At 41.2% G+C, this 114,085-nt stretch overlaps 1 long non-coding RNA gene across 1 annotated transcript; it reads right to left on the reverse strand.

Moving 5' to 3' along the window:
* Positions 1 to 39,106: 39,106 nt before the first annotated feature.
* On the reverse strand, positions 39,107 to 101,996 carry LOC132816063 (uncharacterized). The gene is made up of 4 exons (XR_009644743.1): positions 101,781 to 101,996; positions 44,203 to 44,305; positions 43,568 to 43,663; positions 39,107 to 39,293 (listed from the first exon to the last, which is right to left on the reverse strand). It is a non-coding gene; the product is annotated as an uncharacterized LOC132816063 (long non-coding RNA).
* Between the last annotated feature and the right edge of the window lie 12,089 nt (positions 101,997 to 114,085).

Consider the following 114,085-nt stretch of genomic DNA (forward strand, 5'->3'; position numbering starts at 1 on the left):
CACATGTTACTAATGACCATGCAAACATAGAAATTACTCAAGGGGGTAAGCCAGCCTGCACTGTCGTTCAGTAAGGCAATGGTTGATCTAACTACTCCAATCTCCGGCCTATCCCTGATAACCTTTCACCCTGCTGCTGATCAGGAAGTTATCTACCTCTGCCGTGAAATGAGTCAAAAACTTTGCTTCCAACACCTTTTGAGGAGAGTTTCAAAGATTGATGACCCTCTTCAGTTTGTCTCAGTCTTATATGGTCAGCTCCTTGTTTTGAAACAGTGATCCCTGATTCTAGATTCTAGTTGAAATATCCTTTCCATATCCACCTCGTCAAGGCACCTCTGGAACTAATATGTTTAAATCAATTAATTACTTGCTTTTATAAACTTCAATAAATGCAAGCCCAGTATGTTGAACCTCTTCTCATAAGACAACCCATCCATTCCAGAATTGGTGTGATAAACTGGCTCTGAGTCATTTGAATGCACATACATCCTTCCTTAAAGAGACCAATACTGTACACAGTCCTTCAGTTGTGATCTCACCAGTGCCTTAACACTGATGCATATTCCCCACTTTTGTCTTTCATTTCCCCCAGGATAAACAAGAACATTCTATGTACTGAAAGAACATTGCTTATTTTCTGCACCTGATTCACCCAGATCCAATTGTATCTCCGAGCTCTGCAATGTCTTACCATCTAAATAAAATGTTTCTTTTTCATTTTTCCTGCAAATAAACCATCAACTTCAGGGGATTACGAGACATGCTTCCAGGTGTAGATCTAACGAAATTGCTTGTCAATCTTCACTGCTTCCCCATTACTTCTCTCAAATGGCTCTTTGTCTGTAGCCTCGCAGGGTTTCAGAAGTTGCAGGGTTTTCACATAACTTCTGTTAAATTACCACATAAAATTAAATCTCATTATTGAACCAATCTACATTTGTAATATGCCTAGAAACCTTGCACAGATTTAACGATTCAGACTGTGGAGCGTCAATTCTTCAATTTACAGTGTTTCCTTAGAGATTTGAAAATGTTATTTAAAAGTTTATTTCTTATGCTCTCAATGCACTGTATCATAAAGATATCATTCGTAGAATGTAAACTTAGCTTGGGGGAGGTTGTGGAGAAGTCAGTTGAACATCTCTGCATGTACAGTTTTCAGATAGGCTAGAGAAAAGTATTTTAAAAAGGAGGTATAGCATTATTGAATCAATCACCCCAGTCAAAAGGCATAATGTACTAAACAAAACATCAAATAATACCTTATGGGTTGAACTCTCAGACACACTCGAGGTATGTACTACCCTCCCTCCACGTCTGCTCCCCCCAGATAGAGGCTGAGAACAAATATGTTGGTACATTTCTGACTGCAAAGACAATAGAGCAACAATTGATGGAAAACTTTAGTACTCCAAATATCAACTGAGATATAAACTGAGTAAAAGGATCAGAGGGCACAAAATTTTTGAACTGCATTCAAAAGAACAATCCTGAACACAAAGTTCAGGATTCTACCATAGTCATAGAGTTGTACAGCACAGAAATAGACCCTTTGGTCCAACCAGTCCATGCCAACCATAATCCCAAACTAAACTAGTCCCATTTGCCTGCGCTTGATCCATATCCCTCCAAACCTTTCTTATTCATGTACCTATTCAAATGTCTTTTAAATAGTGTAACAAACCTAATGTCAGATGGAGCAATTCAAGATTTATTCTGAGGAAATGAAGTTAAGTAGGTGACCATTTTGCAGGTAGTGGTCATTATAAGAGTCAGATTTATCATCATTATAGAAAGAGATAGTACAGTTCTAATTGGAGGAAGGCAAATTTTCCAAAGCTGAAAGACGATCTGGCAAAATTGGAGTAGTTATAGTGACCTGATGGAAAGTTAGTCGAATCAGTGAGAGACGTTCAAAAGCAAGAAGAGCAAATTACAGCTGGAATCTGTATTGAAAACAAAAAATGCTGGAAATCACAGTCGTTATAGATTTTTAAAAAAACTGCAGATGCTGGAATCCAAAATAGACAGCCAGGAGGCAGGAAGAACACAGCAAGCCAAGCAGCGTCAGGAGATGGAAAAGATGACACTTAGGGTGTAACCCTTCTTCAGGCCTGAAGAAAGGAAATCACAGTGTGTCAGGCAGCATGGAGAGAGAGCAAGCAAACATTTCAAGTTGGAATGACTCTTCAAGTTAACTCTGATGAAGTGTCATCTGGACTGGAAACATTAGCTTGCTTTCTCTCCATGGATGATTCGTGATCTGCTGTGATTTCCAGCATTTTCTGTTTTCAATTCAAAAGCAAGGGTCTATGGAAACAGTGTCGATATATTCTATAAAGCTAAAAGGTCGTATTGCCAAATGCTTACGCAGAAGATCAAGCAGACAAATAAAATGTATGCCAATCCCAATGAAAGGCTTTACTTTGGGACCTTGGAAGAGTAAAGAAAGTACAGGGGTGAATTGAAGGAGGAAAGTAATAAAGCAGGGAGGTTATGAAAAAGTACTGGTTGGTGAACTGACAGAAAATCCCAAAGATATTTCATCAATACATTAAGAGCAGGAGGCTGTGCCATTCAGTGATGTACATGATAATTTGTGTATAGATGCAGAAGATGTGAGAAGGGTTCAAAATGACAACTTTGTCTCCACAAAGGATAGCGATGTTGCAAGTTAAGAGTCTAGTTAAAGAAGGAGGAATGTGAAATATTAGGTGTACTAAAATAATAAGAAAGGAGGCATTGGGGGAATTGAATTTGAAGCTCGCTAATCACCAGGTCTGGATGAATTGTATCTTAGACTGTTAATGGAAGTCAGGGAGGAAATAAAGGATCCTCTAAGCATCATTTCCCAATCTTCACAATGTATAGGTGGAAGACAGAGGATTAGGGATGTTCAAATATTACTAAGAAAATGTGCAAGCAATTGGGGATTAATGCTGAGCCAATACGTAAGCATTTCAGTGGTAGTAACCATTGTTCAGTAAACTTCAAGATAGTGATGGAAAAGGACAATGTTGGATTAGAAATAAAGATTCAGAATTGGAGGAGGGCCAAATTGACAACCTGCTTGTGGACCTTGAAGAGCTAGGTGAGGTTTTAAATGATTTATGTGAATCTGTATTCAATATCAAGAAGAACAGTGTCGAGGAATCAGGAAGAGCAATTATGATAAACATAAATAAATTAGCATTGAGAGGGAGGAGGTATTATTATTAGTTGGAGTTTTAGCAGGCTTAAAATTGGATAAGTCCCCAGGCCCAGAAAAAAATGTATATTCCCAATTCCTTCGTCTCCGCCGCATCTGCTCCCAGGAGGACCAATTCCAACACCGCACAACCCAGATGGCCTCCTTCTTCAAGGACCGCAGATTCCCCCCAGACGTGATCGACGATGCCCTCCACCGCATCTCCTCCACTTCCCGCTCCTCCGCCCTTGAGCCCCGCTCCTCCAACCGCCACCAAGACAGAACCCCACTGGTTCTCACCTACCACCCCACCAACCTGCGCATACAACGTATTATCCGCCGCCATTTCCGCCACCTCCAAACGGACCCCACCACCAAGGATATATTTCCCTCCCCTCCCCTATCAGCGTTCCGCAAGGACCACTCCCTTCGTGACTCCCTTGTCAGATCCACACCCCCCACCAACCCAACCTCCACCCCCGGCACCTTCCCCTGCAACCGCAGGAAATGTAAAACTTGCGCCCACACCTCCACACTCACTTCCCTCCAAGGCCCCAAGGGATCCTTCCATATCCGCCACAAGTTCACCTGTACCTCCACACACATCATCTATTGCATCCGCTGCACCCGATGTGGCCTCCTCTATATTGGTGAGACAGGCCGCTTACTTGCGGAACGCTTCAGAGAACACCTCTGGGCCGCCCGAACCAACCAACCCAATCACCCCGTGGCTCAACACTTTAACTCCCCCTCCCACTCCACCGAGGACATGCAGGTCCTTGGACTCCTCCACCGGCAGAACACAACTACACGACGGCTGGAGGAGGAGCGCCTCATCTTCCGCCTGGGAACCCTCCAACCACAAGGTATGAATTCAGATTTCTCCAGCTTCCTCATTTCCCCTCCCCCCACCTTGTCTCAGTCGGTTCCCTCAACTCAGCACCGCCCTCCTAACCTGCAATCCTCTTCCTGACCTCTCCGCCCCCACCCCACTCCGGCCTATCACCCTCACCTTGACCTCCTTCCACCTATCCCACCTCCATCGCCCCTCCCCCTAGTCCCTCCTCCCTACCTTTTATCTCAGCCGGCTTGGCTCTCTCTCTCTTATTCCTGATGAAGGGCTTATGCTCGAAACGTCGAATTCTCTATTCCTGAGATGCTGCCTAACCTGCTGTGCTTTGACCAGCAACACATTTGCAGTTGTAAGAGGCAAGGAAAATTGCAGAGCCCTGACATTAATTTTCAAATCCTCTTTGGCCACAAGAGATGTGCCAGAGGATTTGAGGATTGTTAATATGGTATCATTATTTAAGAAGAGTGCTAGCATTAAACCAGGGTAAGTTAAGCTGTGAGCCTAACATCAGTGGTAGAGAAACATTTGTAAAACATTCTGAGGGATAGAATTAATCTCCACTTGGAGAGACAAGGATTAATCCAAATTGCCAGCATGGTTTTGTCAGAAGGTGATCATGTCTCACAAATTTGTTTGAGTTTTTGTAATTATGATTATATTTTTATGAACCCTGGAGGCTTATGAGAATGGGACAATCCTGATAAAAGCAAAATACTGCAGATACTGGAAATCTGAAAGAGAAACAGAAAGTGCTGGACAAGCTCAACAAGTCTGGCTGCATCTGTGAAGAGAGAAACAGAGTTAATGCTTTGAGCCTGGTATAACATCTTCAGAACTGAAAATGACTGGAAAATGGTGACTTTATGCAATTGACAGAGGGGGAAGAGGAATGAGTGGAACAACATGCGAGTGTGCCCAGAGAAAAAGACTAAAGGTGTGTTATTGGTTGTAAAGGCATGGTAGAGATAGGAGTGCAAAGGAGAAAATAGGTCCACTCTGCTGAGAGCCAAGTCAGCAAGATACTAATGAGACATTGTCAGGGAGGGTAGGGGTGTAAGAAAATTGGAGGACTGTGTTCATGCTCTGAAGTTATGAAAATCAATATTAGTTCCTAAAGGCTGTGAAGTATTGAAGTGAAATATGACGTTTTGTTTGATCAGCTTGGGCTGAACCTCATTAGAACACTGTAGAAGGCCCAAGATAGTAATGTTAACATGGGAGCCAGGTGGTTTATTGAATCCTGATGTTTGTGAAATATTTTATCTCCCATTACATTCCCTGATGCAGTGTCTTGAAGAGCATCAGGTCTGAGCAGCCAGTGCTGGCTGTTGCACTTGTTTGTGTATTGGGTATGGAGGAGAACATCGCTGTATGTTCAAACTCATCTGCTGCTATGTTGGCTGCAATTTCTTGCCCTTTTGTTGTGGTATGCATTGATGGTACCCATTGTTTGATAGCAGTCTTGGCAAATGATTGTTGCCATGACTGATAAATGTGAACAAAGTGAATAGGTGTTCCACATTGTTTACCAGTAAAATGACTATAGTTGAAGCATAGTCGGGACACAGCGGACTCTGTTTATGTGGCAGTTGTTGCTTTGCTTTCCTGTATGTGAGCTATGAACAATATTAACAATATGAACTTGGAGATTTTGGGACGCTTAAATGGCTCGGGGATTTTCGATCTTCCTGTAGTGCTTCCTGCCATAGTTCATTGGAGAGGTGTCCTTAATGATCTGTGTATTTAGTTCCCTTTCTACATATTAAACTTCACCAAAGTTACATATACCTGCCAGTAGCCTCAGACATGTTTAATCATGTCATTGCCTTTTTTCCTCATGTCAAAAAATAATTGCTATATTTTCCTTCGATTTTAAATACAATGTCAAATCCTTTATAGCCGATTGCTTCACTTTACTCCGGAATAAGCTTTTCAAAAAAGTCTTCTTATTCTTTTACCAGCATGGTGCAAAAATAATACCTTTTTCCATTTGTCGTCTATAGTGACAAAGCACTCCATCACTTCCTCAAACTGCCTCAGCCATTTTCTTCCGTTGTGCGAAACATGGATGGTTTAGCTGTGAGTCAGAAGGGGCTAAGTTAGGAACAGATCGTGCCGTTGCCATCGGGAATTGTGATGACACCGCTCTCTAAAACTTTCAAGTATTAAATCTGAACAATTGATGTGCCTTTCGACACAAGCTCATTTATTCTATGTGCAGCTTGAAATACTGCCAGCATCTTAAAATGGTTTCTCCTCTGCAAAAAAAAACAGACACAACCTTAAAATACTGTGAAACTGACTGAAAACTCTACCCTAATATATTTGAGCAGATATCGTCAAACATTGAGCCATTATCTGATCTAAATTTGAAGCACATAATTAAAACTAATGCTGAATATTTTCTTCATTTCCCCCAACTGTGCATTTCTCATCTTTTAATAATAACTACATTATCTTAATTTTTTTTATTATGCTGTTTTGAGCAGTTTCTTAATTAACCTCAAATAACCTTCCATCCTAAAGCTATAATGGCTCTTGAAGTGAATAACAGGCACTTAATCTTTCAAAATGTCAAAAGGTCAGTTCCTGTTGAGATACTATAACTATCTGAGATTCTCCTTTCTTTGTGGTATGAAAGGATTTTTTAAAAAGTGTACTTCTCTAATATTGCATTTCTTGTGCTTGTTCAAGACACCAGAGAAGCTGGAAAAAAAGTCTGAAGAAATCAGGAACAAAAATGTACTTGGGAAGATTATAGTCAAATTGTACAGGATCATTTGCCAAAAACGCTGGCCTTGAATTTCCTTGGTGCATCTGGGATGGGGGGCATGGGGGCGAGAGTAGTGGGGGTGGAATCATTGTAGAAATTAGGGTGTGATCCTTTTACATGAGGTCTCCTAACTTTAAGGTTTCTGGTTAATTCTGGAAGGCACGTGGATATTTCTTACATCCACTTCTTTCGCTGTTTATGCAAAAATATCTCTGAATAGCAGGACAATACCAATTGCTATTAACTTAGTTACTAAAGCCTCAGCAACCTGTATGTTTACACAAAATAGACATATAGTAGCTGCCGTACAGTGGAAGTAGGACTCAGCACATATGGGAAATCTATAAGGCATTCTGACGCAATAGATTAGATTACTTTCAGTGTGGGAACAGGCCCTTCGGCTCAACAAGTCCACACTGACCCTCCGAAGAGCAACCCACCCAGACCCATTCCCCTACATTTACCTCTTCACCTAACACTACGGGCAATTTAGCATGGCCAAATCACCTAACCTGCACATTTTTGGACTGTGGGAGGAACCCGGAGCACCTGGAGGAAACCCATGCAGACACGGGGAGAATGTGCAAACTCCACACAAACAGTTGCCTGAGGCAGGAATTAAACCCCGGTCTCTGGCGCTGTGAGACAGCAGTGTTAACCACTGTGCCACCATGCCGCAGAATGCAGTTGTCTGCTGTAAGGAAATCCCTCTCGGAGTGGAAAAGGTCTTTCCTCTGCTACATTTCTTCATTCACGTCATCCAGCTGACATATTATTTTCTGCACAGAAAGCATTCTAGGATGCACTGTTACACCCACTTAATGCAAATATCCTAACATCCAAAGTTTCAGCATGGTCAGTGACACGTGGCTAGAGGGTAGTCATCTTTTCCTGTGGACTTTCAGTAGTTCTGCAGACTGAGAGGAATTGTATTATCGTATACCACCTTAAAATAAGCTGTCTGGTCCACTGGTAGAACATCAATTGCTGGTAACATCTAAACGGAATTGATGAAATTGCACAAGCTAATATAAAAGTTAGATTTTACCTGAATATAATTTTCAGGCTATTCTCTCGTCAAGTTCAGATGAAATCACTGATTACACGGGTGGGGGGTGTCCTATGCTTTGATAGCTTGAATAACCTTGCATAAAGTCATGGAGTCATTGAGATGTACAGCACAGAAACAATAATTGTTTCCATTTTTTCATTGTCTACTAATCATCCCAAGATAACCACCAATTTTTAGGTGATCTCAGGGTGTTTCCCTTTCCTGCAAATCTAATCACCCTTAATTTATTCACTGAGCCAAATTTAATCCAGTTCATGTCGGAGGAAACAGGGAACATGATTCAGTTGCATTGGAAACTGCACATCAGTCCACAGGTAGTGGAGTAACCCCTGCGATTATGTTGAAGGCAGGAAGGGGTTTCTACACAGCATGGATATTTCAGGCAGGATGTCATTCATTTGGCGTTAGTGAGCCCATGGAATGATATAGTAATTAGGTGGGAGTCACTCAGCATGGAATCTTCCACTCAAGCAGAGGTTAGTTTGAAAACAGCACTCAGAGCAACTGGCAAAGTGTGTGAATCTCACGCCTGGCATGTTCCCACCTGTAGGTGATCTTGCCAAGCACAAAGCTAAAGCAGCAAATAGACAATTATGCCAATGGAAGGATCAATTGAAGGCATGTTGCAGATGCTGTCAGGACCTTCCAAACGTCAGTCAGGGCCCCTCAATGAACATAGAACCAGCCAGCTTTATTGAGGTAGAGTTCTCAAAGTAGGAGATGTACAACTGCATTCAATCCCCTTTCCCCTCACCTTCTGGTCACAAAAGGTGCAGAATCTCTCCAGCAATGGCAAGGTAGGTTTGAAGCCAGATCCACTTTTGTGAAAGGTACAATTCCAACCACAAATAATCCTCTGCAGGATGACCCCTCCACACTGATGCCCTGAGAGCTGTTGCCACTTTGTTACCACCAGATCCCAGGCATTGTTCCCCAACTTATTAATGCTGCAGACTGGATACCCCAAGCTGTTAAGCTTCTGGGTGAAGAAGGATGAACTGGCTCCCTTTCTTTATTTACTTACGCTCTCTGATCTTTTCCCGTGTGGACATTTTTCTCCCAGAACAAAATGAACTTATGATTTAAGAAGGAGTTACTTTAAGCTGGCTTTCTTAAATTAACTAAAACAATGAGTTCATTAGTTACTAAATGTGAGAAGATATACTAACATGATGCATGAACCCACAGACCAGAAATAAGAGATGAATCCCAGAAGATAACTTTTTTTTTACAGAAGTTAAATTTATCAATCTCTGAATTGTTCACAAAAGGCAGATAATAAAATGTTGTCACCCATATCAGGTTGCACTGATAGTGGTAATGTCAGCTGTTGAACAGTTGATTTTCAAAGTTCTTGGTTTTGTAGCTTGATTGAAATTCCTTTGTCCAGATTGCTTTTTTAACCGGTTTGCAACACTCTGAGAGATCATTGTTCTTTACTTGCAGTGCAGGTCTGTTTTCTTGCTGTTCTCAAGCTCTGATTTCTACAGCACAGTAGATGCATTCTAGTCCATAGCACAAACTAGTTTTGAATTTCTTTGAATCCATTTTCTTGTATATTCATGGTACAGAAAAATACAAAACTGTCTGAAGGAGGTGGTTCTCTGCTGAGAGTGGGTGTAATGTCATCCCCTTCATTTAACAACAACTACAAATGAAAAGCTGTCACAATTGTTTTTAAAACAAATGGTAAGTAAAGAAACAATATTCCATCATTGTTTTTATTACTATTGTTCTAATCAGCTGTTTAAATGCAATGTTTATTTGAGATATTTTGACATGATTTGTTTTGAATGGCAAACTTATTCAAATATACTTCAGAATGCATATATGACTTCTTTCAGACCATTTTAATTACATACATGAGCCCAGAACTTGTTGAAAAGTCTGTGCACAATTGTGCAATTGCATAAATCTCAGAAAATTATGATATGAGTGACTAATGCCTTTACATTGTATAACTCTTTGGATTTTTTCACCAGTCCTTTAACTTGTTGAAATAGTCAGAAGGTAATTATCAGAGCTCGCCCCCAGCAAAATCAATAGCATTCACAAACTTGCTGCACTATAAGCCAATCTTTATTCTGCTGCCGCTTAGACAAAACTTAACATTGCTGGAGACCTTATAATTCTGTGATTATTTGTGGACTTATATTTGAGAAAGAATATTTAAGGAAGGTGCTGGTGTTTATTGCAGACTTTGGAAGTCTTTGCAGAGCTCAGTACATACCACACCTCAACTCTTTCTTATTGACTCAAAACAGTATAGAATGAACATTGTTGGACACAGGTATAAGCAGCCCAGATTCACTCTTCCTCAATCAGTCTAAAGCTATTGATTTTGGAAATGGCTCAATCCTTGTGAGATATGTTCACATCTCCCAACTCCATGAAAAATCCTGATCAAAGATGGTAACTTTTATACTGTTGGACACAAAAATCCTCTTTGAAAGACACCATATATATTTGTTACATGATGTAATGTACAAATGAAAACAGTTGCACATAACATTCCTTACATTGTTTTCTTTATATTTTATAAAATCTGTTCAGGTGATCTGAAGTCTATTCAATTTTTTAAAAAAATCAACATATATAATATCTAAGGGATAAGGATGCAAGCCACCTTAACAACAAAAATAATTCTTTGTCTCCTTTGAAATAATGCAACTAAATGTAGGCAGTGCATATCCAATGACAACAGCTAACACAATAATACTGGAATAAAAGTAGGTGGAATAATTAGTCTTTGTTTTTCCTGACTGAATGTCACTTTTCTATCTAATTAAGATTGTATTGTAAGAAACAACAAATAAGACAGTTCAGCCTTAATGCTTTTCTTATTGCCACTGCTGCTGCAGTGGAACTGGGAGACTTCAGCTGCTTTCAACAGCCTAGTGAACCACCAACGGAAAATTATGGACCACAAACCACTTGCCTTTAACTCCTTTATTCTATTAATGCAATATGCCTATACATTTTAAAACTAGTGCATCAAATAACCTGATGTTTGTACACTAGGCTTATTTTGACTTGGCATTTTTTAAACTCATGTTTAATAATATTACTGTTTGAGTTGAAAGGTAACTTGCAGTTTTCAAGCAGGATGAATGCATTGACCAATGCCTGTTTCTAATTCTCCACTCATGCACTACATCATAATCAGATCACCTTACCAAGAAGTCACGAGTTTAGATAGAACTCTGTTATTAATGTTGAAAACATAGGCATATTATATGGCCTGTATTTTCCAATCGGGTTGGAGTTTCCATTTATGACCCGGGTCAGACAGAGGATTGCCACTTCTCCAGGATTTTGGAGCCAGATTTCTGATGCAGGATCCATCAGACTGTAAACCGTTTGGATAGAAATGTTTGCTCTAATTGTTCGCTTTAATTCCTGGCTAACTATAAAATTGTGCATCGCTGACTGCCCATTGTCCTACTCCGCCAGTCTGTCATACTGCCCACACCAAACAAGACCCCTGCAAGGAGTGTCTTATTCCCGCTGGGACTGGACAACATATGATCATCTGGTCAACCACCAGTCCTAGGGTAGTATATCTTCCTTCCTAGAAACGCAAAATATAATCCCAGGCTGTCAACTGCCTGACGCTATAAAATGCTGTGTTCTTCCAGCCTCCTGCTTGTCTACCTTGGAGTCCAGCATTTGCAGTTTTTTGTCTCTATCCCAGTTGAGGCTGGCTCACCCCTGACCTTCCAATAGGCAGGCCCACCGTCTCTGTGCAAAATCCAGCCTTGCACATTAAAACAGTCTCTCTTGAATTGATTCTGCCAACAAGAAAATTTTAAGAAAATTATCACATCAATTATCCCTGTGGGTAGTATTGCAATAGTCTTTCAATGTCAGGAGACCTGTCACATGTTGCATTAGTTCCATAACTCAGAACTGTATTAGGTCTATATGTTAACCAATGAAGCTCAGAATGCAAATGCAATACAAAGAGACTTGGAAAGTATTTAAACTTTATCGCACCTAAACAGTGTAAAAATGAATAGAAAGATTGTAAACATCTGGTTCGCTGAAAGAAGCTCAAACTATAATGATCTTGTAACATTAGTCAGTACTTTTTCCCTAAAATTGAAATAAAACTTGAACATTGTGTAAGTTTGTCTCACTCTGCTGACACACAGTTTTGAATTGGTCAAAGGTCATCTGAACAGAATCCTAATAGTGAGAGTCTGACAACCCATTCCTCCTGTAATCTGAGTGTATATTGTATCTAGTCAAACATTTACTGAATTGTGACAACACTCCCATTCTCTGCATTTTCTGCAATTAGGATTTTAAAAACCTCTTGTCCCCAGTACACAATAATCCAATAAGTTCCAAACGTGACCAAATATAGGCCAACATTTTCACTCAGTACCAGTACCTTTTTTAAATTTCAAAAATATACTTTATTCATAAAAGATATATATATAATATACATGTCACAAAAGAAGTTTGGTTCTGTACAGTAAATAAACAAAACATCAGACTTCAACACTATCCGAAAAAAAAGACCTCTCTTACACCTACGATACTAATATTTACTTATATTTGAGGCACTAGAAGGGCTCAATAACTGAATGGACCCAAATTTAACTTCATAAGGAAGACCTACTCCTCAGATGCTGCCTGAGCTGCTATGCTTTTCCAGCACCACTCATCCAGAATCTGGTTTCCAGCATCTGCAGTCATTGTTTTTACCTAGACCTTAGACAGTGGTCTTTCCCCAGTGCACCTTGGCAGCAGCTGCCCCAAATCTTAACATATCCCTCAGCACGTAGTCCTGGACCTTGGAATGTGCCAGTCTGCATCACTCGGTCAGGGTCAATGCTTTGTTCTGGAAGACCAACAGGTTTTGGGCAGACGAAACAGCATCTTTCACCAAGTTGATGGTCATTCACCTCCATCACACCGAAACCCCTCCTGCCTCAGTAACCCTCCTTCCCTGTCTTGTAAAGAACATTGTCACCCTGGTGATATAAAGTTCTGCCACACCTCCGTTGAAATGAATTTCAGATCCAAAATGGGAAAATATGCTGTGCATATTTGGAGTTTTTCCAATCTGAACTAGCAGTAGAGGACTGCCTCTGAAATTCTCCTCTCTCCTGCACTTTTTTTTTCAATATTTAAATCAATAGCTGTCTTTCAGTGTAGACCCATCTATAAAAGTGAAACCAGCAAGGCCATTGTGACATACCAGATTTTAAACCCCAAAGTTGCCTCGACTATTAGAAAACCAAATGAGTCCTCTGCCAATTTGTATCCCAAACGTTTGTGACTATGGGCTATGAAAAAAGCTTGGATATCAGATCACACAAACCATCTACATTTGAATTGTGCACCCCTCCTTAAAACCAAAGTATCACTCTTTTCCCTCCATGTTTCTATCACCACATGTTGAACTCCAGACTTTGATCCATATCATGGCAAATTTTATTTTACTATTAAATACAAGATATATTAAAAATGCCTAACAGAATGACAGTTACACAAAATATCAAAATGCTGAACACTGATGAGTGCTGCAGCCCACTCCTTCCCCATTAGGGGAGACAATGGCCTAGTGGTATTATTGTTGCATTGTTAATCCACAGACCCAGATAATGTTCTGAGGATGTGGGTTCAAATCCTGCCACAGCAAATGATTGAGTTCATATTCCACAAATATCTGGAATTAAGATTTTAATGATGACTATGAATCCATCGTTAATTGTTGGAAAAACTCATCTGATTCACTAATATTCTTTAGGAAAGGAACCTATCCTTCTTACCCGGTGTGGCTTACATGTGACTCCATACAGCTATGTGGTTAACTCTCAACTGCCTCCTGGGCAATAAATGCTGGCCCAGCCAATAAAGCCATCATCCTGTGAATGAATAATAAACAAAAAAACACCTAAACATTTCAGGAAATGGAACTGTCATGTTCCCCCACCGATGGTTTGCTCCAGGAAACCTCCATTGGTTGTAGGACTCTCATTGTAGGTGGGCTGTCCTCATGTGGTCAGGACATAAAGGGGCACCATCAGCTGGATATTCCTCGATATAATGGACTTTTCTTCTCTGCTAGTATCAACCTCTGGTTATTTGGAGTGGATCAAAGAAGGGGATGTCTGACTGACTGGCACAGATAGATGCATTGTTGCTAAAATGGCATATGTGCACTGAGAGTAATTTCTGGACATGATCACACACCAACTGGATGTTGAAGGATTGGCACCACTTGTCTTTGACATGGGACCACCAACATTGGAAATCTCCCCCGTTGGGAAATACACAATTCTCTGTTTCCCTTACGTTTTTCTGAAAAGCAAGAAGTCAATGATCACCTCTCAGAAGAGGGTTTCTCAGGTCAAACTGTGAGACGGTGCTAAACTCACCAGCTTCCACCTACAACAAAATTTAAGGTCACCATGATCTTAGTAGTTACTGATACCATCTTCATTTTATTAAGATGGTGCAGGTTGAGTTTTCACAGGAACTGCAACAATGTCCCCCTTTACTGTGACAACCGTTGACAGCTTTCCAATTCCTCTAAACCTACTTGATAAGACCCAGCAACACTCCATTGAGAGAAAGGTATGTATGCCTTTAGTCCATTTCCCCTAACATCTTTGTTTAACAAAACGTTATGACTCTCAGATTTCACATAACTGATTCATTTCTGGAAGAAAGTTTCAAATGTCTACCACCCTTTGTTTCCTAACATCCTTCCTGATCAGTCTGGCCTGAATTTTCTGACTAGTTATACAATCCCCAAATAGTGGAAATAGTTTATCTTAATCCACTCTGTCTTTTATCTTGAAGACTTTCATCAGTTAACCTTCTAATTTCTAGAGAAAACCGCTCTTATATCTCCACATGATGTAACTCCTAAAGTCCAGGTACCATTCTTGTAAACCCAGTTAGTACACCCTCCAAGGCAAATATAGCCTTCCTAACGTGCTCAGATCTGCTCACATGTGGGGTCTAACTAGGGTTTTCTATAACTGCAGCATAACTTCTACGTTCGTATACTTCAGTCCTCTAGATATACTCCAGCAGTCCATTAGCTTTCAAGATTATTTTCTGCACCTGTTTGACATTTTAAAGATCTATGAGCCTGAACTCACATGTCTTTTTAGATATGAATTGTATTTAACTCTATACTATCGAGAAAGTACGCTGATCTACACTTTGTCGGTCCAAATTGAATAACCTCATGTTAGCTTACATTGAATTCCATCTGCCATAGTGTTGTCCATTCACTCAGTCTATCAATATTCCTATGTAATTTTACACCATTATCTACAATATCTGTAAGGCTGCCTAATTTTGTGTTATCAACAAATTTGGATATATGGCTATTATCCAAGTTGTTAATATATGATGTGAATAATTGAGGTCCAACACAGATCCTATTGGGACACCACTGGTCACATCCTGCCAATTTGAATATCCACTCATTATTCCTACTTTCTGTCACCTGCCACTCAACCAATTTCCCAGCCGTGTCAGTAATTTGCCCTCAGTTCCATTGGCTTCTCTGTTAGTTAACAGCCTCTTCTGTGGCACTTTCAAATGCATTCTGCATTTCCATATAAACAACATACATAGATGGATTAAAGTGCATCTATTTTAATGCAAGAGGGCTGACAGGTAAAGCCAATGAACTCAGGGCATGGATAGGTACGTGGGACTGGAATAGCCAATACAGAAACATGGCTGAGGGAGGACAGGACCGGCAGCTTAATGTGCCAGGGTACAGGACAGGGATGGTGGAAAGAGGAGAGGGGGAGTTACATTTTTGATTAAGACAAGTATCACAGTAGTAATCAGAGATTAAATAACTAAGCGATCATCCAATGAGGCTTTGAGGGTGGAGCTAAGAAATAATAAAGGGATGTTGATGTTATTGAAGTTGTACTGTCAGCCCCCAAATAGTCAATGGGAATTGGAGGAACAAGTATGCAGAAAGACTGGGGAGACTTTCAGGAGCGATAGGGTTATCATATTGGGGGATTTTAATTTTCCTCTCATAGACTGGCACCGTCATAGCATTAAGGGTTTAGATGGTGTGGAATTTAAGTGCATTCAGGAAAGTTTCCTCAAGCTGGATATAGAGGGGCCTACTTGGGAAGAGGTATAGCTCAACCTATTCTTGGGAAATAGGGCAAGACAGATGACTGAGGTGACAGTGGGGAGTACTTTGGAACCAGTGATCATAGTTCCATTAATTTTAAGATAGTTATGGAGAGGGTCAAAACTGGTGTACAGGTTCAAGTTCTAAATTGGGGTAAGACAAATTTTGATGGAATTAGACAGGAGCTGGCAGGGGTTGATTGCAGGCAAAGGGACCTCCAGCTAGTGGGAGGCCTTTAAAATGAGATCGCTAGAGTTCAAGGTCTATGTGTTCCTGTGAAGGTAAAAGGCAGTTGGCAGGAATAGGAAAGCCTGGATGACAAGAAATATTGAGGCTTTGACCAGAAAAAAAGGAGGCATGGCTCAGGCACAGGCAGCTTGGATCAAGGGAATCCCTGGAGGTATACAGGGAATACAGGAGTTTACTGAATAAGGAAATCAGGAGGGTGAAAAAGGGGCATGAGATAGCTTTGGCTAAGAAGATTATGGTGATTCCAAAGAGGTTTTTTAAGTTTTTTTAAAGTAAAATGAATAACTAGAGAGAGACAGGTCCCCTCAAGGACCAAAGCAGATATGTATGTGTAAAACCGCGAGATCCCCAATGAATATTTCTCCTCTGTGCTTACCGTGGAGGAAGACATGAAGACTTGGGAACTTGGGGAAGTTAGTGGTGATATCTTGAAACGGTCCATATCACAGTAGTGGAGGTGTTTAATGTATTATAAAGTATGAAGGTGGATAAATCTCCTGGTCCTGACCACATATATTCAAGAGCACTGCTAGAGGCTAGAGAAGAAATTGCGGGGGGTACTGGCTGATATTTTCCCATTATCGCTAGCCATAGGTGAGGCCCCAGAAGACTGGAGGGTAACGAATGTTGTGCCCTTATTCAGGAAGGACTACAAAGAAAAACCTGGAAACTATAGACCAGTGAGCCTAACACCTGTGGTGTGTAAGTTACTTGAGAAGATTCTGAGAGATAAGATATACATGCATTTGGAAAGATAGGGCTGGATTAGGAGCAGTCAGCATGGCTTTGTGCTTGGGAGATCCTGCCTCACAGATTTGTTAGAGTTCTTTAATGAAGTGACCAGGAAGGTTGATGAAGGCAATGAAGTAGATGTAGTCCATATGGATTTCAGTAAGGCCTTTAATAAGGTTCCACAAGACTGTTTTGAAAGATCAGATTGCATGGAATCCAGGGGGAGCTGGCAAATTGGATAGATAATTGGCTTGATCGTAGGAAGCAGAGGGTAATAGTGGTAGGACTGGAGGCCTGTGACAAGTGGAGTGCCTCAGGGATCATTGCTGAGCCCAATGATGTTTGTTGTCTAAATCAATGATTTGGATGAGAAAGTACAAGACATGATTAGTAGGTTTACAGATGACACTAAAATAGGTATTTGGACAGTGAGGAAGGTTATCAGTAATTGCAGCAAGACTTTGATCAGCTGGGAAAATAGGCCAGGAAATGACAAGTAGAGTTTAATATAGACGTGACTGAGGTCTTGCATTTTGAAAAGTTAAATCTAGGTAGGCGTTTCATGGTGAATGGTAGGGCCTTGAGTAGTGTAATGGACTAGAGGGATCTTGAATTTCAGGTACTTGGTTCTCTGAAAGTGGAGTCACAGGTAGACAGGGCAGTGAAGAAGGCTTTTGGCACACTGGCCTTCATCAGTCAGGGGATTGAGTATCAAAGTTGGGAAGTTAAGTAGCAGTTGTACATGATGGTGCTGAGGTCACATTTGGAGCATTGTTTTCAGTTTTAGTCACCTTGCTATTGGACGGATGTTATTAAACTGGAAAGAATGCACAAGAAACTGAATTATCGGGTGAGGTTGGACAAGCTAGGACTTTTTTATTTAGAGTGTGGAGACTGAGGGGGGATCTTACAGAAGTGTATAAGATCATGAGAGACATGGATAGGGTGAAGGTGCTCAGTCTTATTCCCAAGGTTGGGGAATCGTTGACTAGAGAGCACCAGTTTAAGGTGAGAGGGAAAGAATAAAAGGGAACCTGTGGGTCAACATTTTTACACGGAGGGTGGTACACATATGGAATGAGTTGCTGGTGGAAGTTGTTGAGGCAGGTACATTAACAACATTTAAAAGGCATTTGGACAAATACATGGATAGGAAAGGTTAGGAAAGATATGAGCCAAGTGCAGGGAAATGGTGTTCGTGTTGGTGAACATTTTGGTCAGCATGGACCAGTTTGGGCCAAAGGGCCTGTCTCTGTGATGTAGGACTCCATGTCATTCCCCTGAACACTACCATAGTTATCTCTTAAAAAAAATACATTGAGATTTGTGATGTATGGTCTATCTGTCACGAATCTATGTTGAGGGTTTGGTTAAGAAAAAGAAGGAAGCATATGTCAGGTAGAGACAAGATAGATCGATTGAATTCTTAGAAGAGTATAAAGAAAGTAGGAGTATACTTAAGAGGGAAATCAGGAGGGCAAAAACGGGGACATGAGATAGCTTTGGCAAGTAGAATTAAGGAGAATCCAAAGGATTTTTACAAATATATTAAGGACAAAAGGATAACTAGGGAGAGAATAGGGCCCCTCAAAGATCAGCAAAGCGGCCTTTCTGTGGAGCCACAGAAAATGGGGGAGATACTAAATGAATATTTTGCATCAGTATTTACTGTGGAAAGGATATGGAAGATATAGACTGTAGGGAAATAGATGGTGACATCTTGTAACAGAGGAGGAAGTGCTGGATGTCTTGAAACAGTTAAAGGTGAATAAATCCCCAGGACCTGATCAGGTGTACCCAAGAACTCCGTGGAAAGCTAGGGAAGTGATTGCTGGGCCTCTTGCTGAGATACTTGTATCATCGATAGTCACACGTGAGGTGCCGGAAGATCACTGTTTAAGAAGGGCGGTAACGATAAGCCAGAGAACTATGCACCAGTGAGCCTGACCTCAGTGGTGGGCAAGCTGTTGGAGGGAATCCTGAGAGACAGGATGTACATGTATTTGGAAAGGCAAGGACTGATTTGGGATAGTCAGCATGGCTTTCTGCATGGGAAATGATGTCTCACAAATTTGATTGAGTTTTTTGAAGAAGTAACAAAGAAGATTGATGAGGGCAGTGCAGTAGGTGTGATATATATGGACTTCAGTAAGGTGTTCGACAAGGTTCCCCATGGGAGACTGATTAGCAAGGCTAGATCTCATGGAATACAGGGAGAACTAGCCATTTGGATACAGAACTGGCTCAAAGGTAGAAGACAGAGGGTGGTAGTAGAGGGTTGTTTTTCAGACTGGAGGCCTGTGACCAGTGGAGCGCCACAAGGATCAGTGTTGGGCCCTCTACTTTTTGTCATTTACATAAATTATTTGGATGCGAGCATAAGAGGTACCGTTAGTAATTTTGCAGATGACACCAAAATTGGAGGTGTAGTGGACAGATTACAACAGGATCTTGACCAGATGGGCCAATGGGCTGAGAAGTGGCAGATAGAGTTTAATTTAGATAAATGCGAGGTGCTGCATTTTGGGAAAGCAAATCTTAGCAGGACTTATACACTTAATGGTAAGGTACTAGGGAGTGTTGCTGAACAAAGAGACCTTTGAGTGCAGGTTCATAGCTCCTTGAAAGTGGAGTCGCAGGTAGATAGGATAGTGAAGAAGGCGTTTGGTATGCTTTCCTTTATTGGTCAGAGTATTGAGTATAGGAGTTGGGAGGTCATGATGTGGCTGTACAGGACATTGGTTAGGCCACTGTTGGAATGTTGCATGCAATTCTGGTCTCCTTCCTACCGGAGAGATGTTGTGAAACTTGAAAGGGTTCAGAAAAGATTTACAAGGATGTTGCCAAGGTTGGAGGATCTGAGCTACAGGGAGAGGCTGAATGGGCTAGGGCTGCTTTCCCTGGAGCATCGGAGGCTGAGGGGTGATCTTATAAAGGTAAACAAAATTATGAGGGGCATGGATAGGATAAATAGACAAAGTCTTTCCCCTGGGGCCGGGGAGTCCAGAACTAGAGGGCATATGTTTAGGGTGAGAGGGGAAAGATATAAAAGAGACCTAAGGGGCAATTTTTTCATACAGAGGGTGGTACATGTATGGAATGAGCTGTCAGAGGATGTGGTGGAGGCTGGTACAATTGCAACATTTAAGAGGCATTTGGATGGGTATATGAATAGGAAGGGTTTGGAGGGATATGGGCCGGGTGCTGGCAGGTGGGACTAGATTGGGTTGGGATATCTGGTTGGCATGGACAGATTGGACCGAAGGGTCTGTTTCCATGCTGTACATCTCTATGACTCTATGACCCTCTGATTCTCTAAATATTTTCAAAGGTTTCCATTACCCTATCAGTTATGATAGACGCCAACAATTTTCCCACCCCAAATGCTAGGCCAACGGGCCTAGGGTTCCCTAGTTTTCTTCTTTTGCCTTTCTTAAAAGGCAGAGCGACATGTGCTCAGAGGAATGACTCCTGTACCTAGGGAACTCTGAAAGATTATGGGCTATTTCAAGGCACAACAACGACTCTCTGCAACCTCCCTACTATGCATGGTACATCCATGCTTGTGCCCCTTCAGTCAGGGTTTACCAATCTCTGGGCAGACAGAAGGAGGTGGAAGCCGGTTGGCCAATATGTTTGAGTTCAGAGTTACTGTAACATGGCATCAATGAGGATCTGAAACTTAATTTTGTGGTCTTGATCTCTCACTTCGTACTTTGAAGGAAATAGCTGTCAGAGGACAACTGTGAAAACAGTTTTTTTTTGGTACTGAATTAAATTTTAAAAAGCAGGTCAATCTACAATATATAGTAATTACTTAGAGTGAACGCAGTTATTTCTTTTTGATTGCTTCTCAGCAGAGCATGATGCCCTTCTGTTTAGGTGAAGTAGCAATCAGCAGCTAACGACTGAATTGAGCTTCCCTGCATTCAGCTGATTGTGAGTGTTTCTGGTAAGAAAATACGGCATTGATCATTGTAGAAATATACACCCCATTATTTGAAATACCAATAAAGGAGCAAAATTAAACTCCGTTCAGGCTGTCAGATTAAATGTGGAAGGAGGGAATGGGAAATTGCTGAATGCCCACATATTTCTTAGCAGGGACGAGACCTATTCAAAGTTGATATTGTGTTTTAAGTATGCTTATTCACAGATGTATAAAGCTGGAAATTACTCTGTGTGTTGCATTTAATGTACATATGTTGTTAATGTACTCCTCCAAGCCACACACTATCCTGGTTTGGAGATATAATATATTACATTACTCGGTATAGGCTTGCAACCTCCATTTGGGAATGGGAGTGGATGGATTTTGTTGCAGTAGACTGAACATAGCAGCCGGTGGAAGAGAAGCAGCAACGAAGGTGAGAAGCCACTTGAGATGCACATGTTGCTGGGTAAGTCCATCAGAGATTTGAGTTGGAATTATCTTTTTGAGACTAAGAATGGAGGTGGGCCTAAAAATTTGAAGACTTTCTGCAGGCTTTTCTTGTGTGATTATACCCTTCTTGGATTCTTACTCAAGTATGCATGAGTAAAATGTCACCTTTTTGGTGCAGGAAGAACTTATAAAAATTGCCAGGTCCTTCAGGGTCCCAACATCAGGGCACCATATTGAATAGGTGCTCAATTATCGTTTCATTCTCTGCTACCCAGGAGCACCATTTTAGCCTCTGCTCATGATCAACAACCAACCCCCACACCACCCCCACCCACAAAGGGACAGCATGATGGCTCAGTAGCTAGCACTACTGCCTTACAGCACCAGGGATCCAAGTTCAATTCCATCCTTAAGTGACTGTACGCGTGGAATTTGCACTGCGGGGGTTTTCTCCCACAATCCAAAGATGTGCAGGTTAAGTGGATTGACCATGCTAATTGTCCATAATGACCAGGGAATGTGGAGGCTAGGGAAATGTTGGGTTATAGGGATAAGGGTGGGTCTGATGATCTTCAGAGGGTCAGTATGGACTCGATGGGCCAAATGGCCTGTTTCCATACTGTAGGGATTCTATGATTCTATTCTCTGATTCAAAAAATGCAGCACCCCACTTCAGTGATGTCTCCCCAGATAGTTCCCTGAAAGCTGTTCAGGACAGAAGGGTAGGTCTTTTTCCTTAGGAATGGCAACCTTTTTTATTTTTAAAAAATATACTTTATACATATCTGTTGTATATATACATTGTCACAAATGCGGTTCAGTTCTGTACAGTAGCATATTTGACTCTATCCCAACAAACCAAAGGCATCTCTTACACCTATGAGATTAATTTACTTTCATTGAGGCACGTGGAGGGCTCAATAACTGAATTAACTTCAGCAGAAAGACCTTAGATAGCGGTCTTACCCCACTGTGCCTTGCAGTAGCTTCCCCAAGCTTTAGTGCATCCCTCAGCACACAGTGCTGGACCTTGGGATGTGCCAGTCTGCAACACTCCGTTGAGGTCAATTTTTTGTTCTGGAAAACCAAGAAGTTTCAGGCAGACCAAAGAGTGTCTTTCACCAAATTAATGGTCCTCCAGGCGCAGTCAATGTTTGTCTCTGTTTGCGTCCTGGGAAACGGACCAAAGAGCACAGACTCCTGAATCATAGAGCTGTTCGGGACAAACCTGGACAAAAACTACTGCATCTTTCTCCAGACTTCCTTTGCAATGGTATTTTCCAATAGGAGATGTGTGACCGGGTCAACTCCCACCCACCCCCCAACCTCAGCCACTTCCAGGATAGCATGCAGTGACACAAGGATGGCAACTAAAGGCCATCCCAACCGACATAAAGATAGCTGAGACAGATACGATTGACAGATCATGTGGTCAGGCCACATTTGGAGAACTTGGGCCCCATATCTCTGGAGCATGTTCAGAGGAGGTTCATGAAAATGGTTCCAGTAATGAAAAGCTTAACATATGGCTTTGAGGACTATGGGTTTATACTGATAGAGCTTAGAAGGATGAGGGAGGATCTAATTGGAACACACAGAATACTGAATGGCCTGGACAGAGTGGATGTTGGGAAGATGTTTCCATTCATAGGAGAGACTGGGACCCAAGTACATAGCCTTAGAGTAAAGGGAAGACCTTTTAGAATGGAGATAAGGAGAAACTTCGTTCAGCCAGAGAGTGGTGAATCTGTGGAATTCGTTGCCAAAGAAGGCTATGGAGGCTAAGTCATTGAGCACGTTTAAGACTGAGATAGATAGGTTCTTGAGTAACACCTTCCACTCCGACCTCAAATTCACCTGGACCGTCTCAGACTCCTCCCTCCCTTTCTTAGACCTTTCCATTTCTATCTCGGGAGACCGAATCAACACAGACATCTACTATAAACCGACTGACTCCTACAGCTACCTAGACTACACATCCACCCACCCTTCCCCCTGTAAAAACGCCATCCCATATTCCCAATTCCTTTGTCTCCACTGCATCTGCTCCCAGCAGGACGAGTTCCAATACCATACAGTCCAGATGGCCTCCTTCTTCAAGGACCGCAGATTCCCTCCAGACATGATCGACGATGCCCTCCACTTCCCGCTCCTCCGCCCTTGAGCCCCGCCCCTCCAACCGCCACCAGGACAGAACCCCACTGGTTCTCACCTACCACCTCACCAACCTCCGTATACAGTGTATCATCCGCCGTCATTTCCGCCACCTCCAAACGCACCCCACCACCAGGGATATATTTCCCTCCCCTCCCCTATCAGTGTTCCGAAAAGACCACTCCTTCCGTGACTCCCTCGTCAGGTCTACACCCCCCACCAACCCAACCTCCACTCCCAGCACCTTCCCTTGCAACCGCAAGAAATGCAAAACTTGTGCCCACACCTCCTCCCTTACTTCTCTCCAAGGCCCCAAGGGATCCTTCCATATCCGCCACAAATTCACCTGCACCTCCACACACATCATCTATTGTATCTGCTGCATCCGGTGTGGCCTCCTCTATATTGGGGAGACGGGCCGCCTTCTTGCGGAACACTTCAGGGAACACCTCTGGGACGCCCGGACCAACCAACCCAATCACCCCGTGGCTCAAAACTTTAACTCCCCCTCCCACTCCACCAAGGACATGCAGGTCCTTGGAGTCCTCCACCGGCAGAACATAACAACACGACGGCTGGAGGAGGAGCGCCTCATCTTCTGCCTGGGAACCCTCCAACCACAAGGAATGAACTCAGATTTCTCCAGTTTCCTCATTTCCCCTCCCCCCACCTTGTCTCAGTCGATTCCCTCGAACTCAGCACCACCCTCCTAACCTGCAATCTTCTTCCTGACCTCTCCGCCCCCACCCCACTCCGGCCTATCACCCTCACCTTGACCTCCTTCCACCTATCACATCTCCATTGCCCCTCCCCCAAGTCCCTCCTCCCTACCTTTTATCTTAGCCTGCTGGACACACTTTCCTCATTCCTGATGAAGGGCTTATGCCCGAAACGTCGAATTTCCTGTTCCTTGGATGTTGCCTGACCTGCTGCGCTTTTCCAGCAACACATTTTCAGCCCAGGTTCTTGAGTATCAAGGGTTGTGGGGAGAAAGTGGGAGAATGGGCTTGAGAAACTTCTAAGCCATGATTGAATGGCAGAGCATACTCAATGGGCTAAATTTATGCTCCTATGTCTTATGGTCTTATAGTCTTGTGGTCTTATGGACAAGGCCAGAAACTATCCATATTGCCCTAGCTATGGTCTCACTAATGCTTAGTAACATGATGGTAAAATCTCATTGCTTTTAGTTTCCATCCCCTTGCAATAAAAACCCATGTTCTATCATGCTGCAAGGTTATGCCCATATTATAAATAATCATAAATGATTATATTACATTAAATTCATTAAAAAAAACAGTAATTTCTTAAAATGAGATGGAGATTAAAGAGATGCCCTATTGATTCAAGTCCTATTGTGAGTCAGTGCTAATGCTACCAGAGATCATCTGTGTAGACAATGAAACATCAGTTCTATGGTCAGCCGACAGGATAAGTTTATGATAAGAAATACTTTGTTAACACACACCTTGAAGGTACCCAGAAGTCAGTTGGTCTGAGAGTAAAACAGATCACTAAGGGAAAAGGTTGCACCCTGCAAAGACCCATGCCCAGAATCCCACCAACAAGCAGAGAAGTAAGACTGTCCTTTTCCCTCATGAGTTACAGGAACATATCAGACTGAACTTCATCTCAAATACAACAAAGCCTGAAATCAGTTGGCAAGGAATAAGCCACTATTAATTAATTGTCAAAAACCTCCAACATTCATCTTCTTCCGTGATCAAGAAGAAATCATCAAGCCTGAATTATTTGTATCTTCTATCTCCAGAAAAACAAAACTGTCTTGTGTCTTTATTTGACAGTCACAACACGCAAGAGGTTAAAACAATTCTGTCAAATGCATTTTGTTGCGGTTAAATAAGAGGTGAAAAAATGAGGGATTGTGCTGCCATCTCTCTCTCGTGTCCATAACATTTCCTAATTAATAGAAGGTCCTGTCTAACAGGACTGTCTTTAGCCATTTGATAATGTGGAACTTGGATTTTACTGAAAAGAAGATACATTTTGTCAAAGTTTTCAATTTGCATTCCTCAGGACAATATGCAAATGTGAGGCTGTAGGTCAAACAGCATAAAGAGTATGAAAGTTTACTGGAGGGGATGTTAGTAGTAGCAGTCAAAAAAGTCCACAGGCAGAGCATAAAGGAGCAGGATGTAATATCAGGGCTCATGGGCAGGAAGGGTGGTTGTAGGTGAAGTTTCATATCTGCATGGGAGGGGAAATATGTGGAAATGGGCTGTCAGAATAGTAAAGATAAGATAGGCTACTTTGTAAAATTGGGCAGGAGTAACTGGTTACCAGGTAGAGCCCAGTGCTGTTGGTGTCTACCATAAGCTGCATTCTCTGCCATACCTTTTTGTTCTCTATCAGCAAAGTACCACTAGAAAATGACTGGGGCACTGCCTGGGAGCATAGAGTCAATGGTTAATGGGTAAAAGCACAGGATCCATATTTGTTGGATGATCGGACATTACAGCAACAAGTCCATGAAGCAGCCATTTGCAAAGACCAGCCACAGTTAACTTGCAATTATTTCATCACTCAGTTGCTATGCATGCAGAATGAAATGGTTTGGGGTCAGATACTGGTCAAAAACAATTTGCAATATGCCGTTGGTATAATGTTAAAGTTAGCAGCAATTAAGTTACAAAAGGTCATTGCTGGCTGAAGAGGAACCATTTATGTGTCCAACTTCCAAGGTTCCTATGTGAGCCACATACTGTCACTTCGGCACCTGTCATAAGAACATAAGAATGAAGAGATGGAGTAGGCAATCCAGCCCGAGACTGTTTCGCCATATGATATGATCATGGCGGATTTCATTACCGCCTCAACTCCACCTTTCTGTCAACTCTCCTTAACCCTTCAGCCCATTACTAATTAAAAATCTGTCTATCTCCACCTTAGACAGTCAACCTGTGCCTTTGGATGACCATCTGACATCATTACCATTACACCACCATCTACTCCTCATATCAGTGTAATGATGGTCCACACTGAATGTAGTGAGAAGTTGAGCATTTGATGTGGGTCTGATGATGTTGGAGCACTTGCAGATCCCTTCACCAATTTACTGCACTTACTGCAGCTGAATGTGGTGATGGATGATGGAGACATGTCTGTCATTATCCAGGTTAAGTATGGGGGAGTGTGCTCAGTCCTCATCTACAGGGTACACCACTGATGGCTGTTCAGCGATCTCAGAAACTTGCTCATTCCTTCTGTTTCCATGTTAAATCATTTCACCTGCAGAACTTATGAACAGGAAGGTGTTCCAGGCAATTAAAGCTCAACTCATCTGTGACCACAATTATAATTTCCTGGAGGTCAGTACCCTCTACACAGACAGTTGCCATGAGTCTACATCCTTGAAAAACTACAGGAATCTTGTGCTTTTGAAGGTCCAGATGCCAGAAAAGGCAGGTTACTGGGGGAAAAGACCTACCCACTGTGACCATGGCTGGTGACACCTTTGTGCAATTGGCTGATTAATGTGGAGCACAGGTTTAATGTCACTTGTGCTTTGACCAGGAGCCATGTTGGAGCAGACAATGGGGCTGCTTAACATGTGATTCCACTGCTTGGACGGTCAAGGGGAGAGCGTTGTCTGGGATAGTCTGGACAGGGCGTACTGCATCAACCTGCCTTGCTGTGCTTTGTACAATTGGTACAGACAGTGAGGCAATGTGATAAGAAATCTAGGTGGGAGGAGAACAAGGATATTGTACAGCAGGAAGCTGTCCTAGTCCATGTCAGACTTTAAAACCCAGACAGGACCTCAATGACACCCGTTTTCAACAGATGAGAGTTTGGGTGCAGTAGACCATCATGATCATGAAGCCAAAATCTAGTTTGCATTGTTGGGGTAAATCTCAGGCTCTGTTCTTTATTTTTCACTTTTGCTCTTCATAGACAATAAAACAAAAGAGTAGAAATCAGCTATTCTGCCCATCAAGTTTGTTCTACCAATCAAAGAAATCGTGACTGATATGATAATCTTCAACTCTACTCTCCTGTCTTTTCCTCATAATAAAAAGAAACTTATGTTTTTGCAGATTGTGGTGTTCCCCTATTGTGCAATGACAAGCTGCAGGTCTACAGTAAGCTTGAACTTATGACAACAAACTTTCAAAGTTGGTGAGCCGACTGTGGCTGACAAAATAAGTTAATGATTTATTAGATTAAAGGAGGAAGTTTTTAAAGTTACCATAAAAGTAGTCAGGCTGAAGACTAGGAGCATTGTAGAATTGCTCAAAGAAGGACCAAGGGATATACCCTCCTGTTGATAAGTTCTGCAGGCAGAATGATTTAACATGGGAGCAGAAGGAATGAACAAGATTCTGAGATCTATGAACAGCAATCCATGGTGTACCCTGTAAATAAGGACTGAGCATACTCTTCCAGACAGTGAGACATACTGAACCTGGATAATGACAACACTGACATAGAGAGGGATTTCAAATGTGATGTAGCTATGGAGAGGTTAGGTGTGTGGAGTGCTGGTTCCCAACCAACATACCTTTGAGTTTGTGGAGCAGGTTGTCCCACAAGGAGTACAGGATTTAATTTCTTTCCTTTTCTGCTGCAACTCTGCTTCCATATTAACGTGATGTGACTCAACGTGTAATGTGGCTTGATTGACATAGCATTTATCTAGTTCTTCTGTGTTGTTAATAAGTCAAGATCTCACTGCAGTACAGGAATGCAGTAACAACAACTGCACTGCACACTAGGATTTCTGTTAGCTTGTCTTTGTGGTCAATCACTCACTGCTGAACTTTGTAGATGACTGCACTGATGCAGCTGCTTCAGTGCTGGAGATCTTCATCAACGATGGCCTTTATAGAGAGCTGCCTGACAAGGTGGAGTTGGAAAACCTGACGGATTGGGTGTAGATTGATTTATGAATTTTGATTTGGCAACATTCAGGGTCAAATTGAGATGCTTGTATGAAGAATTGAAGGGATCAAGAAAGACTTGCAAACTTGATGCAGAGTATACAATGACCCTACAGCCATCTGAATACTACTGATATCTATGATGGTCAGTTTAGTTTTGGCATCAAGGTGACTGGAATGAAATAATATTCCATCGAGACATTATTTAATGATGACACCAGAGGGCAGTTAATCTTTGTTGAGATGAATAGCAAGTGTCTGACAGATTATAAATGTTGCAGGAGCATTCAGACAGCCTTGCCTGGTTTAGATTTCTGTTTCAGATCATCCACTCAAGCAAGTTGCAGTTAAACTGTTGTAAGGCGATTACAGGATTGTGATGAAGTTTGCAGGATATTTGACTCTTTGGAGCACAGTCCATGTAGCCTCATGAATTACTGAGTCAAATCCTTTGAACAAGTCAATGAATATAATGAAGATTTCCTGTTGTTGCTTTTGGTAATTTTCCTGGATTAGTCTAGCAACAAGGAACATGTTGAAGATTTTTCTGGAAGGACGAAGGCAACAGTTAGCTGCTTTGATCCTTATGGTTATGATTGACATTTCAGATAGCACTGTGGAGTGTAGATGATTTTATTTGAAGGAAGGATTTAAAAGACATGAGTGTCAACATACAAAATTCTTAATGGGCTGAAGCTCTCAACAATAAATGGTACCAATTTGTTCCAGGTACTTTTTCTTCAAGCTATTAAATTGATAGCATATACCAAACATAGAAATTACATTCTTCTGATCCTCCCAAATCACAAAGATTTAATTGTATGGTTAGCAATGTAATTATCCAGTGAAATTTCATCAAATTACTATGACAAAATATAAAAATCCATTTATCAACTTCTTAATATCTAAATTACAACTTTGCAAATATACTAAGAGCGAATACATTAATTTAAATGGAGCATCTTTTAATCACTTTAAATTATTTATTTCTATATTATATAAGGTGAAGTATATTTTTATTCTAAGTATCTGCAGGTAGCAGATAGCCACCCTTCTGATTTTTCTCCAAAATATTATTGTACTAGTGTAAGATTTTGTGAGTGAACATCATTAGGCTTTATTGAACATAGCAATCCCTGGGTTGTAAACAGATTTTGTTCTGGAGTCCATTCTTAGGTTCATTTGAATGACAATTGAAACATAATGCATGACAATATAAAAGAACTGCCTATAAGTATGAGAAATGTTCACATGATACATCTTTAAGATTACACCCAATATGAGATCACATTCATAAGTACGAGTATTTGTTAGACATTTGTAAACTGAGGACGCCCTGTATACATAGGATGATAAGACCTGGAGCCTTGCAAACCCAAATCCACTTCCAAGTGATGTATCATCACTTCACACAGCTCCCATTACACATGACCAATAGCTAAACTGAAGTGAAGGATAATTCCCTTTCCTTTACTTCTGCCTCCTCTCTGAAAGTTCTTTTTACCATCATATAACACTTTTAATCTACTCCCTGCCCTGTCCACTTATACAGATCTCGTGTGCTTGAGGAACTAATCTTCAACAGTATTTTCAGTTGAATTAAGAGGTGTGTATGGTGTTTATGCTGTCTTTGGTGCAATGGAATGACCACTACTAACAATGTGTGTTCTTTTCAGTGTGACCCACATGTTGATTACCAAAGAGGATTCCAGAACTCAAATGATTACTTGGAAAGGAAAACAAGGCAGTGATAGTCTCACTGTCCTTTATATCTACTTTGTTCTCTGAGCTAGGGATGAATGTAATCGACAAGATGAAAAAAAAGACATTCTGAGCATTATGTTGGAGGTGAGGAAGTGAAGACATCTCTTCTATTTCTAGGAATTTCTCTTTCTGTAGATATTGGTATCACTCCAATTCTTGTTGTGATGTAAGGCTGCTAGGGTACTGGTAAGGACATTTCAGGAACTCCATGAGAAAATAAGTCCATATCATTATGGATAACATAATAAATTTCAAAGCATGATCAGTTGAAAACATTTGTGTGGCACTGTGATTTGCATAGCTACTTGAAAGGACAATTTACTTCTAGAGCCAATTTCCATTATTAAGAAAGGGCTTAAGATCCTTATTTTCTTTCTCTCTTTGAGAAAATAGAACATTGCTCACTAACTGTAGCAGAGAGTTTATTTCAGCTCGGTGTTTATTGTAATTTTGGAGTTCTGGATGTTTCTGGAAATAAGAAGCTGTTTTCTCCATCAAAGTAACTCTATTATGTCACTTGGGTGAGAGGTTTTCCAAGAGCAAGAGTTTTGTACACCTTCTGTCGGCTTCTCTTGTTCAGCCTGCAAGGTTTGATCATGTTGTTTGACTGCTACGAGCTGGACTTTTAGTTCAATAGGTTTACTCACATAATTAGATTGTGCCAAATCTTGTTGGGTTCTGAGTTGTTCAAGTTCATTCCCATGTTTAACTTTAAACTTTGCAAAGACATTCTGTATGAGTGTGATAATCTTGTCTTGTAGTCTTTGAGATCAATGTCGAATGCTTCCAATGTGTGCTGATTCTGTCATAGACTCCGGCTGCCATGTGTGCAAATGAACAATACCAGTATGCAGAATGTTAGCACAAGATCATTGCTTATTACCTACTTAAAGTCGCTTTACTTCCTCTTAGTGCGACTTTGCAGTGGATTGGAGGCTTTTCTTCTGAATGTGATAAGCTCACATTGATATTCTTTGTGCATGATCTCAAAGATTTGTGTCCTAAATTGATTTCTGGAAGTGGGACATCATTTACAGTGTCTGAAGTTTCAATGGTCCTGAATTCATTTTGAAGCTTTGAGACCCCTTCTTTGTATGATTCAAGATCAATTTCTAATTCCATAATTCTTGATATTCTCAGATTTTACAGCCATTTTACTGGTTGTAAAAATTTTTTGAATCCCAAGATAATTTTCCTGTTTCCCAGCAGAGGTCTGGGATTTTTATTCAGGAAGGAACATCTTCACCTGCAGGCTACACAGTTGCTGCATTTCCTGGACAGATTCCTTGTAATAAGTAGACAACTTTACTTCCTTATTATCTCATGAATCTAGAAGTACAGGAACATCTGAAGTGTCAGTTTCAAGTAAATGAATGAGCCGTGAGCTGGTTTCCGTCTCTGGGACTATATTCTGAAAGAAAAACAACTGTCTGGAATGCCATATGGTAGATGGCCAGCATTTAATTTTGGGATTCCTTCACCCATCTTTGTGATTTTCTACTTCAAGAGAAGTGAAGGGTCTGCCCCATCCTCTTGCAATAATTTGTTAGATGAAGTATCTTCAATGTTTGCTGACCAAAGGATGTCTAAAGCTATACAGGATCTCCGCTTAATAAAGAATCATAATGGCTAGCAATTATGCAACTTCTTTTGCCATGGTAACAAAGTGTAGCACATAGCTCTTTCTCTGATTCTAGTACTTCCATAGCCCCCACACAAAAAAAAATGCATTTACGGTGGAATCCAGTTTAAAACTCGTTTCCCTGCTTTAATCTGTGCACTCTAAAATTTGTCTTGCTGGTTTGTATCATCAAGGAGGTTGAATTCTAGCTATGCCTCTGACATATTCCCCCAGGAATATTCATTCTCCCCTTCTCCTTATCATGCCGCTAGGGGTCTCGCTGACTGTAGTGGACTGTGTTTAATTTTCCATGCTGCCTCTGCTATTTCTCTTTGCACTCCCTAAAATAACTGGCCAGGTGGGCTTCATATTCTTGGGAGCTCTTTCAGAGTCATAAAGATCTATAGCACAGAAAAAAGCCCTTCAGTCCATTGAGTCTGTGCTGGTCAAAACAATTACCCAACTGTTCTAATCCCCTTTTCCTTTGTGGCTTGCGCAGCAACATGCTCCTTTGCACCAGCAGAGGTAAGTACAAGGTAGGAGTTCATTCAATCCTACACCTTAGCTCAACCTAGTTTCCTCTCCCTTTCTTGGTTATCGAGCCTTGGGGCTAGTCTACCTCTTTTGCTCTTTAGCACTGGTTTTTAACCAGAAAGGGAAAGTAAGTATTAGTTAGCACTGTTATTTGGGACTTTCTAATGGCCATCCATAATAATTACTCACATAAATACAGAATTGCTCTAGAAACTCATCAGAACTGACAGCATCCATGGAAAGGAAGAGAGTTAACATTTTGAGTCCAGTGACCCTTTTAAGCAATTTCTGTTATTGTTGCAGATTTTCGCAGTTCTTTGTTTAATCCTATTATTCACGCAATCTTTAAAACTTATTGCATGAACAGTTGTATTTTTATCAGCACATTGTTTATGCTTTTTCATAGCTCAGACTTCATTTTGAAACTCCTGCTTGACGCTGTGCTGCACCTTATCTTAATAATATTTTCAGTAAACTATCTATTTATTGACCATCTATTAGAAAACAATATAAGTCAGCCTTGAATAATTTCAAGGACCCAGGCTTCATGGTTTTCTTGGAGAGAGAATTCCACAGATTAACAACCCTTTGAGAGAAAAGAAACTCCTCATTTCCATCTTGAATGGGGGAATCTCTTATTTTGAAACTGTGTCAGCGAGATCTGGTCTCCCCAGCAGAGAATCATCGGACCAGTACCCACCCTATCAAGTCGCCTTAGGATGTTTTGCCTTCCAATAAGGTCATCTCTCATTCTTGTAGAATGAAACTTGGGGTTGTATTGAGATGAGTGTGTGGCCAATATTGGCCACAATTCATACCAATGATTCAGAACAGGGAGGAAAAACATGGAATTTTGAAATTTGCAGATAGCAAGTATTTGGTGGAGAATAATTAATACTGAAGAAGGTTACAACAATGAACAAGGATATTTTTATAATCTTGCAGAATTAGCCCTTAAATTCTAAATAGCCAAGCAAAGGTAAGAAAGAGCAGCTCTTTTATAAGAGAGAGACACAACTGATGGTGATTTAACCTGATGGTCACCATGCTTCAGATGAAGGGAGAGACAGAGAAAGAAAGTCCACCATGGTAACCTGAGCTGGTGTGGGAACTGAACCCATACAGTTGGCATTACTCTGCAAACCAGCTGTCCAGGCAACTGACCCCCAGGGAGATAAAAATGAGATATTAAATCACAAATTAGTTTGTAAATAGTAATCTCAGTGGTGTGGAAAAATAAAGGGGAACTGGAAGTACAAATACACATGTTAATGAGACCTTAAAAGAAACCAACTAATCACTCAGTTTATTTCTAGAATGATAGAATTGAAAAGTAGTGAGATTAAACAAAATTTGTATACTGCCTTAGTTAAAGCACTTGGAATACTAGTACAGTTTCAATCTACAATATAAAGGATATACCTATCAAGGTACCCAACCACCCTGGACTTTCTCCAACCATCTCGCAATTTTGCCTTTAATCATAAATTCCAAACCTTCCAGGATATGCTTTATCACCGATATTTTGGTGTTTCAGCAATTTCTTTTATTGTGTATACATCAGGCTCAAGGCCTCCACTCACTATTATCATTAAGGTATCTGGGGTGTTGGAATACATAACAACTTCATAGACTATGTGAAAAACTGGAAGATATTGAACTGTTTGGGTACTTCCTGGATTGACATGGAATTTTACTTTGTTGTTACTTGAAAATTAGATCAACAGCTATTTACACAAAGTCAAATGACTTTGGCGATAAAGTCAAATCTTTTTGGGTGGTAAGAAATTGAACTTCTGGCCCATAATTGCAAGAAAACCTTGCTTTGGAAAAGTTTTTGGAGGGTTCTATGCTAATGGTTGCTTTCAGGACTTTGGGCAGAACCTTAAAAGGTCCTGAACAATGTAGGCTGTGCTGAGAAATCTGGGAGAATCACGTGGCTTTTCTCAATGCCAATGTCAATGTCTCAACTAGCTGCATTTTCCAATTAAGTTCCGGACGCGGAGATGAGATTCTCACTAGGCAGCAGCGAAAATCCTATTAATGGGATTATTGCTTGTTATCGGTCTGCTAATTAACTGCATATCTTATGTCATTAATATACAACTCTTTATCCTATCATTCACCATGAAGAAAATAGATGCCAAGAATTCTTGACATGGAAGTCCAAGTGGGGACTTGGCAACTTCTGCTCACTGCTAGTTCCTCCAGAGTAGCATCTTGGGGACACTGCAACAACATCTGAGCAAGGGCACTAGGGCACGAGTTGCATTCACCCCATCCCTACCCATCTTTAGATACTGATCTGAAAATGTGTTGCTGGAAAAGCGCAGCAGGTCAGGCAGCATCCAAGGAACAGGATCCTTTTAGATACTGATGTCTGATATCCTCTTAGGACCAGGCAGAAGTGAGGACTGCAGATGCTGGCGATTAAAGGTGAGAGTGTGGTGCTGGATAATAGTAGCATCCAAGGAGCAGAAAAAAATCCTGATGAAGGGCTTTTGCCCAAAACGTCAACTTTTCTGCTCCTCTGATGCTGCCTGCCCTGCTGTGTTTTATCAGCACCACACTCTCGATTCTCTCAGGACTGTTTGATACCTTCAGCTCTTTAAAGTTACGCTTTTGAATGCACAGCACAACCCACCTTGAGTTTACCTGAATGCTGACAGTCTCTGTGCCTTGCCTTGTCTTGCCCCCAGACCCACAGCCAGAGCTGCCAGGGTCACAGTACTTCTGACTTGCCAGTTGTGAGGAAGAACAAACAGGGGATCATCAATTTAAAACATGTCTCTAAGAAATCAAAAAGGGGAATTAAAAATAAACTTCCTTATGAGTTATCAGCAAGAAGGTACCACTTGCTAGCACAGGGATGGTTGCTTCGAATACTCTAAATGCATTCCACAGGAAATTATCTAATCATCTGAGGAGGAAGGCTGAAGAGTTATGCTGATAGTGTTCAATAATACAATTTGGAAAGAAGCTTGAGTGTAGAGTAAACACTGGAATGAACTGGTTGGGCTGAATGGCTTGTTACCATACTGTATAATCTATTTGATTTTATATAATGTCTCTCACAGGTAAAGCCTGAAAGTTATCCTTACCACTTCTTAATCTTTCTCGTACAGTACAGCAATATTATTTACAACCTATATCTGACTTGTCACAGAGTGGCGTTTCTTTATTTTAGTTGTGCATTGTTCTCTTCCATCTAAACATTAACATGTAGATTTCCGAAATGCTTGTTAAAAAGCTCTTTACTAGAAAGGGCAGTTAACATAAAAAGGACACTTGTGACCTGTTCCAAGGAAATATTCAAGTTAATAAATTCGCTACATTAGATACCAGTATGTTTTCAAAGTTATCGCTCCAGCAATCCTTGTAAATCAAAGCTCAAGATAAATTTACAATTGTGTCCTCCACCCCACCACCTCCTTACCTCCCCCTACACACAGACAGTATGAACTACTCTAGCTGGATTATAGAAAGATGTCCATCCTCGTGGCCTTTATGGATTGTTCACAATCTGCACTGCTCTTTAACTCGAATCCATTGCACTAACTCTCACGTTATAACTCACAGTTGCTAAAACTAGTCTTTATCATACTATTATCCTGCTTTTCATTTTAGATGGGTCACATCTACAACTTGACAGTAGTAAATAAATGAAAACCCCATATTATAAACATTTCTACATTTATGTTCCGGATAGCCTTACTGCCTGTGAGAGTCTAGCCTTACTGCCTGTGAGAGTCTAGCCTTACTGCCTGTGAGAGTCTGGCCTCACTTTTGTCTGATTGACTCGCCGTTGCACTTTTGTACACTGACAAGTTAAAACCACTTCCCTGACAGTCACTGCTGTTGCGGTTTTATACAGGTTTGTGTAATTCTCCTGGCTGAAAATGAACATCAGAAGTTCCTGTCAGAGAGAGAAAAAAAAACTGCAGATCACAATCATTTCAGGGAAATAAGCATGATAAAAACATGAAGACCTAAGTGGCCCTGTGAATTTTTAATCTTACTCATAATATTCCAAAAATTGTTCATGTGGAGCACGTCTGGAAATGAAGACTGTCTCAGTCAAGTGGAATAAAAGTGAGGCCTGAGTGATTCTTTCCTTTTTGACAGAAGCCAGCCTGCTTCCTTGTAAGTTTGGCAGGAAACTTGCACATTTTAGCAAACAATGAATGATTAAAGCAAGATAATTTCACACACACACATAAAAACTGCTTCATTGTATAAATTTACAGCACAAACTAATCAAAAATATTATTTGTTTCAGTTTCCAAGCATTTTATTCTTTCCATTGAGTCAGCTACATCACTGTTTAAAAATAGCTGACTATCAGATTTCAAAATCTAGTGCTGTTTTGCAGATTTCACAACATCTTGTTCAATTCACCTGGTCTGAAATCAATTATTAGTTGAATGGCTGAACACTAATTCTGTTGATTTATTTATACACAGGATGCATTTGCTATGTTCGTTCATTTTTGGGATGGGAAAATTGTTTGCAGTTTTGTGGTTAATTCCTTCCGTGCTACCACCACAAGCTAAAGTGGAATGTACTTTAAGATTATGTTTGAACACCATACACAGTGTGTGCATTTCTCCAGCTGTTTGTGCACGTGCTTACCTGCAATTTTCCATAAATAAAACCTGTTCAATAATTCAGCAACTCTATTGAAGAACTATTGTTTTAAAATTCCCATTTCTATTCTGATTTGCCCACAGGAGCTTTCAATATGTTTTCTCCAAAATGGCTGAATTTGTGTCAAAAGGGTTCCTGTTAAACTTTGCAAGTGTCAGTTTCCATACAATTGGCTGTTTTCCATATAAAGCAGTTATGTTTCAACTAATAATCGTTTTTGAAACTATTTTCAATATTTACATTAAATTACTTTTTGTCCATTTCTCATGAAAATTTCTCTTCAAATCCAGTGAGCATTATTTATATAGACAGCCCAGAAGACTAACAAGAAATTAGGAAAAGTTTGGTTAATTTATCTTTATTTCAAGGAGAATGGAGGATAAAATTAAGGAAGTTTTGCTTCAAATATACAGCGTTCCAGGACACCTTCACAGGCATTCCTCAGGCCCACCCATCTTTAACAGCTTCATCAATGAACTTTTCTCCTCCAGAAGGTCAGAAATGAGAATGTTGAATGCACAATGTTCAATATTTGTGACTCATAAGATGTGATGCAATACATGTTCAAATGCAGCTAGATCACGGCAACATCCAGGTTCGAGCTGATAGGTGTCAAGTAACATTTATGCCAGACAAATGCCAACAATAAACATGTCCAAAAATAGATCATCTAAACATCATCTCTTAGCATTCAATGGCATTGCTATCCTTGTATCTCCCACTATCAGCATCCAGGGATTACCATTGCCCAGATATTGAACTGGACAAGCCATGTTAATACTGCAGCTAGAAGCACAGGCCAATAACTAAGAATCCTGCAGTGAGGAACTCATCTTCTGCCTCCCTATTTAACATTGACAAAGCATTTGTCAGGATTATAATGGAAATCTCCACACTTCCCTGGATGAATTCACCTCCAAAAACACACAAGAAACTTGATACTCTTCAGGACAAAGCAATCCGCTTAATTGGCACTGTTTCCACCAATCTATTACTTTGAGCCTGCTTTGCCATTCATTATGATCATGGCTGATCATCCAACTCAATAGCCTAATCCTGCTTTCTCTCCATAACCTTTGATCTCATTCACCCCAAGTACTATATCTAGCCAGCTGTTGAATACTACAAGTCCTTATAAATATCATCCAGAAATTTTACCCATCTACTACTTTTGTCACTCTTGGAAACATTCAATCAAATTTGGCAGATATGACTGACTTGTTACAAATCCACAGTGGTTTTTCTGATCAGTTGCAAATTTTCATGGTGTTCAGCCACCCTGGGCTGGTTAAGCTGCAAACGGATTGCGAACACTCCTGAGAAAACAATTTTCTTCTGCCTTGCTGAACTTAACACATAAAGAGGTCGCCTGAAGATGGAGTAAGACAACCTCTGGGTATTGGGGTCACCATTATTTGCTGTATTTTGACGCACGAGTAGGAATTTTAACAAGTTTTAATAAAATAAACTTCTTCGAGAGTTCATGACTCTGGCTTCCAAGGTAAGTTAACTGTTACATTGGCGAACACTAAATCCTGAAACACATTAAAGGATATTTTCCCATTGTAGAAAGTGCTTGAGTGCACTTAAAGATCTGGATAAATGTATTGGTACATTCACTTTGTGATGTTTGGAATTGACATTTAAACATACAGATTGCTTTGACTATGAAACAAAAACATTTTTGAAAAAAAAATTCTGAATGCCTGTTCCCCTCCAATTATTGACAGAAAATATCATTTTTGCATACAGAGGACACTTGTTCTTTTAATTTTAGGTTCTTCCAGGTGGATTGATAACTGTGGTTATAATGAATGTTTGGCTGAGTTCCAAAAGCTCATGGAGTACTCATTATTCTGCTTTAAGCCTTACATATATGCAGAGATGAAACAATCCAGATTATGTGTGTCATGTAGCATTATTCAACATTCCAAAATATTCTGAATCAATGCAACCTTTGAGTGGTTTCAAATTATATGTTTATACAATTTGATGGTCACTTACAGCATTAACATTCTTTTCAAAGCAGGTTTTTACACTGCGTCAATGACAAACCATTAAATGAGTTTTATCACAATGTCACTTGTCTTTTTTACAACTGAATTTAAAATAATTCTCATTGCCATTGCATGGCTCCAGAGGATCATACATATTAGATACTGTTTATGTAGATATGCAGGTGGCATGTGGGAGACGGGAAGAATCTGGAGGCCTGGGTGGCGAAAGGTGAGTGAGAGGCTGAAGTTTTCAAGACTTACATATTGTTCCTGACCACATTCCTTTTCCTAATATTAAAATAAGAATAAACATTGATTAGGATATTCCTTACACGTTTCTTTTCTTATTCAGCTTTTGTTGCTTTTACAATCTGTTATCTTTTGCTATTTTTTTGTATGTTTCTGATTTAGAATCATGGAATTCTGGCTCTCTGCACAAGAAGTTCTGTTGATCCCTCTCCTGCTTCCTCTCCCCATTCCCCTACATTTTCTTTTGCTCCTCAAGTGATCCAATTACCTTTTAAAAGCCACAATTGAATCTGCCAATTACATGGAATGGAAGAACACATACCTGATTCCAAGCACTTGCTGCAGAAAAATGTTTTCTTCATGTTATTGTTAGTCCTTTTACCATTTACCTTTTGCCAGTGACATTTGGTTCTTGACACTTCCAGTAGGGCGACATGGTGGCTCAGTGGTTAGCACAGCTGCCTCACAGAACCAGGGACCTGGATTGAATTCCAGGCTTGGGTGAGTGTCTGTGTGGAGTTTGCACATTCTCCCCACGTCTATAGGGTTTCCTTTGGGTGGTCTGGTTTCCTGCCACTGTCCAAAAATGTGCAGATCAGATGAATTAGCCTGATTTTCTAAATCACCCTTAGTGTTAGGTACATTAGTCAAGGGTAAATATAGGTTAGGGGAATGGATCTAGGTGGGTTACTCTCTGCGGGCAGGTGTGGACTTGTTGGGCCAAATGACCTGTTTCCACACTGTAGGGATTCTAATCAATGGGAAGATTTTCCCTCTATTTACTCTGTCTGGAGTCTGCTCTAAATCTATGCCCTTTATCATAGTGATATGGTCACACTATCCTTAGTCTGAAGGTAGAACTTCAATTCCACAAGGACTGTCCAGTAGTCATTCCTACCAATATTGTCACAGATAGAAGCCCCTGGATTGGAAAGAATGTGGTCTTGTTGGTTTTCCCACATGCTGTTCTCTCACCACTTGTCACAGACCAAGTCAGACAGGTACAGTCTTCAGTACTTGGCTAGCTCAGTCAGTGGTGGTGCTATCAAACCACTCTTGGTGCTAATCATTAATGACCCCTTCCACTACCCTATTCAAAGTATTATCTTTGTTGCCACCTCCCTCAGTTTTTCTTCCAAGTGACTTTCAATTGAGAAGAATCCCAATTTATCACCTAAAGGATGACCATGTGTGGTAATCAGCTGGAGATTTCTTTGTCATTTTTTGCCCTAATGTAATGAGACCTCATGGAATTGGAGGTCAATGTTGAGAACTTCCAGGACCACTGTATGCTCCTGTGTCACCACCCCTCATAGCTCCATCAATGAGACAGGGCATAACCAGATTTGAAGGTAGAGGAGGCCTAGGACAATTTCTCGGAAATTGACTGTATGGAATAAAAGGATGCTGCCATGATAATGTCTAACAGTATTTAGAAGAGTCAATGAGACAGAGTTCCTAGTTTTGGCACAAATCCCCTGATGTTAGTGAGCAGGACTTTGCAGGATTGACAGCGCTGTGTGCCTTTGTTGTGTTTAGTGTCTGGGTTAATACTGGCAGTGCAAGTTTAAATGTGAATGATTTGTGATGTGCTTGGCATATTGGAAATGAGGGTACTGGAGAAGGTTATTCTAGGTTGACAACTGACAATCATTGTCTCCAGAAGTCAAGATTATTTCCTTTCAAAGATTTAGGGCACACATAATCACTTACACATTTTGAGTCATGAATCTTCTTTGTAAACCATGCATTTGCATAAAGGTTTTTATGCAACGGTTGCATTCCATTTGCATGCTTTTAGAATAATGTCTTCCTGTCAATGTAGAACATGGAATTATACACCAATACATTAATGGCTAAATGCATACAATCATTTATGCTGTGTATTCTAGCAAAGTTATAATTACAAAGAAAAATTGCAACTGAGAAAATGCTAAGTCTATGCAGCTACTTTCTGGTTGAAATAAGCCTTTTCTCCTTAGTTTGTGTGATGGTTCGGAGCAAATAGATTAATAGCACAAATGACTCACAAAGATGGCTTAAAGCCCCCTGTGGTATTGAAGTTAAATCCTGTGGTGATGTTTGTTATGACTGATAATTTGTGACTATATGACATTGTGACTAGATGCTGGATGGTGAATGCAATTCTTGTCCTAGCAAAGGACAAATGTCAATAACATAATATCTGTTGTGCCTGAGATACTGACTTTCAGCAGAGAATTCATTCATCTGCACTGTACTGCCATCCCTATGCCTGGGGTTGTAAAACTTTCGATTTGCTTCTAAAAGTGCAAGATGTTAATGTTCACTGCAATCAGATGGTAAACTTAATGAACAGACGAATTTAACTCCTTAATTAACAAACAGCATTTGATTGGTTAGAAATACATAGCTGATTTTGAAGCTGATCTTCCCCAGTGCAGTCTGTGATAATGAGCATTGGGTAATTATGAATTTTGTGGTTGAAATTCAGATCCATAGTGCAGCTGGAGAGGGAAATATAGAAGCTGAACATTCTCCTAGTGGGCTGTGCTGCCCCTTACAGCTGTTTCAGTTCATAGTACCCCCTGTTGAGAACATCACACAAGTATCCCTTGTTCCCACCAAACCTGTCTGGTCTGGTGTTTCCATTACATTGTTCAGGTGTATCAATATGGCACTTAACTTTCAAATTTGTATTGTGCAGGTCCCATGTATGCATTTACTTGCCATTCATTCAAATTCACGCATTCATTGAAGGAGGGTACAGCACTAATGTTGCTGAAAAGATCAGGCACCCAACTTACAAAATAGGTCATTGAGTACAACGTCTGATTGTGCAAAGTGTATTAATGTACTCTGCAGTGATTTTGGATGTGACTCTGTGATTCCCTGAATTTGGCAGGGAGTGTGACTCCATCCTCAGAGGGAGAGCAAACATCACCACAGTGTTTGCAGTAGGCATTTGGGGACTGGGGCTGAGGTGAGCTGGGATAGGGGGACGAGTGATGGAGTAGTCCAAGTGACTCTGAGTCTGCAACATGACAGGGAGATGGAGCTGAGGCTATACAGAGCTGAAATTGTGTATCATGGCTTCTGTCAAATTGGAGTCAGCATTCTGTGCACTTCTTGACACTGACTGGATGGACTAATGCAACCGGCATTTGGGTGGACAGTGTCATCAGCATTTCTCCGTGTACTGTCTTACAAAAGGTACAAATCTGAGGTCTTTGTAACCAAACTGATTCACAACATTGCCTTCTGGTGAACTAGCATGTGAACCATCTTTTTTTCCCAGTTGTGGCTGCAGCCCACTCATTGTCAATGACTCAACACATGCAGAATCAACTCTGAAGTAGCCTCTCAGAAACAGGCAGTGCCACTATCTGATCTCATGTGAGATCAAGTGACAGAGTCTCTATATCCATGAGCTGCTGTTGTTCTGTCACTTTCTCAATAGACCACTGTGTTGGGTAAGCAGCAGGTACTGTGAGTTTAGAAACAGAAACTCAGAACAAGATTGAATTGCTTAATATGGCAGATCGAGGAATGCAGATGTGCAGGAATTGAGAAGGAACATGTCAGAAGGGCATACTGCCATCCTCAGTCCTGTCAGCTGTGCCATGCATGGTATCACAAATCAATCTTTAATGCCAAGAGTCAAAGCTCCATAAGCCTCAAAAGATACAGGCAACCTGATCTTTAACAATTCTGTATTGCTTTCTTCTCTTATTGGCGGCATGGCATTACAGACAGACTATATCAATGAGCATGTAGCATGGGTTTAATTGGTTTGCCTGCCATAGCTGAATAGCATGGGAGTGCAGAGTGAGAGGTTGGCAGTGTGGTGTATGTGGAGATATCATTGGAAGATGCATTCACTGACTTAGGCCACAAGCATGAGGTTATGAGACTTCTTGTGGCACTGCTGACAGATCTCAGGGTCAGGTGGCTGAGATACAGATCCTTGGTTATATGCTTCTTTTCTTTTCTGAGCTTGAAGGTCTTCTGGCTGCTTCCCTGTCTTCCCCCAATCCCACAAGCAATGAGGCATCGCTCCTCCTGTCTCCTCATAAGACTAAAGCAACCCTGTATCCATGACCTTGGATCTCTCATTCTCCATCCTGGTGTTCCATTTGTCTTGTTAGGAATAGCAACAATAATATTCAGAAGCAGTCTCTTTCATTCAGGCAGTTTCCCTTTAAGAAGGACAGAATATTGTATATAGTTAGCAAATCGTGTTCATCCTTTTGCTGAACACTTGGACAGCCAGTAACTTGGCACCTACTTAGATCAATTAAATCAGAGGGCAGCATCAAATTTGTGTTGCTTACCTCTGCCTCAAGGGGTATAAACAGGAACGTCTGCACCTAAACACACTCCTTTTACTCTCCATTCCTAGCTCAAAGTAGTGAAGAATTCATACGATCCTGAAAGCAACAAATTAAGCACACGCATTGCTATCCAGGGTCAAGATTGCTCTTCATATATCATACAAAAGTTATTAAAAATAATTTCAGATCTGGTATGTATTATTTACATTTTGATCTTTTTTTGGATTTCTCTATTAGTAAATAATGCATTTCACCAAATGACTTTCATTGTAGCCAAAATAATTCTAACTGAATACTACAGAAGTAAGTATCTGAGTTTGGCGGTGGTCACCTCACTCTATTTTCTTGTTGTAGAGGACAAAGGACCAGATTCAAAGGAAGCGAGGCATTTAAAATCATTACAATGATTTTGTAATCATTACATCTCACACAACCTCCTTCTGTAATGGAACAATGATATAGAACAATTGGGGAAACAACACAGTGGGATGGCACCAATATAGCTGAGTATTGGCATGACAGTATCCAGATTGCTCAGCATTTTGCTTCTTGATGCTTCACCAAACTAACAGAGAAATGTTGAAAAGATAACTGAGGCAGCATTGTCAAATTAAGTTAAGCTTAAGCACATTTACCTTGACAATCTTTCCCAGAACTGCAAATGTCTTCTTCAAGGATTCCCACAATCTGCCACCATGACAATTCACTCTTTCTGCTATCTCTGAGTCTTCTCTCCTGCTACATTTCAGAGAGAGATTCTCATTAGTTCCAGGAAAGAAAATCCTTTTTTGTAACATTTCATACAGAAAGATCTCCAAAGTGATATTCTGGAAGCATACTGTCAGTGTTGCATATTTCGCAAAAAAGAAGTATGATCAAAAGATAAACAGTTTATTTGATTAAATATTCAATAACATCAGGTACACATTAAAATGAAACACCTTCACAATAACTGCACTGGATTACAATATTAGAATACCTCCAGTGAGGAAGCAGGCCATTTGGCCCATTGAGTCCACACTGACTGATCTCCCATACCTTATTCCTAAAACCCATTGATTATCTGCCGAGCCTGCACATCCCTGAACAGTATGGGGCAATGTAGCATGGCAAATCTACCTAACCTGCTTATGTTTGGACTGTGGGAGGAAATCAGAACACCCAGCAGAAACTTATACAGATACAGGGAGAACATGCAAATTCAGCACAGTCACCCAAGGGTGTAATCAAACCTGGATCCCTGGTGCTGTAAGGCAGCAACACTAACCACTGATGCCTTGGCCCCTGTTGTTATGAACATTCAGTACTGATGTCTGATTATTTTAATACATAGCTCTCTTGACTTTGCTTCAGAAGCTTGCTTGCTAAAGTGCAAGATTTGATCACTTAATCCAGGCTGACACTTCAGTGCAGTACTAAGAAGGTGCTGCATTGTCAGAGGAAACGTTAAACAGAGGCCTCTCTGCCTATTAGAGAATTCTTTGATGCTTGGGAATCCTCCTACTAATATGGCAAACATTTTTTTTAATCAACCAGTGCAACCAGAAAATATTTTTATCTCATTGCTGTTAGTGGATTGCCATAGAAACGTAGGAACATAGAAAGTTAGAACGGGATATAGCTATTTGACCCATCATGCCTGTTCCACCATTCAATATAATCATGTTTGATCATCCAACTCAGTATCCTGTTCTCATTTTTTTCCAATACATTTTGATTCCTTTAGCCCTAAGAACTGTGTCTGCCCTCTTCTTGAAAATACGTAATGCTTTGGCCTCAGCCACTTACTGGTCAGTGGTAATGAATTCCAGAGGCTCACCCCTCTCTTGATGAGGAAAATTGCTCCCCATTTCAGTCCTGAAATGTTTACCCCTTATCTTTAAACAATCTGAATCAATTTATTATCACAGGTATTTGTTACAAATGTAGGGAGCCCTAGTTCTGGACATCCCCATCATTGACAATATCCTTCCTTCATTGATGCCATCTGGTCCTGGCAGAATTTGATAGGTTTCTGAGATCCCTCCCTCATTCTTCCAAATACCAGTAAAGACAATGCTAAACAACTCAATCTCTACTCATATCAATCCTGACACCCCAAAAATCAATTTGGTAAATCTTTATTACACTCCCTCTAAACAAAAACACCCTTACACAGATAGAGACTAAAACTGCACACAATGTTGCAGGTGTGCCCTCACCAATGCCATGTAAAATTGTAGAAGGACATCCTTGTTCCTATTCTCAGATCTTAAGCAAGGTGGCTGCTGTATTTTCATATATGATAATAGACACTGTACTCATGAGTAATTAAATTCATGCAGAACATTTTCATTTCTGAAAAGTGTGATGTGCTGTTCGGAGGATGGAAATTTTTCAATAATGGGAATTGGTTGCACATTTTTGTGTGATTGAAATAACATCAAAGTTTAGAAAACCTAATTTGCATGTATTGTTCTGAGTTGGAACGAGATGAGATATGTAAAGTTATGTAGTGGGTTATTCTGTGCTCTCTGCAGGAAATCTCACTAAAAGCACATCTTGAAAATTTTGGCACCTGTTATGCACAATTTTCTGATCATTAAATAGTCAGAAGATTACACCCAGTGCTTATGATATACATTCTCATAAGGCAAGACTCCTTGCTGAGAGTGGGATTGCTAAATTATTACTTTAATCTCCATCTCAATCCACACAGTTATAAAATAGGGAGGTCCAATCAGCAATTTTATTCCACCTTATTTACCTCTGCTTGGCAGAATTTTTCACAACCAGCCAATCTATTACCCTATATTTTATCGCCCACACTGAAAGTGAAAATATACCTCCGGTTTTTCTGTTTAAGATGTATTTTATGTAAACAAATACTTTTCAAACTGATTAGGAATTAGCTGCTGTCAGTGGCTGATGAATTTATTAAATATATTTCAATATGTCATGGTGATATCCAAGAATGACCTAGCAAGTGTATAACGCAAACTAGTGTACAGAGGATTGGCAGTTAAATGCGGAAAATAATGGCAAACACAAGCTATAATGTGGCCATACTTTTACAGAGCTAATTTGTTCATTCTAGCCATGTATACTACAGTTAAGAGAAAGTGAGGAGTGCAGATGCTGGAGATCAGAGAAAAGCATGGTGCTGGAAAAGCACAGCTGGTCAAGCAGCATCCAAGAAGCAGGAGAATCAATGGTTCAGACAAGAGCCATTCAGGAGGAATGAGGCTTGTGAGCCGATGGGGGTGGAGTGATAAATAGGAAGGGGGGTGGGCTGGGGGTGGGAGGTAGCTGAGAGTGCACTAGGTAGATGGAGATGGGGTAATGATGATAGGTTTGAGAGGAGGGTGGAGCGGATGGTTGGGAAGGAAGATGGACAGGTAGGACAGGTCATGAGGGTGGTGCTGAGTTGGAATGTTGCAACTGGGAGAAGGTGGGGTGGAGGGGAGGGGAAATGAGGAAACCGGTGAAGTCCACATTGATGCCATTTGGTTGGAGAGTCCCAAGACGAACGATGAGGTGTTCTTCCTCCAGGCATCAGGTGGTTAGGATGTGGTGACAGAGGAGACCCAGGGCCTGCATGTCCTTGGTGGAGAGGAAGAGGGAGTTGAACTGTTCGGCCACGGGGCAGTGGGGTTGGTTGGTGCGGGTGTCCCGGAGATGTTCTCTGAAGTAGGCATCCTGTCTCCCTAGAATAGAGGAGACCACATCGGGAGCAACAGATTCAGTAAATGACATGTGTGGAAGTACAGGTAAAACACAGAGGCAGAAGGCTCCTTTGGGGCCTTGGACAGGGGTGGAGGGAGTAGAGGTGTGGGCACAGGCTTTGCAATTCCTGAAATGGCAGGGGAAGGTGCTGAGAGGAGAGGGTGGGTTGGTGAGCGGCGCAGATCTGACAAGAGTGGCGGAGGGAAGAGTCTTTATGGAAAGCAGTTGGGGAGATGAGTGGGGTCAATTTATAGGTGTCAGAAATGGTGGAGGATGATGTGATGATTCATCAACTTCATTAACACATTCCACCCTGACCTTAAGTTGACCTGAACCATCTCAGACACCTCCTTCCCCTTCCTGCACCTCTCCATTTCCATTAACACCTCCTGGACTACACCTCCTTACATCCTGCTTCCTTTAAAAACACTATCCCTTATTCCCAATTCCTCATCCCCTGCCACATCTGCTCCCACAAGGACCATTAACACCACAGAACACACCAGATGGCCTCCTTCTTCAAAGACTGCAATTTCCCCTCTGACATGGTCAATGATGCCCTCCAGAGCATTGCATCCACTTCCCATACCTCCACCCCCAAACCTCACCACTCCAACTACTCTTGGTCCTCACCTTCCACTCCACTGACCTCTATATAGATTGCATCATCCTCCATCATTTCTGCCACCTACAAACAGACTCCATCAGAGATCTATTTGCATCCCCCACCCCATCCCCTCTCCATAAACACAATTCCCTCTGCAACTCTTGTCAGGTCTGTGCCCCCCAACAACCCACCGCCTGGCACCTTCCCCCGCCAGTGCAGGAATTGCAAAACCTGTGTACCACACTTCCTCCTCACCTCCATCCAAGGCCCCAAAGGAGCCTTCTACATCTGTCAGAGTTTTATCTGCATTTCCACACATGTCCTTTCGTATATCTGTTGCTCCCGATGTAGTCTTCCCTCCACTGGGGAGACAGGATCCCTACTTGCAAAGCGCTTCACAGCACATCTCCGGTACCTCTGCACCAACCAACTCCACTGCCCCCAGCCAAAGACTTCAAACCCCCCCCCCTCCCATTCCGCCAAGTACATGCAGGTCCTGAGCCTCCTCCATCCCCACACCCTAACCACCCGATGCCATGAGGAAGAACACCCCATCTTCTGTCTTGGAACCCCCCAACCATATGACATCAATGTGGACTTCACCAGTTTCTTCATTTCCCCTCCCCCCACCTTTACCCAGTTCCAACCTTCCAACTTGGCACCACTCTCATGACCGATATTACAGTTAATCTATTCACCACTTATGGAAGAGTGGAGTAATGAAATATCTTTGCTGGCAATATTGCCCATCATTGTCTCACAGATATCATACTGAAGACTGCATCGTAGCCAATTTCCCATAACTAGGCCACCCTTTATTTATTTAAGTACAGTACCAGCTCTGAATCAGTCCCCTAAACTGAGGAGGTTCTCATCTGATTCTTTTTGGCCCTGCTTTACCATTCATTCAACAATATTGTGGCTAATTTTCTCCATCAATTCCACTTTCTCAGTCTATCCTACCTACTATCACATCAAAATTTTATCACCTTTCTTCTTGAATCTATTCAATGACTGATTATCCACAGCCTTCTGGAGTGGCGTTCACAAACTTCTGAGTGAAGGAATTTCTCATCTTCAATCCTAAAAGGCCAACCACTTATCTTGAGACATTGATCCTCAGCCCTAAGCTCTCCCGTCAAAGTAAACAACCTCCCATTCCCCATCAACCATCTTGTGAATATCTGAACAAGGAACAAGAGTAGACCACTCTGCCCTTCTAGCCTGCTTCACCATTCAATGTGATCATGGCTGATTTGATTTGAATCACAACTCTATGTTCCTACATATCTCCAATAATCTTTCATCACCTTGGTAAACAAAATTGGTAAGTCCCCCTTTATTCACTTGTGCACAGTACATGGGCTCTGACCAGCGAACTCGGAGTCAGTTCTCAACTGAGGAGATTCTAATCAACTGTTTTTGTTTGCAACTAAACATAGCCCAAAGAAACAAAACAAAAACAAAGAAGGAAAGGAAGGCAGGCAATGTCTCAGATCAAGTGGACTTTTCCCCATAATAACACTGACTGTGGCCTAGCCAGCTCAGAGTCAGTCAACTGAACTGAGGAGACCCTCATCTGATCATATTTTATGTAACAATTTACAAAATAGTTAACATTAACAGCTGTATACAAAGAACAGCACTTTTGAAAGGGAGAGGAGCAGCAAAGCCAGGTCCCAAGCCCTACTGTTCAACCATTTTACAGGGAAATGAGGACAAACCACTAATCCCAGTTTCAATCACCCACAAAACAGTAACAATGACAAGTACATAAAAGACAGTCCAATTACAAGAAGTGCATAGCATACAGACCCCCAGCAACCCACCCGACCCTCCCACCTGCCGGTCCAATGCCCCTTCTGGCTCTCGGTCCACCCTGACACACCTTCTGGCTACCTCTAGGACAGCCCATCCTGATTAACCAATGCTCATATCCCGCCCCCCCGCCCCTCCCCCCCAACCCCCGCAGGACGACAGTGATCAGAACAGCCATCCATCTTCCATCTTCCGTAACCGCCCTTCACACTTTCTGGCCACATCTCGGACAGCCCGCCCTGGTACCTGCCCGGGGTGACAGCGCTGAGGACGACCAACCCGCCTTCCAGCTCTCGGCCTGCCCCTACGTACCATCTGGTTCTTGCCCACCCCAATACACCATCCGGCCTGCAGACTGCCCTGACACCTCCTGCCACCTCTAGGACAGCCTGCCCCTTCCCTGGGATGACATTGTACCGGGCAGCCCACAAGCTTTCCAGATCTCAGCCCATCGCTACGCACCTTCCAGCTCTCGGCAACTCTGATACACCATCCAGCCACCTCTAGGACAGCCCATCCTGATTACCCCTTACCAAGAAGACGGCGCTCAGAATGGCCTCACCACCCTCCGGCTCTCGGGATGACAACTTTCGGGATGATCTATGACCCTTCTGGCTCATGCTAAGGCCTGCCAGACCAGGGACACACAAGACAGTGCAGGTGATAAACCCAGCAAGCAACAAGGCAAAGTAAATTATCATCAAACAGAGCCCCTTCTATTACAGGGTTTATTATGGTAAACAGTTTTCTTCAAATTGTAGAGTCCATTCCCAGGAATAGAGTCCACTCCAGTATACAAAGTGCATTATCAGAATTAGAATCCACTCCAAACTGCAGAGTCAATTACTAAAAACAGACCTCTCCTCAAAAACAAAATGGCACAGTGGTTAGCACTGCTGCCTCACAGCACCAGAGACCCAGGTTCAATTCCCACCTCAGGCGACTGACTGTGTGGAGTTTGCACATTCTCCTCGTGTCTGCGTGGATGTGCTCTGGTTTCCTCCCACAGTCCAAAAATGTGCAGGTCATGTGAATTGGCCATGTTAAATTGCCCGTAGTGTTAAGGGTAGGGGTCTGGGTGGATTGCGGGTCGGTGTGGACTTGTTGGGCTGAAGGTCCTGTTTCCACACTGTAAGTAATCTAATCTAGAAACCAACAGTAGGAGTAACACACTGACTGTGGCCCAGTCATCACAGAGTCAGTTCGCTGAACTGAGAAGATTCTCATCTCCTGATTATATACTTTTTCTTCTTCCAAAAAAACACCAAACAATAAAGAAAATTGAAAAAAATGTTAAAAGTCCTCTTGAAACAAGGGGGAGAGAAAAGAAAGAAAACTCTCCTTCTTAGTCAAAACCAACAGCAGTTAAAACACACTGACTGTGTGGTCCAAACAGCACAAAGTCAGTCAATGGAACTGAGGAGATTCTCATCTCCTGATTATGTTAGTCAGCAATGGTTTTCCTGATTGGCCCCGGCTAAGAACTCCAATCAATGACCTCCATAGTCAAAGAGGTCAACCTAGTTCCAATCACCACACATGCAGACCAGTCTATCAGCTTCACCAGAATAACACCAAGTTCCCTTTTAGGTGTTGAAACACTTCAGTCAAAATTTGGCTTTGGGCGCATACTTGGAATGGTGAGTTCGCCAAAACTCATGTTGTGTAAAAAAGTCTTATTTCATTTTCCGTACATTTCCTCCACCTTTTCGCTTCCTGTCTTGAAAGCAGCAACTTGATTACCAGGCTATGGTTGTGAGTGCAGACGGAGTATTAGGATTCCAACTGCAGAGAGTGAAAGAGGGTATCAATGGAAGACCGTGTCCTAACCTCATCTAACATCCATAAGAGTGCACCTTCCATCAATGAACTATCACCAGATCACAAGCAGATATCTGAGCTGATTTTCACGTCCCATGTTATGGGATACCCAACTCCAGTTATGAATGACTAAATGATTCTGTGGACCAGAAATTGCAACCAGGGCTTTGAGTCTATGTATTTGAATTTTTAAAAGGTCCTTGGCAAGCGCTGGTGTGGGATTTCCAAGTTGTGGGATTTTGAAGCAGGTTCTGAACTGGAAAGTCTGGGCTTACTGAAATACTGTGAAGGCCAATTTTATTATTAACACTGTCCTGCCACCCTCACCCAGGCCCAAAGAGTAAAAGAAGCTACAGTCCTCGTGTATAAATCACAAAAAGATAGCATACAAGCTCAACAGGTAATAGTGAAGGCAATGGGATTTTAACCTTTATTTCAATGGGAATTGAGTACAAAAGTATGACAGTTTTGCTGAAACTATACAGGCTGTGGTCAGAGCACAGCTGGAATACTGTGAATAGCTTTGGGCCCCTTTTCTATGAAAATATGTACTGGAATTGGAATTGAAGATTCACTGGACTGATGCCAGCTATGGAGCAACTATCTTATGAGGAAATGTTGAGTAGGTTGAGCCTGTATTCATTGAAGCTTGGAAGAATAAGAGGTAACGTTACTGAAATTTATAGTATTCTTTGGAGGCTTGTCAGGGTAGATGTGGAAAAGATGCTTCTCTTGTGGGAGAGTCTAGACTTGCACACTTATGATAGAGATGACGAGAAATATCTTCTCTTCAAGGATAGTGAATTTGTGGAATGTTTTGTGACAGAGGTATCATAGAGACAGGGTCAAGTATATTCAAGGCTGAGACACACAGGTTGTTAATCTGTAAGGGAATCAGGGTTATGAGGAAAAGGTAGGAAAATGGAGTTGAGGATTTTCTAATCAACATGCATCTCATTAAAAGATGGAACAGACTTAATGGGCTGAATAGCATACTTCTGCTGCCATGATGTATGATTTTATGGTCTTATTAAGAGCCAGCTTATTGACAGATTTGACTTCCTGTCAGATGGAGAATGCGGAAGATGAGAGACAAATCATGAACTAGTATACTCTTGGTTATGAAAAAAGAAAAAAATATGTTTTTAATGACACTTTTCATGATCACAAACGTTTCAAACTGATTACAATCAATTTAGTACTTTTGAAGTACTTTCACCATTAAAATAGAAAATGGAGGATAAATATGCCAAAATCTGAATGCTGAGCTGAAAGCAAGGAGTCAGGGAAAAATCAAGAGAAGAGTTTTGAATGGAATTATAATGGATTAGGAATTTTGAGACCTAGACTAATGTTTCAGTGAGATGAGTTCAATTCTCACCATAGCAGCTAGTGAAATGTCAATTCAACTAAAAGTAATTCTAACACCCAGATTATTCATGTGCGCCAGCAATGGCCATTTCCAACATGGGAGAATCTAATCATTTATGTATCAACATCAATAGTAACATCCTAGGGGCTATCATTAACCAGAAACTCAAATGAAATAGTTTTATAAATATTATAGTTTACAGAATCAGGATGGAGGATAGAAATCCTGCAGCAACAAACTCACCTCCTGACTTCCTAAGCCTAACCACCATCTACAAGGACACATGTTAGAAGTGTGATAGAATACTCCCCTCATGCCTGTATGTGTGTAGTTCCAATAACACTCAAGAAGTTTGACACCATCCAGGAGAAAGTAGCCCACTTAATTGGCATCATATCCACAAGTATCCACTTCCTCTACCACCAATGCTCAGTCACAGCAATGCGTACTATCTACAAGATGCAATGTAGAAATTCATCAAAAGACCCTTGGACAGCACTTTCTAAACCCACTATCACTGCCATCTAGAAGGACAAGGACAGCAGACACATGGGACCACTACCACCTGCAAGTTCCCCTCCAAGCTACTCACCATCCTGACTTGGAAACATATCACTGTTTCTTCACTGTTGCTGGGTCAAAATCCTGGAATTCCCTCCCTAATGGCATTCTGGGTCGACGGACAGCATGTGGAGGTTCAAGAGGCAGCTCACTGTCACCTTCTCAAAGGGCAACTGGGGCCGGCAATAAATGCTGGCCAGCCAGTGATATCTGCATGCCATGAGTAAATAAAAAATAAAGTAAACATAAAAAAGCTAGTCTTAGTACCAGTCATCATTAATTTTGTCACACCTCACTGGTGGTGTAAGAATTATTATCCCAGAATTGTCACAAAAGATTTTAATGAAAGACACAAGATTTCCTCAATTCACCTTTCATTTAGATGTAAGTTAACAGAAAGCATGGAATAGATTTCTGTACTAAACAAGAATTGGTATTTGTTGTAAATAAATAGATTCTAATGATAATACGGGGAGAACTAGCAATTTAGATACAGAACTGGCTCAAAGGTAGAAGACAGAGGGTGGTGGTGGAGGGTTGTTTTCCAGACTGGAGGTCTGTGACCAGTGGAGTGCCACAAGGATCGGTGCTGGGCCCTCTACTTTTTGTCATTTATATAAATGATTTGGATGCAAGCATAAGAGGGAAAGCTAGTAAGTTTGCAGATGACACCAAAATTGGAGGTGTAGTGGACCGCGAAGAGGGTTACCTCAGATTACAACAGGATCTGGACCAGATGGGCCAGTGGGCTGAGAAGTGGCAAATGGAGTTTAATTCAGATAAATGTGAGGTGCTGCATTTTGGGAAAGCAAATCTTAGCAGGACTTATACACTTCATAGTAAGGTCGTAGGGAGTGTTGCTGAACAAAGAGACCTTGGAGTGCAGGTTCATAGCTCCTTGAAAGTGGAGTCACAGGTAGATAGGATAGTAAAGAAGGCGTTTGGTATTCTTTCCTTTATTGGTCAGAGTATGGAGTATAGGAGTTGGGAGGTCATGTTGCAGCTTTACAGGACATTGGTTAGGCCACTGTTGGAATATTGCGTGCAATTCTGGTCTCCTTCCTATCGGAAAGATGTTGTGAAACTTGAAAGGGTTCAGAAAAGATTTACAAGGATGTTGCCAAGGTTGGAGGATCTGAGCTACAGGGAGAGGCTGAACAGGCTGGGGCTGTTTTCTCTGGAGCATCGAAGGCTGAGGGGTGACCTGGTAGAGGTTAACAAAATTATGAGGGGCATGAATAGAATAAATAGACAAAGCCTTTCCCTGGGTCTGGGAGTCCAGAACTAGAGGGCATAGGTTTAGGGTGAGAGGGGAAAGATGTAAAAGAGACCTAAGGGGCAACCTTTTCAAACAGAAGGTGGTACGTGTATGGAATGAGCTGCCAGAGGATGTGGTGGAGGCTGGTACAATTGCAACATTTAAGAGACATTTGGATGGGTTTATGAATAGGAAGAGTTTGGAGGGATATGGGTCGGGTGCTGGCAGTTGGGACTAGATTTGGTTGGGGTATCTGATCAGCATATATGGGTTGGATTGAAGGGTCTGTTTCCATGCTGTACATCTCTATGACTCTATGATAAGTAAACAACAATGAACGGTCAACTCTACTAGTTAAAACTCAAAAACCCTCAAAGAAAGTCACTCTAAGCATACATACAGACAGCACAGGTGGAAAAAACAGAAGAGTTATCATGTGTTGAAGGAAAAGCTGAGAAGACAGTTCAATGGTCCCCATTTGCAGGGTTGCTGAAATGATCATTTTTACTTGTCAGGACTTGTTGATCTTCAATCTCTCTTCTTCTGGGGCTTTTTGTTCCTTCCAGGAGGAAGACTGCATCTGTTTTACAAACTATAAAGTCTCTAACTTATTTGGTTAACAGCAACAGCTTGCAAAATCTGGTGAGGGAAAATGAATTGGCTTCCTTCAGGCTTTAGGTATCTTTCACTGTAGAGAGAGAGAAAAGAAAAAGACAAACTATAGGAAGGATGTGAATACTATAGGAAGGATGTGGAAGCGTTAGAACGAGTGCAGAGGAGGTTTACCAGGATGTTGCCTGGAATGGTAGGAAAATCTTATGAGGAAAGGCTGAGGCACTTGGGGCTGTTCTCATTGGAGAAGAGAAGGTTTAGGGGAGATCTGATAGAAGTGTATAAGATGATTAGGGGTTTAGATAGGGTAGATACTAAGAACCTTTTACCGCTAATGGAGTCAGGTGTTACTAGGGGACATAGCTTTAAATTAAGGGGTGGTAGGTATAGGACAGATGTTAGGGGTAGATTCTTCACACAGCGGGTTGTGAGTTCATGGAATGCCCTGCCCGTATCAGTGGTGAACTCTCCTTCTTTATGTTCATTTAAGCGGGCATTGGATAGGCATTTGGAAGTTATTGGGCTAGTATAGGTTAGGTAGGACTCAGTCGGCGCAACATCGAGGGCCGAAGGGCCTGTACTGCGCTGTATCCTTCTATGTTCTATGTTCTATGTTCTAAACCTCCCCTCATGGAGCTCTAAACACTTCTGGACTGAATTGTTCACACACACAAGCTGTTCAATGATCAAGGTGTTAATGATACAGTTGTTGGTAACAGAAGGAATTTGTCCTTGACAACTAATCACTACTCCACTGACCAAGCAGTTACTTGTTACCAGCGTCAAACTCACTTTATTGCACACCTCCTGGTACCTGCACGTCTGCAGTAACCTCCTCCACTGTTTGACAAAAGAACAACTTAAACACACAAAGAATGAGTCTAAGTACTGGGAAACCTTGATTATTCAAATGTGATGAGCGGGCACTATTTCATTCGGATAATCGATTATTCAGTTAATCGATTAAATGCCTGTCCACTAGGGCTCCGCGTTTTTAAAGTCTGCTCCTCATTCAGGAGACTGCAGAAGCACACAGCACGCAAGGCCCAGCCCCAACCACGCCTCCCCACCCCCCCGACTCCCACTCCCAAAACTGTCCAACACCACCCCCAACAACCCCCTGCCCCAACCCCGTTCAACATTGCTCCACCCCCGTACAACACCTCCCTCACCACAACCCCATCCAACGCCGCCCTTGCCCCAACACATGCCCACCCCAACACTGCCCCCAACACCCCCTGCCCCCATCACCATCCAACACCACCTCCCAAGACTGTCCAACACCACCCCCCACCACCAACACTGCCCCCAACAACCACCCATCGCCAACCCCGCCCAACACTACCCCCACCCCCAACACTGCCCCCAACAACCCCCGCCTCCAATCCTGTCCAACACCACCCCCAACCCCATTCAACACCGCCCCCAGCAACCACCCCGCCCTTAACCCCATCCAACACCGCCCCCCAACCCCATTCAACACTGCCCCCAACAACCTTCCCCCCCAACCCCATCCAACACCACCCCCCAAACCCTGTCCAGCACTGCCACATGTCCCCCAACTCTGTACACACCCACCCCCTTTCTGGGGCAGCTGGACTGGACACCAAGAACAACACTGCTGCTGCTTCCTTTGTGGGGTAAGTCTCCAAATAGCACACGCACAATCACAGCTACACACACAACATTTTATTTCAACTTTCTGACAGGTTTCACCTTTGCCCTGTACAGGATAATGTTGGAGAGATTATGTGGGAAAGGAGGGGTTAAGGGGTGTACAACTCCTGCGTAAGTGTGGGGAGAGAGGGCAGGAAGTCAGTCATTTGGAGACAGTGCCTGTTTAATTACTGGAAACAAAAGGCGCAATCATTGTTGGAAACATGTCATTGATGTAATGTTTCTATCGGGACCTCAAGATCTCTTTCGGATAATCTGATTTTCGGATAGTTGGTATTCAGATAATCGAGGTTCCTCTGTAAATTGTTTTTTAAATGCAGTAATCTCAACCACAAACCTTGCTTTTTCAAATAGTTATTTCTTTCTATTTCAGTGCACAATCAAAAATACAGAAAAATAAAATGGTACGTTCTTTTCAATGTAAAATACCATTTAGGTCATTGATGTCACAAAGGGAAGAAAATCAACCATTCTTACCTGGTCTGAGCTGCATGTGAGTCCAGACCTATAACAAAGAAATTGACTCGAAGCTGTTCTTCATAATGGACTTAATAAGCCATTGAGGCTTACCTCACATCCTTGACATTAAGGCAGCATTTGATCAAGTTTAGAAGTACCAGTTAGTCCCAGCAAAACTGAAGTCAATGGGAATCAAGGGAAATCACTCCACTATTTGGAGTCACATCTCATACAAAAGAAGATGATTGTGTTTTTTGGAAGCCAATCATCCAACACCAGACATCAAGGTAGCATAACTTTTAGATTATGCCCTGAGCCCAAACACTGTCAGCAGCTTCATCAGTGATTTTCTCAAAATCATGAGCTCAGAAGTGTGGGCATTGGTGGAAGATTTGCAACTTCTCCAACATTGAAGCAGCTCATGTCCACACACAGAAAATCCTCAACAAAGTCAGGCTTCGGCTGATAAATGGCAAGTGACATGCATGGCACCCGACTGCCAGGCCATAACCATATTTAACAAAATTATTTAAATGTTTCTCCTCAACATTCAGTGCTATTAATAACTTTGAATAGCCCACCATGAACATTCTAAACATTACTATTTACCAGAAACTGAGTTTTGAGAGGTGAGATCCCAGTCCTGTGAATTACTGGCTAGTTGGAAGTCTGAAAAAGCTTAAGGTCCAGCAGTTCCAGCAGGACTGGCCTTTGGCAACATTTAAAATCAAACTGAATTTAAATATTTATCTAGCAATTACCATGCAAGTGTATAATGCTACCATGATTTTCTCACATCGTAAAATATCAAGGGATAATGACACAGGAGGAGGTCGATTTACTGACTGAGTCCTTGCAAGGGCCCTGCAAACAACCCAGTCAGTTCCATTTCCTGCTTTATTCCAACAGCCTTGAAAATTTATTTTTCTCAAGTAGTTTTAATACAAAACTGATCATTAGTTTTTAATTTTAGTTGTTATTACGAGAGAAAGGTCACATAGTTGAAAGCTCCAGTAATTATTGCCATGTTTAATTTGTCTATTTGTCATTGTTTTCATGAAAGAACAGGGAAGATCAAAAAGTTTTCTTTACAATTAACACTCCAATTTCTTTAAAAAATACAACTGCTTACTTTCTGACCCCTAAAATATTTTCAGCCCTACTAACAAAAAATCTTTCTCCAAGATAATTATTTCTGTAATCTGCAAAGTATTGCATAACTGATAGTTCTTGGTAGCAACAGATACCATTGATTCCAGCATGATATTAACTTTTTGATGCCAATTATGGTTAAAGCCCATAACGAAATTAAGTAACAGGTCCTTAAGGGTTATAATCTCTGGATTGCTACCCAGGCCACATGAAAATTGTCTGACGGATAAGAAAATTAGGGAAGTAAACATGTGCTAAGAGAGAGGTGTGGGAAAGAGGGGTTCCATTTTATGGGGCATTGGCACGAGTTTTGGAGAAGGAGGGATCTGTAACGATGGGACAGCCTCTACCTGAACTGATTTGGAACCAGAGTTCCAGCAAAAAGGATAAATAGGGTGGTCACTAGGATTTTAAACGGTGAGTCGGGGGAAAGGAAGTATGATGGTAAAAATTAGGAAAGCAGCAGGTTTGCTTCTGTGTAAGAGGGTTTAACTACATGGCAGAATATGAAAGAAGTAAAAAAGATGGGTAACTCCTTCCAAATAGTCTGACACTCCTGGATATTTAACTCCCAGTCGTGACCATCCTGCAAACACATCTCCACAATGGCTACTAAATCATATTCATTTGATGGGTAACTCCTTCCAAATAGTCTGACACTCCTGGATATTTAACTCCCAGTCGTGACCATCCTGCAAACACATCTCCACAATGGCTACTAAATCATATTCATTTGATGGGTTAAAAGATGGGTAACTCAGGACAGATGTTGGAATTCTTAGAGAAGGTACAAAAACTAGCATACGGATGCTTTACCTGAATGCTTGTAATATTCGTAACAAGGTAGATGAATTAACAGCATAAATCATGACAAATGATTTATTTGTTTATTACTGGCATGTAGCTGTTGAGCTGATGTTTACATCCTGTTTTGAATAAGTGTGTAATTGTTTACAATTCTCCAGTCGTCTGGCCCCACCTGAGTCTGAAGAAGATGGAAAAATTATGGCGTGTTCCAAGGCATTATCCACTCTCATTGCCCTTCATGTCTAAGGATGCACCCCACTGCCTTGCCAATTTTGATTTGATTTATTTATTATTGTCACTGTACCGAGATACAGTGAAAAGTATTGTTTTGCGTGCTAACCAGACAAATCATGCCTTTCATAAATTCATCTGGGTAATAAACACAGTGCAGAATGCAGTACTACAGCTAACGAAAGTGCAGAGAAAGATCAACTCTGGGAGATGAGAGGTCCATTCATAAGTTTGATAATAGCAGGAAGAAACTGTTCTCAAATTTGTTGCCTCATATTCTCAAACCTTTCTGCCTGACGGAAGAGGGTGGAAGAGAATATAACTGGGGTGGGAGGGGTATTTGATTATGTTGGCTGATTTCCTGAGACAGCAGGACATATAGATGGAGTCAGTGAAAGGAAGGCTGGTTTGTGTGATGGACTCAGCTGCATTCATAATTCTCCATAATGTCTTGCGGTCTTGGATACAACAATTGCCATACCAAACTGTGAAGCATGCAGATGGATCTATCTAGATGCACCACAATAAATTATTTGTGATATTTCTTCCTAGGCACAGACCTAAGAGTACATCGAATACCTCGTACTGATGTATTGGAAACTGGTCTACTGTCTGTATTATGTTCCCTTTCTCTATAGTCTGAATAGTATCTTCTTCCTTGATAAAGACAGATGACATGTTCATTGAATACTTCAGGTACAACTCCTGCCTCCATGCATAAACCTTCTTTATAGTCCCTAATCCTTTTTTTCACAACTCTTCTCATATTCATATACCTATAGAAGGTATAGGATTTCCTCTAAGGGCAGATAAAAGTCTCTTTTCAACTTCCCTCTTTCCTTCAGTGAATTGCTTTTCCACCTTCCTCTGAACCTTCTATATTCATTCTGGTTCTCAATTGAATTTTCTGCCTAGCATCTGTCATAAGCAGCTTTTTCATGTTTATGTGAATTTTACCTGTTCTGCCACGCCTGTTATTTTGGTTTTGTCTACATTTCCTTTCTGAGAGAATAAATCTTGAGTGTGCAAGAAATCCCTCACTTTTGAAGGTAGCCTGCTATTCAACCAACTCTAGCTCTGGGAACCTTGACTCCAATTTGTTGCATCCAAATCTGTTGTTACCCCATTGAAGGTGTCTTTCCCCAACTAGTGAATATTAGTGAACCAGAAGTCTTCTTTAAAGCAGTCAGCAATGGTTACACAGTTAGCAATAGAACACTTTTTATTTAATCCTACATGTTGATGAGTTTTATTTTTAAACATTCAATTTCACCATATGCAATGCTGAGACTCAAACTCATGACCTTAGAGCATTTTTGTGGCATTCTGTGACATTATTACTACATCGCTGCCTCCCAATGCCCACTGTCATTTTCCTGATTTAGACTTCGATATCATTCACATTAGTTTGTGGCCCACAGAAAACACCATCCAAAGTAACTATACCCTTTGTGTTCATTAGTTCTAACCAAGTCAATTCTGGCATTGATCCCTCAGGGACAAGCTCTTTCCCTTGCATTGCAGCATTCTTCTTAATTAACAATACCATCCCTCCCTCTTTTCATCCTTTCCTATGTTTTCTTACACCTTATAGAATCATCATAGAATTCCTACAGTGCGGAAACAGGCTATTTGGCCCAACAGGTCCACACCAACCCTCCAAAGAGTAACCCTCCTAGACCCATCCTCCTGCCCTATTACCCTACATTTGCCCCTGACTAATCCACCTAACCTACACATCCCGAACACTATGGGCAATTTAGCATGGCCGATTCACCCAATCTGCACATCTTTGAACCGTGGGAGGAAACTAGAGCATCCGTAGGAAACCCACGCAGACATGGGGAGAATGTGCAAACTCCATACAGACAGTTGCCCAAGGCTGGAATTGAACCTGAGTCCTTAGAGCTGTGACACAGCAGTTGTAATCACTGAGCCACCATGCCATTGAGAAATACTATCGATATTTGAGCCAGGTCCCTGTTATAGCAGCAATAGTATACTTCCACATACTTCCATATACTTTCACTGCGTAAAGACGCAGTGACACTGATTTAGACTTAATTATTTTCCCCGTAATGCTAATCCTACAAGTTAGTATTCCTTTTTTCCAGTGCTATCCATCTCTCTTAGAATTGTGTATACATTGGTATTACTCGCTGATATTAGCTCCTAGTTTCCACTCCTTCTTTGATTTAGTTCAAAACCTTCCCAATGGCCCAACTAAAACTTATGGAAAGAAACGCAGTCTCATTCTTTTTTAGGGGCAACCCAGCAGTTCTTTCTACATCCCATCTCCCCCAGCACCAGGTCCAATGTCCCACAAATCCAAAACTCTCTCCCTGTGCCATACGTCCAGCACCCAGTCATCTGCTTTATCCTGCTGTTCCTTTACTCATTTGTATTTGGAACAGCGACTAATCTGAAGATTATTACGTTTTGAGGTCCTCTTTGCTAATTTCCTATCTAGCTCTTCAAATTCTGACTGCAGACTCATAGCCCTTTTGCTGCCTTTGTTGTTTGCACTTTTGTGGAGCATGTCACAGAGCACCCTGACAGCACTCCACATCACTTTAAAATCTTGCACATCATCTTGGATTCACATCTGCGGTTGCAGGAACTTACTTATTCTGCTATCGAACTATTTATCGCCTAATGCTCTTTCAGTCTGTCTTATTGCTCTTGGTGTCATGGACATGTTACACGCTGTCATGTTCTGCCCATCCTAAGTGCTTAGGGAGGCACAATGGGCAATTGCCTGAATCCCCTCAGTAAGATAGTACTGGGTGGTACTCACTGCAGAAGAGTGTGTGTACACATCAAACACCTCTGGCTCAAAAAGCCAGCACTGTTAGCCCAAGTTAGTGTTCTTTAAGTTTTATAACTTCTATGTTTGATGCTGCATCTTTGATATTGCTAATTTGCTTTGTGGATACCAATTTTTAAGACGTATAACCCAACAAAAACATTAAAGCTGATAACTTTCATTTTAGTAATAGCCAAATATGTATTTAAGAGATAACTGAAGTCCACATTTTGAGGCACTTTACACATTTATTAAGGTCTTTTGTGCATTTCAAATAACTTTCTTTGAATAAGGCTCAATTTCCAGTTTGAATCAAACTCATCTGTGCCCTCTTGTGCTCTGTAATTGACTGTCCCCATTATATGGCTAGTCATTAAATGCTTATTACAATTTACAATGCTATCAGCAACTTATCTATGATTGCTTTCTATTAGCTAACCAGAAGAACCTTTGATTTTACTCATTCGTCTTAATTTTCTAATAATTTTAGTGAGATAGGCGTTTAATGGCAAGTAGGCATCCTTCGCTACTAGTGACATATCGCATCCAGCTCATAATTATCATAACAAAATTGATGCATTAATGTGTAAGTGAAAATTTAATTTACTCAAATATTGTGCATTGTAATAAATTTCAAGGCGATAAGCTTTCTAAGATTGTAGGAATTTTTTTTGCATTCCAAATGGCTCCTTACTGGGAAAACATTGAGCAATTTATGTTCTACATTAATGCATAATTTAAATAGACTATACCTACGGATTAAATTTTAAACATTAGCTGAGAATTAGTTTGCCAAATCCTATGTGTATATTTTAGCCTCACAGCACACAGTTAAAATATTTGCTACCTTCAAATTGTTGCAAGTAGGAGCTTTTTTTGAAGTATTTATTCTGAAAGATTGTCGAATAACTTGTCAAACATTGACTGAGAGAAATAACTGAGCATCTAACTAAAAAACACTTCTAAAACAACCAGAGATATGAGAAAATGCACATTCTGTAAAGTGTTCTGCACTTAGATGTTAATAACTGGGCCAACATGTTGACAAATATGAAATTCTGCAGTGTTGAAAGTTTGTGTGTGTTTGATTTGCTCAGACAATGCTTGTGGCTTTCTAGAATTGTGAACATAGTTTCCTGAACTATTTAGTGCTGGAATTAATTATTGGTCTTCAGTTTTCAAATAGCAAGAAGAAATCATCCCTAACAGATACCACATTTGGCATAGTTACATTTCCTCAAAGCTTTAGAACTACTGAAATACGTACTGAATTAAATCACAGATCTTCCCAAATAATAAACTATTCTTAGGTTTTGATGTAAAACTAGACAATTGAAACTTAGACCGTAGTAGATCAAATATGTAAAAGTAAAGCTGGAAGTTTTTGTTGCAAACGTTTCGTCCCCTGGCTAGGAGACATCATCAGTGATCTGGAGCCTCCTGCGAAGCGCTTCTTTGATGTTTCTTCCGGTATTTATAGTGGTCTGTCCTTGCCGCTTCCGGGTGTCAGTTTCAGCTGTCCGCTGTAGTGGCTTTGTCAAAACACTATACAGGACAAACAGGAAGACAGCTGACAATCCGCATACATGAACATCAACTAGCCATGAAACGACACGACCAGCTATCCCTAGTAGCCACACACTCAGACAACAAGCAACATGAATTCGACTGGGAAAACACTACTATCATAGGGCAAGCCAGACAGAGAACAGCCAGGGAATTCCTAGAGGCATGGCATTCATCCATAAACTCCATCAACAAACACATCGACCTGGACCCAATATATCAACCACTACAGCGGACAGCTGAAACTGACACCCGGAAGCGGCAAGGACAGACCACTATAAATACCGGAAGAAACATCAAAGAAGCACTTCACAGGAGGCTCCAGAGCACTGATGATGTCGCCTAGCCAGGGGAAGAAATGTTTGCAACAAAAACTTCCAGCTCGGCGAACAGAACCACAACAACGAGCACCCGAGCTACAAATCTTCGCACAAACCTTGAATGTAAAAGTAAAGGTTAGCTCACTTGAATTATTCCTATAATGCAAACACTTGCTAAAGAAATGGCTACACAATTAAAATTCATAATACATGTTTCATATCGATATGTTATTTATTGTGGCTAGTTTGCTTTACATATTCTGATGATAATTTATATGTTTGAAATATACTGAGCTTTGAGGTATTTTTGGTGCTTACCAATGAAAACCAAAGATAATAACACACTAGCCTAACTTTAATTATTTTATAACATTTTTTCTTCTTTCCATGTCTGGCATAACAAATAATTTAATGTGAGTATTGAATCACGATCACTCTACAACCTTAGACCCACGTGTCTCTTTTCATATGAAAATTTCAATCCAATTGGTAATATATAAAGGCCACCTCCCATTTATCAGATGCACAATTGAACTCCAACATGGAAAGTAACTTCTGCCAAATAATGATTATCTCCAGTAAGAAAGAATCTAATCATTGTGCCGTCATCATTCAATGGCATTACCATGGCTGAATCTGCAATTATCAACACCTTGGGGACATTGCCATAGACCAGAATCTGAACTGAACCAGCCATGTAAGTACTGTGACTGCAAGGGCAGGTCAGAGGCTAGGCATCCTGTGGTGAGAAATCCACATCCTTACTCCCCAAAGCTTGTCTACCATCAATCCCCAAGGCACAAATCAAGAGTGTGATGGAATTATCTCTGATTTGCTGGATAAGTGTAGGTTCAATAACACTCAAGAAGTTTGACACCATCCACCACAGCATCTACCACTTTTAGCATTCACTTACTAGCAATGGTAACTGTGTGCACCATCTAAAAGATCCACAGTAACAACATACCTAGACTCCTTCGACAGCTCCTTCCAAATCCATGATCTCTACTACCCAGAAGGACACAGGCAGCAGATGTGCAGGGACACCACCAGTTACCCTCCACACACTCACCCTGAATAGGAGCTATTATTTTGTTCCTTCATTATCAATGGATCAAAATCCTGCAAATCTCTTCCCAACAGTGCTGTGGGACATTCCTGGACAGCAATGGTTAAAGAAGTTCACTCACCAATGCCTTCTGAGGGGGAATCAGGAACAGCTAATAATCCAGTTCTCAAAGCCAGTCATACCATCATCGAAACGTCAACCATTTCTCTCTCCACAGATGCTCCAGACTTGCTGAGTTTTTGCAGTGTTTTCTGTGTTTGTTTCAGACTTCCAGCATCCGCATAATTTTGCTTTTATTCAAATAAGTAATAGATACTGATTTAACCAGGTGGCATCCACATCCCTTGAAAGGATAAATTTTAAAAAATAGATATTTTGATTTGGGTTTTGCAAGTGCGACTTTGTTGAATATGGAGTGTGCTTTGCTTATTCCAAATAACTATCGGAATATGTGATTTGATTTGATAAGCTAATTGTTGAGACCTATAGCCTACCTAGCTGTCACTGCACTGATCCTGAATTTCATATCCAATGTGCCTCAACTGTCCAGAGTAGAACACCTCTTCAGATGGTAGCAGCATACAGTTACTGATAAATATCACTTCTGTCACATTATGATTAGATACTCTACAGTATGGAAACAGGCCCTTCGGCCCAACAAGTCCACACCGACACTTTGAAGAGCAACCCACCTAGAACCATTCCCCTACCCTATGTTTACCCCTGATTAATGTACCTAACACTACGGGCAATTTAGCATGGCCAATTCACCTGGCTTGTACATCTTTGGAAATGTGGGTGGAAACTGGAACACCCAGAGGGAACCCACACAGACACGGGGAAAATGTGCAAAACTCCACACAGACAGTCGCCTGAAGCTGGAATCGAACCTGGGTTCCTTGTGCTGTAGCTAACTACTGAGCCACTGTGCCACCCACATTTTTTTAAAGTTATGCCTTGCACCATGCATAAGACACTACCATGTCTTATTAAACAATAATTTATTCATGAATGAATACATAAAAGCTCTGATTAGGGTAACCAAGTTCTACAGGATAGATTTGATGCATTCTATTTCTATACCAAGCTGACAAGGTGAGCATTTGGCTTTTGCCCTATTTACAACATTGCTGATAAGGCCAATTTTTTATCATACCGAGCTGTGCAGGTCCTGGTGCATATGTTGACTAGTGAAGGTAGGCTTTCAACAGGCAGTGTTAAAGAAAGAATCAATTGATTTCTCAACAGCACACTGGGGAAAGAGAACATAATAGACTGTGCCATCCCAAATGTGAATTGAAGCAAGGGACTGATTGTATTAAGACATATAAGGAAATCCTTACACGTGACTGCAGACTGAAACATTGAGAAGTTATCATCTATGATCAGAAATATGCATGAGTAATAGAATAGGGTTAATTCCATCAGAAACACATTAATCATGGAAGATAACAAAATTGTTATTGAGCACTAGACCTGGAGGGGAATTCATATCTGCACTATTTAGTTGGGCATATTTGGTGGTATTAAAACTGAACTCAACTTTGTGAATTGCCAATTTAATGTATAGAAATTCAGAGAATGGCAGCACATTGAGATTGCCTTGGCCTAGTAAAATGGCATATGTTTTGATGGTTTCCTTTATGCATTCATACATAAGACAATAATTCCCACTGAGCACAAAGAAAATGCATTGTTATCTCCTGTTCTATAAATTGTTGTAATCATTTGAAATTTGCCATGCTTGTGTTGTCACTGATGAGGACAAGATAAAAAGCTTCACTAAAGGGTCTTTCGTAAATATACAATTCAGAAGAAGAAAGTGCACTGAAAGAGAGCAAAGAGGTGGTGAAAAGGTAATTGCATAATCACTGACTCCAGTTAAAGAAACTGGAGAAGAAATTAGGGGAAGGAACCTCACTGAAACGAAATGTACGTTAAAGTTAAAGCTACTGTTCCTTGGCAACATTGAAATATGAACTAAAGGTCACAAAAAGAGGGAAGCAGAAGTAAAAAACTTCAGGATGCAAATATAAACAGAACATATGGAAAAGATGAGATAAGGAAGTAAAATGTCATGTGTGAAGTTGGAAGATCTGGAAAAGCAGAACAATAACTCATTACTGCATTGTCAAAATCATGTCACTTGAGCAACTTTTGAATTCATGTAGTCACCAATCTAAATAAAACACTCCTTATCTCATTGCCCATCAAATCATTTTAAAGAAGGTAATTGTGAAATGTTAAGTGAGAGCATTGCAAAAGCTTGATGCTTGCACTGAGTTAAAACTGCAAAGCCAAACACCATAGGTAATATGAAATAAAAGCAGAGATATGGAAATGGTAAATTAGAATCTGAAAGAATAAGAACCAGGTTAACATTTATAATGATGATTTTTATTTATAATGAATACTTCAACAATCGGGTATAACGTTTGCAATATTTCTTGTTTCTGTCTCTGCTGTCTTAACATTTGCAATTTTTAAAAAGTTCTGTTCCAGGAACTTGCCTGTAAGTTCAACCACAGCAGGAATTAAACCTTTAAATTACTGAGGACCAATATATTCCATTCTTGATGCAACAAGATTGTTTCCTTGTCTGATCACTCTCATCTGATTGGCCACCTTATCATAAGATATTCCTTCTTCCAAGTTTAATTAATCTGTGTTATAAGATTTTTGCCAATCATGTCAGCCAATAATTTAGGCATTTCCTTTTTTTTGAATTAAAAATTAAACATGAGGAATAACTGCAGTGCAAAATTATAATAACAATAAATTGAGCAGATTGAGCCACAAATGGCTGTAGCTGGACACCTTCTGTTAACCAGTCTTACTCTTACATAAAGCAGTTTGTTTGTCAACTTGCATGGCAATGTTGGTAAATGTACTGGGTGATCATGTTGCAGTACAGGATCCAGGAAATCTGGAACCTGAGTTGACTAACTAATTGTTTTTAACAATTATGAAATAAACAGTACAAGAATTGAAAAAAAAAGAACAGAAATTAAAATTCAGTGTCAATCTAGATACAGGAAGACAGAAAGGATCAGATTAATGGGGAAAGAAAGAAAGAAAGAAACAGAAAGTTAATCAGGAAGTGTCAATATGGTTTTGCCACTTGGCATTTGTGTTATAGAACAATACAGCGCACAGCAGGCCCTTGGGCCCTTGATGTTGCGCCAATCTGTGAACTAATCTAAGCCCGTCACCCCTCACTATCCCATTACCATCCAAGGACTGTTTAAATGCCCCTAATGTGGCTGAGTTAACTACATTGGCAAGCACAGCATTCCACACCCTTATCACTCGCTGAGTAAAGAACCTGCCTCTGACATCTGTCTTAAATCTATTACCCCTCAATTTGCAGCTATGCCCCCTCATAAAAGCAGGTGTCATCATTCCTAGGAAAAAGACTGTCACTATCCACCCTATCTAATCCTCTGACCATCTTGTATGTCTCTATTAATCAATCTATTCATACTCTATGAGGAAGCAAAATGATCTGTAGTAGAGGGAAAGCAGTGGATGTACTGTACTTAGAATTTCAGAAGACAATCATTTATGAGCCACATCAAAGGTTGCTGTGGAAATTTAACATTCATAGTGTCTGGGGTAATATGTTGTCATGGGGATAGAATGTTGGCTGGCTACCAGGAAACAGAGAGGAGGAGTGAAAGTGCCTTTTTCACTTTGCAAGATGTAATGAATGATATGCTGCAAGGATCAGTGCTGGGACGTCAACTGTCTAAAATTTACAGAAATAACTTAGGTGAAACATGGCAAAGTATGGTTGCCGAATTTGCTGATGATTCAAAAGTAGTTAGTAAATTGTGAAGAAAACATAAGGAGGCTACAAAAACATAGAGAGAAGTTGTCAGTGAGCAAAGGTCTGACAATGAAGTAGAATGTAGGGAACACAAAATTGTCTTTTTATTAACAATAATAAAAAGTACCAAATTGCAGAGCTCTGAGGTGCAGAGGAATTGCAGTGTTCCAGCACAAAAGGTTAGTATGTAGGTACAGCAAGAAACAAGGAAAACTTATAAAATACCTTAACTTACCGAAAGGGGAATTGAATACAAAAGTAGGAAGGTTATACACCACTGTATTGTTACTCATAAAGCAGCATCTGGAATAATATGCATAATATTGATCTCCTTATTTAAGGAATTATGTAAATGCATTGGAAGCAGTTCAAAGAACGTTTACCAAACAAATACCCGGAATGGTCGAGTCATTTCTTGAGGAAATGTTGCCCAAGCTAAGCTCATGCCCATTGGCATTTAGAACAGTAAGAGGTAACTTAATTGAAACATATACGATTCTGAGGGACCTTGATAGGGTCAATGTCGAGATGATATTCCCTGTTGTGAGATGGTGTAGAATGAGGGGGTCGCTATCTAAAAATAAAGAGTTGCTCATTTAAAATGGAGATGAAACATCTTTCTTTTCATAAAGGGACATGGTCTTTTATAATTCACTTCCTGAAAAGGTTGCAGATGTAGAGTTTAAGAAATATTTTTAAAGCACGGCACGGTGGCTCAGTGGTTAGCACTGCTGCCTCACAGCACCAGGGACCTAGGTTCAATTCCTGCCTTAGGCAACTGTTTGTGTGGAGTTTGCACATTCTCCCCATGCCTGCATGGGTTTCCTCCCACAGTCCAAAGATGTGCAGGTTAGGTGAATTAGCCATGCTAAATTGCCTGTAGTACTAGGTCCATTAATCAGGGGTAAATGTAGGGAAATGGGACTGGGTGGGTTGCTCTTTGGAGGGCTGGTGTGGACTTGTTGGGTCAAACTGCCTGTTTCCACACTGTAGGGATTCTAATCAACAGAGCTGGATTGATTCTCATTAAGCGAGGAGGTGAAAGGTGATCAGAAATAGGTTAAAATGTGGATTTGAGGTTATAGTCAGATCAGCCATGATTTAATTAAAATACAGACCAGCCTCAAAGGGCCAAGTAGCTTACTCCTGCTCCTTGTTCAAATATAAGTGACATCAGGATGTTCACTGATGATTGCACAATGTTCAGCACTATTCAGGATTCCGCAGAAACTGAAACGATCCACGTCCCAAGTAAGGAAGGCCTAGACAATACCCAGGCTTTGGCTGATAAGTGGCAGGTGCATTTGTGTCACATGAGTGCCAGACAATGGTCATCTCCAAAAACAGAGAATCTGACCACTCCCCTTGACAGTCAATGGCTTTTCTTTTGCTGAATGGCCTTCGATTGCAGCCCCTTGAGGTTAGGATTGACCAGAATCTGATTGGACCAGCCATATAAACACCAAGCCTAAAATAGAAGGTCAGATACTAGGGGCTGAATTGATTATTTTAGCTAAGTCCAAACTGTACCAAGTTTTGTGAAGGGTATTTCACCATGGTGCCTAATGAGTTTTCTCACCCGATCTTACTGAACTCACCTCATTAATTAAATAGGAGAAAGTGAGGACAGCAGATGCTGGAGTACCAGAATTGAAAAATGAGGTGCTGGAAAAACATAGCAGGCCAGGCAGCATCAGAGGAGAAGGAGAATCGCTTATATCTTCTTCAGGAATGGCTTATGTCCGAAATGTCAATTCTTCTGCTCCTTGGATGCTGCCTGGCCTGCTGTGTTTTTCCAGCAACACATTTTTCAACGCATTAATTAAATACCCTACACCATCGCAACTCTCACATCTGATTTTCTCCCTCTGTCTTACCACACACCATTCTTGGAACAGCTCACCACTCAGTGAATATCGACTGAAACAATGATAACCCTTGTGGCCACATTATCTTTAAGTGACCATTGTGCACCCATTGGCATTCCGAAGATGCCTGCTCAGTCAAAGGTAGCACTTAACCATTTCAAAGAAGGAATGATGGTACTACCTGCAATATTCTGAAAGGAACCTGGGGAGTTCTTGGTGGATGGGATGGTCCAAAGGAGAGGGACCCTCTTCTGAAAGGATTGGCAGAGGAAGCCGTAATCCTAGACCCTAGTAACCTAGTTTCAGATCGCCACACAGATCAGGTGCCATCTCCACTGTGTAGAGGAATGGCTAGCAATACAGCAAGAAGGTCAATGACTTTCTCCATTTCAAAAGAGTAAACGTCACACAATTCATCTGCCACCTCACACTCCCTCTACTTCTGCTTTTGCAGCCATCTCCCACCTGCGCACATGCTCCAACACTCTGACGAATATCTGCATCACTCACTCCCCCCGCCCCCGACCCCCCCAATCTCACACATCATTAGCAAACAAGCCCTCTGTGCTGCCATCTCAGTCCTGGAGCTCTGAGGCATTGGGAAGGCTGCTACTTGCACCCACACCAGCCCAGATACAGACCTCGATGGGAAGTGCAGCAATAGAAAGTGTGGACGCAGTCTGGTGAGCATTTCACAGTGACAGCACCACAGCTGGCTGAGGGAGAAACAGCCCAGGAAGCTGACACTTCAAGGACTGCCAGAGACCAGGCACATACACCTCCAGAGGCAGAAGACAGGGGTCTTCTGACTTAATGGTCCACATTGCCCAGAAGCTGCTGCAGTGCAGCAAATCCTGCAACCGGCTGGCTATCTCCATGATAGGTTGGTGGCTGCCATGGATAGCCAGACCCAGCATCTTCAGGGCATGCTGGAAACCTGCATTTGTCTCTGAAGGCATGGCCACTGGAGAACAGAGAACATTGACACCAGTCCAGATGCTCCGTCCTCACCAGGAGACATCCAACCACAGCTCAAACCATACACAGGCCCTCTGCACTTCCTGCTCAAGGCACTGGAGAGGCGGCCAGACTGTCCCTCTCCAATTTTCTGAGACCAACTTCCAAATCCACAACTTCCACCATCTGTAGGAACAAGGTCAGAAGGATGCATGGGAACACCACCACTTGCAAGTTCTCCTCCAAGCTACATACTGTCCTGAATTGGATCTTATTTCCATCCCTTCACTGTCATGGACTTCTACCTTCACAATAGCAGCACTACACTGTCAATATATTAACATAAGCATGGTCTTCCTTCTTGCAGAGCTACCAAACATTAAGAGAGAGGCAGTGAGGAACAGAGGACAGAAAGCAAGGGTTCACATTTTCTCTCCAGTTGAAGAACAAATAATGCAGACCCTGATAATCATTACAAATGACAGCATGTAACTGCTTCCAACCACATTTCTAAACCCACGCTGGTAAATTAGCCTAAATTGTATCGGTCACTGTGGTTTGAATTTTTTTTAAACTGTATTGTGATGCACAAACCCCTCAGGTTACCAGTTGAGGCTATTCATTTATTTATTTAATCCCTATAATATTGAGAATTTAGTCATTTTGAATATTGTTCAAAATCACAATTAGAGTAGCATGAATAGGTAGATAGACATGGAACTGAGAACTGTCCCCATTTAGAGAAGGCAGTAGGAGGAGTGTTTCTGTGTCACCGGGTTTCCACCTCATAACTCTACTCGACACTGAAGATTTACAGCGCAGAATCATTTTGTGGTTAGCAAGCACAGGAGTTGTTTACCACTCTGCATAAAACCATCCAAGTTGGGTTTAAAAACATTTCCTGTTCTTTATTCAACCTGAGACAACTTATGTGATATGGTGCAGTTGCCTAATGCATGAGGTAATTTTTTTTTCCAGGTTGGCTCATTGTCAGTGTGCTGTCTATGTGTTGATGTGTGTATTTGAAAGTGTAACACCAGGCAACCAGTTTGTGGTGACTGCATTAAAGTGCTAAAACCTGAGATATCTAGTGACACAGGTAGGAGTGTGCTTTCTGAATTTGTGATTCCCAAAATCTGAAAAGGATGAACGAAATAGGGGCATTATAGTCACTCAATTGTGAAGTTCCAACAGTCACTTGAAAATACCCCATTAATTTAGTAACCTGACAGACTCAGTATCAACATACGCAATGTAGACATAGGCCAGAAATATTACTTTGCAAGTTCCAAGAAGTGGATTACAGCCTAACCTTTTCATTAGGCATTGTGATCAATGACATCATCTGGCTCCTTCACATTGCTAGCTGCCTCTGCTTTCATTGGCAAAAGTAGCACAGACCACGTAAGGAATTTATGATTTTGTGCTCAACTTTATTTTTCTCAATGGGCAATAAAGAGGACAGCACAGCGTTTGTAACATCACGGGTTTTGGCATTCAGAAATTCAAATCTATGAAGTGTTAGAGAACTTTTGTTTTCTCTTTCAATTAACTGCAATTTTTATCATTTCAAGAACTTTTCAAATATTTCGCTCATTATAGTAATACTGTTTGAATATAATCTGATAAGGACTAATTCACTAATAGAGTCACTTGGATGAGCAGCTAAGAATCTTTAATATGGAGACTGAAAGGGACAAATTTCTTTCAGCGTCATTTGTTTGACCCGGATTGATGACCCCACCAGTGAAATTCTGTAACAAATAGGAAATGCATGAAGAAAGAAGAAACTTCAAAGAAAAATACTGCTGGAGAAAACACAGATCTCAGTAAAATCAGGAAAAATTGATTTTCATTATGATCCTTCTTTCAGCAAAAAAGATAGGGTTGAATCTTACTTTCTTTTAACTCAGAGTGGGTTTTGTCAAGTTTCATGATGGTTTGTCTCCATGTAAGTAATACAAGGGAACACCACTACCCTGCAAGTTCCCCTCCCAGCCACTCACCATCCTGACCTGGAAATAGATCACCATTTCTTCAGTGTTGATGATTCAAATTTCCTCCCTAACAGCATTATGGGTCTCCTTACAGTGGCTCAGGAATCTCACCAATGTATTTGCAACAAGGCATGGGCAATAAATGCTGGCACAGAATAGAAAACAAATAACTTCATGGAGGGCAATTTTGAACAGCTTGCATCGAGAAGACCTGAATTTAGGCTGAATCATTTTGGTATTGACTGAGCTGATGGCTGACAAACAATGACAAGGACTTTAAGAGAGGGAAAGCGGTGGTCAGAAAATGGAGGGCTCACCGTGAGAAAGTACAGTAGGTTTATGCTCAGTGGAACCACTGCCCGTTCACTGCCCTAGCTAAACAGATCTGCCAGTGGTGGGGGAAGCTGATGTGCTGTTTTGGGCACTGTAAGTAGCAGACTTGGTAGCATCATTGTCAGCCTGGGCAGCAGCAAAGTAACCTCACTTAAGAGATATCTGAGCTTTCTCTACAGCATCCAGATGTCGGGTGGTTTTAGTTTGTGTTGGAAATGGAAACTGAGACATTGCTCATCAGATACTATCTCTTTTGGGTCAACAAGTATGCAAATAGAACTGGCTGCCACTTCCATATTGAAACAGTTGGGTTTCACACCCTGCATAAAGACTTGTTCCAAGTTTGTGATGAACTCATGCATGCTCTGGACTTTGCTCACTGTTTTTCTGGCTGATATGTAAGTGCACAGGTTTTTCGATGTGCATAACCATAAGCCTGAGCAAGCTGCCTCACTATCGTGCTCATCTGAGTTCCCTGCAGCAGAGCTCATGGCAACCTCATACTCTTGTGCATTTATATCTATGCAATCCTTGCCCCACTTGAATGGCTTCCTATACCATCCTGGACTAGGTCTGTTGGGAGATTCCCTGTGCCACACTAATGATCTGGAACATTCAGTATAATTAGGCCAGTCCAATGACAACCCATTTAAGGAGAAGATGGGAAGGGTAGAAAAACCAGATGTAACAGCTTGGTGTATCAATCATTCAAAATAAATAAATATAATCCTGCACAGATGAAGTATTACAAACAGGAATATTAGGTAATTTAAAGTAATCTTGAGCCTCTTTAGTAATACTTCTTTTGAAAGAATAACCTTTAGTCATGAATTTAAGTCATAGTTAGATAATAAACAGATATTTGCTTCCTTCAATTTTATTTTGAGAGAGCTATTTTATCCTTTACCTGCCCTCTGTGCTGCCTAAACTTTGCTTCATGTATTGTTCCTCCACTTTCATTCCTGTGCACTTAAGGTCACCTGAATCTGAAGCTTTTTAATGTATTTTGCCGGTAGTGTAGCTAATAGTATGCTCCTGAAGAATTCTAACGTGATTACACCCAGGAAAATTGCCTGTAACCAAGGAGCAGGAGATTGTGATATCGACATTGGAGATGATTTGACAAGCAGGTCTAAGCAAACTAATGGTCTGAAACAGATTTGATCAATGCCTCAACTTTGTTACTTTAACTAGCGTGATGAGTTTTCTTACTTTCCTGACAACAGATAGATGAAGGACATGACCAACATTGAAATACTTGCACATCTCAAACTCTTATTTACTGAAACTGACTTGTGGCCTGTCCCCCTCTGGAAGACCAATGTATATTAGACCATGATGTGGGTCACCGACATGATGTTGATGTAGCCTCTCTCTCTACTCCTCCACCCCAAACACACACCCCATCTCCTGTACAAAAGGTGCAATGTTTGCAGATGCTTTCCAGTTGAAGCCTAAACCATGCAACTGCTAACTAGAAGTGGGGGCACATTGAGCAACCTCTGCTCCTGTTAATAAATATTAAAGGCAATAGAAAAGTAACATATTCTACAGCTATCGCACTCTCTCCCAAAAAAAAAGGACAGGCTAACACAAGAGGATTTTGCTTTCCATTCTGTACAAACTGAAGCAAAATCAAGTCAGGTACAAAATGACGGGTGGACTGATTGATTTTTGATCAGAGGTGTGGATGCTCCCTCCCTACTCCTAACTGACAATGGATTAGGGAGGTCTTAAAAACTCCCTTCTGGCATCAGATGCTAAGGCCTGGTGTGAAAATAGTTATGGCCATGGAAGGAGCATTCTGTTGGATTATGAATCATTCTACTGTTCTATACTGTCCAGGACCAGGACCAGGGCTGCAGATCCACAGGAACACTATCACTTACAGGTACCCCTTCAAACCACACATCATCCACTCTGGGAATAGCTGTAAACCACTCATACCCTTACATATTGCCTCTGAGTCACAGACTCACTTTATCTGCTCTCTCAGGCTGTTTGCACTTTTTCCATTGTGGTTTGAGCTGTTCTTTTTGAACCTTCAGCACAAAGTCTCCAAATAGCTATGAGAACCTCAAATCAGGCATGTACCTGATCCTGAAACCTACTCTCATGAAGGTGAACTTTGTAGATTTGTTCAAGATTAGTGTCAGCACGATTGTTTCACTTTCCAAATGTAACTCGCCTGACACTCAGTACAACAAGCAGCTGTGTAAAAGCACTAGTAATGGAAGCCTAGTAACAAACTGGCTGGAACCAGGAGGCTGTGCGCAAATAGATATTTGGTTGGCAACGTGTAGGTGATCGGTCTATGGTAGCAATTACTGATGATAAAAGACTCCTGCCTGCCAACAACAGTGATTGGCTTCTAGGTAGCTGAGCAGATTGGGGTGTGAATGTTTTTGAGAGAAGCCATCAGATCTCCTTGAGGTCAGGAGCTGTTCCTTTTCTCTGCAGTTAAAACCTTTCAAAAATGTTCTCTTACCTATGCCTTCTATTATTAAGACAGTGGCGTAGTATGGTGATTAAAAGACTTTTCACTGTGTTTTTTTGTAAAAAACAAAGGTGACAATAAATGACTATTTTAATCTATTCTGGGCTCATGCCCGAAATGTCGATTCTCCTGCTCCTTGGATGCTGCCTGACCTGCTGCGCTTTTCCAGCAACACATTTTCAGCTATTCTATCCAATACCTCACCATATGTAGGTGCCACCTCGACGTTATCCTCAAAGTGATGTGCAGTATCAATATCTGAAATCAATGCTATTTGGTGACTGTAAGTGTGAAATTCAGTGATGGTCTTTGTTCATCCTCAGTGTCTTGTTACTATCCCACAGAACTAGTTCCTGAGTGCTGAAGAAGACTCAAAGCATTAACTGTGTTTCTCTCTCCACAGGTACTGACAGACCTGCTGAGTTTCTCCAGCAATTCCTATGTTTCTTTCAGATTTCCAGCATCTGCCATATTTTGCTTTTGTTGTTTATATGCTGAATTGGACATTGTCTGAGGCTAGTAGTGCATGCAGTGGAATATGACACAAAAGTCGGTGGAGTTGTGGATAGTGAGGAAGGAAGTGGTAGGTTACAGCGGGATATAGATAAGTTGCAGAGCTGGGCGGAAATGTGGCAAATGGAATTCAATGTAGCTAAGTGCGAAGTCGTTCACTTTGGTAGGAATAACAAGATGATGGATTACTGGGCTAATGGTAGGCTACTTGGTAGTGTGGATGAGCAGAGGGATCTTGGTGTCCATGTACACAGATCTCTGAAAGTTGCCACCCAGGTAAATAGTGCTGTGAGGAAGGCATATGGTGTACTGGGCTTTATTGGCAGAGGAATTGAGTTCCGGAGTCCTGAGGTCATGTTGCAGTTGTATAAGACTCTGGTGCGGCCTCATCTGGAGTATTGTGTGCAGTTTTGGTCGCCATACTATAGGAAGGATGTGGAAGCTTTAGAACGAGTGCAGAGGAGGTTTACCAGGATGTTGCCTGGAATGGTAGGAAAATCTTATGAGGAAAGGCTGAGGCACTTGGGGCTGTTCTCATTGGAGAAGAGAAGGTTTAGGGGAGATCTGATAGAAGTGTATAAGATGATTAGGGGTTTAGATAGGGTAGATACTAAGAACCTTTTACCGCTAATGGAGTCAGGTGTTACTAGGGGACATAGCTTTAAATTAAGGGGTGGTAGGTATAGGACAGATGTTAGGGGTAGATTCTTCACACAGCGGGTTGTGAGTTCATGGAATGCCCTGCCCGTATCAGTGGTGAACTCTCCTTCTTTATGGTCATTTAAGCGGGCATTGGATAGGCATTTGGAAGTTATTGGGCTAGTATAGGTTAGGTAGGATTCGGTCGGCGCAACATCGAGGGCCGAAGGGCCTGTACTGCGCTGTATCCTTCTATGTTCTATGTTCTATGATATTTGAGCATGACTTCACTGACTTAATCTACTTGCATGAGGTACTTTCACTTTTTTACAGTAACGTGCCCAATCTACATTGACTGCCATAACTAACTGCTTCCACAGCCGAGTGAATAATTGCCTGGAAGGCCTCCTGGTCCTTTGTAGATACAGAATTTCTTGCCACTCCTCCACCAGGGCCATTGATGCTGTGGCAAACAACCTTTGAGCATGCTCTCTCCCTTATCATTGCTGTCAGAAGTTTTGCACAAGAATTTCTATCACTCACGCACAGCCAATATGCATCACCTCTTTAAGAGGGAAAGGTTGGTTTGAAGAAGTGCTGGTTAATTCATAACAGGTAAAAGTCTCTCATGATTTTGGGCCCCCTACTGAGGTGTGCAGCCACTCCACAGTGTGCCTAGTGCAGGCTGCACGCTAGGCTCATGGTAATGAGCAAGTATTACAAGTTGGTGTGCTGTCTGCACCGTACTGAGAGTATGCCAAATTATCATGCATCACAAACCCTGCATCACCTTCAATGTTAGCAAATTTAACTCTGACATTTTATTGAACATCTCTACATTTTGACAAAAAGATTAACCAGAGGAACATTTCTTGAATGTATTTATCATTCAGGAAAGTTCACCAGAGCGATGTAATACTTAAAAGAGCTAAAAAAAAAAGGTGAAAAGAGACAAGTGAAAAATATCATGCAGGTACAGCATGGAGGATGGAGTAGTGCTTCAGCAAGACACACAGGAAGCAATGTTTTCACTGCCGGCATCATTGTGAAATTGGTGAAGGCAGAGTTTGCTTCCACGTCTCTTCAAACATGTATGATGGGGCTCAACCAGCCACTGTGAATGTTAATAACCAGAAGAAAGTGAGGAAATAGTTTTAGCAAAGTTTGAAATGAAAATATCTTGGACCTATCCAGTTATTGATAGTAGGGGATACACCAGCATCCCGGGTGGTTTGCACATTTCACATTTTTCTTTAGAACGCATTCCCTTCAGATTTGGAAGAATGGTAAATTTTCTGCTTTATGAATAATGACCTTGGTTCTGATCCATGGATCTTTTCTCTGTTGCTGTGTCTTTGATCTGTTGGATAACCTTTGAGGACATTGGTACTTGTCCTTTACAGTTGTTAACCAAACCACTCAGCTCAAGGGCAATTAGGGACAAGCAGTAGATGCCGTCTTGCAAGGAATGTCAGCGTCTCATGAAAGACTTAACAGTGTGTATAATTATAGATTTCATCATGAGGTATGCGATCTTCAATCTCTTTTGAGATCTCTATCACACTGCTGAGTGAACCCTGGCTTGATTTTTTTTGGTTTTGATTTGCTTTGATTTGATTTATTATTGTCACATGTACGAGGTACAGTGAACAGTTATGTTTTGTGTGCAGTGCTGGCAGATCATACCATACAAAGAACATTAGGGTAATAGAACAGAGCAAAGAATACAATCTTACTGCTGTAGAGAAGGTGCACAAAAAGTGAGATCAACATTAATTTAAACTTTGAGAGGTCTATTCACAAGTCTAATAACAGCTAGGAAGAAGCTGTACTTGAATTTATTGGTACGTGTGTTTAAGCTTTTGTATCTTCTGCCCAACAGAAGAGATTGGAAAAGGTTATAACCAGGGTGGGAGGGGTATTTGATTATATTGACTGCCTTCCAAAGGCATTGAGAATTATAGATGGAGTTAAGGAATGGAAGGTTAGCTTGCTTGATGGACCGGGCTGTGTTCACAACTCTCTGTAGTTTCTTATGGTCATGGACAGAGCAGTTACCAGTCCCAGCTCTGTTGCATTGGGTGTATTATAAAGTATGTACTCACAGACCACTGAAAAATATGTATCATATGAAAAATATGATTAAACAAACTCAGCATAGCTTCATGAATAGTAAATCATATCTGACAAATTTATTATAATTCTTCAAGGAGGATAGATAAAGGGAAGACGAGGTTGTAATATATTTGGATGGTGTTGCTGGTAGTCTATTAGCATGGATAGAGGATTGGCTAACTAATAGAAGACAGAGAGCTGGGATAAAGGGCATTTTCAGGTTTGCGACCTGTAACTAGTGGAATGCCGCTGGGGCCACGAGGCTGTAATTGTTTAAATATATATTAATGACTTAAATGAGGAAAGTGAATGTACTATCACCAAGTTTGTGGATGATACAAAAATAATTGGAAAGGCAATTGGTGAGACTGACATAGAGTCTGCAGAGGGCCTAGGAGAGTTAGTTAAGTGGACAAAGATTTGGCAAATGTAATGTAGGAAAATGTGATTTTATGTATTTTTGCAGGAAGAATAGAACAATTGACTATTATTTAAATGGAGAAAGACTGTAGAAAGCTACAGAATAGAGGGATTTGGCAGTCCTCAAGCATGAATCAGAAAAACGTTCAGCAAGTAATAGGGAAAGCAAATGGAACTTTAGCCTTTATTTGAAAGGAAATGGAGTATAAAGGTAGAGAAGGTTTGTTAAAACTATGCAAGGCACTAGTCAGTCCATAGCTTTGAACCCCTTACCTAAGGAAAGACAGACTGTTTTTTTTTCAGTCCAGAGAAAGTTCACGAGACGGACACTGGATATGGAGGGACTGTCTTATAAAGAGAAGTGAGTAGGTTAAACCTGTACTCATTAGAATTGAGAAGAATATGTGGCAAACTTATTAAAACATACAAGATTCTCAGGAGTCTGGACGGGGTAGATTTCAAGAGGTTGTTTCTCCTTGTAGGAAAGTTTAGGACCTGATGATATAATCTCAAAATAAAGTGTTGCATATTTAAGACAGACAATGAGAAAGAATTTCCTCTCACAGAGGGTTTGCACCTGTAGAATTCTTTAGAGCAGAATTCTGCAGAGGATGGATTGTTAAGTATATTTAAAACTGAGTTAGATATATTTTTAATCGGTAAGGGGATCAGGGGTTAAAGGGAAAAGGCAGGAAGGTGAAGCTGAGGGTAATCAGATCAGCCATGATCTCATTGAATAGTGGAGCAGGCTCCATGGCTGAATGGGGAGAAAGTAATCCCTGCTCCTTGGATGCTGTATGATTGGCTCTGCTTTTCCAGAACCAGACTCTTCGCTTCCGTAGCTGAATGGCCTAATTCTACTCTTGCATCTTACGGTCTCATGACTAGACAACTGATAGTGCACATGTTTCTCTGGTGTTTCCTTTCCAATACATTTGCCTAAACGGAAGATGGGACAATTGGTTTTCTGTCATATATTAGTAAGTCATTCATGATGATGAAATGATGTTGTGCTCAATGTATGTGTTCTTAGAAATTTCACTGATTTTTTTTTAATCTGGCCATCCTTTAACACAATACTGGCAAATGGTAGCACAGTGTTGATGTTTTTTGTTCTTGTGTTTGAGCTCCTTCTGGCTTGTTGGCCACTGTTTCTGCTTAAGTATGAGAACCATTTACTTCAGTTGTCAGAAGTAATTGCAATAGATTCAATTTTTCTGGTTCTTGCCATGTGACTAGGAACCCAGTTAAATCTTCTACTGATTGCCTTTTGACAACAATTTGATTCTGAATCAGTTTTTTTCTCCAGGAGATACATGATCTTGAAGTGGGAGATGGCATGAAGCAGAGTGACACTAGGCACATGGGACACACAAGATGGCCGCTGAGCCATAAGTTGGCCACTTGACACACAAGATGGCCGCCAGACCACAATATAGATAGAGACAACAAAGCAAACACAGATACTGCCTGGGGTCACCGGAATGCCAGCACAATGCATGCACAACCTGGTTGATTAGTTTAAGTCATGTGGGGGAGAAAATGCACATGCGTAGCCTATAATGCCCGCCGAAGTGTCTGGGTCCAGCCAGCACCTTTGATAGAAATGCTAACACTTTGATACGGACTCAATACAAAGTGCTTATAGCCACAGCTGCAGTAATCGTTCTACTCAGGAAGAGTGATTAGCACTCATTACTACAGTCAGGGACTTCCGCGTAGACATTGGAACTGATAATGTCTGCGTTGAACCTGACAACAACCGCACTGAAATTAACATAGGCTGCACTGGAAATGACAATGACTGCATCAAATATATCAACGATTCTGCAATGTTTACAACAAACAAACCATGTTACAGAGCCAATAACCTTATCACTGATTATTATATCTCAAAATGTATAAAAGTATCTTGACATGTGCTCCGGGTTGAGAGAAGACTCGCAGCTGACCCACTGTGCTGTTGGTGTCTTTCTCTCCCCGAAGCTCTGGTATTTCCTTGTGCAATAAACTCTGTCGTTGAACCCTGACTCTGACTCCAAGGCTGGTGATTTTCCCCACAACAAACTCTTGATACACTCCTTTGGAAGTTGAAGTTGACACATGGGTACAGGTTTAAAAGTGAAGTTGGTTGATTGCAAGCTACATGCAGATTTTCAACTTTCTTATGTGCGTTTCTTTGTAATGTACCTTGTTGTATTACCATACTTCTGACTATTATTCTAACTGAACAACATAGTCTCATCTCTTAAGACTGTAGCTTTTGCTTCTTATACCATCGATAAGTTAAGAACTCATGGTTAAATTCAATAGGATAGCCATGAAAACAAAAGAAAATCACTCCAAACTCATCGGGATCACCAGTTTTCTCTATTAATGCCCATCAGTTATGTTTTCTAAATGAGATTGTCATACCATATTAAGGCCTTTGCATAACTAACTTCCTTCTTTTCTGTAACTCTCTAACTGTTTGCCACTTAGTACTTGATACATACAGTAGGAGTAATGCTGTATCACCTCCATGAGATCCAGTCGTGTATTCTGTGTGGTTCACCTCTGACTGTGAATCTGCTGGGACAAATTATGTCTTTTGTTTTCCTTCCCCTTCAATATGCTGATTAATCCTATTACTGTAAAGCTGTTTTAAATTGCAATAGTTCTTGTAATCTATTGCTCCTTAAGCTTGTGTTCTTGTATTCATGAATGGTGCTTTGAAGTTTGTTAGACTCTTTACAACATTTCTTTTAGTTGTATGCTTTTTTTCAACTTCATATCACTGCACGATTGTATTAAATTCTTGATGAAAGTTTTAAGTTACACTACTGAATAGTGATCTACTGCTTTCAAACTTTTATGGGTTTTTCTTTGTAATACCATATTTCTGTACTGTTTACTAAATAAGACACAGGGTCTGACTATAATGTTGTCCCATGAGCCTCTTGGTTCGGTCGTCTGGATATAGGAGGAAGTGAGGACTGCAGATGCTGGAGAACCAAATTGAAAAGTGTGGTGCTGGAAACGCACAACAGGTCAGGCAGCTTCCAAGGAGCAGGAGAGTCGACATTTTGGGCATTCCTAATGAAGGGCTTATGCCCAAAATGTTGACTCTCCCGTTCCTGGGATGCTGCCTGACCTGCTGTGTTTTTCCAGTGTCACATTTTTTGACTCATCTGGATATATACAGATAAGTACCATGAATGCAACCATACAGGATTAAAGATACTCCGACTTGACAGACTATCACGATGTGCCATTTACTGGGATGGTTGGAAATAGGACCTATGCCCTATCAAGGATTTAGTTCTGGTAAAGTGAGTTTGGAAGGGGAAAGATTGAAAGAGTAATATAATGCCTTTAGAAAGGTACTAAAATAATGTCTAGGTATGAATTTGAGAAGGGTACTTAGATGTACGTTGTGATCATATGAGTTTTGTTGAAATTTCCCCAAATGACATTCAAAATCCATATTTAAGATTATAATTGAGTACTTTAACTTGACTTAAAATCATACAAAAGTATTGGCTGATAATGGAATAGAGGAAAACGAGAATGCTATGAACAGTAAGGGAAGAACAGAACTTGATGTTATTTCAACAGGATACTATCCAAAGCTAGACAATTGGACACAAAATGGATTCGTAATTAACCAAACACACCAACATTTAAGCAGTAATGTGAGACATGAAGTAGAATCAGCTACATTAACATAAGTGTTACATTGTGGAGATGTTCCTCTACTTTCAGTGTTATGCCAACCAGAAAACAGACCACATTATAACTAACAGCTTAATTGCCTTTAAACCTAGGAAATGCGGCCAAGGAAAGAAATATTGTGTGAGATGTCAAATACACAAACATTTTCAGCATCAACATTTTAGCAGATCAGTTTAGTTACAACACAAAATCAAAATATCTAAATATACTTTGTATTAGATTTAATAGGTGATTAATTTTGAAACTGTACAATCCCTTTTGACTTTTATAATTTCAGTACTAACTGTATAAAATTATTTTACCATCCCACATTATAAAAACTATAGATTGCTCTCCACTTATGTTGCAAGCACTTTGTAAGTTTTACCCATTGTGCATTCCTCTGTATTGGTTTGTTTTAAATCATAAATCAATTCACAATATGTTTTTAAGAATAAAATATCTCTTCAGAACAGAACAGCCACAGTAAAACATTTTATCCTGGAGGAGACCTCCAAAAAAAATCATTTAAAACTGATTAATCAACAACACCCAGCCACAGAAAGGTATGTAACTGATTTCAATAGGAATTCATATTAAATACACAAAATTTGATACATTGTGTTCACTATGTTTCCCAACATCGAAGAATGAATTTCAGGAGGTGACCATGTATGTGCTTACACTAACCAATTTAAGTCTCACCATGTGGGCCTGGACCAGTCAGGGTTTAGGAATACCATTGGTCAGGTTGTGGTAGTGATTTATATAGAGTTAATAAGAATTGATTTTCAATTGTACAATGGACAGAAAGCAGGAGACATCAGATGAAGAGTTATGGAAGAGACAGCACAATCGAGGACTAGCATTCCATTATGAATCAGCTTACCCTTTGCTTTGTAAAGTGACATTTCTATTATACTTGTTCTGATTACTCAATAAATTTGTGAACCTTGTCAAAACACACTTCTACTCAGAGTACTTTTATATTTGTCAGATCCTGAGTTTTATAAGCAATGTTAAATCATATTACAGAATATTATAGCTGGGTTTTCCCTGTTACTAATGATCAAAATACTTGCTTCTCTGTTGTCTCTACCCATAGACCGTATGTAACATCAGCAGAATTGAAGGAGCTATCATAACATAAGCATGAGCTCCTTCAGAGCTATTATCTTATTTAACACTCATTATTGGTTATATGGGTGCAGTAAAATAATTCTAGTGTTGACCTGAGGTTTGACAATATCATAAATACAATGATTTGATTTTATTGAACCCTACCCCGTGCCATTGACGTTTATTAAATCTGCAGAGTATTCATGATTACCAAGCACAGATATGTACAAGTAATTCAGGTTAAATATTGCACCTACAACCACCAAGACTCTGGCATCAAGTGAGACTGTTAAGCTCGAGACATGTATGGTTTTCGGTAAAAGGGAAAGCTCACTCCGACTTTTCAATTTCTGTGTTTAACTCAAATGTATTAGGCTGGTACTAATCAAACCATTACTTATTAACACATGGTAATTACACTTTTCAAAACCAACTTAAAGCTCACCTCACAACCATAGGATTTCCTGGATTCCTCAAATTTATCGTTGTAAACAAGATGCAAGTTGAACAAAATGAAGAGAGTGATTGAACTCATGCAAATACTGCAATAAATACTCACTCTAATTATTTTATTGTTTACTAGTAGGAAAAGAATTGTTCACAAAACATTTATTGAGAGTTTACTTTCTACCCTTTGGAGTTTTTTTGAATCACATCAAGACGGCGTAATCTGCCTTAGAATGGACCTAAGATGAAGTAAAATGTGACCAACTTCAGCAGCAGGAACCTGTTGTGAAGAGATTTGCAGTTGAATAAGAGAAACTAAAGTAATTTATAGTTCTTAACTTTTATGTAGAGCAAATTTGGGTTAGGAATATTTCTCTGACAACTTCTGTCCACTGAGTTCGACCTAGTCAAATCCCACAATGCCTAGCCTTGGGTTTGTATGATTCATATAACTATCCATAGGGGACAAAACTACCTGAAAATATTGTCTTCTTTCAAATAGCTTGCAGTGTTTAATAAACTTTAGCTATGCTACAAAATACCCTCAGATATTTTGAGGCTCTGGCATGCCTCTCTCCAGAATGTATACTTGCTCACTTATAAAGAATAGGGTTTGTTTCCATTGTATCAAAAAAAAGCTAAATGAGACTATTAACTAATTTTTACAACAGATTTTAACAAGCAATATGCCTGAAGTGGATATGTGTACTGATATGTAAAAAAAATGTCCTGTTTGATATTATTTGCAACTATTAAAGACTGTTGTTCAACCTGTTGAAGTATAACTTGGTGTCATGTGATTTTTGATTTTGTGCACCCCAGTCCAACAGCAGCACCTCCACATTACGAATATCCCAGGGATATCTAGGAATTTTTAAGACCACCTAAAAATGAAATAGCCATCATCATTAAAAGTCAGGTTTTGCTTTAAAGCTCCAAACGGGAAAAGTTTCTTCTTCCAATTGGAGAAAATATCTTTGCAGGGGTATGGGTCTGAATTTGATATTCTTGAGATCCCTCCTGCTTTGCAGATGCAGGTATTAGCCTTCTGCATAGGTTCCTCCCACTTCCATGTTTTGTGGTATCTTTTAACATTGTTCCTTAATTATTGGGTGAAGATTCTTTTGTGAAGCTGTGAACGTTTATCTAGCCAATGTACTTATGATTTATGACTTATGACTCATATATATCATCTCCTCTTATTCATTCAATATCAACCTTAAAAGAATCCTTCATCAAAATTTACCAGTAAAAAGATGTTTCTTCGAAATAAACACAAAGAATGTGTGTGCTGGAAAATGGCAACAGAAACAGAGTGCTGGAGAAACTCAACAGGCATGGCAATGTCTGCAGAGACAAAACAGAGTTAACATTTTGAGACCAGTTCTGATGAAGGGTCACTGGATTCAAAACATTAACCCTGTTTTCTCTTGACCAAGGCTGTGAGACCTGCAATGTTTCTCCAGCACTCATTGAAGATGTTTCATTTCTGTCTCTTTGTGAGTGCTGTTTGATCCTGTATTCTAATGGTACCAGTGTGATAAGGATCTTTACCATCTTTTATCAATTGGATTGTTCAAGTATTCTGCTGTACTTAACATTTTTTTTTCTTATGCCTCGGTGTGATGTTTCTATGTCTTTTTCCAGGTTTTCTTTTCAGTTATTAAACCATTGTTTATACCTTTTTGTTATCCATGGAGAGTACTATTTAATGATTAATAACATGTGTGAGTCACCTCCATGAACCCTTCAAAGTTATATCTTAGGTTTAAAGTGGACCTTCCTGGATTATCCTGCTACCTGCAATGATATTTTTAATGGTTAGCTCCCACATGAATTCTTTTTTTCTTTAAATGTTTTAGTACCTATATGTTTCTTACCTAACTTGTTGCTCAATAAAACATATGTTTCTAACAAGCTTTCAGATTAGCAGAATGGCGCAGCTTACAAGAGACCCAATGCAGGGTTCACAATCAGAGGCTGAATTTCCTTGACATATTGGAACAGCAAAGCTTTAGGATGATCAGATTGGTGCAGTCTGGCAGACATACTGCAGTCTTCTGGGAAAAAAACCCTTCTCCTTGTTGGACCTGTTAGCCATATGGTATCAGCAGCTTTCATACTGATCATTGTCTTCAACACTTGGTGTTCCCAGATTCATCCAGACTTCTGTCCAGATATATCTAGGATATCCCCAATGGGTGAGTCAAAAATGCACATTTTGTCTGTCTGAATGATTGTTTGCCAAGACTGACATTTATGTGAATGCTGGTTGGAATGTCCACCAGAATTAGTTGTTGTTCTCCCCTTGGGAACATGATTGACATCATGCATTTGGTGATGTGGGCACCATCAGACCAGGTGGATTAGTCAATCACAAGACTGTTCTCTTGCCAGTGAACAAGCAAGAACCATAGCAGGACTTATCCACTGAATGGTGAGGTGCTAGGGGGTGTTGTTGAACAAAGAGACCTTGGAGTGCAGGTTCATAGCTCCTTGAAAGTGGAGTCGCAGGTAGATACGATAGAAGGCGTATGGTATGCTTTCCTTTATTAATCAGAACATTGAGTGCAGGAGTTGGGAGGTCATGTTGCAGCTGTATAGGACATTGGTTAGGCCACTGTTGGAATATTGCGTGCAATTCTGGCCTCCCTCCTATCAGAAAGATGTTGTGAAACATGAAAGGATTCAGAAACGATTTACAAGGATGTTGCAAGGGTTGGAGGATTTGAGCTACAGGGAAAGGCTGAATAGGTTGGGTTTGTTTTCCTTGGAGCATTGGCGGCTGAGGAGTGACCTTTATGGAGGTTTATGAAATCATGAGGAGAATGGACAGGATAAATAGACAATGTCTTTTCCCTGGAGTGGGGAGTCCAGGGGACGGGAGTCCAAAGTGGGGATTAGCATAGGCTTAGGATGAGAGGGGAAAGATGTAAAATGGACCTACGGGGCCAGAGGGTGGTGTGTGTATGGAATGAGCTGCTAGAGGAAATGGTGGAGGTTGGTACAATTACAGTATTTAAAAGGAATCTGGATGGGTGTCTGAAGAGGAAGGGTTTAGAGAAGTATGGGCCAAATGCTGGCAAATGGAACTAGATTAGGTTAGCATATCTGGTCAGCATGGACAAGTTGGACCAAATGGTCTGTTTCTGCGCTGTACTTCTCTATGACTCTATAACCTTCACTATTCACTGTACCACCACATTTGCTGTCATCCGCAAACTTAGGAACCATTTCTCCTACATTCTCATTCAAATCATTTCTATAAGTGATGAACAACAGTGGATCCAGGACTGAAGAATACTACTGGTTTCCCAGTTCTGGGCTCCCTAGTCAGGAAAGACACTTTTTCAGCATCTACTCTGTTAAGCCCCCTTAAGAATTTTCTAAATTTCATTAGGTCACCTCTCATTCTATTCAATCTCGTATCGTGAACAGCCCACTCACTCCAGGAATCAACCTAGTGACCATGTGTTACAAATCCTTTAAGGCCAATATATCATCTCTTTGGTAAGTAGACCAAAACTATATTTGGTATGCCAAGATGAACTTTTACAGAAGGATTTGAGGATTTGAGCTATAGGGAGAGGTTGAATAGGCGAGGGCTGTTTTCCCTGGAGCGCTGGAGGCTGAGGGGTGACCTTAAAGAGGTTATAAAATCATGAGGGGCATGGGTAGGATAAATAGACAAAGTCCTTTCCCTGGGGTGGGGGAATCAAGAACTAGAGGACATAGATTTAGGGTGGGATGGGAAAGCTATAAAAGTAACCTAAGGGTCAACTTTTTCACGCAGAGAGTGGTACCAGAGGAAGTGGTGGAAGCAACATTTAAAATGCATCTGGATGGATATATGAATAGAAAGGGTTTGGAGAGATATGGGCCAAGTGCTGGCAAGTAGAACTGGATTTGGTTGGGATATCTGGTCAGCATGGACATGTTGGACCGAAGGGTCTGTTTCTGTGCTGTACATCTCTATGACTTTAATACATAGACAACTCATCCATGCCAACCATAGAACTTTTTCATGGAATCCCTCCATTTACTCCTGATGAGTACACCTAACCTACACATGTCTGAAAAGTGTGGACAATTTAATTTGGCCAATTCACCAACTGTGCATCTTTGGACTGTGGGAAGAAACCGGAGCAAACCAAAACAGACACAGTGAGAATGTGCAAACTCCACACTGACAGTTGCCCGAGGCTTGAATTGAACCCTGGTCCATGGCACTGTTGAGGCAGCAGTGTTAAACACTGAGCGACAAAGCCACTCAACAGATATTCCATATCTAGTCCCATTTGCCCACACTTGACCTATATCCCTCTAAACCCTTTCTATTCATATGCCTTTTAAGTTTTGTAATTGTACCAGCCTCCACCACTGGCAGCTCATTCCATACACACACCACCCTTTGCATGAAAAGATTGCCCCTTAGGTCCCTTTTAAATTTTCCCCCTCTCACCCTCAACCTACGCTCTCTAGTTCTGGACTCCCCAACCCTAGAACAATGTCTATTCATTCAATCTATGTCCCTCGTGGTTTTATAAGCCTCTATAAGGTCACCCTTCAGCTTCCGGCCTTCCAGGGAAAACAGTCCCAGCCTATTCAGCCTCTCCCTGTAGCTCCAATTCTCCAATCCTGGCAATATCTTTGTAAATCTTTTCTGAACCCTTTCAAGTTTCACAACATTCTTCTGATAGGAAGGAGACCATAACTGCATGCAATATTCTAAAAATGGCCTAATCAATGTCCTGAACTGCAGGTTGACCTCCCAACTCCTATTCTCAATACTGTGACGAATAAAGGAAAGCATACCAAACACCTTCTTCACTATCCTATCTACCTGCAACTCCACTTTCAAGGAACTATGAATCTGCACAGCAAGATATCTCTGTTCAGCAACACTCCTCATCTGCAAGAATACAAAAGATTCTCATGAAGCCAAACTGATGTTCTTGTGGCTGTCCAACGATCGAGATTTTTCTGAATCTGGAAATAGACTGAAATGATTCCCGCCAGGAGATAGGGACACCCACTTCAAATTTGACAGGTAGTGCCCAGCAACAACCCAACCAATGAAGCCCAACAACACTTCAGTGAAATGCTGTAAGGCCATCAGATATATGATTAAACAAGCCAACTATATGTGTAGTTGGCTCGCGAAATCTGGAGGTGGCCCAGTTCAAAGCAGTGAGGCACTCTCCAATGGCCATGGTGTAGTCCATTCTGTACAAATTGCGCAACAGTGGGAGATGAATCTACAAGGGGAGCAGCATCCAGAGTGTTGACCGTCTACAGATGCTTGTGAAGAGGACAATGAAAAATAACCGAGCTATGGCAATGCAGGGATCTCTGAATGCAGCAAGGTAACAGCAAGCTTACTGTTACTGCTATTTCTGCCCATGCCATTGACACAGAGTATTCCCGCAAGTAGCCAACAATCTGTTTCACACCTCTGTGAACCAGAAACTCACAAGGCAATACCAGTCCTTTCCTTCATCAACCACACCTCACAGTCTCTTTCATTGACCCCTGTAGTGACTGTAACGAGGTCAGCCAGGTGGATCTCATACAACATGAGTTCCCTGATTGGGGATATGAATCTGTTCCAGTCAGGGAGCCCTGGCTGACAGATAACCAGAAGAATGTCAGAGGTTCTATTCACTTTGAGAGCTGGCTCAGAGGGAGTTTGACAGTGTTAATACAGTGCATGTGTAAGTAAAGGATGACTTATTGATGGGATACAGGCCCCTGGAGTAACTTCAGTGGGAATAATAGAAAATAATACACTCCTGAATAAATTTGTTTGCAATTGTTGTCTTCAAATTAGGTGAGCATTTCCAGCATCGTGAAGTTATTTGAGAAGCGTGACCCATTTTATCCTGTCATTGAAGACTGGACCCAATATGTGGAAAAAACAAAGTGTGGCAGATGAAAAGCAACAAGTAATTCTCCTGATAGTGTGTGGACCCGTAGCTTTTTCAGTTATAAGGGCCCTACCTTTCCCAAGACACCAGATGCTACAATCTTCCATGAGTTGACAGTTAAGGAATATATTCCAATCCTCAGCCTTCTCTAATTCTTCGACACAATCGGCTTTTCTCGGCAGTTTGAGAACCAGGGAAATCTGTGCAATTATCTGTGACGAGGTTAAGCTGACTTTCAGAGGCATATAACTTTAGTTTAACCCTTAATGAGAAACCATTTGGTATTTGGGATTAACGATGTAACCGTGAAAAATGCCTCCTAGCTGAAGCCCAACTAGACTTCAAACAGACATTACAACTGGCTTTGTCATTAGAAAATGCAGCTACTGGAGCATATGAGTTATGGAGTACTCATATGGAGTACTAATTCCATCAGTACTTCTGATGGAAGTGGATACCCTCCCCAGTCCGACTGAGCTCTGGGGACACCGCTTAAGTGAAGGTAATTGCATAGTCTCGCTCAGGACAAATCCTAAACAGAAGGACCCTATGTTAGCCCATAACAAAAATGCAAAACAAAGTCAAGCCTTGGCCAAACCATTCACATTTTCTTCAGAATCCAGGCTGACAAGTCATTGTAGTTGCTGACAGTATGCCAACTCAATTCAGCAAAAGAGTTCCCTCTGGCCCCGAACTGAGTAAGAGAACTCATAGGACAGTATTCAGGACAGTGCACACCCTGGAAAGCCCACCTGTATCTGGTTTGGAACCGTTAAATTGCATAGAAACATCCAAATCAAAACCAATCAAAATACACATCTGATTAAATGGTCACCAGGTTCAAATGGAGGTTGATACCTGCACAGCTATATCATTGTTTGCAGAACCAGTCTTCAAGAAAATTCGCTTAGATTCCAACCATCAAGTTTGTATAAAACCTTGGTTAGACTGAGAACCTATAACAGGGAATCTTTACAGATTATGGGTACAACTTTGGTTCTGGTCTCCTATGAGAAGCAGCTGGTTAAGTAATGGCCAATTGTAGTAACAGGCACAGGCCCAAGCCTGATGGGGTGGACCTGGTTGAGAAAGATTCACCTTGATCGGTTCAGCATTTTTGATTCAGAAATGGCTGCCTCAGTGAAGTCCTAATTAAATACTTAGAAGTTTTTCAGGCAAGTCTAGGGAGTATCAAAGGAGTCAAGATCACTTTACATGTACAGGAAGGATAGAAAGGGAGGCAAGAGAGGAGGTGGGGGTGGCATTTTTGATAAGGGATAACATTACAGCTGTGCTGAGGGACGATATTCCAGGAAATACATCCAGGGATGTTATTTGGGTGGAAATGAGAAATAAGAAACAGATGATAACCTTATTGGGATTGTATTATAGACCCCCTAGTAGTCAGAGGGAAATTGAGAAACGAACTTGTAAGGAGATCTCAGCTATCTGTAAGAATAATAGGGTGGTTATGATATGGGATTTTAACTTTCCAAAAATTGACTGGAACTGCCATTGTTAAGGGTTTAGATGGAAAGGAATTTGTTTAGTGTGTACAAGACAATTTTCTGATTCAGTATGTGGATGTACCTACTAAAGAAGCTGCAAAACTTGACTTACTCATGGGAAATAAGGCAGGGCAGGTGACTGAGGTGATAGTGGGTGAGCACTTTGGGGCCAGCAACCATAATTCAATTAGACTTAAAATAATGATGAAGAAAGATAGACCAGATCTAAAAGTTGAAGTTCTAAATTTGAGGAAGGCCAATTTTGACAGTATTAGGCAAGAACATTCAAAAGTTGATTGGAGGCAGGTGTTTGCAGGTAAAGGGATGGCTGGAAAATGGAAATACTTCAGAAATGAGATAACGAGAATCCAGAGAAAGTATATTCCTGTCAGGGCGAAAGGAAAGGCTGGTAGGTATAGGAAACATGGATGACTAAAGAAATTGAGGGTTTGGTTAAGAAAAAGAAGGAAGCATATGTAAGGTATAGACAGGATAGATCAAGTGAATCCTTAGAAGAGTATTAAGGAAGTAGAAGTATACTTAAGAAGGAAATCAGGAGGGCAAAAAGGGGACATGAGATAACTTTGACAAATATAATTAAGGAGAATCCAAAGAGCTTTTACAAATACATTAAGGAAAAAAGGGTAACCAGGGAGAGAATAGGCCCCCTCAAAGATCAGCAAGGCAGCCTTTGTGTGGAGCCGCAGAAAATGGGGGAGATACTACATGAGTATTTTGCATCAGTATTTACTGTGGAAAAGGATATGGAAGGTATAGACTGTAGGGAAATAGATGGTGACATCTTGTAAAATGTCCAGATTACAGAGGAGGAAGTGCTGAATGTCTTGAAACGGGTAAAGGTGGATAAATCCCCAGGACTTGATCAGCTGTAACCTCGAACTCTGTGGAAAGCTAGAGAAGTGATTGCTGGGCCTCTTGCTGAGATATTTGTATCATTGATAGTCACAGGTGAGGTGCCGGAAGACTGGAGGTTGGCCAATGTGGTGGTGCCACTGTTTAAGAAGGGTGGTAAGGAGAAGCCAGGGAACTATAGACCGGTGAGCCTGACGTCGGTGGTGGACAAGTTGTTGGAGGGAATCCTGAGGGACAGGATGTACATGTATTTGGAAAGGCAAGGACTGATTCGGGATAATCAACATGGCTTTGTGCGTGGGAAATCATGTTTCACAAACTTGATTGAGGTTTTTGAGGAAGTAACAAAGAGGATTGATGAGGGAAGAGCGGTAAATGTGATCTCTATGGATTTCAATAATGTTTTCTACAAGGTTCCCCATGGGAGACTGATTAGCAAGGTTAGATCTCACGGAATAAAGGGAGAACTAACCATTTCGATACAGAACTGATTCAAAGGGAGAAGACAGAGTGAGGTGGTGGAGGGTTGTTTTTCAGACTGGAGGTCTGTGACCAGTGGAGTGCCACAAGAATCGGTGCTGGGTCCTCTACTTTTGGTCATTTACATAAATGATTTGGATGCAAGCATAAGAGGTACAGTTAGTAAGTTTGCAAATGACACCAAAATTGGAGGTGTAGTGGACAGCAAAGAGGGTTACCTCAGATTACAACACGATCTGGACCAAATGGGCCAATGGGCTGAGAAGTGGCAAAAAAGAGCTTAATTTCGATAAATGTGGGGTGCTGCATTTTGGGAAAGCAAATCTTAGCAGGACTTATACACTTAATGGTAAGGTCCTAGAGAGTGTTGCTGAACAAAGAGATCTTGGAGTGCAGGTTCATTGCTCCTTGAAAGTGGAGTCACAGGTAGATAGGATAGTGAAGGTGGCATTTGGTATGCTTTCCTTTATTGGTCAGAGTATTGAGTACAGGAGTTAGGAGATCGTGTTCCGGCTGTACAGGACATTGGTTAGGCCACTGTTGGAATATTGCATGCAATTCTGGTCTCCTTCCTACCGGAAAGATGTTGTGAAACCTGAAAGGGTTCAGAAACGATTTATAAGGATGTTGCCAGGGTTGGAGGATTTGAGCTATAGGGAGAGGCTGAACAGACTGGGGCTGGTTTCCTTGGAGGGTCGGAGGCTGAGGGGTGACCTTAAGAGGTTTACAAAATTATGAAGGGCATAGATAAGATAAACAGGCAAAGTCTTTTCCCTGGGGTCTGGGAGTCCAGAACTAGAGGCCATTGGTTATGGGTGAGAGGGGAAAGATATAAAGGAGACCTAAGGGGCAACCTTTTCATACGGAGGGTGTACGTGTATGAAATGAGCTGCCAGAGGATGTGGTGGAGGCTGGTACAATTGCAACTTTTAAGAGGCATTTGGATGGGTATATGAATAGGAAGGGTTTGGTGGGATATGGGCCGGGTACTGGCAGGTAGGACTAGACTGGGTTGGGATATCTGGTCGGCATCGACGGGTTGGACCGAAGAGTTTGTTTTTGTGCTGTACATCTCCGTGACCCTATGACTTTATGACCAGGAAGCAATTCCATGATTCTGCAAGGCCTGCCCAATGCCATTTGCCTTCTGGGCAGAAATCAGGAGGCTGGAAAGCAAAGGAATCATCAAACCAGTTCAGTTTGTGGAATGGGCAGCACCAATGGCGAAGCCTGAATTTTCAGTTGGCTTCTGTGTGGATTTTAAACAAACAGTAAACAGCTTTTTGCAGCTGGATAAAAACCCAAATCCAATCTCTCACATAAAGGACCTATATGCAAAGCTGGTGGTGGTGGTGGAGGGGGTGGAGGGGGGCGGAGGGTGGGGTGGGGTGGGGGGGCGGGTGGAGGAAAGATATGCTAATAACAGGGAAGACTGATAAAAAACACTTAAAGAAGTTGGACATAGTCCTTCAACATTTCTCCAAGGCAGTCATACACCTTAGACACCCCAAGTGACCTAATAGGGCAACAGAGTTGACAAATCCACGTCAGACCTGCTAGTAGATAAAGTGAGGGCAATCAAAGATGCAATGGCTCCTACATCTGTACCAGAGCTTTGGCTTTTCCTTTGAATGATGAATTATTATGAAAAGTTCAGACGTGACCTGACATCTATCCTGGTACCCTTACATCTGCTTTTGATAACCTTGGAAAAGGTTGCATAGCCAAGAGGTAGACTTTAGGGAAGAGAAGAAGCACCTACTGTTGTCTAAGATGTTGGCCCGCTATGATCCCAAGCAAGATCTGGTGCTGACATGCAATGCTTCCCCCGACAGTATCAGAGTTGTGCTGGCTCACAGATGGCCCAATGAAGAGGAATGCCCAAGTGTGTTTGTGTTCTGGAGTTTGGCTGATGTAGAGTGCAAATACATCCAGATAGTGAAGGAAAGTTTGGAGGTCATCTTTGGTGTGAGAAAGTTCTACCAATACCTTTAAGAACGTGAATTTGTAATAGTAACAGACTGCTAGGGCTACTCAAAGAGGAAATTGCCATACTGCCCATAGCTTCTGGTTGAATTCAGCAGTGACATCTCATTCTAAGTGTGCACAATTACAAGTTGAAACACCTTTCGAGAGTGCAAGTAGCAAACACGGATTCCTTGAGCAGCCTCCTGCTGGCAGATCCCCCACCAGGGGAGCCGCCACGGGGAGAGTCTGTTCTGGTTTTGAACTTTCTGCACATCATTTTGGTCACCGCTAACAATATCAGACTGTGGACACAAAAAAGATCTAATCCTGGCACGCACAGTGGTTGGATGTGCATGGAGTTTATTCGGCTAACACAAGGATGGTGATAGAAAAGCTGCACCTATTGCAATTTTTCAGAATGCTGAAGTTGTTGGTCACAGACAACAGGCCATCATTTACCTGCAGGAAATTTGAGTATTTCCTAAAATCAAGAGGCATTCAGCATAAAAGCCCAGCTTCATACCCATCCATCATCCAATGGTCTGACAGAAAGGTCAGTCCAAACTTTGAAGACAGGCTTAAAGAAACAACTGACCATTTCACTCAAAACCAAACTGTCATAGCTCCTATTTCTTGATTGGACCATCCCTCATGCAGTCTGCAGAGTTGCTAATGGGGAGAAGACTCCACAACAGGTTAAATCTGTTCTTCCAGGATCTGGGGTGATGGTGAAATGGCACCAGGAATGCCAATGCCAGGTGCAATCTCCTCTAAGGAAAAGCGACAGTTTACTTCAGGGAATGAAATTTGGTGCCAAAACCCTGGAAACGGCCCTACATAGGCAAAACTCACAGTCAACATGAGGTCAGACCCATGATGTAGAAAGTTTCAGTAGGTGAGGTGGTCCACATCAAAGCTGCAAATTCATGAACAGGGCAGGAGCAAAACATACCCGGCCCCTCAGAATAGACAGAAAGACTGTTGAAACCTGTGGGTTCTCCCCCTCCATCTCGCGGTGAAGAAAGTTCAGAGCTTGAGATGGACATGGTGAATGTCACGACCTTGATGCCTTTACCACCTGAAGAAGAGGATGAGTTTCTTCCGAGATGTTCTGGGCACAAGACCATCAGTCCAGTACACGCCGCCCGTACCTGAGGCTGAGTCGGAGGAATGGGGCCCAGTGGGAAAGTGCCCCAGGAGATGCTACAGGAGAAGGAACAGGCTTACAGGACTTAGACAGGGAGGGATATAGTGATTGTAATGAGGTCAATCGGTGGACCTCATAGAAAATGAATTCCCTGCTTGGGAACACACCAATCTGCTCCAATCACGGAGCCATGGCTGACAGATATAAACAAGACTGTCAGATGTTCTCTTCAGTCAGATTTGGCTTTGAGGAAGTTGGACCAGTGTCAATTACAATACACATGTAAATAAAGCTGATGGGATACCAGTCTTTAGGGAGTTATTTCAACACCAACTCCAATTACTTGGGCATAGTGATGATAGGAGAAAGTGAGGACTGCAGATGCTGGAGATCAGAGCTGAAAATGTGTTGCTGGAAAAGCACAGCAGGTCAGGCAGCATCCAAGGAGCAGGAGAATCAACATTTCGGTCATGAGCCCTTCTTCAGGAATGAGGAAAGTTCCTCATAAGGATGATATCCGTCATAGGGATGATATCCAGTTTACTTCTCCAGGTACAGTACGATTCATGCTCTCCTTGGTGTTGCTGACACTGAGAGCTCCCAGCTTATCAATTCACCAACTGGCACTGATCCATTAAAGGCTTGAGAACCCTTATTATAGCTCATTAGCTCATTAGCTGTCTGATGGCCTCCGTCACCCCAGTAAAACCCAGGCTCTTGCCATAATGCCATGCAACATCACCCAACATATATCTGAGACAGATTCCTCCATTTGCTGAAATTGTAATTGCTTTGCTTGAAAACTTCATCACTACATTGCAAATTCGCTGCTACTGCTCAGTAATATTCTTTTTTCTTGCTAGTCTCCAGGGTGCGTTCCATATCCATTAACCAGAACTTGAAGAAAGAGATGCCCTCCAATGCAGACTCTCTGCTGTTGTCTCAGTCTGCACCATCTGCTCTTACTCATTTATGAAGTCTGAGTCACCAGGTGAAAACCCAAGTATCCATCTAACTAGTCCCATCAAGCTACTATTATATTGGAGTTGATGCAAGGCAAGGATGAGTCAGATGTTGATCCACCTCCAGAAGGAACTGGTTCATCTGAGGATTCATCGTCTACAAAATGCGTAAGCTATCACTACAAGCATGAAGGTTTCTTCCTCCTATAGCTACAGAAGCGTATCTCCAGTTACTCACAGCCCAAGAAATGCATCAAGTGAGTAGTCATTCAAGTGGGCGCATCCTTCAAGCATTCTGAATCCATTGTCATATCCTGTCTTCACTTGCTTTCAACTCCAAAGGCTACTTTGGATTGGTGCTCGTATTTAAAGGAGATGAAAGGGTCTCATGCGGATTTACATCATGCTGGCTGACATGAACTCCCAATTGAAAAACGATAAAGAATTGGCAGTTTTAGAAACCCACTATCAGTTGTGCTGCATCTGTTTACATATTTCCCTCTTGGGAATGGACTCCCCATTTCCAACAAGGTTTCATCTTGACTTTTAGAGCTTAATATTGCTGCAATAAAATCAATATGACTAATGAACAAAATCCAAAGCCATAGCTGGTGCACTGAGTTCAAAATGTCAACAATTGTGTTACAGAGGAATTTATATTTGAGGCCTTGGACAGATCTGAGAACATAATTTTAACTAAAAGTTAGCTTCTCCAATTTGTGGCGCTACGTATTGACTTCAGTGAATCTTGTTGATATTGCTTGTTGATATTGTAATGGCTTTCATAGAATCATCAGTTGGCTTAAGTTCAGAAGCAGGCCATTCAGCCCATCATTTCTCCATTGATTGCCTGTAAAAAGCAATTCATCACATGCCACTACCAACATTTTCTCTGCAGTCCGATGTATCTCCTTCCCAGATAATAATCCCTCTTAAATGTCTCAACTGAAACTGTCTGCACCACACTCTGAGGTAGTGCATTCCAGATCCAAATCACTCTCTACATGAAAAGTTTTCTCCACATGTCACCATTGATTCTTTTGCCAATTAGAAAATTGCCAATTTGCCAATTATCAGACTTTTGAGTGGACCTCTTTGATGATAATATTGATCTCTGTTAGCCTAATGCACTTGTACAGTACGATCTGCCTGTAAGAGAAGTAAGACAACACTTTTCACTATACCTCAGTACACATGACAGTAATAAACCAAATCAAATTAAACTACCCTAAGGCTGTGCCCTATGGTTCTCAATTCTTCCACCAATTAGAACAGTTTCCCCACACTTACTTTGTCTCTCATAATTTGGAAAATCTTTATCAAATATCCTCTCAACTTTCTCTTGTTCAAGGAGAATAGGACCAACTTCTCCTGTGTATGTCCATAACTGAAATTCCTCCTCCGTGGAATAATTCTTGAGAATCTTTTGCGCACTCTCTAATTTGCATTTTTCTCTTAAAGTATAGCACCCAGAATGCCATTCATTACTGCAGCTGAAAGCAAACAATTGTTTTCCACAAGTTTTAGATAACTTGCTTGCATTTGTGCTCAATGCTCTTATCAAAAAAGTTTAGGATACTGTGTACTTTATTAACCTTGCTCTCAACCTTTCCTGCTACTTTCATTGACTTACACACAGGGGCACCTTGAATTCTCCGATCTGTATTATCTTTAGAATTATACCTTTCTCATATAACCTCACTGTGGTCTTTCTAACTATTTACTTCACATTTCACATTTTTTATCTGTCACATTCCAAACCATTCTACCAACCTGTCTATGCCCTTTCGAAATGTTATACCAACTGTTCCACTTTTCACAGTGCCTCTAAACTTGTTTAACATCTACACTTGTAGAAATTGGGGCCTGCACATAACAGTGTAGGCAATAAATATATATCAGGAAGAGTCCTAACAATGAGACTCTATCATGGGTACTCCATGATCAACCTTCCTCCAGTCTAACAAAAAACATTTTCTGTTTCTTGTCACTTAACCAAATTTGAATTCATGTTTCTCCCGTCATATTTATTCCATAAGCTTTCATTTTACTCATAGGTCTGCGATGCAGCAGATTATCAAATAGTGTTTGATGTACATCACATCAATAGCATCATACTCATTAATCCCCACTCCATAATTTCATCGTTGTGGCTGAGATTAGATTACCTACAGTGTGGAAAAAGGCCTTTCAGCCCAACAAGTCCACACCGACCTGCCGAAGAGTAACCCCCCCAGGCCCATTTCCCTCTTGACAGATGCACCTAACTCTATGGGCAATTTAGCATAGCCAATTCACCTGACATGCACAACTTTGGACTGTGGGAGGAGACCAGAGCACCCAGAGGAAACCCACATAGAGCAAATGTGCAAACTCCACACAGCCAGTCGCCCAAGGTTGGAATCAAACCTGGGACCCTGGTGCTGTGAGGCAACAGTGCTAACCTCTAAGCCACCATGCCACCCAGATGGGAGGAGTGCATGTTCGCCCACTAGTTTCATAGGTGACAATATAAAAGTAATTGTTTTCCCCAGTTCTCCATATGGCTCATTGTATGAGAATATCAAATAAAAAGATCTATCAAATTAGTTTCTTTAAAAATACAACATTACTGATTTATTATAAAGCAAAACTATTCAGTAAATATGCAAAAGCGACTAATGCACTCAATTTTTAATACAAAATACAAATGTTTATCCCTCTAAGTAACTCAAAATGTAAGGATATAAAAATTGAAATTCAACTACAGAGATTCACTTTGTAAGAAACATTTTTTGCCAGTGATTGCTAGTTATTGAAGGGAAAAAGGAGAACGTGTGGACTGTTCAGATGAATGCGATTCTGGCACACATATACGAGACGTGCGTTTGTCTGTGAGATCTTGGCAGATGACGCTTGCTGAAGATATACATGATTGGTTAGTTTTTCAAACACTGTTTCAAGAGGACAATTAGATTTAAAATCAGATTCACTTTAAATGTGCTTCAAAACAGGATGGAACTGAGCTGAACAATCAATTCCTCAGCAGAATGTCCCCCAAATAACATTGCAAGCAAAACACTGTTCAACAAGGTACTCACTTTCATACAGTCATAAGGCGCAGTTAGATGACCTCAGTCATGTTTGCCAATTAGGTAAAAACATGTAGTTTCCAAGAAATACCTCATTAAGAAAAGTTTCAACGTGTTCCTTCATTGGCGTCTTAATAATTCTAGGTATTTCCACAGAACTTGAAATAAACCAGATTTTCCAGAATCCGTCAAAATAAATTAACTAAGAGGCTTTCAAATCATTATCAAAATTTCGAGCAAGCTAATTTGCCCTGAACAAATCTCTTCTGGCGTTTTTTTAAAAGTAACCTATGTTTGTTCCAATCATCAATAATTTTACGCTGAATTCGCATTTTTAAACATTTCCCCACCATTGAGGTTAAACTGATTGGCTGAGAGTTGCTGGGCTTATCTTTGTACTACCTTTTGGAACATGGATATAATATTTACAGTTTGTCAATACCTTGACATCTCCTCAGATTCTAAGGAAGCCTGGGAAAATTATTACTAGTGCCTCCTCAATTTTCTCCCTCATCTCTTTCGATGCCATTGGGCATGTCTCATCCGATCTTGGTGTATAACCAAGATTAAGTCCAGACAGCTTGTTCAAAACTTTCTCCTTATCACTTTAAATCCTTTTATATCTAAACTACTCCCTTTCATTTTATCCTATGCTGGAAGATAAACATGCAAAATATACATACATCTCAATCACTTTTGGTAAAAGTATGGTGATAATGGTGATGGTAAGATTTAAGAGTATCTGATAGGTATTGTTATCAATGTTTCAGTAACTAATCTGCGTTCATAACTACTACTTTGGATGGACTGAGCTAATATAATTGCAGCTTTATATCATAGTTCAATTGTAGTAGTAATAATATTTTGTTCCTTTTATAGCCGTCAGGTTTCTGTATGACAAGGTGCCCAACACAAAGTTTTACTGCACATATCACATTCAATTTCTTGTATACTATGAATGAGGGATTACACATCTTTTGCTGCATTCCAGTGAAAAGTATAATTTGCTCATTATTTGAATGTACCAACATATTTAGTATGATGCATTTGTTTTATGGGTAATATGGCTTGTCATGTGCATCAGGAGCATTATCATACCTAATTTGCATAATTAACTTTTTTAGTCAGAACTGTAGTAATGGGAGGAGTGTTTTTCTCTTATTCATATATGGTCTGTTGGTGGTACTGGCTTGGCCAGCATTCGTCGTTCACTCTGAATTGTCCCGGAAAAGCTGGCAATCAGCTGCTTTCTTATACATGTAGGGTGGGTACACACATTGTGCTATTAGGAAGGGAGTTCCAGTCCAGTGCTGTTGAAGGAATGACACAATAATTCTATCAAGATGGTGAGTAGCTTAAAGGATGACCAACAGTCCCATGTACCTGCTGACTTTGTCCTTTGAGATGGTAGAGGCCACATATTTGAAAGTTGCTGTTTAAAGAGCCTTGGTGAGTTGCTGCACTGCATCTTGTGGATGGTTTGCAGAGCTGACAATGTTCATCAGTGGTTGGGGAATGGTGGATATTGAGGATGTTAGATGGGTGCCAGTCAAGCAAACTGCTTGCTCATGGATAGTAGAATGGGGAATATACTGAACCATTAGGATACAGATTGTAGTTAAATAGAAATCTGCAACTGTAAATGGCCCAAGCCATCCATAGATGGTCAGATTTAAGCTCTTAGATCAATTCTATTTAGTGCATTTCCACACAACATGATGGAAGAGCTCCTCAATGTGAAGGCAGGGCATCACTTCCACAAGGACCATAAATTGGTCACTCCGACCAACATTATAAAAATGTATGAACCTGGAGTAGAAGACCAATCCACCCCCCAACTCTCTGTCACCATCCAATAAGAGCAAAGCTGATCTGATTGTAACAAAAAAAAACACATTCCAGCCTACCCTGATCATTTTTCAACCCATTGTTTAAAAATAATCTATCTACCTCTGTCTTAAAAATATTCAAGGAATCTGCTTCCACCATGTTTTCTGGGAAAGAGGTTTAACTTCTGTCAGCCTGCTGATAGGGGGAAAAAAAACACTTCATCTGTGTTTTAAATGGGAAGCCACTGGTGTTTAATCTATGACCCTTAATTCTATATTCTCCAATGAGAAAAACAGTACTCTCCAAATCCATAATGTCAAGGTTCCTTAGGGTGTTATACTTTTCAATCAAGTCACTTCTGATTCTTTTAAATTCCAGTAGGTACAAGCCTGGCCTGTCCAACCTTTTCTGATAAGAGAACTTGTCTGTTCCACATATTACTCCAGTAAATTTTCTCTGAACTGCCTCCAACACATATCCTGGGTGTCCCTAATTTATGAATGTCCGACTTATGAACACTCGTACTAACAAACAGAATCTCATATCGGGGTGAAATTTTAAACACCCACCATACAAGCATTTCCTGTACTTACACATGGATTCTTTCTATATTCCTGCATTGTGTTTTGGCTTGTGTGCAAATCAACTTGCGAACAGACTCCAGAACAGAGCCCACTCATACCCAGGGACCACCTGTACATGATTTTTATGTAAGCTGAGCAGTACTATGCATAATATGGTCTCATAAATGCCATGTATAATGAAACATAGCCTCATTACTTTTGAATTCAATTTTCCCTATGGTAAATGATAACATTCAATTAACTTCTCACATTACCTGCTGTACCTGCAGACTAAACCTCTGTGATTCATGCAGTAGGACATGGATCCCTCTGTATCGCAAACCTCTGTAATCTATCTCTATTCAGGTAATGTTTTCTTTTTTAATTTTCTTGCCGAAATGGACAGCTTCATATTTTTAACTGCACCATCCCTGATTTTTAAAAAAATGAATTCAAGGGAAATGGACACCATCAGTCGGGTCAACATTTTTGCTCATCTCTAGTTAACCTTGAGAAGGTGGTGATGAGCTGCCTTCTTGAAACCCTTCAGTCTATTTGAGATAGGTGCATCCAAAATGCCAATAGAAATGGAATTCCAGGATTTTGACCCAGCAACCATGAAAGAATTGTGATACGTTTCCAAGCCAGAATGCTGAGTGGCTTGAAGGCGACTCAAGAGAATTTTGGAAAATTACATGATGTATCAAAAATCTTATTAGCCACGTTTTCCTTTAGTTTCATACTATTTTCAACACTTCTTGTTTGATGGATGATGGGTCCGTCCCTTATTTATTGGAATTATCTAATCCTTACATTCTATACCATCCCCTTAAATATCAACCATTGTCACAGTGCTGGGAGCACTGAGCATAAAAATAGATGGCTATGATATCAGGTGTTGCAAGGTCAGACCTGCAACAAGTGCCAGTAGCTGCTGGTGGTAAACATAATACTTGTGCTTCAAGCAAATGACCATGTCTAAAAGTCAAAAGGGAGCAGTTCTTAGTGGAGTCAAAGGGAATTACGGTCATTCAGGGGTTACGGTCACACTCAGTCAAGCATCTCATCCGATTGCAGTCCAGAGGTTAGGCCATGGTCAGTCAGGTACTTCCCATCAGCACCAAGGGATCCACACTTTTGTTACTGAAGGTCTGGGCAGCTCAAGTACGACCAATCCAGGAATCACACTTAGGTCACTTGGGAGACATTAGTCTTTGTGACGGTGGGTGACACGGTGGCACAGTGGTTAGTACTGCTGCCTCACAGTGCCAGAGACCCAGGTTCAATTCCTGCCTCAGGTGACTGACTGTGTGGAGTTTGCACATTCTCCCTGTGTCTGCGCGGGTTTCCTCCAGGTATCAGTTTCCTCCCACAGTCCAAAGATGTGCAGATCAGGTGAATTGGCTATGCTAAATTGCCCGTAGTGTTAGGTGAAGGGGTAAATGTATGGGTGGGTTGTGCTTTGGGGGGTCAGTGTGGACTTGTTAGGCCAAAGGGCCTGTTTCCACACTGTCAGTAATCTTTGAGATGTTTTGTGCGCAGTGAGCGGGTTTCCTGCCAAGCTAATCTGAGGCTGGGTCAGTCCTGGAGGTTGGTTCAATAATGATCAGGAGACTTATCTGGAATGGTCGATGGAGTTCTGGGAAAAGTGGGAAACTCAAGTCTGGGGATGGGATTCTTTGGACTTGGTCACTGAAGAAATGGTAACAGTGATGGGGCAAAAGGATGAATTGCAGCATGAATGGCCTCCTCCTGTTCCTATGTTCCTGTATTTCTAACAGTAGAAGGGTGTGATCTCATCGGAGGGAATTAGGAGCTCTTGGAGATGGTGTTCTTTCAGGTCAAACTCACTCTGACCTCTGATGGGGAATGTGCATGACCAACAAGGTACTTGGAATTTGCAAAGCCATGGTAGGGACACTAACAGCTAAATGAAGGGACTCAACGGAGATGGCCTTCGAAGCTATAGGGATGGCAACAGAAAAGGGAAGATGAAAAATGGGGAAATCATCTTATGCTTCAGGTGGAGCCTTGAACTCACTCACAAGAACACAAATTTAGAAGCTTGCTACCTCAAATCAAAAGGTGGCAGTTTTACAACAAAACAGAATGGTTTACGATGTGTGCAGAGTGGGCAGTAAATTTCTGCTTTTACCTTTAGGGGTGGAATGAGAGTTCTGGTATTTCAGGCACTGTCCCAGACAATTGCAATAAATATAAATAGTGATTCAGTAATCTCACTCGTTTGGTTTTAATTTGTGCTTAATTGATATTACTCATGAATGTACAAAAAGAATTATGATCTCACTTGACCATCTCTTTTACATTGTGTGGCTTGATTGTCTCCTTGTTACCTTAGGAGAAACTGAGGACTGCAGATGCTGGAGATCAGTCAAAACTTGTGGCACTGGAAAAGCACAGCCGGTCAGGCAGCATCCGAGGAGCAGGAGAGTCAACGTTTTGAGCATAAACTCTTCATCAGGAATGTGGGGGGTGCCCAAGGGGACTGAGAGATAAATGAGAGGGGTGTGGACCTGGGGGTGAAGGTAGCTAAGAATGCGATAGATATATGAAGGTGGTGCAGAGGGTGGAGCAAATCAGTGGGAATGAAAATTGACAGGTCGGAAGTTCAAGAGGATAGTACCGAGTTGGAGGGTTTTGCAGAACATTTCAGAAAACATCTCTGGAAGGTATGCACTAAACAACCCCATCACCTTGTGGCTGACCACATCAACTCCCCTTCCTACTCTGCCAAGGACATGCAAGTCCTGGGCCTCCTCCACTGCCAAATCCCAGCCACCAATGATGGAGGAAGAACACCTCATCTTCCGCCATGGGATCTTCCAACCACATGGAATCAATGATGATTTCACCAGTTTCCTCATCTCCCCTCTCCTCACCTCACCTTATTCCAGATCCAACCCTCCAACTCGGCATCGCCCTCTTGAACTGTCCTACTTGTCAACCTTCCTTCCCAATCATTCGTTCCACCATGATATATTATTATCACCCCTCACCTTCATATCTACCTACCATATTTTTAGCTACCTTACCCTCAGGCCCACCTCCCTCCTGTTTATCTCTCAGCCCCCTTGCACCACCCAACATTCCTGGTGAAGAGCGTATGCTCAAAACATCAACTCTCCTGCTCCTTGGATGCTGCCTGACTGGCTCTGCTTTACCAGCACCACAGTCCTGGTTACCTTAACTCAGCAAATTTAATCCAACAAAAATATTATATAAAATGACATGAAAGTAGCACCTGAACTTCTCATCTCAGAAATATGTTCCATTGCTAGGACTGGATGGTAACATTTCCGAGTTGCCACATTCTCACATTGAACTGTAAGCATTCAAGGACATGTTCTAAGATGTACAAGGGTGCCTTGTCTTTGGGACGGTGGGGTAGGGTATGGCTTTTATGTTGAGTTACAACCAAAATTCCATCTCGATAACATGACATCAGACGTTTGGTCATGCAGTGCACATTTGGATAAGATGATATACCTCAGTCTTCGATACAGAATCATGACACTGACTTCCTTGGGAAAACTCCATGCCACACTGCAGGATGACATAACATGAGGCTTACTGGTGATGGATGTGAGATTTCAGAGTTCTTTCAATAAAATTGTAGTGTCTTTCTGTCCTTCCACAAAATGATCTGCCCATACATCTGACATGGATTTTGTCCTAGCTGGAAGCCTTGTGTCATTGCTTCAAATCTGAGTAATGCCAAGACTGTTGGAAGCATTGGTCTATCGTTTGACTTAGAGCAAACATTATTCGCTGTGATTATTACAATTTTACATTTGGAAAAACATAATAATTGTGTTTATTAGGATTTGTGGAGTTACCATGAGGATTTCTGTTTGCAACATTTTATAATTTGAAAATGCAAGAAGTCAAGTTAAGTTCATCGGTTAAGTATGGAAATAGTTGTTGAGACAGTAACAGTTTAGTTATGTGTTCATTCCCTGGGAATTGTCAGGTCTGACGAAGGAGCTGCATTCTGAAAGCTTGTGATTTTAAATAAACATATTGTATTATAACCTAGTGTCATGTGACTTCTGACCTTGTCCATCTCAGTCCAACACGGGCATGTCCACATCAATTGTTCAAGTTATGAATAATTAAGTTGCTGAAATAGATTGAGTAACTGAAACATCCTTTGACCAAAATTTCCAGTCTGGTTGTGCAACCCATTAAGAGTTGGTGAGCAGTGTGGAGGCAAAATAAAATATGAACTAAATATGTCACTTGCCAAATTGCTTGGCTAGTAGTACAAAGGACCTAAACAAAGAATGAACTGGCTTTTCATCTCAGGCAATGGTGAGTCATGCAAACCAGTATAAGACCAGGTTTAACACCCATTCTATGCTGGACTCAGCTTGTACTGACCATTCACAACCTCATCACCTCAAGGGATCTCCTACCCACAGCTTCCAATCTCATAGTCCAGGAACCCCACACCGTCCAATTCTACCTCCTACCCCAAATCCACAAGCCTGATCACCCAAGCTGACTCATTGTCTCAGCCTGCTCCTGCCCCACCAAATTCATCTCCACCTACCTTGATACTGTCTTATCCCCCTGGTCCAGGAACCCCCCACGTACATTCAGGATACCATCCATGCCCTCCACTTCCTCCAAGTCTTTTTTTTCCCCAGCCCCCAACACCTCATATTCACCATGGACATCCAGTCCCTATTCACTTTTATCTGCCATCTTGAAGACCTCTAAGCCCTCTGTTTCTTCCTACTGATACTCTCATTCATTTGGTTGAACTTGTATTCACCCTCAATAATTTCTCCTTTGTATCCTTCCACTTCCTCCAGACAAAAGGGGTAGCCATGGGCGCTCACATGGTCTGTCCCCTTCCTGGACTTCTCCATCTCGATCAATGGTGACTGACTCAACATGAACATCTTATACAAATCCATCGGCTCCCACAACTACCTGGATTACACCTCCTCCCATCCTGCCTCCTGTAAGAATCCTATCTCAATCCTTATTCTCAATTCCTCCACCTCCGCTGCATTTGCTCCCAGGAGGACCAGTTCTACCACAGAACACACCATATAGCCTCCTTCTTAAAAGACCGCAATTTCCCCTCCTATGTGGTTGATTATGCCCTCCATCACATGTCATCCACTTCCGCCCTCGAACCCCACCCTTCCAACTGCATCAAAGACAGAACCCTCCTATCCTCACCTTTCATCCCACCAACCTCCGTATACATCATATCATCCTCCACCATTTCTGCCACCTACAAACAGACCTACCACCAGAGATATATTTCCCACCCACCCCTATCGGCTTTCCATAAAGACTATTCCCTCTGCAACTCTCTTGTCAGGTCCATGTCCCTTACCAACCCACACTCACCTCCTGGCACCTTCCCCTGTCACCGCAGGAATTGCAAAACCTGCATCCACACTTCCCCCCTCACCTCCGTCCAAGGCCTCAAAAGAGCCTTCCACATCAATCAGTGTTTTGCTTGCACTTCCATACATAATTTACTGTATCCATTGCTCCCGATGCGTTCTCCTCTACACTGGGGAGGCCTACTTGCAGAGCGCATCAGAGAACATCTCCAGGACCCCCACACCAACCAACCCCACCGCCCCGTGGCCAAACACTTCAACTCCTCCTCCCCCTCCGCCAAAAACATTCAGTCCTGGGCCTCCTCCATCGTCACACCCTAACCACCCGACACCTGGAGGAAGAATGCATCATCTTCCAGCTTAGGACCCTCCAATCCCATGGTATCAATGTGGACTTCACCAGTTTCCTCATTTCCCCTCTCCCCACCTTATCCCAGTTCCAACTTCCAATTTGACACCGCCCTCATGACCTGTCCTACCTGTCCATCTTCCTTCACCTATCCGCTCCACCCTCCTCCCTAACCTGGCACCATTAACCCCAACTCCATCTATCTATCTATCTCTCTCAGCTACCTTCCCCCAGCTCCACCCCCCTCCCATTTATCTCTCTTCCCCCTCGGCTCACTAGTCTCATTCCCGATGAAGGGATCTTGCCTGAAACGTCGATTCTCCTGCTCCTCGGATGCTGCCTGACCGCCTGTGCTTTTCCCAGCACCACACTCTCTGATCTCCAGCATCTACAGTCCTCACTTTCTCTCAGCTTGTACTATGATAGGGGATGATACCACTGGCCTCAGTGCCCCAGCTGCATAGATTCTATAGTGGAGTACTTCCTCCCTAAATCCTTCCATTCTCTCACACCTCCTCTTTTAAGAATCAATCAAAACCTATCTTTGATCAAACTTCTTGACGAAATTCCTAATCTCCTTCTTTGGTTCAACATCAATGGTCTATTTATTCCTCTTTGAAATATTTTGAGATTTTTTTTCCTAAGTTGAAGGTCAAATGGAATTCAAGTTATTCACAATGACAATGGAACTAATGAAATATGATCATGGAGGGGAAAATGACTGCTACAATTTTTCAAATAATGCTTGTTCATTGTTTCTCCCAGGTTAGGTTTGTACATGAAAATGACCTATAATTAAAAGCAGTTTGAGCAGATTTGGTTGGATGAGCCTTTTCTCTTGCAAGTTAGACAACATAAAAACGAACAACCAGAGTTATTTCAGGCCATGATCATAAGAGTTATATGGAACTGTGCCTGGAAATTCTCCTGTAATGTTGACCCCAGTGAAATACACAATTTATGGAGAACAATGCCTAATTAGTATGAGGTTAGTGCCGACTGCACTGCTCAGGCATATTCTGTTTGCCCACTCACACTGAAATGTTTAGCACCTGCTGGCACCTAGGGATTGGTAGCCTTTCCCTAGTAACTCCCAACTCTCCCTCTCCTGAAAGATGATCATGCAGCTACTGCATTAGCTTTTTAATGGGGCCCATAACATTAGTCATAAAATAATTAAGTGCCCATCTCCCCATGTTTGAAACTAGAGAGAGAGAGACACCTGAATGGCATTTTATTGTTTCAGACTGAACACCAAGCTTTTTTTTTCTAACTTTGCCATTCCCATTCTGGAGGAATTGAAATGCTCAAGGGTAATACAACAACTGTTTCTGTCCTTGATATTCCACCACACTTTACTCTGCATTACATTTTACTAATATTTATAAAGGAGCCTTAACACTGGTATTAAAATCTTAGACTTGAAGGTCACAGATCACTTGCAAATAGACGAACAACAAAACTGTACACACTGGCAGTCCCTGATGTCTTCCTATGAGAATAATGTCAAGTTCATATTATCAGTGGCAAGCCTAAGTTGAAATAAATTGACCAGTATAGTTCCCATTAAACCAAGCCTGTGTTTGCACATGCAGAGCTTTTTCTGTACTCTTTGGTTTCATTTTAATTTAGCATGTGGTAAAGAGGCAGTAGAGTGAGTGGGTGGAAGAAAACCACTTTGCAGAAGTCTAGGGTGGTGACTGGAGAGCAGCAGCAACAGAAACAAATGTGACTCTTTTATATGTGTGTAATTTGGCTCATTAAGCTGTCCCACGGTTCAGTTCCAAGAAAAGAAGATAGCTGATTGTCGATAGCAGATGCTGACTGTGGCTTACAGCTCCAGCACATAGAATACATGTGATTAACAATTTTTCACTAGCACCTCACAGCGCTTGGCTGTACATAGAGCTTGAAATCTCCAAAGTGATATACCCATGAAAGAAAGAGCACAAGGCCACCTGGGGAAAGAAAATCTATGAACTGAAAGCCATTCAGAAGGGAAACAGTTAAAACTTCTCTGAAGTATAACTCATATAGATTTCCACCAATCTTTTGCACTTTCTCAATAGTGATTTATTTTGCAAACACACTACAAACATACCTGTTTCTTATCAACCAAAATCATCAACACAGGAAACAGTCTAGTCTGTAACTGTTGTGTGTTAGGTATCACAGGCATAAAGGAAGCAAATATATGGAGTAGTACTGGCACACAAGCTAATTTCAAGTCACTGCTGGATTGAAACTTACATCTTCAAACAAATCCCCATTCAGAATAATTGCTGCCAACTTTATGAGTACATGTGTAGAATTGATGAGAATTGATTTTTGCTTTGTATCAATAATAAAATCACTATTTAAATTTAGAATCAGGGCAACTTGATGCTGAAGTGCAGAGATACTCCCTGCAGAGTATAACCTCTCGTCACTTCAGTTTGTCACCACATAAAATGTAAATGCTGTGCAATTGCAGCATCAAACTCACTAAGATTCCTTCAGCAGAAATGTTCAAGCCTGCAATCTCTACCACCTAAAATTACAAGGTATATGGAAACATCATAAGTTCCCCTCCAGCATCCTGACTTGAAACTATATTGCTGGGTCAAAATCCTGGAATTCTCTCCCTTGCAGCATTGTTTACTGTACCTACACCAACCACATAAACTGCAATGCTCCAGCAAGGCAGCTCACCACTACCTTCCCAATAATAATTCGGGATCGATAACAAATATTGACCTAGCCAGCAATGCCTATATTCTGTAAAAGATTAAGAAAGAAACCCAAAGACCTAAAATGTTTAAAGGTCATTTGGAGCTTTAAGCATTACTAATCTTAATTTAAGTGCTTTGAGAAGATAAATGTTATTGTGTTGAAAATTACATTATACATTTTGTCCACTTACAAACAGTACTCACATAAACCAACAGACAGAGCAAATCTGGAATAATATAAAAAGGAATGCAAACTTTACAGCCTGTGCAGTTCTTATTCTGAATGTTTCTCATGGAATATTCCTCTATTTTCCTAAGAACGTTCTGATATAAATGAGGATGATGAAGAACAGGAAACATTGCTTTCAGGTGTGAAACCTTTATAGGTTCTGGGCCATTTTCTGCAAATAGCACATCTTTTCGATTTAAGCTGTGTTTGCAATATGCGGAAGATACACTTCAGCTCAGGGTTAGCAAGAGATAAGCCTGCAGTGTCATAGAATGCAATCCCAGATCCCAGTGCACTATCTCTGTGTTGCTGATCAATTTAATGTTATCTATGTCAAATCTTCATGTTTTGATGTGCATTCAAAACCATCAGTTGTACTCCCACATTGGTAAAAGTGGCTGCAATGATTCAAAAGCTTGGTGGCAGGTTCACAAAAGGAAAAAAAGGAGCTAACTTATCCACCTTGGAATGAAAAGCTGAATGATGTTTATGAGACATTTTACCCATTCATCATCAACTGACAACCTATTTTACATCCCTTAAAGCTGTATTACACTAAAAAAAATGTCTTCTGATCCACTAAGAAACAAATGAAACCATTAACCAATATTGCATAGTTGAGGCAAATTCACCCAACTGCGATTTCAGTAATGTTGAAAATGTCAAATGGATATCAAAGTACAAATAATCAAAGATTATCTCTCCAGTTAACTGTGCCAGAAAGCACTCAAGACAGGCTGAAAGCTGCCAGAGCTGGTGGAATTAGTAAGATCACTGTCACTTAAGGAGATCAGATCTACTGAAGTTGAAACTACCAACAGTAATTACCACATTCTCAGTTCAACTTGTGAGCACTGATATGGCAGGAAACAACCTACAAAGCAACGAAAGCAGTCTCACAAAAAGTGTCGTAACTTCTTCCAAAGAATATTTCCACAGCGACAGTGCATACCCATATCAAGCAATTGGTCCTGCTACTGAAAACAGTGTAAAGCTTGTGAAAAGACTGACCATTTTGTTTGTGTTTGCTATTCATCAGAAAAATAAGCTATTAAAATAAATGCCAACAGAAAAGTGCAATGTTTTGGTTTTACACACAAATGCCAAGGAATGACAATTTCTAAGAAGAGACTATCTAGCCACCACCCATTAAATTCACTGGCATTACCATCACTGAATCCCCCTGCATCAACATCTTGGGGGTTTTCATTGACTGCAAACTGAACTGAACTCACCACATGGACA

Source organism: Hemiscyllium ocellatum, chromosome 5 (genome assembly GCF_020745735.1).
Source record: "Hemiscyllium ocellatum isolate sHemOce1 chromosome 5, sHemOce1.pat.X.cur, whole genome shotgun sequence".
Lineage (NCBI taxonomy): Eukaryota > Metazoa > Chordata > Chondrichthyes > Orectolobiformes > Hemiscylliidae > Hemiscyllium > Hemiscyllium ocellatum.